Source organism: Olea europaea, unplaced genomic scaffold (genome assembly GCF_002742605.1).
Source record: "Olea europaea var. sylvestris unplaced genomic scaffold, O_europaea_v1 scaffold1049, whole genome shotgun sequence".
Taxonomy (NCBI): Eukaryota; Viridiplantae; Streptophyta; class Magnoliopsida; order Lamiales; family Oleaceae; genus Olea; species Olea europaea.
Window position 1 is genome coordinate 28,270 of NW_019227832.1, and position 141,189 is coordinate 169,458.

General features: G+C 36.1%; 3 protein-coding genes and 1 pseudogene across 3 annotated transcripts; all 4 read left to right on the plus strand.

Annotated features, from left to right (window-relative positions):
- The first annotated feature begins 40,613 nt into the window (after positions 1-40,613).
- On the plus strand, positions 40,614-44,473 carry LOC111372930 (purine permease 3-like). Its single transcript, XM_022995357.1, has 4 exons — positions 40,614-40,677; positions 41,022-41,397; positions 41,536-41,966; positions 43,926-44,473. Exons 2-4 carry the CDS (start codon positions 41,100-41,102, stop codon positions 44,265-44,267), a joined length of 1,071 nt encoding a protein of 356 aa, XP_022851125.1. The 5' UTR covers positions 40,614-40,677; positions 41,022-41,099; the 3' UTR covers positions 44,268-44,473.
- Positions 44,474-71,846: 27,373 nt separating this feature from the next.
- Positions 71,847-73,086, plus strand: LOC111372926 (annotated as a pseudogene).
- Positions 73,087-88,979: 15,893 nt separating this feature from the next.
- LOC111372923 (intracellular protein transport protein USO1-like) lies at positions 88,980-90,656 on the plus strand. The gene is made up of 3 exons (XM_022995350.1): positions 88,980-89,814; positions 89,860-90,268; positions 90,356-90,656. Exons 1-3 carry the CDS (start codon positions 88,980-88,982, stop codon positions 90,654-90,656), a joined length of 1,545 nt encoding a protein of 514 aa, XP_022851118.1.
- Positions 90,657-112,820: 22,164 nt separating this feature from the next.
- Positions 112,821-116,120, plus strand: LOC111372931 (purine permease 1-like). The gene is made up of 3 exons (XM_022995358.1): positions 112,821-113,174; positions 113,356-113,786; positions 115,614-116,120. The coding sequence occupies exons 1-3, from the start codon at positions 112,877-112,879 to the stop codon at positions 115,953-115,955; spliced, it is 1,071 nt and encodes a 356-aa protein (XP_022851126.1). The 5' UTR covers positions 112,821-112,876; the 3' UTR covers positions 115,956-116,120.
- The last annotated feature ends 25,069 nt before the right edge of the window (positions 116,121-141,189 follow it).

Consider the following 141,189-nt stretch of genomic DNA (forward strand, 5'->3'; position numbering starts at 1 on the left):
ACGCCCATCGAAATAGTAAGAATGCCCAGGGTCAGCACGTGGAAAATGAGGTATCTTTTTTCAATCATTTCATTGGCACCATCTGTGAAAGTTTCTTCCATTGAACACAAAAGTCATGTCAAGAAGACGAACAAGAAGTGACATGCACTCAATAGCAACAACGACGGAGACGGAATTAGAATCAGTTGCCAAGGGCCCCGTCCCGCCACCACGGTCACATTATGCGACACAAAATTAGTTTAGCGCTCTGGAGACCCAGCTAGCGGCTATGATGACCCTCTTGCAAAATCAAACACAGAGAGCCGTCCTCCCGCCGCATTTAGTGGAATCCGCGCCGCCATTGGGAGGTGCACATAGAAACTCGGCCTATCATCCAATCGGTAACTGCAAGCTCGGGGGCACTAAGGGTTACGATCTTTTAGCCCACCCCACCCATGGCGGATCTAGAGCGGAGGATTGAAGAGATCATGACGTAAAAAATAGATGATGCAATATTAAAGAGAAAGGATAAGCGCAGGCAGAGGGTCTTAAAAGAGGACCCATTCGCTCCTGAAATCATGGCAGTCCCCCTGCCTAAGGGCTTCAAACAGCCTATGATAGAAGCTTACGATGAGGTCACAAATCCACTTGACCATCTTCAGACCTTTGTTGATTTAATGAGGCTCTATGTAGCACCTGATGCAGTAATGTGTCGGTCTTTCCCCCCGAACCTCAGGAGAGATGCCAGAGACTGGGTGGCAACACTTGCCCCCAATCTATCCAAACATTTGATGAACTTTCCAGAAGCTTTGTAGCCTACTTCCTCAATAGTAAGAGAAAGAGGAAGGCGGCCATCGGGCTGATGCAGGTGGTCCAGAAGAAGGATGAGTCTTTGGAAGAGTATTTGGCCAGATTCAGCCGAGCGACCCTTAGAGTAGAGGATCTTCAAATGTCAGTAGTGGTGACTGTGTTGATGAATGGAACTCGAAACCGGGCCTTCAAGATGTCACTTTTCAAGAACCCCCCAGAGTCAATGCACGACCTATTGAAAAGGGAGACAAGTACGTTGATGCCAAAGAAGCGGAGGTCACAAAACACCTCCGAGAAGGATGGGAAATGGAAATTCATAAGTGAAAGGCGGGAGATGAGTTGAGATTTGCCAACAAAAATAAGCCAAGGAATGAGCAGATGGGTAAGGGGACCATCTAAGACCGACAAGACAAGCAGAAACGGAAGGCGCTCAGGATGTTCACCCCCTTAAATACCCTGCGTGCGAAGCTATTGATGGAGATACGAGATATGAAGGAGCTTGAATGACCGAGGCCCATGGCAACCCCACCCCACAAGAGAAACCAGGGTAGATATTGTCATTTCCACAAGGATCACGGGCACGATACAGAAGAGTGCCTGCAATTGAAGGAGGAGATCGAGCGCCTCCTAAGAGGAGGGCTCCTAGGCAAATATGTGAAGGACAACCGGGATAAACAAAAAGTGGAGGACTGTCCCCCGCCTAAGGCAGGAATGATAAACGTGATTGTGGGGGGATAGCAGGAGGCAAAGATTCAAGCTCGGTAAGGAAAAGCTATGCACGTTCTCTGGGGATCTGTTCCATCAAAAGGAAAGTGATGTTTAGTTAGAACATCACTTTTGGCGAGGAGGATTTGGTAGACATAGCACACCCCATGATGATACTTTGGTAATAGTAGGCGACATAGCTGATTTTGACGTCAAGAGGGTGCTGGTTGATGGAGGAAGTGCTGCAAATGTACTTACATAGGATTTTTTTGGGCTTAAAGATCTCTCCCGACAAGTTGAAAACAGTAACCACCCCCTTACAGGGCTTTGGATGGGCTACAATAATTCCGGAAGTAATTGTGGCACTCCCTGTCACGCTCAACACATATCCAACTGCTGTGGTAATTGTGGCAAGCTTCTTAGTTGTAAAAACTCCCATGGCCTATAATGCGATCTACGGTCGGCTATTACTGAAGCAACTAGAGCCATCTCTTCAACCTATCACCAGGTCATGAAATTTCCAACCAGCAGGGGAGTCGGGTGTGTGCGGGGAAACCAACAAGCATCCAAGAAATATTATGTCGACAGTATATCAGTCAAGGGAACACCATCGGTCATGATGTTGGAGGTTGAACCTCCGAAGGGACGGATCGAACCACTTGACATGATTGAAAGGATCTCTGTATCAGAAGGATGAGAGTTTAGCATCGGGGTCGATTTCGGATCTGACGAAAAAAGAATGTTGGTAAGGTGTCTGGCAGACAACCTAGATGTTTTCACATAGAGCCCGAACGACATTACTGAGATCAGCCCAGTCATCACCTTGGCGTCCTCCCTGGAGCTAAACTAGTAAAGTAGAAGAAAAGAAACCTCGCCCTCGAAAGGTAGGAAGTAGCAAAAGTAGAGGTGGAAAAGCTATTACAAGCTGGTTTCATTCGAGAAATGCAGTATGCCAGGTGGTTGGCCAACATTGTGCTAGTAAAGAAGTTAAATGGGAAATAGCACATGTGTGTAGATTACACCGGGCTAAATAAAGTATGCCCAAAGGACTCATACCCACTTCCCCGGATAGATCACCTGGTCGACCCCACATTAGGTCACGAAAGGCTCAGCTTCCTGGATGCATTTTCTAGATATCATCGAATTTCAATGATCAAATTCAACCAGGAGAAGACATCATATATCACAAATTCTGGAACATATTGTCACACAGCCATGCCGTTCGGCCTAAAAAATGCAGGAGCAACCTACCAGAGGATGGTTAATAGGATTTTTCGGGAATTGATTGGGAATGTCATTGAGGCTTCATCAATGACATGGTGGTAAAAAGCATCAAAGCCATCGACCACATGGCCTTCCTACAGAAAGTATTTGACGTAGCCTGACGAAATAACTTGAAGTTCAACCCAAAGAAATGTGTTTTTGGCACTGCCGATGAAAAGTTCCTAGTCTTCATGATCACCCAAAGACGAATTGAGGAAAACCCCGATAAGATATAGGCAATACTAGAAATGAAGAGCCCCACTAGTAAGAAAGAGGTTTAGTGGCTGACAGGGCGCGTGGCAACCCTTAATTGCTTTATGGATAGGGCGGCGGATAAATGCTACCACTTCTTTAAAGCCATAATCGGCTCCACCAATTTTGAGTGGACTCAGGAGTGCCAAAATTCGTTGAAATCCTTAAAGAAGTCACTACAGCAGCCTCTTATCCTGACCAGCCCATGCCTGATGACATACTGTATCTGTACCTTGAGGTGTCACCGTGGGTAGTTAGCGCCGTTCTTGTGAAAGAACTCCCTAAGGCACAAAAGCTGATCTACTACGTCAATCAAGTCCTCAAAGGCGTAGAGACAAGATACAGTCTGGCCGAACAGCTAGTGCTCGCGTTGATTGTTGCAGCGAGAAAGCTTAGACCTTACTTTCGATCCCATACGATGCAAGTAATGACTGACCAACCCATTAAGCAGATCCTACATCGACTGGAAACCTCCGGGAGGGTACGAAAATGGGCGGTTGAAATAAGTGAGTTTGACATTGAATTTAGGCCTAGGACGACCATCAAAGAGCAAGCTCTGAAAGACTTCATTATTGAGCTCACCATCTCGATAGAGCCCCAGAAGGGTAGAAGGCAAATTGGAAGATCTTTGTGGATGATTCCTCAAATGCAGGAATCATAATGATCGAACTAGACTCCAAAGAATTGGAATACTCACTGCGCTTTGAGTTCCCCGCCACCAACGACGTCGAGTATGAGGCAGTCATCACAGGCTTGGATTTGGCAACAAGGTTGGGATTGACTTCAGTGGAAGTATGCAGTGACTCGTAGCTAATAGTTGGGTAGGTGTCGGAAGAATACGAAGCAAAGGACGGAAGGATGGCAGCATACTTAATGAAGTAAAGGATCAGCAAAGAGGGCTCACAAGCTTCAAGATAACGAAGGTCTCATAAAAAGATAATGAGCACACAGACGCACTAGCAAAGCTCGCATCAGCCAACCAAAAAAACTTACCTCGAACGGTGAGTGTGCAAGTCGTACAACAACCCAGCATTCAGCATTGGGCTGAGGTGAAAAATGTTGAACACGAGGAAAGTTGGATGGATTTGATAATCAAGTATCTGGCAGAAGATAAGGTACCGGAAGACCCCCTGGAAGCGAGGAGATTGAGAGCTCGAGCAACTTTATTTACCATCATCGATGGGCAGTTCTATAAGCAGGATTTTCCCATGTCATATCTAAAGTACATACGATCTACCGAAGCCAAAAAGGTACTGTTTGAGGTACACGCTAGGACCTGCAGTAACCACCAAGGGGCAACATCCCTTACCTTCAAAATTCTGTGACAGGGTTACTATTGGCCAACTATGAAAGAGGATGCCAAAGAGTTGGTATGAAAATGTGACACATGCCAACATCATGGAAATTTGATCTATGTCCCGACCGAACAACAGGCAGCCATATTTGGGGTATACCCATTTTTTCAGTGGGGAATAGACATTCTAGGACCTCTGCCCATGGCCAAGGGATAGAGAAAGTTCTTGTTGGTTGCCATCGATTACTTCACTAAATGGGTGGAGGCAGAGCCATTGGCGACCATCACGACAGCAAAGATACAAAGCTTTGTATGAAAAAATATAATATGCGGATTCGCGATACCCAGGGTATTGTGACGGATAATGGCAATTTGATAATCATAGCTTTAAGACCTTTTGTGCAAGTTATCACATCGATCATAGACTGACCTCGGTCGCCCACCCTCAATATAATGGGCAAGCCGAAGTGACAAATCGAGTCATTCTCTGGGATCTGAAGACCAGATTGGAAAATGAGATAGGGCTTTGGGCAGATGAGCTGTCCAATGTGCTATGGGCGTATCACATGACTTCACAATAATTGACAAGGAAAACACCATTCAGACTAACCTTTGGGATGGAAGCAGTAGTTTTAGTTGAGATCCTAAGTGAGATTGGTAGGATGAAAGTCAAGTAGCTCGATGACATAGCGACTAGAGGGAACTCGACCTACTTGAGGAGGTAAGGAGAAGGCGGGGATAAAGATGATGGCCTATAAATAAAGAGCCTTGGGATACTTCAATCGGAGGGTGAAACCAAAAATATTTCGGCCAAGAGACCTCGTTTTAAGGGATGCAGCGGCAGCAGGACACCCCCGGACAAAGCTCAGACCAAATTGGAAAGGCCCGTATGAAGTGATCCGCAGCTTGGGGAAGGGAGCTTATAGCCTGAAAAACATTAAAGGAAGACCACGGGGTAGGCTATGGAATGCGGAGCATCTCAAGAGATATTACCAGTGGACTTCAGGGTAGATGCACGGTCTATGTTTTTGTAAATATAGTAGAATAAGTTGTGTTGATAATTCCCTCCATGTAACACCTCACAAAGGCGCCTTTAGTTACAATTATTTATCTTGTTTAATGAAAGACCTTGGTAGTGGCCGATGATGAAGGCGCTAAGGAAGGGCCAGGCTAGTTGAGACGTCCCGGTACGCCTACTGAACTCACGAATCCAAGTATTTTTTTTATATGCTAACATGTAGTCTTGAATCTCCCATGCTCATCCCGTAAGGACATGCGATTGATATAGCCCACGCGGTTAGGCGGAGAGCCTTGAAAAGTCAAAAAATTGGCTAAGACCCTTAATCGCTAGACCTCTCTCTCGACGGTCAATATAGCCCACATGGGGGCCTTATACCACTAGTATACTCAGCAGAGGCCTTATACCTCTCGACCGCCTCCTCCGGAGCACGAGCCAACACAGACCGCAAATTATCATTCTCCGTCTTCTGTTCGCGGGCTCGAGCCTCCTACGCCTCTAGAGATTTCTTCAAAGAAGATATCTTTTTCTTGTAATGATGGGCCTCTTTCTTCTTTTCTTCTACAAGAGTCTTCAACTCTAAGGTCTGGCGACGACTCGATTCAGCAAGCCCTGTCTGAAAGGCCACCTCCTAAAGGATGAGGAGACAATGTGAGAGTCGAGTGGTAAAACCATGCTCAAAAGATAGGACTCAGCATAATAGAGATATGGAATTAAAAACATACCCTCTGGAGATAGACCACCGCAGCCCTCTCGATGTCGTCTGTGCTACATCCTACAATCGCCCTAGCTCAAGCGAGTGTCACCAAAGACTTAAGTACCCCCATCACATGATAGGCCCGGGTGGGAGGAAACCTAAAATTCGAAAGTGAATCCTCGCTCTCGCACTGCATACGGCTGGAAGCGCCTGGCCTAGGGGCAGAGACAACCTCGATAGGCTCATCTGAAGGCTGGGGGGTCTTTTTGGCCATCTGAGACCTTCCTCCTTGGACGACTGTCTTCTTCTTTTTTAATGGAATGGAGATGGATCAAAATCACTCCTATGCCCCTGTTCGGGCATAGAATCCATAGTCCCCTCAAAATCAAACTCCATCCCTGCGCATGTAAAGTAAGGTCCATTAAGTTTACAAAAAAAATGGGAGTATGAAGTAAAAAGGGGACCTTAAAAGCTTACTGTCAATGGGAGCAAGGTCCTTGTCGCCACCCGACAGGGTCTTCAATACCTCGTCAAGGTCAAAATCGCAAAAACCAACGATAACAACCTACCATTAGGGTGACTCATCCCCCTATTAACTTATTCCTCATGGTCATAACTGATTCTAAATCAGGTGCGAGAGAGGGTACATCAACCAACTCCTAGATTTGAGTTTTTAGAAGAGAAGTAATTTCTATTTAGCTATTGAAAGGGCGAATTTGGGGATGCCGCCAGTTGGTATTGAAAGGGAATCGACCTTCTGGAGACCGAGCAAAGAAGAAGCAAGATTTGCACTCACTGTTCGAATTTCTAAACTTGGGAAAGAGCAAAGGGACTTGCACTGAGCTATTTCATGTATCTTAAAGACGCAACTGAAGAGGTCAATGGAAAGTGAAATTCTCCTCTTAAGGCAAACATACAAGAAATAAATTGCCTTTCACCATGCAATGGGGTTAATTTGACTAGGGGTAAGATGAAATTCATTGAAAATCGACACCAGGAAGAGGTGAATGGAAAATCGAAAACCCCCATCCATAATGTCCTTATACACAACTACCTCGTTCGGATCGGGTCTGGGAAGTCTTTCTTTGGGACCTGAGGCTCTATAGACATAATTATTGACCCTATTATACCTACTGAGGCATTTTTCCAACTAGAGTGGGGAATCATAGAGACTATAAATTTTTGAGATTTCAAGGGGGACGATCTCACCAGTTAGATCCCGCCCGATTTCTAAGTTTTGGTTTGGAGACTTAGTGGAGCCAATATGTCTCTTAGGGGAGTTTGAAATAAACACTTGAGAATCAACTGAAAGAGTTCGACATTGGAGTCACAAGGGAACCCACCGGATGAAGGAGGGGAGGCCGAAGGACCAACCAGCCTCGCGGCTGGATGGCGGCGGTTGGCCCATCGATCGGCACCCGGTTGGTCGGTAAGACTTGTTTCGGCATTGATCAGCCACCCATCACTACTTTCGTCGGAAGAGGAAGAAATGATAGTCTTGTACATGATTTTACCAAAAAGGAAGAAGAAAAGAGGAGAAAGTTACCTTGGAAGAGAGGGAAGACTAAGATGTTGGGAGGAGGTGAAAATGATTTACATGTGAGGGACCACTCCCTTTTTATAAGCAAGATAATTCGAATTTTTTTTGGGGAGGTAAATTCCCTCCAAGTTAGGGGCCATTGGGTGGATGCCAAGTGTATAGTGAAATAGGTCTCCAACTTTAAATTTTACTGCTCGACTTACTTAGGTGAATGATACATAATAATTAAATAAAAAAAAAGAAGGGGCCAGAACAAGGAAATTACTACCCCTTGCCAAATAACATCAACAAGAGGCAGGGGCTAATGATATAAGCTAGCCTAGAGAACCGTCCCCAAGGATGAACGAGGTGGGTCACTACACGCCGATGCAAGGCCATCAACCCTCCTAGGGCGCCTTACCTCTACGCGAGGCCATCGACCCCCAGAAGCGCTTTACCTCTACACGAGGCCATCGACCCCCAGGGGTCTGTGCGAGGTCATCAACTCTTTTGGGACGCCTATCTCTACGCGAAGCCATCGAACCCCCGAGGGCGCTCTACCTCTACGCGAGACCATCGATCCCTCGAAAGTTACCTATGTGGCTACCCCAACACTTAGTCAAAAAATCTCAGGTAAATTGATAAAGCTTCATGGCGGTTATTACGAGCATAACCTCCAGGCGGGAAGTTAGAGACCCGCCACCCAGAACGTGGGGTAGTGGAAAAGCCAATGTGGGATGCGTGACACCATGATCGCCCGACACTCACCCGACTTTCAGCACCTATAAATACCCCCGAAGGCGACACAGGTAATGGGATTGAAATTTTTTTTTGCCATCTAAATTCCATATGAATTTCTCCTAACGCATACACTAGTTCTCACGCCGGAGGTAAAACGGGGGACAAAGCCCCACCCTTCATTTTTCAGGTCATACACGCCCTTCGAAACAGTAAGAACGCCTAGGGTCAACAGGTGGACAAGGAGGTATCTTTCTCAATCATTTCAAACCTTGTCCAGAAGTTCCACAGCTAATAAGCATACTATAGAGATTCAATAGTTTTATAATCAGAAACTTCAAATAATCCATTGTTACAACTTTCCTGTTACAAATGAGTCTTATGTACTGAAGTTTAGATCTTCAAATAACTCCGTGTACTTAATGAAGAAATTATGTATTATACCGTAGTTTCTCCTCTCCCTGTGTCTTTACTCATTTGCAGATGCTAAATGTCTTCCGATGTACTTGGGATCACCAAACAAAATTTTCATAAAAGTAGCCCTCGGCGCTACAGAATGTTTCTGTCTTATTTAGGATTATTGGACTATATGCAATGCCAAACGAACAACCCACTACATATAGATGGAGAGTTGTAGCTTGTAGGCCACTGATGGTGAGCATTTTGCACATTGGATATTTACATAGCTAATTGATTGGTAGCGTCAACTTTTTTTTTATCATCGTGATTGATATTAGACATAACTGCCGCTTTGCTGGTTTGTCCGAATAATGATTCTCCTTTCAGGTGCATCAATCTACAAGTTCTAAGATTGTAACTTCCTCTATGTTTTAGTTTTGTTATACATTAGATTGAATATATCTTAACATAGTCAAGTACTAATGCGCCATGGCCTATTAATTTCTTTAAACATTCATGCATATTCTTTATCAAAGCTTCAACTTAGGATCACGCCATTAGGGAAAATTTCAACAGAATGTTTCAAACCGTCTATGCTATAGATATCAAGAAGTTTCATGTTGTTTGTCCATCTACTATAATACTCATCCTTATTTTGAACTTAAAAATTGACCCTAACCACTTGATTTAAAAAAGAAAAGTACAACAGAACATTAGTCATCCTAGTAACTAGACTTCGATATTAAAAGAATAATAATGTCTTAAAAGAGAAAAAACTTTGAAAGTTAGAATTGCTTATAATCGAACGAAAAATTGATTAGCAATGCAATTTGCTTGCCAGTCAGATTACCCTCATATGGGAAATGAACTCTATTTTGAAGTGTAGATCTCTTTTCTTATTCAATGAACTCCACTACCATTGTTTAGTCCTCTCCTTATATTGCACATTGAATTCTTCTTGCAAGAGTGAATGAACAATTGATAGTAACTTCCCAGGATTCCAAACCTTACAAAAAAATAAAATATAACGTTAAAATAAACTACAAGATGCTAAGACAAATTATTAAAACTAAATGTTGTTTTGGAACGTAGTTCACCTATGCATTCAAATTGGGAATCTTAATGTTGTTTAATTTGCAGAGGCGGTGTTAGGTAATTTGTTGTCAAACGACCCCCCGGGCTATGATGTAACCCCGGTTTTATTATCAATCGGCCTTGGCCATATGATTGATTAGTATATCGACACAATTATTGAGACAACCCAATCCACATTCGTATGGACCGTTCGAAGCAACTTATCGTTAATAGTGTTGCTCATGGTTCGTCCCATTTCCTTGGAAGGCTATGTTATTATTTGAAACCCATTATTTTTTAGTCGAGCCTTGTTTGGTCCACTAATTAACCCTAACCTAACTTACCTTGTTTGGATATTTACTTGGCTTATATTTTGTCTTTCTCTCGGCATGCATAGTTGAATGCCCAATCTCTCTCTTTGAGACTCACCTCTCAGTTTTTTCATCTCTTCTCTGTGACTTTTGTGGTTAATAGGTAGTGGGCATATTTTTGGACTTCATCTTCCCAACCTATAGCAATCGGAAGTGGGGCGCCCTTGGTGGTGGTTTTGGAGTTGTCTCAATACGTTGGTGTCGCGATTTCTTGGTAAAACTAAGCCCGGTTTACCTCGGCGTTGGCCGGAATTTGGCACTACATATGGTATCAGAGCTGCTGGTCATCTTCTCTGACCAAGAAATCCACCAAAATGTCGGCGGGTCTCGCGATTTCTCAAAGGGGCCGAATCTGAAATTGTAAATTTTGCCAAACGCGACCTCTATTGGACGAAAGGAGGCCGTACCCATAACCAGCTGCTGGAGGCACCTCCGGTGGTGAGGCGCGTGGGGCGATGACCGACGGCGGGCAGCGGCGTGTGACGGACCGACGGCGGCGCGTGGAGGACTGCCTGCACAGTTTTTTCATGCCATTTCACTCATTTTGATTTCCTGAACGTACTAATATGTTTGGTTTAGTGTTTCAGGTTGTGCAAAAAAAATTGGACGATTTTGCCCCTACCTTCAATTTGCATTTGTTGCTGATCAGAATTGCTATATTTGCTGAATCTTTAGGGCGAATAGTGGTGGCCCTAAAGTAGCAAATTCGTATCTCTCTCGATTATACGGACTCAGACACATCCGCTCTGGTGAATTAGCTTAACCCGTTGATTTTCAGCATTAGCGCGTCACCGTGTGGGGTGACAATAGGTTGGGGGTTGTCATTGCTTGTTCTAGAATTAGGGTTACGTGCTCTTGATTGTTTTGATTGAGTATTTGCTTTTGGGTTAAAATTAGTTTTTACTGTGAGACTAGTTATCTGCCAGACGTATTTTTTGCTGCATTGTTATTTCCGCTGCTTACTTATTCCTTTAGAAATATCGTGACCTTACCCGTTCGAACATTCCCTTGATCTAAGATCGCAAGTCTTACGAAACCCTGGGAATCTAGAATGGTGTATACTGCCTATGACTCTAGGACTACTTTGTGTGGTTTGTGCATTTTTTTGATTGTTGTGTGAAGATGACAACTCACAACTTTGATTTAAGAATTTTTAATGGAAAGAAGACTTTGCTATTTGGCAACAAAAAATGAAGGGAATTTTAGTCCAACAAAAGGTTTCATAGGCCATTGAAGGCAATTTTTCAACTGATTTTTCACAAGAACAAAGAGAAGAAACCGATGAGCTTGCTTATACCTCAATCATTTTACACTTATCTGACGCCGTTTTAAGAAAGGTGGGTAAACTGAAAACCACTAAAGAACTTTGGAAAAAGTTAGAAGACTTGTATTTGCTTAAATCTACACCGAATAAACTTTACTTGCTCGAACGTTTTTTCAGTTTCAAAATGGATCCTTCAAAGGATCTTGATGACAATTTAGACGTGTTTAACAAATTGGTGCAAGATATAGTTAATTGTGATGAGACAATGTCTGAAACTTATAAGGCTATAATTTTACTCAATGCAATTCCTGATTCCCATAAGGAAGTTAAGAACGCCATTAAGTATGGTAGAGACACGTTGACACCTGAAATTGTCATAGATTCCCTTAGAAGTAAAGAAATGGAAATTAGGGATGAAAAATATGATAAGAGGAACGGTGAGGTACATATGATGCGGGGTAGAACTCAATTTAGGCAAAATAGTCATGATGGATATCGAACTAGTGGCGAGTCAAGTGGTAATAGATGGAAAAAGAAGAGCAAAGGTAGTTCTAGATCAAAATCTAGGACTAAGGCGAGAAAATGCTATGGTTGTGGAAACACAGGGCATTTTATAAAAGATTGTCATAAGAAGAAGGGTAAGCTAAAGGTTAAGGAGAGAGATGAGGTAAATGTGCTAGCATCTACTTCCAATATAAATGCTGGTGAGGTCTATATGATTACAAGTCCAGTTGCATACACTGCTGAATTAAATCTAATTTCTAATTCCCGCATGCATGAGTGGATATTTGACTCTGGTGCATCTTTTCATGTGACGTCTGAAAAGAATTGGTTTTATAAGTTGCATGAATCTAATGTTGGGCATGTTGTGTTGTGTGATAACTTTGCCTATACTATTGCTGGAATTGGTGACATAAACGTAAAATTTGACACAGGTTTTGTGTATACGTTAAAGGACGTTAGATATATTTCTGAGTTGTCTAGGAATCTGATTTCAGTAGGGAGACTTGAGAAGGATGACTTTACTGGTAAAATTGGAAATGGTATGCTAAAAATGATCAAGGGTGCTTTAGTTTCCATTAAGGGAATTAAGAAAAACGATATATATATATTACTACTGGGGAAGTGATTAGAGGTGTGAATCCCTCTATCTCCTCTGCCAAGATTGATTACACACACACATGACATAATAGATTTGCTTACGTAGGGGTCAAGGGACTTAAGTTACTTAACAAAAAAAGGTGCTTTTGGTAATGACTGTGTGTCAGATTTGCCATTTTGTGTTCATTGTGTGTTTGGTAAGCATCATAAAACTTCTTTCTCCACGAGTGTTAATAGAGCTAAAGGCATGCTCGAATATGTGCACTCTGATCTATAGGGTCCTGCTAATAATCCCACATTGGGTGGGAATAGGTGTTTCCTGTCTATTATCGATGACTACACTAGGAAAGTGTGGGTCTATCTTTTGAAGGATAAATCTGAGACTTTTAATAGTTTTAACAATTGGAAGAGACAAGTGGAAAACCAAACTGGCAATAAAATCAAATTTTTAAGGACAGATAACAGCCTAGAATTCTGCAATAAAGAATTTGATAGTATGTTTAAAAAAAGCGGCATAACTAGACATAAGACCGTTCCTTACACTCCTCAGCAAAATGGGGTAGCAGAAAGGATGAATAGGACCATACTTGATAAAGTACGTTGCATGATGATTAGTTCTGGTGTTCCCAAGTCATTTTGGGGTGAGGCTGTTATGACTGCTTGTTATTTGATTAATCTGACTCCTTCTGCTGCATTGAATGGTGACACTTCTCATGAGAGATGGTCAGGAAAACTGAGTGATTACTCGATACTTAGAACTTTTGGTTGTACAGCTTTTTCTAATCAAAGTAAGGGTAAGCTGGAACCTAGAGCTAGGAAGTGTGTCTTTCTAGGATACCCCGAGGGTGTTAAGGGTTATAGGTTATGGGATAGAAGCCAAAAAGGGGTTAAAATTATCATAAGTAGAGATGTCACGTTTAACAAAAATGAGATGCCGTGTATTAAAGGGGAAATTGAGCCTGAGAATGAAGCTAAACCAGGTGAAGAGAGAGACCAGTTTAAGGTGGAGTTAGGAAAACTCAATCTACCTGTCCCTATTGTTTCAAATGAGGTGGAGACTCAAATTCAGGAACCCGAGGTGGAGAATAGTAACGAAATAGTAACAGAAGAGCACTGTGAGGAAGAAAATCCTTTAGCTAACTATAACTTAGTTAGGGATAGAGAGAGGAGACAAATGAGAGAACCTAGAAGGTTCGATTTTGAGTCTGAATTAGCTTTCGCCCAGGCTAGTTATGAAGAACTAGCTGATAAAGAGCCAAAGACCTTTGAAGAGGTAATAGACAGTGATCAATCTAATGAATGGCTTAAGCAATGAAAGAAGAGATGAGTTCTCTAGAAAAGAATCATACTTGAGAGCTAGTACTTAGACCTAAGAACAAATCAATTGTTGATTGCAAATGGGTCTTTAAGGTTAAGGAAGGAACTAGCAGCTCGGAACCCCTAAGGTTTAAAACTAGGTTAGTAGCTAAAGGCTATACACAGAAGGAAGGCATTGATTATAATGAAATTTTCTCACCAGTTGTTAAGTACACCACTATTAGGGTCATGCTCGCATTAGTTACACACTTTGACTGGGAACTTGAACAACTTGACGTGAAAACTGCTTTCTTACATGGTGAGCTTGATGAACAAATTTTCATGAATCAACCAAAAGGTTTTAAAGATAAGTCAAAACCTGATTATGTGTGTTTTCTGAGAAGATCTTTGTATGGGTTAAAACAATCTCCTAGACAGTGGTACAAGATGTTTCATTCCTTTGTACTCACTATAGGGTTCTAAAGAAGTAAATTTGATCACTGCCTGTATTTTCAACACAATGAGACTGATGATAATTATCTGTTTTTGTTGCTCTATGTGGACGACATGCTTTTGATTGGATCATCCTCTAAGTGGATAAATAACATAAAAGCAAAATTAAGTGGTGAATTTGACATGAAAGACCTAGGTAAGGCTAAGAGAATCTTAGGTATTGAAATCGAAAGAGATATGTCAAATTCTGTTTTGTTTTTGCATTAGTCTCCATACATATCCAAAGTATTGAAGAAATTTAATATGAGTGATTGCAAACCTGTCACGTTGCCTCTTGCTAATCATTTTGTTTTATCGAAGGAACAATCTCCTTGCAATGAGCGTGAAGTAGAATACATGAGTAGAGTGCCTTATTCAAATGTGATTGGTTCCATAATGTATTTGATGGTTTGCACTAGACCGGATTTAGGTTTTGTTATTAGTATTCTCAGTAGATATATGGCTAAGCCGGGCCCTAAACATTGGGAAGCGCTAAAGTGGCTATTAAAGTACTTGAAGGGTACAAGTGACGTAGGTTCAAAGTTTAGTGCTAATAAGGAAGGTATAAAATTAAAGGGTTTTGTAGATGCAGACTACGCGGGAGATAGGGATGGTAGGAAATCTATTTCATCTTACGTGTTTACCTTATCTAATTCATGTGTTAGTTGGAAATCACAGTTACAACATATTGTTGCACTATACACTACAGAATCAGAATATATTGCTACAACTGAAGCTATTAAAGAAGCTCTATGGCTTAGAGGTCTACTTCATGAACTATGTGTCTTAAATGATTATGTGGTAGTGTATTCTGATAGTCGGTCATCCATACATTTATGCAAGAACCCCGTTTTTCATGAGCCCACTAAACACATTGATGTTAGACTCCACTTCATTAGAGATATAATATCTCAAGAGGTGGTAAGACTTGAAAAACTCCACAACCACTACAACCCCTCTGGTATGGGGATGAAGGTACTGCTACTAGCAAAATATAGAAGTTACAAGGAACTTCTAAATATTGGTACAGGTAAATGATTTCCAATTTTTATCGGTTTTTTATTAGAGGTGTCACTAATGGGAGACATTTTTCTTTTGCAGGTCCTTTGACACCAAGGTGGAGGTTGTTAGGCAATTTGTTATCAAATGACCCCCTGGGCTGTAATGTAACCCCGGTTTTATTATCATTCGGCCTTGGCCATATGATTGATTAGTATATCGACACAATTATCGAGACAACCCAATCCACATTCGTATGGACCGTTTGAAGCAACCTATTGTTAATAGTGTTGCTCACGGTTCGTCCCATTTCCTTGGAAGGCTATGTTATTAATTTAAAGCCCATTATTTTGGAGTCGAGCCTTGTTTGGTCCACAAATTAACCCTAACCTAACTTACCTTGTTTGGATATTTACTTGGCTTATATTCTTATCTTTCTCTCGGCCTCCATAGTTGAATGCCCTATCTCTCTCTGTGAGACTCACCTCTTGATTTTTTCATCTCTTTTCTGTGACCTTTGTGGTTAATAGCTAGTGGGCATATTATTGGACTTCGTCTTCCCAACCTATAGCAACCGGAAGTGGGGCGCCCTTGGTGGTGGTTTTGGAGTTGTCTCAATACGTTTGTGTCGCGATTTCTTGGTGAAACTGAGCCCGATTTACCTTGGTGTTGGCCGAAATTTGGCACTACAGGCGGCAAATAAAGGAAAGTAAAAATACTTGCATTCATTTGTAAGATCAAATAGAAGCTTGTTAACGTGATTATCATAAACAGTCAATGGTTCCAAAGTATAAACGATCACATAAACTGTACAAAATTGGATTTAGATCCCATCATAGATAAAAATAGGAGAAATTACATTCATTATTTGCAGTAGAAAAGAAAATTAGAAAGCACATTTACCTGAACAATGTTGGAGTGGACAACATTGAAACAAGTCATAGAAATCAATCGAATCCTACTAAAGTTACAAGTGAATCAGAACATCTGAATAACTCGATCAATTCAAGACTTGCAATTTCTTCAATACCACAAGGGATCTCTTCCATAAATTCACACTCCTTAGGGAGTAAGCCCTGAAGGCTCGGAAAGTGGACACTGTCGACTCTCTTGTGTACTAGATGATGGAAAATTGTGATTGGAGTGAAAACCAAATACCCAAAAATGTTGCTGAAATTTTGGCAAAGTAATGGCAGTGAAATGAACTAAATCTTCCTCCAAACAAGCGCAATGAATGTCACAAGGTAACGCCAAAATATGTTGCAAATGTGACGCAATATGGATGCAAAGTTAAGGCAAGTGTTGAACACTTTGTCCTCAAGTCAAATTTGCCTCGCAACGGTACCTACGAAGTGATGTCCAGCTTTTCCACAATTGTAGCAATTGCCCTTGAACTTCTTTGCATCTTTTTCGAAGGTTCAATAGAATGCTTCCATCTTCTTGCTTTGGTTGTTGGATTCCACTACATTGGCCTTTGCTTGTAGTATATGATTCCAACACGCTTATCTGAACTTCTATTTTCTTTTTCAATTCTCAATCAGATCACAAGTTCTTCAATATCTTATGTTTGAGATAGATTTTGAAATATCTCCACATAGGTGGAAATTTCTAGATGATTGCAGCCACTTGAAACGATTCACTTAGGGACATATTCTCGGCGTGAATATCATGAAGAATAACCTACAACTCTTGCATTGACTGATGAAAATCTTTGAATCTATCGTTTTGTAGTCAAAGAACTTCCCCATATGAACTTTTGTAGTCCAAGAACTTTCACATTATGAACTTTTTCGTTCTAGCATCTTCAGTCTTATATTTCTTTTCCATGGATTTCCATAGTTCCTTGGCAGATTTCTTGGAACTATACATGTTGTGGAACGCATTGTCCAAGCCATTCAAAATATAATTATTGAACAAGAAATCTGAATGTTTCCAAGCATCCAAAGCAATTTGCGATGATATATTGTTTTCCCCTTTTTGTATGGCGGGAGTATCTTCATTTAAGAATTTCGCCAAGTTGAAGGTTGCGAGATAGAACATCATTTTTTGTTGCCATCTTTTGAAATCAACATAATAAACTTCTTTGGTTCCTCTCCATGTAGAACGGAGTTAGGAGGGGGCAGTCACAATCGAAATAATCGCAACGGTAGGACCAATTCCTTCCGAAGTTCCCATATCTGAATTGTCATATGAAGTAGAGCTAGTATTGAAAATTGAATTCATTTTTGTTTACTCAAAATAGAAGATCAACCAGAAACAAATATAAGTGTAGAAGTTAAACTAAATGGATAGTTTAACCAAGACAGATGTCACCTGAACAAAATTTGACTTAAGAATGATGGAAAATTGTGACTAGAGTGATGAAAAATACCCAAAAAAGTTGCTGAAATTTCGGCAGAGTAATGGCACTGAAATGAAATAAATCTTCCTCTAAGCAAGCACGGCGAATGTCACAAGATGACGCCAAAATATGTTGCAAATGTGACGCAATATGGATGCAAAGTCAAGGAAAGTGTTGAATACTTTATCTTTTAGTCAAATTTGCCTCGCAACGATGCCTATGGATTGTGGCAATCAATTCATAAGATACAATGACTCCTTCTGTTATGAGTAACACTTTAACACATAAAGACAAAAAAAACAAAAAATTGTTATACGTACTTCTTAATACAAAATGAAGAAAATCAAAATTTTATGCAAAGATTATGCAAAATTTGGTTGAGAAAAAAGAGAGAATATTATGCTTATGATTATATATCATTGGCATGAGGAAAAGAACGCCCTAAGGGTCCTATTTATAGAGTATAAGGGGTTGTGGATGAAGTGTTGCTAGCTAAACCTCGCAACCTTATGAACAGAAGCATCACTTGCCGTTGCTCAATTTTCACTGGCCTCTCGCTTGAGTGCCAAAATTTTTACAGTGATTTTTTGCTCGCTTGTTGCTGGATTGTTGGTCAAGCGACATCCCCATCGCTTGACTGATAATCGAGCAACAGTTCAAGGCAAGATTTTCCAGTTTTTCCTCTATTTTCTACTAACTTTGGAATTTCTCATTCATCTAGAAATGGTTTGAGATTTCAAACATACCACGACGATCCACTCGACGAGTAGAACAAGTTGGTTTATTTATATTTGTAATTTGACCATCGGATAAAGTCCGAATATTTGATCAAAGTTAACACCGAGTCACATTTTCTAAGTTACACTTAAACCAAATTTTTTATTTCTTCAACCAATATTATCACCAAATTAATTTCTTGAAGTAGCAGAAACTTTAGTTTAGGAAATTTACCTTCATTTGGTTTGACGAGGACTCACTCTACCCCGAAAAGACAGATCAGGGGAATCGGGGGGAAGACCCACTTTCGGCCATGGAAGGCATTCTCTTTGAGTTTGAGCACTTGAAGATTGGGCAATGAACCAACAACCGTCATATAAGGAAGCTTGGAACATCTTAAATTTATCATTTTTAAGCAAATATGGGAAAGTGAGGTTCTTACAGAAAGATGGGTGTGGTGGTGAAGAAAAGAGACATTTTAACGCTTCAAGTTTATTTAGACATTCAAGATTATTGAGACAGTAGTACTCCCAATGCGGTGTTGTACTATCATAATAGATTTCCCAACTTCTTTGGATTCGGAATTCTTTGGAAGACCTGCTCTGTAAATCGAAAACTTCTTATAATGGAGAGAGTTGTATATTTTCGAAACAACAATAGCAATTTCCTCTTCAATTCCTGCACAGTAAGATCAGGCAGATGCACTCTGTTCAACTTCTCATGTCTCTTAAGAATGCATGTTTTGATTTTGCTGTCAAACCTATGCTTGCAAGCCAAAATAAGACTTCGTTCAACAAGATCTAATAAATAAGCACGCGCTACATATTCTAAGCTTTTAGATTCTACTGGTTTTAGGATTCCCTCAATGACCCATAACTTGACAAGTTCAGAGATCGAAAAAAATTCCCATTTAGAGAAAGCACACTTTCAAATGATGAGGCAGATGGTTATAGCTTAAAGATAACATCTTTGTGAACTGCTCATCATTTGAAGTTATTACTGATGTTACATCTCTTGCAACATTTCTCCGATAAGTAAAGACCATCAGCCATTGATCTATGGGTCAATCCAACGGTCCCAGAGCAACTAAAGGGAATGGGCTGACTATTGGCTCGGTTAAGTGGGCCATCTAAGTATCAAGAGAGTGGTTGATCTGTTCTTTTCTTATTGGGCCTAGATTTTATCATCATCGCCTATGTTGGACTGATCATTGGTATCACAGCCCAACAGATCTCCACCTTGATGCCAGTGGTCATACAAGAAGCCTAATAAATGTAAAACACAATTTATATCTCATTCCCAAGAATACACCTTCCAAGTACTTCCAACAAGCATTAGATTCAGCACATGTATAGAACCAAAAATTTAACCAGCATCAATGTTCAAAATTTGTAAACAAGACTTAAACTTGTTTAAAGTTATTACCTTACTCCCTACATTAGCTGGATTAAACTGAGTTGCAATTTTCTCAAGTAAAATAAGTTCTTTAGAAATAACATCTCTAATAAAATGCAACTTACCATCATCATGTTTGGTTCTTTCATGAAAAATAGGGTTTTTACATAGGTGAATTGCAGTTTGACTGTCTGAATATAAAACAACAGGGTTACTTAATTCATTTATTTCAGATAACAAGCCCTTAAGCCATAAGGCTTCTTTTATTGCTTCAGTTGCAGCAACATACTCAGCTTCAGTAGTAGATAAAGCAACAATAGGTTGAAGTTGAGATTTCCAACTAATACATGTATTACACAAAGTAAACATATAAGCAGTAGTAGATTTCCTATTGTCTCTATCTCTGGCAAAATTTGAATTTACAAAATCCTTAAGTACAATACCTTCATTACAGGCACTAAAAATCAAACCAATATGTGAAGATCCTTTCAAATATCTCAACAGCCATTTTAGAGCAACCCAATGTTCTGGTCTCGATTGGCCATAAATCTACTAAGTGTGCTAATGGAATGAGCTACATCAAGCCTAGTACATACCATAGTATACATGATAGATCTTACTGCATTAGCATAGGGTACATTTATCATTTGTCTAATGTCAGATTCATCTACAGGACATTACTCTTTACTAAGTTTAAAATGGCTGGCCAATGGAAGTGAAACAGATTAAGAGTTATGCATGGCAAACTTAGTCAACATTTTTTCAATATATGCAATTTGCTGTAAGTGCAGTAACCTATGGTGCCTTTTCCTAGTGATTTCCATTCCTAAAATTCTTTTTGCATGTCCTAGGTCTTTCATTTCAAATTTAGCACTTAAAGACCGTTTTATCTAATTAATAACATGCATATTCTGACCAATCAACAACATTTCATCCACATAAAGAAGTATAAACGCAACAATAGCATTTTCATCATTTCTTTTAAAATAAAGACAATGATCAAATTCACTTCTTACGAAACCAATAGTAGATACAAAATTATCAAACCTTTTGTATCATTGTCGTGGAGATTACTTCAAATCATATAATGATCTTTTTAACAAGTACACATGATCAGGTTTAGATTCATCAATAAAACCAGGTGGTTGTCTCATATAAATCACTTCATCAAAGTCACCATGCAAGAAGGCAGTTTTCACGTCCATTTGTTCAAGTTCAAGATCATAATGAGCAACAAGAGCAAGCATAACTCTAATTGTAGTGTACTTTATCACAGGAGAAAATATCTCATTATAATCTATGCTCTCTTTTTGCGTAAATCCTTTTGCCACAAGTCTAGCCTTAAATCTTATGGGCATCTTTTCAGTATTTCCCTCCTTAACACTAAAGATCCACTTGCAATCAACAAGGGTCTTACCTACAGGTTTAGGAACTAAAGTCCAAGTCTCATTTTTCATTAAGGAGTCCATCTCATCTATCATAGCAGTATGCCAATTCTCAGATTGCTTATAGCTCATAGCCTCTTCATAAGATTTTGGTTCTTTAAACACTAAGTCTTGATAGGACAAAACATCAAGTGAAAGGTAATCTCCATACCTAACAGGCTCTCTTACTTCTCTCCTGGTCCTATCTCTAGCTAATTGGTAATCCCCCAATTCATCAGGCTGACTTTCTAGATTTTCTTGAACATTTTCCTCTTCATTTTCTTGAGGACCAGAAGCTGTTTCAGCTTCTTCCTCCACCTGTTCATCACCAACAGGTTCAGTAGGTAAGCCAAGCTCCACCTGCAGCTTGGTATTATCACACTTTTCATCACCAGATAGCCCTTTTGGCTGCTTATTTTCTAAATAAGGCATTTTTGACTTATCAAATGTAACATCTCTGCTGGTGATGATTCTAAAGCCTTTTACCTCTTTACTCCATAGCCTATAACCTTGAACCCCATCAGGATATCCCATGAAAACACATTTCTGGGCCCTAGGTTCAAGTTTTCCTATACTCTGATGAGAATAGGCAGCACAACCAAAGATTCTTAAATGGGAATAATCAAGAACATGTCCTGTCCATAACTTTAGGGGTTTTATCACCTAGAGCACTTGAGGGGGTCCTATTAACAATATATGAAGCTGTCATTACAGCTTCACCCCATAAAACCTTAGGAACTCCTGAGCCTACCAACATGCACCTAACCTTATCTAGTAAGGTTCTATTCATCCTCTCAGCCACTCCATTCTGCTGAGGTGTATAAGGTACTGTTTTATGCCTTTTAATCCCAGCATCTTTGCACAACTGATCAAATTCAGCATTGTAAAACTCATGACCATTATCCGTCCTAAGGATCTTAATTTTCTTCCCAGTTTCATTTTCCACCAAAATCTTCCAAGTTCTAAATTTCTCAAAGGTTTTAGATTTATGTTTCAACAAGTAAACCCAAACCTTCCTAGAATAGTCATCAATCAAGGACAAGAAAGATCTATTTCATCCTTGAGTGATAGTGGATGAAGGCCCCCATAAATCAGCATATATATACTCAAGGTTAGAGGTGGTTCTATATTTTCCTGTGTTAAAATGCAGCCTATGCTGCTTACCTAAAGTGCAGTTTTCACAAAAGAACATCTTAGATATAGAGTCTTTTCCAAACACACCTTTCTTATAAAGGATGTGTAGGCCCTTTTCACCTACATGGGCCAATTTCTTGTGCCATTTCAAGGTGGCATCAACTTCAACACTAGAAGACTCACCTATGTGATCAAACACTGTACTAGCTTTGATCACATAAATCCCGTTTCTTTTAACACCTTTAAAAATAACAAGTGATCCTTTTATCATCTTTAAAAAACCATCTCCGATCCTTTTATTACCTTCAAAAAACCATCTCCTATTTTTTCTTACAGCCCCATATCATCCAGATTTCCTATGGAAATTAGGTTCCTATTTAATTCAGGGACATACCTCGCCCTTTCAAGGGTGTAAATGTATCCATTATCAAATTTCAAAGTGACATTCCCAGCTCCCTCAACTCTGCAGGCTATATTATTACCCATAACCACTTTTCCTCCATCAATTTTCTTAAAATTTTCTAAATATGCCTTCTTAGAGGTCATATGGAAGGTACAACCAGAATCCAAGATCCATTCTTGGCTCTAATTCCCATCAACAACATTTGCAGAGTTAGGTAAATTTTCAGTCATAGTATATACATCAACTGTGGCAGAACCTTCAGATTCTACCACATTACCTTCATCAACACCCTTACCTTTCTGTTCATTTTTCTTCTTATAACAGTCTTTGATAAAATGACTAGGTTTCCCACGCCCATAACACTTTTTAATCCTAGTCCTTGACTTATACCTGTCTCTACTCTTAAACTTTCTCCTATTGTTGTTTCCCTGATTATTATGGCCTTCCTGATTACCACTAGATCTACTTAAAGTCCTCCATCTAGTAAACAAGCTTTCATGGCCACTATTACCTCTCTCAGACTTAAGTTTAAGTTCCTTACTCATTAAAGAGTCTATGACAATATCAGGTATAAGAGTATCTCTACCATACTTAATGGCGGCTTTAACCTCTTTGTAGGCATCAGGGATAGCATTAAGTAGCACTATAGCCTTATACTCATCAGAAACTTTGTCACCTGTATTAATAATGTCTTGAACTAATTTATTAAAAATGTCTAAACTATCTTCTAAATCTCTAGTAGGGTCTATCCTAAAGCTGAAAAATTTCTCTAACAGAAACAACTTATTAAGCAAAGACTTAGGTAGGTAAAGTTTTTCTAATTCATCCAACAGAGCCTTAGCAGTATCATGTTTTCCTCCTTTTTTTAAAACTTGATCAGACAAATGTAGAATAATGGAGGTATAAGCAAGTTCATCAGATTCTTCCTTTTGATCATCTGTCAAGGTATTAGGAAATTCATCTGTTATTGCTTTGGAAACTTTTTGCTAAACTAAAACACCTCGCATTTTTTGTTGCCAAATGGGAAAATCCCCTTTTCCATCAAAAACATCAAGTTCAAAAGATGCTTTTGTCATGTTTTATTGTTGAAAAAGAACTAACACACAGTATTTCCAAAAAATTAAAAAACAAGACAGATGATCAACTTTTGAAAGTCTGTTGAATTTGACCTTCGCAAAAATGATGTTTTAGATCACAAGAAAAATATGCAATCAAGTGAATGAATCACAATTATTTTCAATCACAAGTAGTTTCAAACAATAACAAGATCCGTAGATATTCTAGTGTAAACATCACAATAACTAGAAAAATACAACAATGCAGGCAGAAACAATATCTCAGTATCAACAACAATATCTCTAGAGCCTAGGGATGATCAAATTCACTAGGATTCCATGATAATCAAGTTCTCAGGTCAAGGCTCAATTTGAATAACCCAATTAAACTATCACGGACAAATATAACGAGATATCACTCACTGATGTAACAAGTTACAATACACAACAGTTAAAACATATTAAGAGAGAGGCATCAACGGGTATATTTAGTGTTAAGCGTGTGTGTGATCGTGTAGGGATCAAGAATTGCAAATCGAAGGGTGGTTAATCGATTAACCACCAACACAGATCAAGAATCGATTATCGCAGTCAAGGGAGAGCATTTTTCAGTTCACCAAATCACAAGTTGAGCCCTTACAGTTTCGAGCTCTTTCAGTTTCGAGCCTTTACAGTTTCAAGATTTAGGTCCTTTTCCAGATCGAGGCTAGAAGTCACAAGACTACCTCGTTTTCCATAGTCTAGGTTCAGATTAGCTCAACAAACGACTAGATCGATACAGATCTAGACCTAGGGTTTCGCGATCTACAGTTGAACGCCTGAAAATTAATTTTCCAGTGTTTGAACCTTCGATCGAAGATACAAAAATGGCCTTACAATGCTCTGATACTACTATTATTCAATAATCTGAAAATCGTACAACCAAAAATGTACAAAACTTTACATAAAACCTAAACCACAGCATCTAGTGTAAATCTTTCATAGGCTCAGACCAAAAGCCCTAAAAACATCATCGAGACACCGGACTCAAACCGCGAGCCCTCACAAATCCCAAACCATAGAGTTACTTCAATGGAACACAAAATGGACAAACAACAAGAACAACGATCCACTCATACAGAGAAGAATCACACAAGGACTTGATTATCACAAAGATAATTCCCAAATAATCTCACATAGAGAAGCTGAAAACACGAAGACAGAAGCCCTTAAAGGTTCCAGAAAGAAAACGACTCACGGAGAGAAATAAAATGATGATTCATTTTTTAGGGCAAAGTAAAAGGGTCTATTTTAATAAGTAAAGACCATCAGCCATTGATCTATGGGTTGATCCAACGGTTCCAGAGCAACTAAAGGGAATGGGCTGATTATTGGGCTCGGTTAAGTGGGACATCTAAGTATCAAGAGAGTGGTTAATCTGCTCTTTTTTATTGGGTCTGAATTTTATCATCATCGCCTATGTTGGACTGATCATTGGCATCACAACCCAACAAGAGCAGTCCTCCAATCACAACAATTGCTAGTGGATGTCCTCCACAGTTTCGGGCAATCTTCTTCCATATTCCCACTAATTCAAGGGAGCACGAACCTTTTCTAAACACTTTTTCACAAAATAAATTCCAACGTTTATCCTCGTCTAGAAAATTCATTCAATGATCAAAAGTGGAGCTAACATAAACAACAATGTTTTCTAGTCTGGTAGTAAGCATGATTCGACTTTCATTCTTGTCATTTGGAAATAATCGTTTCACATCATCCCATATCTTGGTATCCCACAAGTCGTTCATTACAATGAAATACCTCCTACCCTTTAAGTTCTTGTGTAGAAATTCTCCTTAAGTACTCTGTAAGTATTATGCCCTAGGTCCAATCAACTTTGGACATAAATACTTTTGATATATAATTAATGCAATTTAATGGTAGATCTATTATTTAATTAATAGACAATTAAATAAATAATAGAGTCCGTAGATTCAAATCTTCTTAATTTGTTAATCACAAGGAGTTGTGATTGTGAGATACAAATTACATCTGATTGAATCTTAAATCATCTGTGATCGTAAGTAATAATGAGATACGGATATTGTTATCACGGATAGACCATCACGTGTGGCATTTCTTACTTGTGAAGTAAGTAGCTGATCTCACAAACTAAAGTGTGGTGACACTTAAATGAATACGTGGATGTTTTGTTATAGAACAAAACATTGGAGACCCGCCGAGAGATTCCACATGAATAACTATCTGAGTGTCAGTGGTTAATCTCTAACGTTCGGTAGTGGAATTGGTTCTTTGACTTGAGGTCGTCATAGTACCTTATATGAGGACAGTCATACTTTGACGGTGTTGGATGTTGCTCTGAAAAGTGCCGCTAATACGATATCGTTCGGGGGTACGTCAAGAATCGTATGAAGGTTGTGATTGATCAATAAAGGATTCGTCACTCTTAGTTAGTAGGAGATTATGATCTGCGTTTCATTCAATTAAGTCGATGATGAAATCCTTGGCCAAGGTGTACTCATAAGTCGAAAATGAGTTTTCGATTTATATTGACTTAATAGTAGAGTGAAAGATATGATCGAAATTCGGGATTGACACAATTTCATATCTCGTAATTGATCGGATCATATTGACGAAGGGATTATAGTTTCACGGTAAACGAACGAATTTGGTTTTGTCATACCACGTGAACATTTCCCGTCACATGTGTTGCCCTGACACATTGCTAGATGTCAATCAGGGACAGCGAGTGTGAATTGACGATAAATTAAAAATGTGTTTTAATTTATCAATTTTGATTAAATCAAAATAATATTTCACGTTGTTAGATATCGTGGTCGGGAACCTAATGGGTAGCACACAAAAGAGAATTGGAAGATTGCAAATTGCCAATTGGTTAATTTAACAATCGTTGGATAAATTAATTAATTGGATTTTTTATTTATATTCCCGAATTAATTAATTGGATTAATTAATTCGAGTTTAATTAAATGAATTAATTAAATATTGAACCGAACCGGGCTGAGCCCGTTTGGATTTATATAAATACATGGCTAGGGTTTGAGGTCCATATGGTTTTCATTATTGTTGCTGGTACAAGAGAGAAAACCCTGGTAGCTACAATCTTATTCTCTGTGTGGATCACCATTGGAGGCTGGACAATTGGACAGTTGTGGATGGCGAATCAAGATTGCTGGAACGAAAAGAAAAGCAAAAGGTTTGCAGAATTCTTCAAAGGTACAATCTTTATCACGATTTCTATCTAAACACAAAGGGATCCTCGTTGGGAATCAAAATAATTTTAATTTTCCGCTGTGCATGTATAAGTAGATTCCCAACAGTGGTATTAGAGCCCACTTTGTATTTGTTAGAAATTGTTTAATGTCTTTGTACAATCAAAAGTTGATTGTTGTGCATGTTCTAGTTTCTAGCAATTAAGAATATTTGTTTTCACAATCAAAATTTGTTTTGAGATAAAAATTAAATTTTCGTAAATAAAAAAAAGGGTTGGGCGGTAGGCGACGTCGACTGCAGCGCCTGGCATAATGCCATGCGCTGCCTTGCGCTTGCAGCAGCGTTGGGCGCCGCTGCAATCAGGAAGCGGCGCCCGACAGATGGACTACGGCGCTGGTCGCTACATTGTTGACAGCAGCCAGCGTTGCTGCTGAACTTTATAGTAGAAAAGCGCGCTGCTACTTGGGCTGGGTGTGCCGCCTCTGTTAGACGGCAGCGGCACACCACCACCTCATCCACACAGCCAGCGCCGCAGTAAGAGAAAAAAAGAAAAGAAAAAGGATTAGGGTTTTCAATCAGTTTTTGGGTGAATTGGAGGCGGGGGCTTCTGACACAATTTATGAAATTGCAAGCCCCCGTTTGCATTATCCATTTTGGGGTCAATTTGTAAGTTATTTAAGTAAGGGATCGTTTTGCATTATTTGATATTGAGGACTCTTACTTGTAATTTCACTTCGGTGGTAAATGTGTAAATATTGAAATAAGAGCCTTTTTCATAATTTTAGAAATCAGAGGGCCTGTTTGGTATTTTTAAAATGGGTCAAATTTTGAATTTTCAAAGATGTATTGAATTTTAAATTTGGAGGTGTTTTACATTTGATTTCCAAATGTTTGACCCATAATTTTAATTTTGACCCAAATTAAAGGTTTTATTTAAATTTGACGACATTTTTTATATTTTCATTAAAATTGGATTTTAACTTAAATATTAAACTTTGACCCCAATTGAATTTTATTTTATTAAGGAGTGTTATCCTAGTTTAAAATATTGATTAAATTTGAATTAGAGTTGGACTCTAATTTTGGACTTAATTAAAATTCAATTTTAATTAATTTTTCACCCAAGATATTTTAGAAATTAGAATTGGATTCTAATTTGACGTTTAATTAAAATTTGATTTTAATTAAATTGTTTCGCCCTAAACTTTTCTTTAGATTAGAGTTAAACTCTAATTTGGTGTTTGATTAAAATTTGATTTTAATTAAATGGGTTGGCCCTAAAAATCTTAGATTTAGAGTTGGACTCTAATTCTACTATTTAATTAAAATTTGATTTTAATTAAGTTCAACCGCCTTAAGTTATGAAATTAGACTTGGATTCTAATTTGATATTTAATTAAAATTTCATTTTAATTAAATTATCCCGCTCTATAATTGTTGAATTAGAGTTGGACTCTATTTCGATATTTAATTAAAATTTGATTTTAATTAAACATGCCGCTAATTAAATAATCGATTAATATGATTAATTAATTATTTAATTATACCGATCCATTTGTCTAAAAGAGTTTAGATGATGTAATTGCTAGAAACTTGAAACTAATTTGCATATAATTTTAGATATTATATAGGTATACATTTATGTGATGAATATATTATTAGTTGACGATCATGGACTCGACCATATGGATGTGTTGAATGGTTAATTTTATTCTTGTCATTTTTCTGGGCCTGCGAGCTCTTAATTGTTTTGAGTCTGCGAGCTCGTTATTATTGTTATTATTTTGGGCCTGCGAACTCTTGATCATTTTGAACCTGCGAGTCCGTTATTATTATTATTGCTATGGGCCTATGAGTCCAATTCATTTAGGTCTGCGAGCCAATTAGTATAGGATACAGGTTGTAATTGGACTAATTGAAGAAACAAGAAGAGGAGGAGACCATGGAGATGATGCATTGATATTGATCAGTGTAATACCCCCTAGGAATTGACCAACTAGTTTTCCTTATGGCTCGGGAAGACTAGATAGTAAAATTCATAATCGTCCACACTATTATATTATTATATTTATTTATTTATTTGCATGGTGGATATATAATAAAAAATATATATTATTGTTTTGATGAGACTTTTGAATGCAAAATCCCTCCATAAAATATTAAGTCACATTTATAATCGTCTTCCATCATTATAGTGAAAAATCAGAGTTCCAAATCGTCTCAACTTGTTGAGTACACTAAAGGCTGGTCCATTAGGGACATGTTTGACACTATGAAATATTTGATATTTCTGAATGACGGGTTTGACTTAACTAAAATTTATCTTTTGTTGAGTACCCTCAAGGAAATAAATTTTAGAGGCATGTTAAGCTAACACATAAGATGTGTGAAAACAAAGAGTTGTCGGCTTAATGATATGGGAGTTGTATGGAGATACAATTGATAATAGTATCTACCAAAATGTTATATTAAGGCTTGTTGAGTAGACTCAAGGTCTTAATATAATAGATAGGATCCCAGCCCACTGGGAGTCAAGTTCGGACTCCATAAATTTATGTAAGAGGGTCATAAATTTTATTTAAATAGTGGGAGGATAATTAATTTAATAAAAGTCCATGTTAAATTAATTGATGCATTTTATATATTATTCTTTCATTTTTCGTCATTTATATTTATTGAATCTGAGTAACCATATGTTTTGAATGTCATACTGGATGCCAACAACCATATTAAATCTTTTGATGACACTGCAATTTGAGAATTGTTCTCAGGCATGAGAAGGTTGGTTGTCCTTAAGTAGCCATTTTTCAGAGACACCTGATGATGACTCAATTAAGGAAAATGCGGCTACTATAATAAACACAGTGATGAGATAGTATTGCACGCATGTGATGCTTGCAACTATGTTAGTGAGTTACAAAAGTAACTTGAGAGTATAGATGTTAACACATAATTCTTCATTACAAAGAGTTGTATGATAATAATCATGTGTGGAAGGATATGAGACTTTCAAACAACTATACCAGTGCAGAAGGACAGAGTAATCTTCAATCGATGCTTAGACAGTGAAGATGATTGACATTGAGAAATGTCTCAATTGAGTTCAATCATAAACCATGAACTAAGTAGTAACTTGGTTCTGCAATCTCTGTCAGAGAAAGCTATTCACGACTAATTATGAATTTAACGTGAATAAACTCGAATGCACAATTATTGAGTTGCTTAACATGCTTAAGACTGTTAAGCCCAACATCAAAGTTAGTAGTGGGCAAGCCATTGATTCCTCTAAAGTAATTAAGAGGAAGTCTAAAGGGGTTTTGTGAAAGCGTCCAATATGGCTAAGACCGTCAAAGCGACGGACAATACCAAGTCTAATGATCCTTGGTTTCAGTATAGAATGAAAGGTCAATTGGAAGGAATATTGCGTGACTTACATCTACTTCACGAGTTTCTTAGGTATTTGATACCAGATATAAATCTCATATTTATACAAATATGGAGAAACTAAATAGAAGTAGACCACTGCGAAAGGGAGAAGTTGAGCTACACGTTGGAGATGAGCAAAGGTTGCTGCATTGCCTGTAGGAATATACTTCTTGATATTGCCTTTTCGTTTAGTATTGGAATTAGAGAAATATCACTTTATACCCACCATAGCTGGAACATTAAAATGAATTTCATGTTCGGACATGAACTATTTTAATGTTAAGGACAATTGTTGTTCTTGTTTATTTTGATAAAGATCCTAATGGCTATAGTAAATTATAAAACGAAGTTTATATTCTTTAATACTAATTATTCTATAATGAGTATAGAACTTAAAAGGCATAAATGCGATAATCTAATTATTACCAAAATCTGGCATGACAGACTTTGTCGTTTAGATGAAATGTAATTCCAAAGTTACATAAAGATGTATACTTGGGATTAATTGATTTTGACAAATACAAATTATGCATGTTTGGCATAATGATCAAATCTTCTTTTACTTGAAAAGAAGAAAGGTCAGCATAATTACTGGTCTAATGCATGGTGATGCATATGGACTCGTGTCAATTAATATCAGGTAATGTTTCTCTTATTTTATCAATGATCATGTATACTTGATGAAAACTCAAACATGAAACTCTTGAAAAGTTCAAAGGATTCACACTAGAATTAGAGAAACAACTAGGTAAAGATACCCTCATATTAAGATTCGATCAAGTGAGAGTATCTTAAAGATAAAATCTAAATTATCTAAGAGAGAATGATATTCTCTTGCAGTGGACTCCTACATATACACTGCAGCAAGGTGGTGTATCTAAAAGGAGGAATCGTTAATTATTAGATATAATGCGATTAATAACAAGCCATGCAAATCTCCCAAAACTGTTTTGGAGTCATGCATTGATTACAGTGTGTAACACACTAAATCATGTCCCATCTAAATTGGTTAACAGACTCCATACGAGTTATGGAAAGGCAATAGTCCCAATTTATCTTATGTGAAAGCTTGGAGCCATGATGCTTATTTGAAGCGCTTTGAATCAGATAAGTTTGATGCTAAATCTAATGAATACGTATTTGTGGGGATATTCAAAGCAGACATTTGAATATTAATTCTATTATCATGAAAAAAGTCTTTGTCTCACGAAATATCGTCTTCTTAGAGAAAATGTTTACTCGAGGAGAGGACAGTGGGAGTAAAATAGAATTTGAAAGAGTTCAAGAGTCCATATATATAGTTAACTAAGTAGATAAATTCGAGTTTGATCCCATATCTGATATGAGACATACTTTGGATCAGGAAGTAAAGACTCCTAAGGACATGACAGCTCTATGTGAATCTAGTAGGATCATTCGACCTTCAAGAAGGTGCGAAATCAGGTATTAGTGATCCAGGATAATGAACATGCTAGTTGCAACAAAATAAAGTCAAGTGTTGACTTAAAAGAGACAGCAAGAGGCCATGATACTCGAGATGAACTCGGCGTATGTGAACAAGATTTGGATCTTGGTCGAGCCTCCTGATTGAATAAAACCCATAAGGTTTTGTAAATAGTTTACAAGGGAAGGGTCGATGTGGATGTGAATATCCATAAATACAAAGCAAGGCTAGAAGCATAGGTTAAGTGTTGACCTTGGTGAAACCTTTCTCCTGTGGCCTTGCTGAAGCCCATTCGGGTTTTATTTGCAATAGTTGCATACCGTGACTATAGGTTAAGAGAAGTATCTTGGAGCTGAAATCTTCGATTTGATGGAAAAGTCAAAGTGTTTGATTTTATTAAATTTGAAGACGAATTGTGTTGTTTACAAGAAGATAGTGGGAGTATTGTCGTATTCCTAATATTATAGAAAACGATATCCCTATGTTTCAATCGTTGAAATAATGGTTGTTAAAGGATTTATTCATGAACGATATGGGAGAAGCAACTTGATCTATAGAGGTAGATCTAGAAGATTGCTTAACTCATCCCAATTTACATAGATGAAATCTTGAGAAGATTTCATATGGAGAAACCGGTTTACTCTTAAGCGGTTTGTTTGAAAGGTTCCAAACGTGAAGCAACCGTTGATTCAATAGTAGAAACCTAATACATGATTACTTCAAAAGTAGCAAAGAGTTGCAATCTGGATCATGATGTTCATAAATGAACTTGGAGTAGTTCCTGATATTGTCGATCACATGCCATTGTATTGTGGTAAAAATAGAGCCATTGCGAAAGTGAAGGAACTAAGATCTCATCGATGATCCAAACATATATTAATGCGGTATAATCTCATCAAAGAGATAATACATAGAAATGACGTAAAGAGAAGAACAAATTTCCACATTTAACAATATTGCAGATCCACTGACAAAGAGTTGTCGTAGTATTAACATGATCGTCATGTAGATTTATGATATTGGATACATAAATGATTGGATCTAGTGCAAGTGGGAGTTTGTAAGTATTATGCCCTAGATCCAATCAATTTTGGACATAAATACTTTTGATATATAATTAATGTAATTTAATGACAAATCTATTATTTAATTAATAGACAATTAAATAAATAATAGAGTTCGTAGATTCAAATCTTTGTAATTTGTTAATCACAAGGAGTTGTGATTGTAAAATACAAATTACATCTGATTGAATCTTAAATCATCGGTGATCGTAAGTAATAACGAGATACGGATATCGTTATTACGGATAGATCATCACGTATGGCATTTCTTACTTGTGAAGTAAGTAGCTGATCTCACAAGCTAAAGTGTGGTGACGCTTAAATGAACACGTGGATGTTTTGTTATAGAACGAAACATTGGAGACGCGCCGAGAGATTTCACATGGATAACTATCTGAGTGTCAATGGTTAATCTCTAACGTTCGGTAGTGGAATTGGTCCTTTGACTTGAGGTCGTCATGGTACCTTATATGAGGACAGTCATACTTTGACGGTGTTGGATGTTGCTCTAAAAAGGGCCGCTAATACGACATCGTTCGGGTACGTCAAGAGTCGTATGAAGGTTGTAATTGATCAATAGAGGATTTGTCACTCTTAGATAGTAGAAGATTATGATCTGCATTTCATTCAATTAAGTCGATGATGAAATCCTTGGCCAATGTGTACTCATAAGTCGAAAAGGAGTTTTCGACTTATATTGACATAATAGTGGAGTGAAAGATATGATCGAAATTCGAGATTAACACAATTACATATCTCGTGATAGATCGGATCATATTGACGAAGGGATTATAGTTTCACGGTAAACGAACGAATTTGGTTTTGTTATACCACCTGAACATTTCCCGTCACATGTATTGCCCTGACAAATTGCTAGATGTCAATCAGGGACGGCGAGTGTGAATTGACGATAAATTAAAATGTTGTTTTAATTTATCAATTTTGATTAAATCAAAATAATTTTTCACGTTGTTAGGCATAGTGGTCGAAAACCTAATGGGTCGCACACAAAAGAGAATTGGAAGATTGCAAATTGCCAATTGGTTAATTTAACAATCGTTGGATAAATTAATTAATTGGATTTGTTATTTATATTCCCGAATTAATTAATTGGATTAATTAATTCACGGACTGGGTTTAATTAAATATTGGATTGGACCGGGCCGAGCCCGTTTCGGTTTATATAATTATATGGTTAGGGTTTGAGGTCCATATGATTTTCATTATTCTTGCTGGCACAAGAGAGAAAACCCTGGTAGCTGCAATCTTATTCTCTGTATGGATCACCGTTGGAGGCTGGACAATTGGACAGCTGTGGATGGCGAATCAAGATTGTTGGAACGAAAAGAAAAGCAAAAGGTTTGTAGAATTCTTCAAAGGTACAATCTTTATCACAATTTCTATCTAAATACAAAGCGATTCTCGATGGGAATCGAAATAATTTTAATTTTTCGCTGTGCATATATAAGTAGATTCCCAACATACTCACTATTCTCTTTACGGATCTTACGAGTGAGCTTCTCCCTTGAATCTAGAATGCCTAGTAGAATTTCTCTCTCAGTACAATTTCTCCGTTGTACTCCAGTCTTGTCAACCTCTGTCACCGTTCGTTTATGAGATTATTATTTTTTACTTATTTTCTTCAAGTTCCTGCAGAAGATTATGGAGTTCTCATCCCCTTCATTTTTCGATCCTTTAAGAACTCGATCTGTAATATAGGATTCGATGATGTCTTCTGCCTTGTATATTATATCTCTGGTTCGACTCTCCAAACATTCCATTGTTTCGCTAGATTGTTGTGAAAATTTTTCATGAAAATCTTGCGAGAAGCTAACTTTTTCTAGAAGGGATGAGATTTGTTTTTCCTCATCAGATATCAGATATTGATGATCATAATGAAGGATCTGCTCTAGAATTTAAGAGAAAAAATACCAGGACAAGCCATTTCTGATATCAATAACTTTACGCAACTAGACTTGTGAAAGAACGGCAATGACAAAATAAGCAACTTTCAATTTTTAATTGTTCGCCTCTGCACAATTAAACAAGAAGGCATCGATATTTAAAATTATAATATAAATATTTATTTGTTTAGTGGTAGATTTCCCAAAAGAGCATATGTGCAGTAGCAATATAGTTCCCTTTTTAATTGTCATTTTTGGATCTCGAGACTGTGTTTGATGATAGAAAAATATTATCTAGCATGAGCACTAATTTATGTAATATAATGTGATAGGTTCAATTAAATGTGAATCTACGTGATTCGTTTAGCCTATGTTTGACAATTATTATTTGAAAATTCTTTTTTTTACATAATTATTCTTAACTATACATTTACACAATAAAATATTTTATACGTAAGATCAAAATTTTTCTCTATTTTTTAACCATACATTCTTATAAAAATCATTATTCAAAACATTGTTTTTTTTCTAAATAATGATCATCACTTAATTGCACCTTTCATTCGATGACACCTAACGCCACCTAATCAGTTGTTATAATATTAATGGTGTTAAATAACATTACTCTTAACCTTTGTTTGATTCCCATTATTTTCAAAATACATTTTATCTCTTCACTTTTCAACTACACATTTTTCAATAATATAATATTACATGCAAACCCAATTTTTTTTTTGCATTTTCTATCCACATATTATCCATCAATCCATTATTCCAAAATACATTCTTATAATGAAATGAGTCCGAAGCAGGCTCTTAATAATAAGTTGTCCTCTCTCCCAATTATTTAAGCTTTTCCTCTTTGCAATGTTTGGTAAGTGCAAATTTAGCCCTTGTTTGAACCCCATTTTTCTGGAAAAAAAAAATTTGCATTTTTCTACAATGTTTTGATATCATTTTAACCACACATTTTTTAATAAAATAATATTAAATGCAAATTTAAAATTTTTCCTTATTTTTTAACCACATATTTTCCATCAATACACTATTCAAAAATTCATTTTTTTCCCCAAAAATGAGGCTCAAACAAGGGCTTATACAACAAATCGTCCAAATATTACTATTTCCAATTTATCTACCATTTTTCAAAAGTCTTCTTCCAACAACAAATAGATTACGAAAGGGTAACATAGCTCTAAACAAGTTCAAATTACTGAAGAAACTGAACTAAACATAAATTGATGAGGTAGTATAATGTTTCTTCTGGATTTTTGATTCTATATATTAAACTACATTAATTTCTTCGCATGACTTCATAATGTAGGAAGTGTACATATAAATAAACCTCTATTTGGTAGAAACTAAAATTTATATTTTAATCTAAATTTATGTGCATTTTTGGCAACATATAAATAAATATATTCTTTATTCATACATTTCGTACAATATACAACATATTATTTACTTATTCAGAGGGGCTTGCAATTTTTTCAAGAGAGTACTTGGATAAATGAGTCTCAGTTATTCAAAATTGACAAGTGTCAATTGATGTCAAATAATTAGTCGAAGTCAAAGTTGACGAGAACTGAATAGAATTATTAAATTCATTTTAACAGTCATCCTTGACTAGCTAATTCAAGTCCAATAATTAGTTGTTTTTCATTCGATTTATGCATCGTATAGCTGGTCACGAGTTCATCAAACAATATGAAGAACTAAACTCGATGATCGAGAAATATAGCCCGAAATGAAAACCTACGATGGTGATGCCCACACATTAGATTTATTATACTCCATTCTTGCAATCATTTCTATTTCGCTATTGCATTTTCAATGTTCGTTGTTTATCATACTAAAAGACACGTTAAGTATGCCTTAGAGTACTTCAAAAAATATCAGAAACCTTCCCTAACATTCAAGAATTGTAATCCAAAATTGACCTGTAAATTAAATTGGTGAAATGGGTCAATTGCAAATTTTTTCTTAATTATTTTTGGGGGGTTGCCCACCCTATCCAACACTGGATCACCCCTGCACTAATTATTAACATATTACTCACAAACAAATAAGCACGAAAAAAAACTACCATCACTGTTTTAAAAAGCGTAAAATGCGGTTAAGCATGAAGGTCAAATTTCAAACTTTACGAGCCTAAATATAAAAAACTTTTTCTTATTTTTAATATTATTTTAAACTTTTAATCATCCTAAAAATTATTTAATAATTAAAATAATACATACCAAATATTTAAAATTATAAAATACTGTACTTACTTAATGATTCCTACATTAGTCCATTATACAAATTTCAAAGGAAAAACTTGAAATTAAATTTACAAAATAAAATGCATCTATGCACATCTAATTGCACATTAAGTGATCAATTTAATAATTGATCGCTTAATTTCATGCTTATAGTCAATGCGTTGCGTTTCTTCTGCATCTCGCACGCTAGGCACCACCTATTCGTGTTTTTTTAAAACACTAACGACCACACATAAGATTAGCCTATATTTATAATCTCCTTGTGGATCTGAATAATTAAACGTTAATTAATCTATTTTATTAATGAGATTATTTAATTGAAATCGAATTGTAATTAAATATTAAATTAAAGTCTTACTCTAATTTCAAAATTTTTGGATAAATTGAATAAACATTTTAGTTTAAGATACAATTAAAATAAAATTCAATGTAGGGTCAATGTTGTAAATTTTTGGTTAAAATCAAATTTGACAATAATTTTAGAAGTCATGAACTTTTAATAAAATTTTAAAAGAATAAAAAAAATATTGTCAAAATTGAAATTAAGATCAAAATCCCTTTGAAAATAACATTTAAATTCTTTTTCAAAATTTTATCCAAAATCATTTTTGAAAATTGCATTATGGACCATTTTTAAAATGTCAAACAGGGTAGGCAATTTCATAAATTGCATCAAGGGGCCCCGTTCAAAAACCAACCAAACCCTAAACTAATTCCTTGGCGACGTCAACACTCCTAGCAACATGCAATAGCACACATGTCACTGCGGCTATGGGGCAGGTGTCGTTGCACATCATCGATGCTAGCATGCAACTGTCATCGTGGTCGGCAACAGTTGTTGTCATCGAACAACCCTTTCGACCCATTTTTTGGAGCCAAAATCCTTTATGAGTCTTGATTATCACGATCGTTCCATACCATATTTGCTTAATTGTTCAACCTCCAATGGTATACCATACGGGAGAACAAGAATGAGAGATTAATGTTCGATTTATATAAATATTAGTGTTAGCAAGATTATGAATGTATCAAGTAGTGTTGCAATGGAACCCTAATTGTTTATAGATGTTTAAATGAGTTTGATCCATTAATTAAATATAAATTTGTCCGTTAGTTAATTAATCTAATTAATTGATCTTAGCCCATAAATAAATAATCCGATTAATTAATTCTACAAATATCTTAAATTTGTCAATTACTTAATTTTTGATTTTATTCTTCTAGTTTTTTCTTTTTGCGTTTAACTTATTAGGCTCCTGATTATGATGTTGGACGGCTGTATTATTATTTTAGTTTAATCAAAATAAGATAAATTAAAATTCATCATCCCTATTTGATATTTAGTAATGTGTCAGAGTAATATATATATGAGTGGAATATCACATTGTGTAACAAAATAAAACTTGTTCATTTACTATACAATTAAAATTTTTTTATCAATACAACCCAATTAATGATGAGATATGAAGATGGTCAATCTCAATTTAATTAATCATACCTTTCATCCCACTCTTAAGTTAATTATTTTCAAAAACTCTTTTCGACTTATGAACTCACTTTAGTCAAGGATTTCAATATCTACTTAAATGGATGAAACAAGTTATATTTTCTTACTGTCATTGAGTGACGAGTCTTCTACTAACCATTCACAACTTTCATATGATTTTTATCATACTTGGACGGTGTTGTATTAGTAACTTTTGTTAGAACAACATCAAAATCACCAAAGCACGAAGATCCTCGTATAAGGAACTGTGATGATCTTAAGTCAAATGACAAATTTCACCATTGAACATTAGATATTAACCACTAATAATAAAATAGATATTCAAGTGATATCTCTGTTGTGAATCTTTTATTTTCTTAACAAAACATTTATGTGTCTATTTATATGTCACCACTTTTTTACTTGTAAGATTAGCAACTCCATAAGTGATAAATGTCACACGTACTGATCTATCCGTAATAACGATATTCATGTCTCGTTATTATTTACAACCACGGATAATTTAAGATTCAGTCACACATAACTTGTATCTCACAATTACAACTCTTCGTGATTAACAAGTTAACAATATTTGAATCAAATGACTCTATCAATTTAATTTATCAGAATAATAATTTAATTAAAAATAGACCTCCCATAAAAAAATGCATCAATCTTATTGAGACATTGTTTGATCCCCATTTTTGGTAAAAATATATTAGAGAATGTATGGTTGAAAAGTAAAAAAAAAATTTGGATTTTGCATGTATAATATTTTATAGGAGAATGTATGGTTAAAAATGAATTTTGAAAAGAATAAATTCTTTTTTTTAATGGGGGCCAAACATAAGCTAAAAGTGTTTTCATCCTAAAATCGATTGGATATAGGACATTAACATTTGCACTTTTTGATTCATATATTTCATCAATTTTTATTAAAATTTATATCTACACTAAATAAGTACATAAAATGCGGATAAAAAGAAAATTGACTTTTAACAATTGTTTATGAACCCGTAAAACTTGCCAGACATAGCTACAACAAATTTCCTCTAATATTGTCCTTGTTGACAAATGACAATCATTAAAATGAATTTTTTGAGGAAACTGAGTTAAAGTTTTGGAATAATGATTTTTAAAAAAATGTGTTATTAGATAGTAGTTTTTTTTTTTTTTTGAATTTCTATACAGAATATTTATTTTTAGAACGTGTAGTTGAAATCGAGTACGAGAAAGCAAAATCTTTTAATGATTGTCAAACATGGCTAATATAATAAGGGAAATATTATATGTACCAAATTATTTATCAAATGGATGACCGAATTGACAAGTGTCGCATCTTTATTGGAGTGAACAGGCGCCCCTCCAATAGGGAGGCGCCATTTGTCAATTCGATCAAAAATTAGGTAAGATATTTGGTACAAGTAGATTAATTCATATAATAATTGTCTGGTCCGATTACCTGCAATCGTGGAACTTCTTCAGCCTAACCCGGCCGCCTACAATGTATGACTGGTCATAGTCACAAATTAATCAATATTCTTGTCTTCTAGTGTTAGTGTGAGTCGGTAGACTAGATAGAATCGATTGATAGACAGTTTTATGAGATCATATGATTAAAGCTTTAAGGATCAATCAGTTTGTGGAGGAAATCCTATGTAAATAGGTCTAAAGGTGTTGTACACTTGTATTAGGAGTACTTGTAAGGTTTATTTATTTTTTTTATTTTACCAATAACCAATCCAATGAAAGATTACGAAGTATCTCCCTGCATAAAACTTATCAAATTTCTGTGTTTGTTTGGTAAAAATTTTAATAATTAATATTTTCACCATTATAGACAAAGTAAGTCTTACTAATGCGAGAAGAATTCAAAAATGATGATGAGAATAGTGAAATAACGGTTAAAAAATTAATTTTAATTGACTTAAAATCCAAACCAAACAAGCTCTCTATCTACACATAGCATTTCTCAAGTTTTAATATGCACTTTGTTAGGTTGTCCTCTACTGGCGGCATGATCTATTGGAACTCGAATCTGGAGAAACGTTGGTAAGGGTTAGCTAGTGTAAACCCCCGAGTGACCGACACTTCAGCTCTGGGAGGCGTCGCAAAGTAAGCAAATGTTATAGAGATAAATAGAGTAGCCCTTCTTTGATAGAATGTTTTTGGAAAGAATGAGTTTTTGAATAGTATGTGAAAAAAAAAAAAAAAAAAGAATTTGAAGGAATGATTGTCAAATAAAAACTTAAATTACCCAAATTTATTCAGCTTAGTTTGTTGTCTTAGACTATCTAATGAAACTTTGCAAAGTTTCATTTTTTGCAAGTTGCTTTGTGTTGAGATTTTATCAATAGTTATCAACTAGTTGACTATAAATTTTCCCATATTTTCTAAATGTATAATTAATCTCAAGTACTTGGTTAGTTGTATTCATTAATAATCCACCATAAATGCAGTCATAAACAGATACCTCTCTCCCTAGTCAATTTCGTCTGGATTCCAATTATACAGCTGTAAGAGTTGGCCGAAAGGAAATGGAAGCTGTACCCAGAACCACCTGGAAGAAAACTCTTCTAGTTCTGAACTGCATACTACTAACTGTAGGCAACTGTGGCGGCCCTTTGATCATCCGCCTTTACTTCATCCGTGGTGGCAAAAGAATCTGGTTATCAAGTTGGATACAAACCGCCGGCTTCCCAATTATTCTCATCCCTCTCTTTGTATCCTATATGAACCGCCGCTGGCAGCGTCCCATCAATTGCACCACCGCCACTGACACCACCGAGCTTTTCTTGATGAAAACTCGGGTGCTCATCGCCTCGGCAATTATTGGTAACTGTTTAAGCTGTTAGAAAAGATTCACATTTATTCATTTTGTTTCTAATCCTGTTGATCATCTCAGAAGCAGGAACTTATACTCCGAAAGAATGGTTTGGTCATATTTATTTATTAAAATTTGGTTTTGTACAGGTGTTATAACAGGCCTCAGTAACTATTTCTATGGCTACGGCCTAGCTCGTCTCCCTGTTTCGACGTCTTCCCTTCTAGTTGCCACACAGTTGGCTTTCACTGCTGGCTTTGCTTTCCTTCTTGTTAAGCAGAAATTCACGTCTTTTTCGACGAACGCTATTGTTCTGTTGACGCTTGGGGCGGCGGTTTTGGCTCTTCATACGAGTAGTGACAGACCGGAGGGCGAGTCGAGCAAGGAGTATGTTTTAGGGTTTGTGTTCACGCTTGCGGGTGCAGCTTTGGGTGGGTTTATTATGCCATCTTTAGAGTTGACGTACTTGAAGGCAAAACAGGCTGTTACATATAGGTTGGTTTTGGAGATTCAATTGGTTATGTGTTTCTTTGCTACTGTATTTTCCACAGTCGGGATGATCATTAACAAGGACTTTCAGGTTTTCTTTCTTAACTCTTTCCGTCTTTCTTTAAATTACTTAATCTAAAAGTTTAAATTTAAAATAAAGGTGTTAGAACCGACAATAGAAACCGTCCATTTTTAAGTGGAGAAAAAGTTGAAAAAATGTCGCATGTGATGGGTATAGTAGACCATAGGTTCGAGAAGAGGAACGGTTGGACTGGTTCGCCTCATGGGTCGGGCCACCCCACAGGTCTATAGCAAGTTGCGGGAGTTAACACCTCTAATTTATTGGATTAATAAAATTTATTTATTTAAGTTTTTTTTCAATTTTATCACAGCAAAGACATTTCCTTTTTTTAAATTAAAAGTCCAACGTGTTCACAAATTTCATAAATATGCGATGACAAAACTTGAATTCATGTCTTTCATATAAGTTATGGTATAGTGATTTCATCTATAAGCTTATAGTGTTATTGAATGACACATTTTTTCATATGAATTATCTTCAACAAGAACAATTATTGGAGCCGAAAAGATTATGCTTATTTCAATGTTTAATATAATTATGTCGTTATCTAGTTGTAAGTGAGTGATTAAACGATAGTGATTCATTTTTAACATTTTTCAACTTTACAAGTTATAATACTTTTCTTTCCCAAACATTTTTAAAAAATTAAAATAATTCATGTAATTTAATAAACTAAATTAGTAAGTCAAAGCAAGCAAGATTACCCAACTGATTGGATGGATTTCGTTTGTTCTACTTGTGTATTTACTATATTGATAACGATAGAAACTAATTTAGAAAAAGTCAAGCCTATTATCTTTAGATCAACTCAAATTTTGATTTAAAATAGATATTTATGACAGATTCCTCCGGCCTGGTTTCAGAAACCCCTTCTATGTCCCTTTTGATGGGAATTGAAATTAGTTCATGTTTAGACTCCATTAATTTCAATACGTATTTTTCTTTTTAACTATACATTTTCTAATAAAATAATATTACATATAAATTTAAAATTCTTCTTTCTTTTTTAACCGCAAATTTTTCTAAAAATTACTATAACAAAATATATTTTTCCCAAAAACTAATTATAATGGAGCTCAAACTGTTGGGTTTGTAACCCAAATTTGTTTTGGCTTCGCATTTTTGGGCCGTTGGACTTCAAGACCTCAACCTAGGGTTCAATTGAATGTGAAAAGTCGGGTTGACAATGCCTTGAGTAATGCTAGATGATTGCTCGAGTGACGGGGGGTGTTTTCAAAGCATAAAGTTTTCGTTCGCTTTTCTCCCCACAGTTACTCGAGCTACAGGGGCTTTGCTCAAGCGACGCTTGAACGATAGGGGAGTGAAGTTTCGCCGATTTTTTTGGTTTACGCAATTTTTAACCTAGTTTCCATCTTTAACTCTAATTCTAGGGTTTTGACTCGTGTACTATAAATATAGGTCTTCTCTTTCAGTTTTGTTGAAGCAATATTGTTGAATTTTGTATTTCCACTCCATATTGTTGATTAATAAACATCATTCTTTTGTGTTAATCTCTTTTCTTTTTTTACATATAATCTTGTTTCATCTTTATGATCTTGTTACATATTTCATACAACGTTATTAATCTCAATTTTTGCGTCGCCTTTGGGACCAACACAAATAGGGGCTAGGTTTTAAGTAAATTTTAACAAAAGTTAATAAAATTATGCGAGACTGAAGGGACACGTGTAAGCCGGGCTAATCCCTAGCATGTCTCGCCAGAAAATCTTGAGGCCCGGCCCGGCCTATGCCCGCCCTGAACTACAGATATTACAAATTATTTTATTTTTTATTTTTATTTTTTTTCAAAACTTTAGGTCCCCTAAACACCTCTAGAGCCACTAGAAATGCGAGAGGGTGTTTTTCTTCTTATTACCTTGCGTATCTTCTGTGCGCATTAATTAATCTAACAATCTCTTTATAGACTTTGATCGAGAATTACTTTTTAACATGTTACATGTTTTATAGGCAATCTCAAAGGAGGCAAAACAATATGAACTTGGGGAAACAAAATATTATTTGGTGCTGGTTTGGGCTGCCATTATTCTGGAAGGTTTCTTTTTGGGCATAGTAGGAGTAGTATTTTATGGTTCGTCACTACTAGCTGGAGTTATAATTACTGTATCAATCCCAATAACAGAATTATTAGCAGTTATTTTCTTCCACGAAAAGTTTCAAGCAGAAAAGGGTGTCGCTCTTTTCCTCTCTCTGTGGGGATTTGTTTCCTACTTCTTTGGTGAGATGAAACAAAGCAAAAAAATCATTCATCGAACTGAAGAGACGGAGATGGCTCGAGCTGGTGATCCTTGATTCACCATAGCGTCAAGTGTCAATTGATATATTTATAGTTTTATTTTTGTAAAACAACACTTTTGAGTGCATGTTTTGTATAATGTACTAGATTGTATTGGACGGTACAGTAGATGTCCTCAACTATTTATCTTCCTAGTTTCTACTTCTTTTCTCTTTAACCTGGATGATTTCAATATTTATCATGAAGTTCCATAATTTGATCATGAATTAACTAAACGAAAACGATGGATGTAACCTAGTTTTGATGGTTTAATTTCAATTTTCAAGTTTAGCCTTCAAGTATAATTCCATGTGGTGTTTTCGTAGTGATTTTATTGATTATCTATCCAACGGAATGTAGATTCATGAACTATGTTGATCAAGATATTATATTCATGTTTTAACTCGAATATCGATAATCATGAATTTTGTGGGAGATAAAAGTTATACTCCTATGATTAATTTGTGTAGTCATCTTTGTTAATTTTCCTCATTTTTAGTGCCCTATGATATATTGTAATTCATTATAAATTAGTAGCATTATTTAAGTAGTTTTCATTTTGCTCGGGGTCCTCTTGACACTGCACGTACATTAGTACAGTGCCAAGGCCACGAAATTGGATTTCAATTGAGATTCCTATTCGTTTTTGGATTTTATTTGAAATTCTTGTTGGACATATATTAGAACCTTTAAATCTCTACAAATAGAGATAGATGGAGCCAAAAATTCTACACACGACAACACATAACAACTTTTTCATAAATGTTCAAATTTAGAGAGAGAAAATTATTATTTTTTGTTTATTCATATGCTCAGAAATTAATTTCTTGATTTAATTAAAAGAAAATTCCAACCCATTAATATAGTCTTGATTTTAGAGAATACTATAGAAAACTTGAAGGTTCAAAACATGAATTTCTTGTGCATAAAAGCCGAGAGCTTGTGATCCAAAAAGTGGACGTTCATGATTCATATTCAATTCATAATTTAATCATTGAATTTACGTAAAAAATCTATTTTTTTTATTCTTAATATAATAGACACAAACATTTAGACAATCAAGGCTAGATTAATTAAACTAAAAAAAAATCAAAGTAAACAAATTAGTTCCCGATAATGACGCCAAAAACTTGATCTCGTGATTCCACAAGTGTACGAATCGTGACAAGTAATAAAATGAATTTTGAGTCCAAGTACCGTACCCACAAGGTCTATATATCTACTACTAATTTTATCCTAATCTATCTTCGATCTAAATTAATTTTACAACCGATTACTAAGTCAAGAGTTTATATGTTTCCTAAGTAAACTATACAATAATTCTAGTAGATGAAAGCTTAAAAGTTTGTAAAGACTATTTAGGATTCAGTAGTTTGGAATTTTGATTCACTTAGCTTGTTTAACATTTATCCAATCCAAATTCATTCAACCCATTTTTCATATGTATTAAGAATCGAATTAATCAATTTTAGTTAGTAACCCCTCTCTCTCAAAAAACTAACCCTATTTATTTGTCCGAATTTAGTATATTTCTATATAAATTCATACACATGTAGAAGAATTTAATTTTAATAATTCAATTATGATTTAATAAATTATAAATGTATCCCTCGATTTTTTATTAAAATTGAGTGGTCATCAATTCGGGAAAAAAAATAGTTAAACAGTTTGATTATGTAAACACAATGATGAAAAAAATTGGATTTACTTTTAAAGTATGAAATCAAGTCTAAGAAAACCTAAAATCTGGCCCTATGTTCACTTTATTACCGGTTTTCCTCCATCAATCCATTCCCTATCTCTTTACACTCAAAAGCATTAACAACTGAATAATCATAGTGCCTCAACAAATAATAAAACTATCAATGTAAAAAATTATTTAACAACAATAGAACTTCAAAACTTAATACAAAAATTTTTGAATGTAATACTATTGAGGTAAAAAATTCCTACTTCAAAAAAAAAAAAAATTAAAAAAAAAATAATGATAGTCAGCATATAGAGGTTTGAATCACTAAATTTTAAATAGAATACTAAGACTTACTATGTTATCACAACCCAAAAGGCTCAAACGGTCAATTTGATTTCTCTAAAGCTCAAACTGTTGGAAATTACTTTGTTATATGATCGATTGATTACCCGCAAGTGAATGGGATCGTGAACAAGTAATAAAGTGGTGTGTAGAGTGTCGAATCCATGAGGACTATATGTTTAATCGAGTTAAAGCTAATGATTCCCTTAATCGAATAGCAAGGTCAAGTTGTAACTAACACTATTAAATCTATCAACTAAATAGAAAGCAAGTAAAAGTTTATCAAATTTGCGAAAAGTATTGCTAAGATGTGGAATCCCCCTTGCTACTCCATTTTTAGTTCGACAATTTAAATTGACAATTTGAAATCATGTTTGTTGGTCAATGTTCCTATTTTAATTGAAAACCTCTCTCGATAGCTATCAAATTTATTCCCCTCATGCGACCTTTATATATCTCGATGAAAGATGCGAACATGATAAATGCATTAAACAAGTTAGAACATCTTATAAAAATCATATGAAGTATAGAGATATATCTCTATCCTCTATCGAACCTCACAATATTTATTATTTTGTACTAATGATCCTATTGTCTCTCTCGATAATAACAAAATCTACAAATAATTTAACTAGTGGCCAATTAATTGAAAAACATGAAAACGATAATAAATATCTAAACAATTAAACAAATTAATGTCAATTAAATTATTCAAATTAAAGATTCATAAAAGGGGTTCATCACATCCTAGCAAATATGAAAAATTAGCCTAACATATTTAAATTACAAGAAATCATATATAAGTGGAAAGACATAACCCGGATTTTTGATAAATTGAGAAGATGAAGACAAATCTTGAAATCTTGAATCTCTTCAATGGTTTCTTAATAAATCTCCACTTGCGCTCTCTCTCCTTTGTCCAATACCAAATTTGAATTTTCACTTGATTGAATTCTTGCAAGTCCCCCTTCAATTCTCTTGCAAAAACAATGAATTCTCCTCCTTTGGTGATGATAATTGATGAATATTGGAGTCTATTATGTATAAGAGAAAAGTATGAGAGCTCCCTTTGTGTATTTTCCTATTGGGTATCTGTAGTAGTCGAAAATTGGTGAAAAATCACGTCCAAATTGGTTTCCAAAAGAGTTCCAATCGAATAAGAAAAGTTACACTCGCGCGCGAATTTTTTATCTCTGCACAGTAGTTGGTATTTTGATCATAACTTTGTCTCCCGATGTCTCATTGAGTTGATTCAAAACGAGTTGGAAATCTAACTAAAAGGGCTACAATTTTCCTAGAAATAAATATTTTCCAATTCGGACGTTTACTATGCCAAAAATTGGTCGCAATCTTTGACTAAAAATCTGAAAAATATATCATGTAATTGGAAGTCGATTTATGGTATATTTTGATGATATTCTATTCCTTTTTGACTTCTAATTGCAATCCAATTGACTCCCATCAATCTTTAAAATATCTCTTATGGTCCAATTCAACCATTGGATATTTTCAATTTGGTCCTCAATTTTGTACGTCACCATTTTTAGCCGTTTTTCACTTCTTTCTTTCGGTTTAACTTCCAACCATCAAGTTTTACCTAATAAATGAAATATATAACAAATTAGGCTATAATTGCTTTAAAGAACTATTAAATGTTTATATTTTTAGGTCTACATAAATGTATAAAATACACTTGTCATTATACCAGCGAAATTAATTTCTACATCTTTAATGTTCTACTTTAATCAAACAAAGTTTTAGTGAAATACATTTATTTAGTTGATTAAAATCCATTTCTTGTTCCGATCTTGCTTGTGGCATGCATTATGTCTCTAATCTTGTTTTCAAAGATTTGACTACATCGACGGGTGGTTTAGACAAGCTAAAGGCCAAATTTTATTATCTTAATTTGGACCTCAACTAGATGAGCCTAGCCAAGTCAGTTCAAGTCCGAACATTTTATGTAAAGCCCGAGTAGTATTTTTCTTTTCTAAGAGTAAAGTGATTGATTTCAAGTGAGAATTAATTATTTTACTAAAAGTAAAAATTCGTCACTGTCAAAGCAGGTCAAGATTGTTTTAGTGGTGAATTCGGCACTTAGATGATATCTACTATCGACGCACGGCACGTGTCGGGTCCATTAGGGTGATTCGCGATGGGTAATTCAAGTGTGTGTGTGTGTGTGGAGTGTGGATATATATATGTATGGATTTATAAGAGATTAGAAACTTATTTTTATTTTGAATATTATAGTGGTTAGGATGGTGAGGCATTCTAACTAAAAAAATTTTGAGAGTTCAGAGTTTTAATCAGTTTCTTCAGTATTGATCAGTTCAAAGCACAGATTTTCCCAACTCTCACCTCATCTCCTGTCTCTCTTTCTCACGCCTTTCTCCCTCTCTCTCTCATTCTTTTTTCTTTCATACTTTACACCAAAAATTACACAAACACAAATTTAAACCTCTGGTTTTGCAAGATAAACTAAGAAGTTGGTACTCTTAGACTGTCAGGATCAAAGGAAAATTTTCATCTACTTCTCCTGAGAATTTCCAGTTAAAATACTCATCTATGCAAGTGGTTAGTCCTTTACAATATTATATAATTTCTCAATAATATACATGAAATTTTGATTGACATCTGGTTTCTGTTGGGAATCTACTTAACATACGCAGCGGAAAATTAAAACAGATTTCGATTCCCGCCAGAAATCTCTTTGTATTTAGATAAAAATTGTGAAAAGATTATACCTTTTTCAGATCTGCAAACTTCTTTACTATTATTTTCGTTCCAACAATCTTGATTCGCCACCCACAGTTGTCCAATTGTCCAGCCTCCAACGGTGATCCACGAAGAGAACAATATTGCAACTACCAGGGTTTTCTCCTCTTGTGCTAGCAAGAATAATTATGAGAAAAACATCTGGATTGAAAACCATAGCCATGTATTTATATAAGCTCAAACGGGTCTGGCCTGATTTGGTCCAATATTTAATTAATCCATTTAATTAAATCCAATCCGTGAATTAATCAATCCAATTAATTAATTCGGACATATAAATAACCAACCCAATTAATTAATTTATCCAACAATTGTTAAATTAATTAATTGACAAATTACAGTCTTTCAATTCTCTTTTGTGTGTGACCCATCAGGTTCCCGATCACGATGCCTAACGACGTGAAATATTATTTTGATCTAATCAAAATTGATAAATTAAAACACCCTTTTAATTTATCACCAATTCACACTCGCCATCCCAGATTGACATTTAGCAATGTGTCAGGACAGTGCATGTGACAGGGAATTTCATGTGGTATGACAAAACCAAACTCGTTCGTTTATCGTGAAACTATAATCCCTTCGTCAATATGATCCGATCAATTATGAGATATGGAATTGTGTCAATCCCGAATATCGATCATATCTTTCACTCCACTATTAAGTCAATATAAGTCGAAAACTCCTTTTCGACTTATGAGTACACCTTGGCCAAGGATTTCGTTATCGACTTAATTGAATGAAACGCAGATCATAATCTCCTACTATCTAAGAGTGACGAATCTTTTATTGGTCAATCACAACCTTCATACGATTTTTGACGTACCCGAACGATGTCGTATAAACGGCCCTTTTCAAAGCAACATCCAACACCGTCAAAGTATGATTGTTCTCATATAAGGTACCATGCCGACCTCAAGTCAAAGGACCAATTTCACTACCGAATGTTAGAGATTAACCACTGACACTCAAATAGTTATCCATGGGAATCTCTTGGTGGGTCTCCAATGTTTTGTTCTATAACAAAACATCCACGTGTTCATTTAAGTGTCGAGATCAGCTACTTACTTCACAAGTAAGAAATGTCACACGTAATGGTCTATCCGTAATAATGATATCTGTATCTCGCTATTACTTACGACCACGGACGATTTAAGATTCAATCATATATAATTTGTATCTCACAATCACAACTCCTTGTGATTAACAAATTATGAAAATTTAAATCTACGGACTCTATTATTTATTTAATTGTCTATTAATTAAATAATAGATCTGCCATTAAATTTCATTAATTATATATCAAAAGTATTTATATCCATGGTTGATTGGACTTAGGGCATAACACTTACAAACTCCCACTTGCACTAGATCCAATCACTTATGTATCCAATATCATAAAAGTCTACATGACGATCATGTTTATGCTACGACAACTCTTTGTCAGTGGATCTGCAATATTGTTAAATGTGGAAATTTGCTCTTCTCTTTACGTCATTTCTATGTATTATCTCTCTGATGAGATTATACCGCCTTAATACATGTTTGGATCATTGATGAGACCTTAGTTCCTTCGCTTTCGCGATAGCTCTATTGTTATCACAATACAATGGCATGTGATCAATAATATCAGAAACTACTCCAAGTTCATTTATGAACACCATGATCCATATTTCAACTCTTTGCTACTTCTGAAATAATCATGTATTAGGTTTCTACTATTGAATCAACGGTTGCTTCACATTTAGAACCTTTCCAACATTCCGCTTAAGAGTAAACCAATTTCTCCTTATGAAATCTTCTCGAGATTTCATCTATGTAAATTGAGATGAATTAGGCAATTTTCTAGATCTATCTCTATAGATCAAGTTGCTTCTCTCATATCGTTCATGAATAAATCATTTGACAACCTTTATTTCAACGATTGAAATATAGGGATGTTGTTTCCTATAATATTAAGAATACGACAATGCTCCCACTATTTTCTTGTAAACACACAATTAGTCTTAAAATTTGATAAAAATCAAACATCTTGACTTTTTCATCAAATTGAAGATGTCAACTCCATAGAGACTTCTCTTAACCTATAGTCATGATATGCAACTGTTGCAAGCAAAATCCAAATGGACTTCAACAAGGCTGCAGGAGGAAGGTTACACCAAGGTCAACACTTGACCTTTTCTACTAGCCTTGCTTTATATATATGGATATTCCCATCCATATCGCCCTTTTCCTTGTAAACTATTTACAAAAATTTATGGGTTTTATTTGATCAGGAGGCTCGACCAAATCCAAACCTTGTTCACATACGCTGAGTTCATCTCAAGTATCATGACCTCTTGCTGTCTTTTTTAAATCAACACTTGACTTTATTTTGGTGCAATTAGTAGGTTCATTATCCTGGATCAGTAATATCTGATTAGTAATCACGAATTTCCACCTTCTTGAAGGTCGAATGTTCCTACTAGACTCATATAGAGCTGACATGTCCTCAGGAGTCTCTATTTCTTGATTAAGAGTATGTCCCATATCAGATATGAGATCAAACATGGATTTATCTACTTAGTTAACTATATCTGTGGAATCTTGAACTCTTTGAAATTCTATTTTGCTCTCACTGTCTTCCTCTAGTGTAAACATTTTCTCTAAGAAGGCGATATGTCGTGAGATGAAAACTTTCTTCATGATAATAGAATTTATATTCAAATGTCTGCTTTGAATATCCCCACAACTACGTATTTATCAGATTTAGTGTCAAACTTATCCGATTCAAGATGTTTCAAATAAGCGTCATGGCCCCAAACTTTCATATGAGATAAATTGGGACTACTATCTTTCTATAACTCGTATGAATTTCTGTTAACCAACTTAGATGTGACATGATTTAGTGTTGTACACTGCAATCAATGCATGACCCCAAAATAATTTTGGGAGATTTGCATGGCTTGCTATTAATCGCATTATATCTAATAATTAACGATTCCTCCTTTTAGATACACCACTATGCTGCAGTGTATATGGAGGAGTCCACTGCAAGAGAATCTCATTCTTTCTTAGATAATCTAAATTTTATCTTTAAGAAATTATCACTCGATCGAATCTTAATGTGAGGGTATCTTTACCTATTTATTTCTCTATTTTTAGTTTGAATCCTTTGAACTTTTCAAGAGTTTCATGTTCGAGTTTCATCAAGTATACATGATCATTGATGAAATAAGAGAAACATTACCTGACATCAATTGACATGAGTCCATATGCATCACTATGTATTAGACCATTAATTATGCTGACCTTTCTTCTTTTCAAGCAAAAGAAGATTTGATCATTGTGCCAGATATGCATAATTTGTACTTGTCAAAATCAATTAATCCCGAGTATACATCTTTATGTAACTTTGGAATTGTATTTCATCTATACAACAAAGTCTGTCATGCCAGATTTTGGTAATAATTAGATTATCGCATTTATGCCTTATAATTTCTATACTCATTATAGAATCCTTAGTATTAAAAAATATAAACGTCGTTTTTTAATTTACCATAGCCATTAGGATCTTTACCAAGATAAATAAGAACAACAATTGTCCATAACATTAAAATAGTTCATGTCCGAACATGAAATTCATTTTAATGTTCCAGCTATGGTTGATATAAAGCGACATTTCTCTAATTCTAATACTAAACCAAAAGGCAATGGCAAGAAGTATATTCCTACAGGCAATGCAACAACTTTTGCTCATCTCCAACGTGTAGGTCAACTTCTCCATTTCGCTGTGGTCTACTTCTATTTAGTTTCTCTATATTTGTATAAATATGAGATTTACATCTGGTATCAAATACCTAAGAAACTCGTGAAGTAGACTTAAGCCACGCTATATTCCTTCCATTGACCTTTCATTCTATAATGAAACCAAGGGTCTTTAGATTTCGTATTGTCCTTCGCTTAGATTGTCTTAACCATATTGGGTGCTTTCCCAAAATCCCTTTAGACTTCCTCTTAATACCCTTAGAGGAATCAATGACTTGCCCACCTCTAACTTTGTTATTGGGCATAACCTAAGCATGTTAATCAACTTGATGAGTATGCATTCGAGTTTATCTATATCATAATTCATAATTAGTATGAATAACTCTATGACAGATATTGCAGAGCTAAGTCAATATTTAATTCATAGTTAATGATTGAACTCGTTCGAAACACTTCTCATGTCAAGCATCTTCAGTACATGAAGATTGACTGAAAATTCTTTAATCACTTTGTATCGGTATAGTTGTTTGGAAGTCTCATATCCTTCCACACATGATTATTATCATACAAATCTTTGAAATGAAAAATCATGTGTTAGCATGTTAGTATCTATACTCTCATGTTGCTTCTGTAACTCAAGTGACATAGTTGCAAGTATCACTTACATTGCAGTACTATTGTTATCACAGCGTTTATTATAGCAGCCACCTCTTTCTTGATCGAATTATCAGCAGATGTCTCTAAAAAGGACTACTCAAGGACATAATCGATTTTCTCATGCTTGAAAACAATTCTCAGATTGCAATGCCAATCAAGAAAGTTCAGTTTGGTTGTTGACATTCAGTATGCCATTCAAAACATATGGTTACTCAAGAGTCAATATAAATGTAAATGACGAAAAGAAAAAGAATAATATATAAAATGCATCAATTAATTTAAAATGAACTTTCATTAAATTAATTATACTCCCACTGTTTAACTAAAATTTATGACCTTCTTACATAAATTTATGAAGTCCATACTTGACTCCTAGTGGGCTGGGATCCCATCTATTATATTAAGATCTTGAGTGTACTCAACAAGGCTTAATATAATAATTTGGTAGATATTATTATCAATTGTATCTCCATACAACTTCCCGATCATCAAGCTGGCAACTCTTTATCTTCACACATCTTATGTGTTAGCTTAACATGCCTTTAAAATTTATTTTCTTGAGTGTACTCAACAAAAGATAAATTTTAATTAAGTCGAATCCATCATTCATAAATATCCAATATTTCATAGTATCAAACATATCCCTAATAGACCAGCCTTGAGCTTACTCAACAAGTTGAGACGATTTGGGACTTCGGTTTCACTATAATGATGGAAGGCAATTATAAATGTGACTTAATATTTTATGAAGGAATTTTGCATTCAAAGGTCTCATCGTAACAATAATATATATTTTATTATACATCTACCATACAAATAAATATATATAACATCATATAATAGTGTGGACGATTATGAACTTTAACTATCTAGTTTTTTCGAGCCATAAGGAACACTAGTTGGTCAATTCCTAGGGGGTATAACATTAAACAGTATCAATGCACAATTTCCATGGTTCCTCCTCTTCTTGTTTCTTCAATTAGTCCAATTGTAACATGTATCCTATATTAGTTGGCATGCAAGCCTACATGAAATTGGACTCGTAGGCCCATAACAACAATAACAATAACAATAATGGACTCGCAGGTCTAAAATGATTAAGAGCTCTCAAGCCCATAATAATAACAATAATAACGAGCTCGCAGGCTCAAAACAATTAAGAGCTCGCAGGCTCACAAAACGACAAGAATAAAAATCAACCATTCAACACATCCATTTGGTCGAGTTCATAATCGTCCACTAATAATGCATTTATCATATAAATGTATTCTTATATAATATCTAATATTATATGCAAACATGTTTCAAGTTTCTAACAATTAAGTTCGTCTAAACCCTTTTAGACAAATGGATCGGAACAATTAAATAATTAACTAATCATATTAATTAATTAAATTAGCGGGCATATTTAATTAAAATCAAATTTTAATTAAATATCGAATTAGAGTCCAACTCTAATTTCAACAATTATAGGGCGAGATAATTTAATTAAAATCAAATCTTAATTAAATATCAAATTAGAGTGAAACTCTAATTTCAAAATTTAAGGCGGTTGAATTTAATTAAAATCAAATTTTAATTAAATAACAAAATTAGAATCTAACTCTAATTCTAATATTTAGGGCAAATTAATTTAATTAAAATCAAAATTTTAATTAAATACCAAATTAGAGTCCAACTCTGACTGAAACAAATTTTAGGGTGAATTGATTTAATTAAAATCAAATTTTAATTAAATAGCAAATTAGAGTCAAACTCTGATTCCAAGAAGAAATTTAGGGCGTGACAATTTAGTTAAAATCAAATTTTAATTAAATGTCAAATTAGAATTCAATTCTAACTTCAATAACATATTTGGGTGAATAATTAATTAAAATCGATTTTTAATTAAGTGTTAAATTAGAGTCAAACTCTAATTTTAATAGAATTACTATTTTAATATAGGATAACACTCCTAAATAAAATAAAATTCTATTTGGGGTCAAATTTAATATTTAAGTTAAATCATATTTTAACGAAAATATAAAAAGTCGTCAATTTCAAATAAAATTTTATTTTGCGTCAAAATTGAAATTTTAGGTCAAACCCATTTGAAAATCAAATTTAAAAACATTTTAAGATTCAAATTCAAAACTCTTTTGAAAATTGCATCTTGACCCAAATTTAAATTTATAATCAGGACCCTCCAATTTCGAAAATTACAGGCAGGCCCTTCATTAAAATAATTGCAATTAACCCTGAATTGAAATTGCACACAGGGGCTCAACATCTTTGAATTTATAACCTGAGCCCCTGTCCCAACCTCTTTCACCTGACCTTGACAATCCTAGAAGAATACCCTTCCCTGCGGCTCTGGTCATTTATTAATAAGGGGCGACGCCGCCGCCGCTGTCCAACAACAGCGGCTTCGACAGCGGCTTCCTGCCGCCCGCAGCAAGCAGCAGCTGCTGCTGCAAAATTAGCAACAGTGGCGCTCGCCGCTACCCTACTGGCGAGCGCCGCTGTTACAGCGTGCGGCGAAAGCTTGCTGCAACGCGGCCAGCCTTGCCAGCGGCAACAATTGCCATCGGCTCCATCGCCAGATCCCCTTTCCCCTTTTTTTCGATCTAAAATTTATTTTCTTTTTAAATCAGATTTCAAAAGAATGAAAATCAAATTACATCTTAATTGCTAGAAACAAGAAAAGAACAAAATCAACTTTTGATTGTTCCAAAAAATTTAAAACAATCTCTAACAACCACAAAATAGGCTCTGATACCACTGTTGAAAATCTACTTAACATGCGCGGCGAAAAATTAAAACAGATTTCGATTCCCACCAAAAATCTCTTTGTATTTAGATAAAAATTATGAAAAGATTATACTTTTTTCAGATCTGCAAACTTCTTTACTATTCTTTTCGTTCAGTAATTTGATTCGCCACCCACAACTATCCAATTGTCTAGTCTCGAGCGGTGATCCACATAGAGAACAAAATTGTAGCTACCCGGGTTTTCTCCTATTGTATTAGCAAGAATAATTATGAGAAAAACATCTAGATTGAAAACCCTAGCTATGTATTTATATAAGCCCAAATGAGCCTGGCCTGGTTCAGTCCAATATTTAATTAATTCATTTAATTAAATTCGATCCGTGAATTAATTAATCTAATTAATTAATTCGGGCATATAAATAATCAACCCAATTAATTAATTTATTCAACGATTGTTAAATTAATTAATGACAAATTGCAATCTTTCAATTCTCTTTTGTGTATGACCCATCAGGTTCCCGATCACGATGTCTAACGACGTGAAATATTATTTTGATCTAATCAAAATTGATAAATTAAAACACCCTTTTAATTTATCACCAATTCACACTCGCCGTCTCAGATTGACATCTAGTAATATGTCAGGACAATGCATGTGACGGGGAATGTCATGTGGTATGACAAAACCAAACTCATTCGTTTATCGTGAAACTATAATCTCTTCGTCAATATGATCCGATCAATTACGAGATATGGAATTGTGTCAATCCCGAATATCGATCATATCTTTCACTCCACTATTAAGTCAATATAAGTCGAAAACTCATTTTCGACTTATGAGTACACCTTGGCCAAGGATTTCGTTATCGACTTAATTGAATGAAATGCAGATCATAATCTCCTACTATCTAAGAGTGACGAATCTTTTATTGGTCAATCACAACCTTCATACAATTCTTGACGTACCCGAACGATGTCGTATTAACGGCCCTTTGTAGAGCAACATCAAACACCGCCAAAGTATGACTGTCCTCATATAAGGTACCATGACGACCTCAAGTCAAAGGACCAATTTCACTACCGAATGTTAGAGATTAACCACTGACACTCAGATAGTTATCCATGTGGAATTTCTTGGTGGGTCTCTAATATTTTGTTCTATAACAAAATATCCACGTGTTCATTTAAGTGTCACCACACTTTAGCTTGTGAGATCAGCTACTTACTTCATAGTAAGAAATGCCACACGTGATGGTCTATCCGTAATAACGATATCCGTATCTCGCTATTACTTACGACTACGGACGATTTAAGATTCAATCATATATAATTTGTATCTTACAATCACAACTCCTTGTGATTAACAAATTATGAAAATTTGAATCTACGGACTCTATTTTTTATTTAATTGTCTATTTAAATAATAGATCTACCATTAAATTTAATTAATTATATATCAAAAGTATTTATGTCCAAAGTTGATTGGACCTAGGGCATAACACTTACAGTTTCTACATCAAATGAAATGAGATATTCATTTGGGCTTCTCAAAAATGTATAAGCGTACTCAATTCATCACCGACTACTCTCAATGAAATCGAGGCATAGAATGTTGCATAAAAAAAATTCAAATAGAATAAAGTAAAAAATGCAATAAATCAAGTCAATTCAATTGTCCATTTAGCAAACATTATCTTTAATTAAAATGTAAACGTTTAAAGCAATAAGATTTCAAGAACTACAAATAAAAGTCACTTCAGAACAGTTGACAGAAATATATGATGACCTTAATCATTTAGAGATACTAAAGTTTATCTTTTGACATTATGAATTTTGAGTTCTTGTTTGACATGATTATTTGGTGCAACATATATCAATTATTGATAAAGTAAGCTAAATACTGTAAATTGAGGATATCTCCACTAATGCTGTTATTAATAACTTGAAAGTGCTCTTTTTTTTTTTTTTTAAATATATCAAGAAATTGAATTTGAATCTGCAAATGAAAGTTGAACATACATTTAATGAAAAACGCATTATTCATGAAAGAAGCACTTGGATGAAAATTTCAATGATGAGATAACACATTCAACTGAAAAATCTTCTAGAAATGATTATTTTTTAAATATATTGATGTTGCTCTTTTTTCATTTAAGTTAAGGTTTGAACAATTTCAAAAAATTGATTTTTTTTAATTCTTAAAAATTGAAGATTGCTGAAGATAATTCTTTGAAATTTTGGTATGATAAGTTTAAAGAATCTTTGAAACACGGATATAAATTCTGATATTATGGGTAAAAGTTATTTTTTTAGCTACAAACTTGAGAAATTGTTTACCAGATTAAAAAAAGGATGATTGAAATGCCAGGATATATTAAAATGATGGACCGTCATTTTTCAAATGCATGGATTACTTTGTAGAATATTATTGACTATACTAGTTATAATTACATCTGTCGAAAATAGCTTCTCAAAGTGAAGTTGATAAAATTATAGATTTAGTTAACACTGTACATAATCTATTGAGTGTTTAAAAATGCCCATTCCTTCATGTACAAACTTTTAGATTAGTTCGGGCCATGGGGATGCTTGGCTGAACATCAGATTTGGTTTGCCAAAGGAAGTCCCAAGTGAGTTTTTTTTGCGCAAAATAAGTTAGTTAGACATTATAGTGGTAAAAATTAATTTACTAATCCAAGTGGCTCAAACATAGAACAGGGTCCACATACGATTCAACTGCGCCATCATTGGCCCAACTCATTGTAACAATCGATCTGAATACACAATTCGTGACCTATATGTCAATTCGAAATCTCCGATAATCTATCTTCAAGATAGATGATGTTACCATCTATCCAAATCTGGTGAGAGTTATCTACAAACGGATCTAATATCTCAACTGAACATATCGGATTAAATTTGGCTCCAACCAACCACGAAATTTCGGAGAATCCCCGCCAATCCCTCCTAGACAGTTATCCTACTCCTATAAATTCAGCAGTTGGTCAAGCATTCAGGTATCAGAATCCACTAGACTCCAATTGATTTCTTCTTTTTTCCGTGTGGCATTTATCAAACTTTCAACAAGATTTACTGACTTGACTGTAAGAGGGTCTTCGGCCGACACCACACCAGTGTCTTTTTAAGATCTTTTTACAGTCATTTTCTTTTGTTCTATTTTTCTTGAAGCTCCACAGGATTGCTGGTGGCCCACTTGATCCGATTTCTTGGCTGTAGAACTTACCCTCTACAGACATTTATGTCTAATGTTTACTATGACTTGGATTTTATTTGTAATGAATGGTTTTAAGTTTAGGGTTGTTTGAAATAATGGTCTTTCTAATTCTCTGAGATTTTTGTTAGAAGCAAGGATACATATTATTGTCAAGTTTGCATTTTTATGTTTTCTTTATTAAGCAGTCTCTGAATTTAAGAAAATGTGACTGACCGCATGAATCATATAGGTATTTGGTAAATAAATTCATGTAGCAATTTGATCACCAAAACCAAACAAAGGAAGATTGTGTGGATAATCAATTATTACAAGGTTAGAGGAAGGGCTTGACACTATATTCACGCATCAATTTGAGGACAGAAATATTTTAGTACTCCCGGAGTATAAAGTACTTAGTAGTCACTATCATTATTTAATTTACATTATATATATATATATATATATATATATATATATATATATATATATATGTAAAATTGAGATTTAACTATAGAATAGGGATTCATACATGAATCAATAATACACATGTAGATTAAATAATGGCAGGGAGTATTCAATTTTCATATTTGGGGAGTACTAGAGATTTTCTACACAGTCAAAAATATTTCCATTTTTTAATTGCTTTTCCAAAATATTATTGGTTAATTTCACAAACTTTTACTCTACTTCGCAGTTATTGTCACCTTGGCCATTGAACTTTAATTTTTTTTTTTTTACACTAAACTTATGAAGTGTCGAAAAAACCAACCAATTAATCAGCCATCTATTATTTCAGTGAAAAATACATTCTATTGCAAATCTCATACTCTTGTGCAAAATCGCTACACAATATATTATAGGCTTAAATAAAATGTCTTGAAATAGTTCTAAGAGTAATTTATTTGTTTATTTATTTTTTTTTTTGTAGTTTCAAGGGAATATTAGGTCCTATTATATTATTCAGGACCTTATAACATTTGATGCCTTATATAACTACTGGCTTACTTCTATTTTACATGTTGAAGTACATAATTATTTATAGGTTCTTCCAAACATTAATATAACTTAACTCTAACAATTAATGAAATAATTGTAACGTACATGTAAATTGACGAGTATCTTCTATGTGAACATAAGTTGCATTTGATTTATTTGCCAACAAAATAATTCAATGAATGTATGGATACATGTGTCAACCAATTAAATCAAAGTAAAAGGGCACATCCTCTATTAGTATAAATATAGTTCGGATAATCATTCCACAATATGATTTTCTTCTCATCGAATTTTTTTATATGAGGCGTTTATATTAACTGTGGTATTGTTTACTGGACAACATTTCATTTGTCTTGCAATTTTTCAATATTTGTGAATTGTCCCACATTTCCACTTTTTTTTTTGTTGCATTCTTATATTTAACATTCTAGCAATTAAAATATTTTTATCTTGATTACGATTTTCATCCAAAAGTTCCATTGGAATGACATAGAATGATTTATTTGTCTCTCTTATATTAGTAAGCAAAAAATAATAAATAGAAAAGTATGAAAAATATTTGTTCCTCATTTCAATGCACACTTAAAAATTATTGAATTAAACTCCTTAGACATGGTTGAAGACAGGAAGCAAGAAAACAAGCTGATTTGTATGTTTTTAATTAAATGTGTTTTTAAAAAAATTTCAAACTGTCCAATTGCTTGTCGATGCGTGGCCTCCCCCATTTTTTCCCTTTTTTCTACCTTGGATCTGTAGCATCTTTCAAAATTATTTGGACAAAGTCCCCTGTTTATCACCCATTATTTTACATTCTACCACCTTTTTTCTACAATACTCATTTTCAATCACACATTTTTCGTTAAAATAATATTACACGCAAACCAATTTTTTTTTCTTTTTTAACCACATATTCTCCATCAATTTACTATATTTTTCAAAATTAAGTGGGTTCAAATACACCCAAAATTATTATAAAGCACGTGATAATTAAAAAAATTGATATATAAATACGATAATGAGTAAAAATCAGAAATTAGAAAAACAAAAATCACCACCACCACCCACGCTCGTCCTTCTTCCCCATGGCCACCCACACCATGGTCGACGTCATCGCCCAAAGGCTGGCGGCCACAGCCATCCTCCCCAAAACACCCAGCCCGCAACATCCTTTTCACTCCATCCAATGCACCACCAATCATCGTCGCAAACACTACCAATTTCGTTAACTTCAGCAACAATTGCAGCAAAACAATAATGGCGGCGCTAATGATACTAGTAATTATAATAATTTAATTGGGGTTTCCAATTCAGTTGCAACGGGGTTTATAGAAGACCTCTTCGATATAGAGGCTGAATCAAATGCAACAGCAACAACATAAGAATGACAAGACAACATCACCAACAACAAGAGGGGATTTAGCAGGATCAGTTGCAACAACAATTAGGGTAGATGAACAGCAAAATTTTGAGGCGATCGGCATTGATGGAGCAAACTGGGCACCCTACATGGTTGCAGCTCAATTTAGTTTGCAGAAACAGTTAAAAGTTGTTTGGTGGGGATTAGAATTAGATTTTTTGGTAGATTGTGTTAAAAGTTTTTGATTTGTGTGGCTGAAAAGTTGTGGGACCAATGAATGATGTGGTTAATATTGATTGTTTGATTTTGACATAGATTAAAATCAGATTTTAATCCAAGCCAAATAAGCCCTTCTTAACTTCAGTGACGTGTCTTGATAATGGCACAATCTTTGGCTTTACTTGTAAAAAAAGTGATCTTTATATGTTTATGTATTTTTTTTTCTTTGAATATTTACGGTTAAGTGCACTATTATGTTTAAATGTGAAAAATGGATTTGGCTGTTGATAATTTCTTTATATATTTAAATCTGTTTACGCATACAGATTTGGGATAATGTAAATTTTGATTTTGTTTTAGGATGGAGGTAGAGGTGGGGAAGGCAGTGGAGAGTGGTGGTGCCTCTGAAAGCGAGTTTTGATTTGGTGTAAGAGTTGAACAATGAAAAAACCAAATCGCAAAATCAAATCGAAATTGTTTTTTGAAACCGTTGGTTTGGTTTCACATGGATTTGTCAACATTTATGAGTCTTGATTATCACGATCTTTCCATACCATAGCTGCCTAATTGTTTAACCTCCAATGGTATGCTGATAAGTGTAATTATTATACTTATCTGGGTCGTTAAACTAGAGGGATTATTGTTGTTTTAAATGAATTGAGGCTTAATTTTGTATATATTTAGTTTGTTAGATACATCTCGATGAAAAATGATAGAAGTCGACAAAAGGAGTGAAAATTTGGCAAAAAGGGTTGAATCCAAAGTTCAAGGACTAAATTGCAAAGTACCAATAGTTGATTCGGACCCCATATCGATGATTGGAGAAGGTGTGAAGTTAATTGGATGGAATTGAATGCTAAAGGACCAAGAAGATATCAAATAAGAGTTAAAATGCATGAAGACCAAAATTGACGGATCAAGGTGCAACAATTGAAAGTAGTTTAAACCCAACTTAACCGCCCTCATCCCACTCACTAGCATCCACCCACCACCAACATCCCTCCAACCTCCACCTCGTCGACAACTTCTTCAATGGCAAACTGATTGTTCTTAGTTTGTCACTGAGTGATGATCAATTCTTTGGTGTTGGGACTGAGCAGTAATAGTATAATCTAAAACTTTTTTTTAATTGAAAATTGAAAAATAGCTCCTGTTGTAATTTATAGAGCAGTTAACCGAGCAAATAATTTGAATTCTCACCGCCGGTATTTGATTATTTGAATTTGTGACCAGTTTGGATAACTAAGGTTGGAGAAATCAATTGCATGCGACTAGATTCTTGAATTTGTGGCATGTTATCTATAATATGATCCAATAGCTTGTGACTAGATCCCTTGGATTTGTGATTTGTGACCTAAGCGAATGGCCTGTGAACAAATTTCTTGATTTGTGGCCAAATCTTTTGAGTCCGTCACCCGTGAAGTATACACTTCGACATGTGCCCTGTTATATGTGACCTTGACTTGATCCAATGGCAAGTGAACAAATCTCTTTGATCTGTGTCTTAAGCCAATGGTTTGTGACCAAATCTCTTGAACATGTGACTTACGACCTGATTCAACCGCCTATAAACAAATCTCTTGAATCCGTTACCCGTGGAGTATACATTTTGACATGTGACCTGTTATATGTGACATTGACTTGATCCAATGGCAAATGAACAAATCTCTTCGATCCGTGTCCTGATCCAATAGCTCGTGACCAAATTTCCTGTATCTGTGACCATAACCTAAGCATTTTGACTTATGACCCGTGTACTTTGATAGGTTACATGTTCAAGATATTTGGTCACAAAAACTCAAACTATGACTTACACACCTTTGTCATCATCACCAACAGGCATTGATCTGCCGCTAACATTCCACCACAAACGCACTACCACCATCACTACTAGCAACCCAACAACTAAGAAAATTACCAGTGACAAAAAATCACAAAAACCACTACAAAATTGTCACCAGACCTTGACAACCACCACTTTGAACACCTCATCCTACGTCCCCCAAATCAAAGACCATCACCTGCAACAACAAAACCACTATCCCCTGCGATACTACCAAAGAAAACTACTGCTTCTATTAACACCTAAACGACCGTCGCCATCATCACCATAAACCACCAAAAATAACATCCACCACCATCGTTTTCATAACACCAACAATAATTTGAAGAAAAAAAAAACCAGACTAACCCTGTATCCGTAACCAATCGCCTCGATTCAAGGTGAGCCTCTATAAACGGCCACCTCGATTTGAGCGTTGTTGTGTGCAACCTTGCATCGAAGCTTCGGTGATAGAGATGAAAGAGAGAAAGAGACTACAATTCTTAAGAGAGAGAGAGAGAGAGAGAGCGAGTGAGAGGCAAGAGGAAAGAGATTACAATTCTGGGATTTATTAATACCTGATTTATGCTCAAATAAACTTAATATTTGATTTTAGAATTGACATCTTTAAATACCTATAGTGTTGTAATTTCTTCTTAATTAAACATAAATTTGTCCATTAATTAATTTATCTAATTAATTGATCTTAGCCCATAAATAAATAATCCAATTAATTAATTCTACAAATATCTTACATTTGTCAATTACTTAATTTTTAATTTAATTCTTCTAGTATTTTCTTTTGTGTCTAACTCATTAGATTCCTAATTACAATGTTGGACGGCTGTATTATTTATTATTTTAGTCTTATCAAAATAAGATAAATTAAAACTCTCATTTTAATTTATCATTGTTTCACCTAATTTAATTAATTTACATTCATCGTCCCTATTTGATATCTAGTAATGTGTCGTAGAAATATATATGATAGGAATATTACATTATGTAACAAAGTCAAACTTGTTCATTTACTGTAGAATTATAGTTTTTTTCTTCAATATTACCCAATTAATGATGAGACATGGAGATCATCAATCTCAATATAATTGATCATACCTTTCATCCCACTCTTAAGTCAATTATTGTCAAAAACTCTTTTCGACTTAGGAACTCACTTTAGTCAAGGATTTCGATATCAAACTAAATGAATGAAACAAGTTATATTTCCTCACATCCTTGAATGATGAATCTTTTACTGACCATTCACAACTTTCATAGGATTATTATCATATCTGAATGGTGTTGTATTAGCGAGTTTTGTCAGAACAACATCAAAATCACCAAAGCATGAAGATCCTCGTATAAGGAACTGTGATGATCTCGAGTCAAATGACAAATTTCACCATTGAACATTAGATATTAACCACTGATAATAAAATAAACATTCAAGTAAAATCTCTATTGCATGTCTTTTATTTTCTTAACAAAACATTTATGTTCCCATTTATATGTCAGCAAATTTTTACTTGTAAGATTAGCTACTCCATAAGTGATAATTGTCACAGTACTGGTCTATTCGTAATAATGAGATTCAACTTATAACAACGGATGATTTAAATTTCAGTCATATGTAACTTGTATCTCACAATTACATCTCTTTGTGATTAACAAGTTATCAATATTTGAATCAAATGACACTATCAATTTAATTTATCAGAATAATAATTTAATTAAAAATAGATATGCCATAAATAAAAATGCATCAATCTTATTAAGCCCTTGTTTGATCCCCTTTTTTGGTAAAAATACATTTTAGAATAATATTTTATCAGAGAATAGAGGAAATCCCCCCAATGTCACCGAACTTTGCAGAAAATTCCCTTGGAGATCATCGAACTTCAATACGTCCCTGAATGATCATTGAACTTTGCAAAAAGTCCCTAGGAGATCACTAAACTAGTTATGTATGGGGTCCCAATTTGTAACGTTGAGTGACCTCTTTGGAGGACTTCGACAAAGTTCAGTGACCATTCAAAGATATTTTGAAGTTCGGTAACCTCTTGGAGGATTTCGATAAAGTTCAGTGACTATTTAAGGACGTATTGAAGTTTGGTGGCCTCTTAAAAAATTTTCTGCAAAATTTAGTGATCATTGAAGAATTTTGAAGTTGACCTCGTCAGGCATCTTTCGCAAAGTTCAAACATGACTAATATAAAAATTGTCTGGTCTGATTACCTGCAATCATAGGCCTTCTTCAGCCTACAAAACCCGGCCGCCTACAATGTATGACTATTAAAACATATATACTTGCACATGGAAGTCAAACAGTAATTACTATTCTTGTCTTCTATTGTTAGCATGATTCAGTAGACTAGATAGAATCGATTGAGAGTCCGACAGTTTTATGAGATCACATGATGAAAGTTTTGAGGATTAATCTGTAGAGGAAATCCTATGCAAATAGATTTAGCACATGTCCGTTTCCAATTTTTGGTCCAACAAGATTCAATTCTGTGACCGTTTCTTTGTAGCAGTGGATTCCAATAAGAGAAAGAAAATCAAACATTTCGTCTGTCTCCTCATGCAACGATTTGAAAAGCATTTAAAATAAGGTGCTGTGCTAGCAGTACTTATATGGTTGATTTTTTTTATTTTTTATTTTTTAGCTAGTGTAAACCCACAAGTGACCGACACTTGCGAGATGTCAAAAAGTAAGTAAATGTTATAGTGACAAATATATTTAGCCCCTGTATGATAGATATTTTTGAAAAACAAATGGGTATTTAAGTAGTAAATTTTGGGACAATGTGTGATTGAAAAGTAATGAAAAATTTTGTATTTACATGAAGAATATTTTATTGTGAGAATATGCAGTTGAAAATTCGTATGAGAAAACAGAATGAGAAAGAATGATTGTCAAATAAAGACTTAAATTATATAAATAATTTATATAATTGATTCCAAATTTATTCAGCTTAGATTGTTGTCTTAGACGATCTAATGAAACTTTGCAAATTTTCATTTTTTGCAAGTTGGTTTGTGTTGAGATTTTATCAATCCACTAGTAGTTATCAACTTGTTGACTATAATTTTTTGTCACAATACAAACAAGAGGTAATTTTCATTCATACATTCAATAGGTGGGTTACAGAGTTTATATAGGAAAAAAAACTCCTAATTTTGGATAATCACAAATTTGTAGCTAATTAATTGATTCTACACATAATTGCCTAATTCTATTCCCTTAAAATGATAAATTATATATAATTTATGTTTCCAGAAAAAGATTTCTAACAACTCACGCCAACACTCCCCCTCAAGTTGATGCATACAGGTCTCTGATGCCCAACTTGTCAAGTGAGTTGTGAAAGTCCTTGCTTGAAACTGCCTTTGTGAGTATGTCTGCTAGTTGATCCTCGAACTTTACAAAAGGGAAATGAATTGTCTTTGCTACCAAGTTTTCCTTGATGAAGTGTCGATCTATTTTCACATGTTTTGTTCTATCATGTTGAACCGGGTCATGAGATATGGCAATGGCAGCTTTGTTGTCACAGTATAGATCCATCTCAGTAATAGGAGCAAAACCAAGTTCAGTGAGCAGTTTTCTGATCCAGAGGAGTTCACAAAGTCCTTTTGCCATTCCATGAAACTCCGCTTCAGCACTCGATAATGATACCACTTTTTGCTTCTTACTTCTCCATGTAACGAGATTACCGCCCTACAAACATGAAGTAGCCTGAGGTAGACCTCCTATCTGAAATGTTCCCCGCCCAATCTGCATCTGTATAGCCATCAACTTTCAAGTGATCATTCTTTGAAAACATCAGTCCCCTCCCTGGTGAGGACTTTAGATATCGAAGTATTCGAGTTACAGCATCCATGTGGCCTTTGCTAGGGCTATGCATAAACTGGCTAACTACACTTACGGCATAGGCAATATCTGGACGAGTATGAGACAAGTATATAAGTTTGCCAACTAATTTTTGATTCCTCCCTTTATCCGTTGGCACTTGATCTGAACACTCACTCAGCTTAAGGTTTTGAGTGATAGGAGTATCTGCTGGTGTACATTCCAACATCCCCACCTCAGCCAGCAAGTCTAGCACATATTTTCTTTGGGATAGGAATATGCCTTATCTTGATCTAACCACTTCAATTCCCAGGAAATACTTGAGGCCTCCCAAGTTCTTTATCTCGAACTCAGACGCCAGCTGTTTCTGAATTCTGGATATCTCTTCTTTATCATCCCCTGTGATAATCATGTCATCCACATACACTATCAATGCAGTTACTTTGCCTCCATTATGCTTAAGAAAGAGTGTATGGTCTGTGTCCCTCTGTTTGAACCCATATTTCTTCATTGCCACACTAAATCGTCCGAACCATGCTCGAGGTGACTGCTTCAAGCCATATAATCCTCGCTGCAATTTACACACGACATTTTGTGAAGACCCTGTATAGCCCGGAGGGAGGTCCATATAGACTTCTTCAAGGTCGCCATGAAGAAATGCATTCTTCACATCAAGCTGATGTAGTGGCCAGTCAAGATTAGCAGCGAGGGACAATAGTATTCTAACAGTGTTTAGTTTAGCAATTGGTGAAAACGTCTCTTGGTAGTCTATCCCATATGTCTGTGTATACCCCTTCACGACTATCCTTGCTTTGTACCACTCAATGGATCCATTTGCCTTGTGTTTGATGAAAAATAACCATCTGCATCCTACTGTCTTCTTTCCTTCAGGTAATGGAACTAGTATTCACGTGTTATTCCTTACTAGTGCCTCCATCTCATCTTTTATTGCCTGAGCCCATTTGGAATCTGATAAGGCATCCTGAATTTCTGTTGGAACATGATTAGAAGAGAGAACATGTACAAAAGCTTTCAGTGGATCAGATAACTTCGTGGTGGATACATAGTTGGCAACTGGATATCTTGATCTTCATTTTTCAATGTCTGGAGAGTATCTGCTTGGCGGTTTGCCTCGATTATGCCTGAAAGGTAAATTATAGCCACCAGGAGTATCTAAATTGCTTATATGTGAAGGAGTGCTTACCTCAGAGATATTCTCAGGAGATGGGCCTGCGGATACTGAAGAGAAAGGGGGCTTTGGTTCGGTGGAGTTTGGTTCAGCTTCTACAGTTGGTTCCGGATCTTGAGTCATATCATTCCTTAAGTCAATATCTATCGGAGTTGTCTCTATCTCAGTATTATTTGACCACTCAAACTTCGACCAATTCAACTCTTCATCCCTTGTCTCCCCCTGAAGAGGAGAATTGGATGTTGGAGAAAAAAATGTGTCAGACTCCGAGAAGGTAACATCCATAGTTACATAGGTCCGTTTGGAGGATGGATCATAGCACCGATAGCCCTTTTGATGTGTAGCATATCCCACAAAAAGACATCGGAGAGCACATGGGTCAAGTTTTGTCCATTAATTCTTGTGAAGATGTACATAGGCCACACAACCAAATACTTGAGGAGAGAGCATTAGAGTTGGTGGTAGAGCAACATGGGATGATAGGACCTGGAGTGGAGTCTTAAAATTTAAGACTTTAGAGGGCATCCGATTGAGTAAGTATACAGCTGTGGACACTGCATCAGGCCAGTAACAGTTTGGAACATAGGTTCCATGAAGGAGAGCTCTTGCAATTTCAAGACTATGTCGATTTTTTCGTTCAGCAACGCCGTTTTGTTGAGGGGTTTGAGGGCAAGACGTCTCATGAATGAGACCGTGTTGTTCAAAGTAAGTGCGAAACCGTTGGTTGATAAATTCACCACCATTATCAGAACGAAGAACTCTTAGTTTGGCAGAGAACTGAGTTTGAATCATGGCATGGAATAACTGAAATACTTTGAACACTTCATCTTTATTTTTTAGTAGATAGAGCCAGGTCATGCGAGTGCAGTCATCAATAAATGTAACAAACCAACGAACCCCAAACCTTGTAGCAATAGGTAAAGGGCCCCACACATCAGAATGTACTAGGAAAAAAGGAATACTACTTTTATTCATGCTTGATTGATAAGAAGTGCATTGACTTTTTGCTAAAATGCAGGTATTACATTTAAAATCAGAAACTTCCTTATTCGAAAAAAGGCTAGGTAATAAATGCTTTAAATAACCGAACGATGGATGCCCAAGACGACGATGCCACATCCAAATCTGTCGTTCCTTCACATTACTCTGAACATGATGAGTGCGACCGACACTGAAATCCTCCATGTAGTATAACCCCTCTCTCTTAGTACCACGCCCAAGTATCTCCTTGGTGAGAATATCCTGAAGAAGACAAAAGGTTGGATAAATAAATACCACGCAATTTAATTTAGCCGTCACTTGGCTTACAGACAATAATTTATGTGAGAGTGATGGAACAAGTAAAGTGTGGGATAAATGTAGAGAGGGAGATAAAGATACAGAGCCAGCCCCGGTGACTGGGGTGGTCAGTTGCCCCGGAGTCAAGTAACCATAAATTATTCTTGTCACTGGAGGATGTAACACAAGTTGAACCAAAATTACCTAGTTCTGATGAAGGGTCCGTATCCTAAAAATAATCATTTTCAGGAATCAAAGATAGTTGAGAGTCAGATGTTGCCACGGCTGCCTTGCCTATTCGCTTATTGGTGTCCGTCCCATTTTTGTTCTTTTTTTCCTACAACTCATGCCACCAATCGGGGTATCCATTAAGTTTAAAGCAGTTTTCTCGTGCGTGCTTGTTATTTCCACAGTATGAACACTTAATTTCCTCATCCAAACCCTTTAACTTATTTGACCCACTTTTATTTGGGCCTCCACCACTTTTATTTGGGTCTTCCTTTAAAGAATTTATTCCAGCAACAGCAAATGATCCCATCTTCATGCCTTTGGTTGCCAAGATCGCTCCAGGAAGACCATTGTCGGAGTCTGTAGAAACCATGACTGCTTGTCGCAGTGCCTCACGACGGATGTACGCATACGCCTGCTCAACGGTAGGAAATGGGTCCATCTGCAAAACTCCACTACGGATGCTATCGAGACGTTCATCGAGCCCATCAAGGAAGGTGTAAACTCTGTCTTCCTGGGTCAAATTATTGAAGTGGCGGATGTCAGCGGCACACTTCATTGGATTTGGGCGACGGAAGTCAATTTCGCGCCACAACCCCTGCAATTCAGTGTAATATTTCTCCACAGATCCGCCTGCTTGTCTTAGGCGACTCACCCTTCGTCGAAGATCATAGACTTGGGATTTATCATTCCCATCAAAGTATATAGTGGCAATAGCATCCCAAACTTCCTTAGCAGTGTGGAAACGAATGAAATTGCCAATCAGAACAGGGTCCAACGAATTGATAATCCATCCCTTGACAATGGCATTCTCAGTTCACCATTTTCGGAAGGAGGGATCAGTTGGTAGGGGTGGAGGTGTATCTCCATTAATGTAACCCAGTTTATCTTTCCCGAAAATATACATTTCCATAACCTGGGACCATAGGCCATAGTTTGTATCATTCAGTTTGATACCAATCTGGGGCAAATTTTCAATCTGTAGGGCTGATATGTGTGTCTTGGTTAAGGCTTCAGAAATTTTGGTGGAAATATCTGTAAGTATAGCATCAGAATTAGGTGAAGATTGGCTAGGATCGATGATGAAGTTGGGGTCTTCCATGTGTTTGTGAAAATGTTCACAAGAATCGGGCTACAAATAACTTGGAGAAGAGGAACCAGGGCCGTGTGTCCTGCTCTGATACCATGTCACAATACACACAAGAGGTAATTTTCATTCATACATTCAATAGGTGGGTTACAGAGTTTATATAGGAAAAAAAAACTCCTAAGTTTGGATAATCACAAATCTGTAGCTAATTAATTGATTCTACACATAATTGCCTAATTCTATTCTCTTAAAATGATACAATTATATATGATTTATGTTTCCAGAAAAAGATTTCTAACAACTCACGCCAACATTTTTCCCATATTTTCTAAATGTATAATTAATCTAAAGTATATGGTTAGTTGTATTTATTAATAATCCACCATAAATGCAGTCATAAACAGATACCTTTCTCCCTAGTGAATTTGTTCTGTAAGAGTTGTCCGAAAGGAAATGGAAGTTGTACCCAGAACCACCTGGAAGAAAACTCTTCTAGTTCTGAACTGCATACTACTAACTGTAGGCAACTGTGGCGGCCCTTTGATCATCCGCCTCTACTTCATCCGCGGTGGCAAAAGAATCTGGTTATCAAGCTGGATACAAACCGCCGGCTTCCCAATAATTCTCATCCCTCTCTTTGTATCCTACATGGCCGCCGGCAGCGTCCCATCTATTGCGCCACCTCCACTGCGACCACCGAGCTTTTCTTGATGAAAACTCGGGTGCTCATCGCCTCGGCAATTATTGGTAACTGTTTAAGCTGTTAGAAAAGATTCACATTTATTCATTTTGTTTCTAATCCTGTTGATCATCTCGTTATGCTGTCCAAATTACATTACGGTAATTTTGTCCAATTGTTCGAAGCAGGGACTTATACTCCGAAACAATGGTTTGGTCATATTTATTTATTAAAATTTGGTTTTGTACAGGTGTTATAACAGGCCTCAGTAACTATTTCTATGGCTACGGCCTAGCTCGTCTCCCTGTTTCGACGTCTTCCCTTCTAGTTGCCACACAGTTGGCTTTCACGGCTGGCTTTGCTTTCCTTCTTGTTAAGCAAAAATTTACAGCTTTTTCGACGAACGCTATTGTTCTGTTGACGCTTGGGGCGGCGGTTTTGGCTCTTCATACGAGTAGTGACAGACCGGAAGGCGAGTCGAAAAAGGAGTATGTGTTAGGGTTTGTGTTTGTGTTCACGCTTGCGGGGGCAGCTTTGGCTGGGTTTATTATGCCATTTTTAGAGTTGACGTACTTGAAGGCAAAACAGGCTGTTACATATAGGTTGGTTTTGGAGATTCAATTGGTTATGTGTTTCTTTGCTACTGTATTTTCCACAGTCGGGATGATCATTAACAAGGACTTCCAGGTTTTCTTTCTAGCTATTTCCGTCTTTCTTTAAATTACTTTATCTAAAAGTTTAAATTTAAAATAAAGGTGTCAGAACAGACAATAGAAATCGTCCATTTTTAAGTGGAGAAAAAGTTGAAAAAATGTCGCATGTGATGGGTAGAGTAGACCATAGGTTTGAGGAGAGAAACAGTTGGATTAGGCCGGGCCACCCCACAAGTCTATAGCAGGCTGCGTGAGTTAACACCTCTAATTTATTAGATAGATACAAATTTATTTATTTAATTTTTTTTTTTTTCAATTTTATCATAGCAAATACATTTTTTCTCTTTTAAATTAAAAGTCCAACGTGTTCACAAATTTCATAAATATGCGATGACAAGACTTGAATTCACATCTTTCATAAAAGTTATGATATAGTGATTTCATCTATAAGCTTATAGTGTTAGAGAATGACACATTTTTTCTTATGAATTATCTTTAACAAGAACAATTATTGGAGCCGAAAAGATTATGCTTATTTCAATGTTTAATATAATTATGTCGTTATCTAGTTGTAAGTGAGTGATAACGATAGTGATTCATTTTTAACATTTTTCAACTTTATAGGCTATAATACTTTTCTTCGCCAAACATTTAAAAAAAATTAAAATAATCATGTAATTTAATCAACTAAATTAGTAAGTCAAAGCAAGCAAGATTACCCAACTGATTGGATGGATTTCGTTTGTTTTACTAATTTAATCTACTTGTGTATTTACTATATTGATAACGATAGAAACTAATTTAGAAAAAGTCAAGCCTATTATCTTTGGATCAACTCAAATTTTGATTTAAAATAGACATTTATGACAGATTCCTCCAGCCCGGTTTCAGAAACCCCTTCTATATCCCTTTTGATGGGAATTAAAATTAGTTCATGTTTGGACTCCATTAATTTCAAAACGTATTTTTTTAACCATACATTCTCCAATAAAGTAATATTACACATAAATCTAAAATTTTTCTTTCTTTTTTAACCGCACATTTTTCAAAAATTTACTATAATAAAATATATTTTTCTCAAAAACTAATTATAATGGAGCTCAAATTGTTGGGTTTGTAACCCAAAGTTTGTTTTTGCTTCACATTTTTGGGCCATTGGACTTCAAGATCTCGAGCTAGGGTTCAACTGGATGTGAAAAGTCGGGTTGACGGCACATTGAGTAATGCTAGATGATGGCTCGAGCGAAGGGGGACGTTTTCGGAGTAGAAAGTTTTCATTCGCTTTTTGCCCCCCTGCCGCTCGAGCTACAAGGGGCCTTGCTCAAGCGACGCTCGAACAATAGGCGAGTGAAGTTCCGCCGATTTTTCCGGTTTACGCAGTTTTTAACCTAGTTTCCATCTTCAACTCTAATTCTAGGGTTTCAACTAGTGTACTATAAATATAGGTCTCCTCTTTCAGTTTTGTTGAAGCAGTATTGCTGAGTTTTGAATTTTCACTCCATATTGTTGATTAATAAACATCGTTCCTCTGTATTTATCCTATTTTCTTTTTTACATATAATCATGCTTCATCTTTATGATCTTGTTACATATTTCATACAACGTCATTAATCTCAATTCTTGCATCGCTTTTGGGACCAACACAAATAGGGGCTAAATTTTAAGTAAATTTTAATAAAAGTTGATAAAATTATGTGGGACTGAAGGGACACGTGTAAGCCGGGCTAATCCCTGGCATGTCTCGCCAGAAAATCTTGAGGCCCAGCCCTGAATTACAGATATTACAAATTATTCTTTTTTTATTTTTTGTTCAAAAATTTTAGGTCCCCTAAAGCTATGTTTAGCACAAACCATTTTTTACACCTCTAGAGCCACTGGATAATGCTAGAGGGTGTTTTTCTTCTTATTACTTTCTGTATCTTCTGTGCGGATTAGTTAATCTAACAATCTCTTTGTACTGTGCACGTATATTAGTACAGTGCCAAGGCCACAGAATTGGATTTCAATTGAGATTCCTATTTGCATTTGGATTTTATTTGAAATTCTTGTTGTAAATATATTAGAATTTTTTAATCTCTATAAATAGAGATAGATGGAGCCAAAAATCCTACTCACGACAACCCATAATAACTTTTTCATAAATGTTTAAATTTAGTGAGAGAGAGAAATTAATATTTTTTGTTTATTCATATGCTCAGTTTGAAATTAATTTTTTCATTTAATTAAAAGAAAATTCCAACCCATTAATATAGTCTTGATTTTAGAGAATACTATAGAAAACTTGAAGGTTGAAAACATCAATTTCTTGTACATAAAAGTTGAGAGCTTGTGATCCAAAAAGTGGACGTTCGTGATTCATATTCAATTCATAAATTAATCATCGAATTTAGGTAAAAATTATATTTTTTTTATTCCTAATATAACATACATATGAACATTTAGACGATCTTACAAGGAAATTTTAAAATAATAATAATAATAATAATAATAATAATAATAATAATAATAATAATAATAATAATAATAATAATAATAATAATTTCAATCTAAGCTAGATTAATTAAACCCAAAAAATAAAAAAATAAAAAAATCAAAGTAAACAAATTAGTTCCCGATGATGATGCCAAAAATATGATCTCATGATACCACAAGTGTATGAATCGTGACAAGTAATAAAATAAATTTTGAGTCCAAGTATTGTACCCACAAGATCTAAGTATTTACTACTAATTTTATCCTAATCTATCTTCAATCTAAATTAATTTTGCAACCAATTACTAAGTCGAGAGTTCATGTTTCTAACTAAACTATGCAATAAGTCTAATGGATGAAAGCTTAAAAAGTTTGTGAAGAGAATTTAGGATTCAGTAGTTTGAAATTTTGATTCACTTCGCTTGTTTAACATTTATTCAATCCAAATTCATTCAACCCATTTTTCATATGTATTAACAATCAAATTAATCAATTTTAGTTAGTAATCTCTCTCGAGAAAAACTAACCCTATTTACATGTCCGAATTTAGTATATTTATATATAAATTCATACACATGTTGAAGAATTTGATTTTAATAATTCAATTATGATTGAATAAATTATAAATGTATCCCTCGATTTTTTATTAAAATTGAATGGTCATCAATTAGGCAAAAAAAAAAAAAAAAATAGTTAAACAGTTTGATTATGTAAACACAATGATGAAAAAAATTGGATGTACTTTCAAAGTATGAATCAAGTATAAGAAAACCTAAAATCTGGCCCTATGTTCACTTTATTACCGGTTTTCCTCCATCAATCGATTCCCTATCTCTTTACACTCAAAAGCATTAACAACTGAATAATCATAGTGACTCAACAAATAATAAAACTATCGATGTAAAAAATTATTTAACAACAATAGAACTTCAAAACTTAATATAAAAATTTTTGAATGTGATACTATTGAGGTAAAAAATTCCTATTTCAAAAAAAAAAAAAATTAAAAAATGAAATAATAGTCAGCATATAGAGGTTTGAATCACTACATTTTAAATAGAATACTAAGACTTACTATGTTATCACAACCCAAAAGGCTCAAACGGTCAATTTGATTTCTCTAAAGCTCAAACTGTTGGAAATTACTTTGTCATACCAGCGAAAATAATTTCTACATCGTTAATGTTCTAATTTATTCAAACAAAGTTGTAGTGAAATACATTTATTTAGTTGATTAAATCCGTTTCTTGTTCCGACCTTGCTTGTGGCATGCATTATGTCTCTAATCTTGTTTTCAAAGATTTGACTGCATCGACGGATGGTTTAGACAAGCTAAAGGCCAAATTTTATTATCTTAATTTGGACCTCAACTAGATGAGCCTAGCCAAGTCAGTTCAAGTCCGAACATTTTATGTAAAGCCCGTGTAGTATTTTTCTTTTCTAAGAGTAAAGTGATTGATTTCAAGCACGAATTAATTATTTTACCAAAAGAAAAATTCGTCATGGTCAAAGCAGGTTGCCTTGGAGGTGAATTCGGTACTTAGTTGATATCTATTATCGGCGCACAGCACGTGTCAGGTTCATTAGGGTAATTCGGGACGGATAATTCGGGTGTGTGTGTGTGTGGACTGTGGAAATATATATGTATATGAATTTATAAGAGATTAGAAACATATTCTTATTTTGAATATTATAGTGTGTAAATGAGTTGCTACATTTTTAAGCCCATTTATTAAATTGGTCCAGAATAACTTGCCCAAGAAACCGAGTCCTTTTGATCCAATTAACTGAAGTTTCTGGAATAGATTAAAAGCGTGTTTATGTTCTGTGCATTGCTGCGTTTTAAATGGATGGCTGACACTTGGTGAAATCTGGACCGTTGGATCAGCGATTAATCATATTCCTTTTAAATTGAATTCTTCGTTCTAGGGTTAGGGCAGTGGTTTTGTTTTCTTCATTCCTCTCTCGTCTCCTTCGTGCTTTCATCTTCGAGAGTCTCTGTAAATTCATCTTCTTGATGATTTTAATAATCTCTTTATGAGATTATAATATACTGAGTGTTGAGTACTCTTTGTGAGTAATTTGTATAGAGAGAAATTAGAGTTTGAGAGGTTATTTGTGTTCGAACCTTTGTGATTTAGATCTGTAATATTCTTGTCCATTTTAGGGGCTTTCTTAGTGGATTCGAGCTAAATCCCTAAGGATGCTGAACGGGGATTAGGCGTTAACAGCGGTCGTCGAACCTCGGGGCTACGGCCGAAAAATCTTGTGTTCTTATTTTTGCAATTTTACTTTCCGTTTTCAAAACCAAAGTCGTCTTTAATATAAAAGGTTGATGTATCTGGGACCTGCAGTGGTATCAGAGCTTAGGAAAATCGTTTAATATGAACTGTGTTCGAAGAAAATCTCAGATCTGATTTTTACTTTTCTGCTCTTGAAAATTTTTGGGGTTTTTCAAAAGAAAAATATAAGAAACTAGTTCTTGGTGCTTTCTGAGTATTCTGCTTTTATATACTTGCAGTATTTGTGAAATCCTGGTACTTTAAACGCCTAGAAAAACCTAGGGTTTCTTCAAATCTCCCCTAACTCTATCTCTGTTTAGGGGTCCTTGAGAGAACCCTAGAAACTTTGGGATTGGGGCTTCGATTCAAGAAACTGAACTTTTTTCTAAAATTTTAAAAATACGTTTTTCTGATTCTATAGTTAGTATGCTGTATATACTGTTATTTGTAACTGATACTCGAATGTTGGTGTATTCAGAAACTATAATTTTTTCTTTTAGCCTGAGATTAATCTTCTTCGAAGGTACATCTGTTCCTTTCTTTTTAAACTTGTAGCTTACTGTGTGTAAGTCTATATGTCTTTGTGACTTACTGTTGAATGTTAAACAACCTGTAAAAATTAGAATCACTTCCTGACAAATATTACTGTTATATATGCTACTGTCTTGAACTTTTTGAATCAGTTTAATAAACCTACATAACTGCATATTGATTCATCTAATATTGTAAAGTGATATCTGTATATGTAAATTACATGTATTGAGTACACATTGCTATTTGAGTATAAACATATGTGAAATAATCAATCTGTTAGTGTTGTTTCTCTCTCAAATCATAAGCTCCTGTATAAAATAAATTGATCTGTGTGATATTTTAACTTGATTCTGAAACTCTCGAGAACAATTGTTACACTCTTGCACACTATGGCCACCAAAATTGATGTTCCTATGTGGGATGGCAAATGAGACTTTGGTCTCTGGCGCAAAAAAATAAAAGCACTCTTAATGCAATTAAAATGTGTGAAATCAATCGATGAGTCTTGGCATGCAACCCTAAGTGAAGCTAGGAGAACTGAACAAGATGAATTGGCATGGAGTACCTTATTTTTCCACTTATCTGATTCTGTGATTAGGAAGCTAGATGATACTGATACTGCAGCTGAATTGTGGGAAGCCCTAGAGAAACAATATCTGATTAAAACCCTACCAAATAAGTGTTTTCTATGGAAACAATTTTTCAGCCATAAGTTTGACCCTAGTGTTGACTTAGAAGAGAATATGGATAGGTTCAATAAGATCACACAAGACCTTATAAACTGTGGTGAGAAAATCTCAAGTGATCAAAAGGTAGATTGTCTGTTTAATGCACTGGGTGATAGATATAAGGACATAAGGGATGCCCTAGAATATGGTAGGGATGATCTAACTGTTGATATAATACATAATTCCCTAAAGAATAGGGAACTCGAGTTAAGATCAGAACATAAAGAAGCTCTTAGTGTTGAAACTTCTTTGCCTAACCCTAGGACTAAGTCTAAAGGGGTTAGTAATTTTAGTCAGGGTAATAGAAGTAAGAATTTTCAGAAGAAAAAATGGGGTAATAATAGGGCAAAAGATAAGAAAAATAATAAATGATATGATAAGAATAGGAAATGCTACTATTGTGGTAAACCTGGACATTTTATCAAAGATTGCTTTAAAAATGCTAAAGATCAAAGAAATGGATCTAATCATAGTGATGGTCCTTTTGCTAATACTGCTTCTTATAAAGAAGCAGGGGTAAACATTGGTGTTGCCTATGTCTCCTCATATGAAAGAACAAGTGAAGACTGGGATCTTGATTCTAGTTGGTCTTTTCATATGTGTCCAAACCTTAGCTGTTTTTCTGATTTTTCAAATCTAAATGAAGGTTTTGTAAAACAAGGAAATAATGAGTCCTGTGAAGTGAAAGGGATTGAAAACATTATGTTAAAACTTGAAAGTAATCAAACATTACTTTTAAAAGATACAAGATATGTCCCTGCCTTGAAAAGGAATCTTATTTCATTAGGAGCTCTAGATGATGAAGATTATAAAATTGAAATTAATAAGGGTTTAACAAAGATAAAGAAAAATCAGAACCTTATCATTAATACATCTAAAACAAATGGAATTTATTTGATAAGTGCTAAGTGTGTGTCTCCTAATAATGATGTGAACTTAGTGACTCAATATGATAATTCAGAACTGTGGCATAGGAGACTTGGACATCTTGGGGAGAAGGGATTAAAACTTCTTTCAAAAGAAGGTGTCTCCGGAAAAGACAAAGTTCTTTTAGGTAAACAGAATAGAATGCCATTTAGTACAGACATACTTAAATTCTAGAATACTCTTGATTATATACAAGTTGATTTATGGAGGCCTGCACCTGTGTGCACTGCTTCAGGCTACAGATATTATCTCCTAATAATAGATGATTTTTCCAGAAAGGTATGGATCCTCTTATTAAGAAATAAATCAGATGCTTTCATAACCTTTAAAAATTGGAAAATCATGGTAGAAAACCAAACTGATAGACAGATAAAAACATTAAGAACAGACAATGGTCTAGAATTCTGCAATGTTGAATTTGATCAATTCTGTAGCATTAATGGAATACAGAGACACATAATTGTTGTCTATACTCCCATCAAAATGGAATTGCTGAGAGGATGAATATGACACTTATTGAAAGAACTAGATGCATGCTAATAAGTTCTAGTCTACCCAAAATATTCTGGGGAGAAGCTATTAAGATAGTCTGTTACCTTATAAATAGAAGTTCTTCAAGTTCTGTAGACTATCAAATACCTGAAAAACTTTAGACATGATCCATGCCAAATTATTCCTATCTAAAAACTTTTGGTTGTGCAGCCTATTCACACCAAACTGGTTCGAAATTAGATCCCAGGTCCAGTAAGTGTGTGTTTCTAGGGTATGGGAAAGGAGTTAAAGGTTACAGATTGTGGTTGAAAGAAATTAGAGGCTATAAGGTCATAATAAGTAGATCAGTTATTTTTAATGAAGAAGATTTCCCTTGTCTTAGTGACAACAATATAGAAGAATTAAACGATAAAGACTTTGTGTCTACCAGTATTGAAATTGATATCCAAGATGATCAAAATCAAACTCAAATTGAGGTGGAGCAACCTCTAGAACAGACCCAAGTTATAACTGATGAAAACTTAGATGACAACCAAACTTTTAACCCTACTACTGATCTGCAAGATTATCAACTTGCTAGAGACAAGGAAAGGAGAGTAAGTAGAACCCCTTCTAGATTTTTACAAGCAGACTATGTATCTAAACATATTGAATCTGAAACCCTAAGTTCTGAACCATCCTCCTTTGAAGAAGCTGTTTCTTGTAAAGATTCAGCAAGATGGCTTGCTACAATGCAAGAAGAAATGGACTCTCTAAATAAGAATCATACATGGGATTTGGTAGAAAAACCTATTGACTGCAAACTGGTAGACTGCAAATGGGTGTATAAAATAAAAGAAAGTGATTTGAAAGGAGGCAATAATAGATATAAGGCAAGATTAGTAACTGAGGATTTCACACAAAGAGAAGGAATTGACTATAATGACATATTTTCACCTGTTGTTAAATACACATCAATTAGGATTCTATTTGCTTTAGTAGCACAATTTGACTTAAAATTAGAACAATTGGATGTGAAAACCGCTTTTCTCTATAGAACATTAGATAAAACAATATATATGTCTCAACCTAAGGGATTTAAAAATAAAAGGAATAGAAACTTAGTGTGTTTACTGAAGAAATCCCTTTATAGCCTGAAACAAGCTCCTAGGCAATAGTATAGGAGATTTGACAGTTTTATACAAAGCATTGGTTTTAATAAATCTGAATATGATTCATGTTTTTATTTCAAGTGTGTGGGAAATTCTGATTTTTCTATTTACTTCTATATGTAGACGATATGCTTCTTGCTGGTCATGATAAAGTTGCAATTGATTCCTTAAAAGGAAAACCTAAATGTGAATTTGAAGTGAAGGATCTAGGACCTGTTAGAAAAATATTAGGAATGGAAATAAAAAGAAATAGAATAGATGGAAAATTATTTTTAACTCAAGAATCCTAAATACAAAAGGTAGTTAAAAGGTTTTCACTACATGAATCAAAATCAGTTAGCCTCCCTTTATCTGCTTGTCTGAAGTTGTCTGTTAAACATTCACCCAAAACTGAAGATGAATATAATAGAATGGCAAATGTGCCTTATGCAAATGCAGTAGGATCTGTCATGTATGTTATGGTCTGCTCTATACCAGATGTTGCCTTTACTGTAAGTGTTTTAAGTAGATTTATGAGCAATCCAGGGGAAACACACTGGGAAGCTATGAAACATTTAATCAGATATCTAAAAGGTACTCAGAATTTAGGACTTATGTTTAAATCTGATAAAAATGGTCTTACACTAAAAGGGTATGTTGATTCTGATTTTGCTGGAAATTTAGACAATAGAAAATCTACCACTGCATATTTTTATGTAATAAATAACACCTGCGTGAGTTGGAAGTCTTAGTTTCAAAAATTAGTTGTCTTATCATCCACTAAAGCTGAGCACATTGCAGCCACAGAAGCTGTAAAAGAAGGTCTGTGGGTAAACGGTCTATTAAATGAATTGGGGTTTATAGAAAATATGGTGGAGCTTTGTTTAGATAATCAAAGTGTTATTTTTTTTAAGTAAAAATCCAGTGTTTTATGATAGAACCAAACACATAGATGTTAAGTTTCACTTCATTGGGGATATAATTGAAAAGGATGATATAAAACTGGTAAAAATATCCACTAAAGTAAATCCAGTAGATGCAAGCACAAAGGTAACACCATTGAATAAATTTCAAGATTCTTTGAAGTTATTGAATCTTGAAACTAACTAGTTTTTTGTTTTTTGACAGGTTTAACTGAGCATATGAACTGAGGTGAAGTTTGAGTCCACTATTGAGAGTCATAAAAATGAAGCAAAGGTGGAGATTGTAAATTGGTTGCTACATTTTTAAGCCCATTTATTAAATTGGTCCAGAATAACCAACCTAAGAAACCGGGTCCTTTTGATCCAATTAATTGAAGTTTCTGGAATAGATTAAAAGTGTGTTTATGTTCTGTGCATTGATACATTTTAAATGGATGGCTGACACTTGATAAAATCTGTACCGTTGGATCAGCGATTGATCGTATTCCTTTTAAATTGAATTCTTCGTTCTAGGGTTAGGGCAGCGGTTTTGTTTTCTTCATTCCTCTCTCGTCTCCTTCGTGCTTTCATCTTTGAGAGTCTCTATAAATTCATCTTCTTAATGATTTTAGTAATCTTTTTGTGAGATTATAATATACTGAATGTTGAGTACTCTTTGTGAGTAATTTGTATAAAGAGAAATTAGAGTTTGAGAGATTATTTGTGTTCGAATATTTGTGGTTTAGATCTGTAACATTCTTGCTCATTTTAGGGGCTTTCTTAGTGGATTCGAGCTAAATTCTTAGGGATGCTCAACGGGGATTAGGTGTTAACAGCGGTCGCCGAACCTCGGGGCCACGACCGAAAAATCTTGTGTTCTTATTTTTGCAATTTTACTTTTTGTTTTCAAAACCAAAGTCGTCTTTAATATAAAAGGTTGATGTATCTGGGACCTACATAGTGGTTAGGATAGTGAGGCATTCTAACTAAAAGAAATTTGAGAGTTCTGAGTTTTAATCAGTTTCTTCAATATTAGTCAGTTAAAAGCACAGATTTTCCCAACTCTCACCTTCATCTCCTGTCTCTCTTTCCCACGCCTTTCTATCCCTCTCTCTCATTCTTTTTTCTTTCATACTTTACACCAAAAATTACACAAATACAAATTTAAACTGCTGGTTTTGCAAGATAAACTAAGAAGTTGGTACTCCGGGGATGTCAGGATCAAAGGAAAATTTTCATCTACTTCTCCTGAGAATTTCCAGTTAAAATACTCATCTGTGCAAGTGGTTAGTCCTTTACAATATTATATAATTTCTCAATAATATACATGAAATTCTGATTGACATATGGTTCCTACATCAAATGAAATGAGATATTCATTTGGGCTTCTCAAAAATGTATAAGCGTACTCAATTCATCACCGACTACTCTCAATGAAATGGAGGCATAGAATGTTGCATAAAAAAATTACAAATAGAATAAAGTAAAAATGCAATAAATCAAGTCAATTCAATTGTCCATTTAGCAAAAATTATCTTTAATTAAAATGTAAACGTTCAAAGCAATAAGATTTCAAGCGCTACAAATAAAAGTCACTTTAGAACAATTGACAGAAATATATGATGATCTTAATCATTTAGAAATACTAAAGTTTATCTTTTGACATTATGAATTTTGAGTTCTTGTTTGACATGATTATTTGGTGCAATATATATCAATTATTGATAAAAGTAAGCTAAATACTGTAAATTGAGGATATCTCTACTAATGCTATAATTAATAACTTGAAAGTGTTCTTTTTTTTTTTTTTTAAATATATCAAGAAATTGAATTTGAATCTGCAAATGAAAGTTGAACATACATTTAATGAAAAACGCATTATTCATGAAAGAAGAACTTGGATGAAAATTTCAATGATGAGATAACACATTCAACTGAAAAATCTTCCAGAAATGATTATTTCTTATATATATTGATGATGCTCATTTTTCATTTAAGTTAAGGTTTGAACAATTTCAAAAAATTGAATTTTTTGTATTCTTAAAAATTGAAGATCGCTGATGATAATTCTTTGAAATGTTAGTATGATAAGTTTGAAGAATCTTTGAAACACGGATATAAATTCTAATAATATGGGTAAAAGTTTAGGGTTGTTTGAAATAATGGTCTGTCTAGTTCTTTGAGATTATTGTTAGAAGGATGGATACATATTAGTCAAGTTTTCCTTTTTTTTTTTCTTTATTAAGCAGTCTCTGAATTTAAGAAAATGTGACTGACCGCATGAATCATATAGGTATTTGGTAAATAAATTCATGTAGCAAATTGATCACCAAAACCAAACAAAGGAAGATTAAGTGGATAATCAATTATCACAAGGTTGGAGGAAGGGCTTGACACTATATTCACGCATCAATTTGAGGACGGAAATATTTTAGTACTCCTAGAGTATAAAGTAATTGACATATATATTATATGATTGAGATTTAACTATTTAATTGGGATTCATACATGAATCAATAATACACATGTTGATTAAATAATGTCAGGGAGTATTCAATTTTCATGTTCGAGGGGAGTACTAGAGATTTTCTACACAATCGAAAATATTTCCATTTCTTAATTGCTTTTCCACAATATTATGGGTTAATTTCACAAATTTTTACTCTACTTCGCAATTATTGTCACCTTGGCCACTGAACTTTAATTTATTTTTTTTACACTAAACTTATAATGTGTCGAAAAAACCAACCAATTAATCAGCCATCTATTACTTTAGTGAAAAATACGTTCTAGTGTAAATCTCATACTCACGTGCAAAATTGCTACACAATATATTTTAGGCGTAAATAAAATGTCTTGGTACAGTTCTGAGAGTAATTTTTTTTTTTAGGTTCAAGGGAATGTTAGGTCCTATTATTCAGGACCTTATAACATTTGATGCCTTATATAACTAGTGGCTTACTTCTATTTTACATGTTGGAGTACATAATTATTTATAGGTTCTTCCAAACATTAATATAACTTGACTCTAACAATTAATGAAATACTTGTAACGTACATGTAAATTGACGAGTATCTTCTATGTGAACATAAGTTGCATTTGATTTATTTGCCAACCAAATAATTCAATGAATATATGGATGCATGTGTCAACCAATTAAATCAAAGTAAAAGGGCACATCCTCTATTAGTATAAATATAGTTCGGATAATCATTCCACAATATGATTTTCTTCTCATCGAATTTTTTTATATGAGGCGTTTATATTGACTGTGGTATTGTTTACTGGACAACATTTCATTTGTCTTGCAATTTTTCAATATTTGTGGATTGTCCCACATTTCCGCCTTTTTTTCGTTGCATTCTTATATTTAACATTCTAGCAATTAAAATATTTTTATCTTGATTACGATTTTCATCCAAAAGTTCCATTGGAATGACATAGAATGAATATTTGTTCCTCATTTCAATGCACACTTAAAAATTATTGAATTAAACTCCTTGAACAAGGTTGAAGATGTAGGGAATTTACTTAAACATGCACAGCGGAATTTAACAAGTTTCAATTCCCATTCATGATTCAACTTTGTATTTAGATAAAAACTGTGATAAGAAATATACCTTTTCTTGTAATTTGCAAACTCCTTCGCGTTGTTCCTTTCCAGCAGCTTGAATTTGCCTCCCACAGCTGTCCAATTGTCCAGCCTCCAATGAAATCTACACAGAGAATAGACTTCAACTGCTAGGGTTTCTCTCTTGTGCCAGCAAGAATAATGAAAACCTTATGGACTTCAAACCCTAGCTGTATATATATATATAAACCCAAACGGACCCGGCCCGGTCCGGTCCAATATTTAATTAATCCAATTAATTAAATCCGGTCCGTGAATTAATTAATCCAATTAATTAATTCGGGATTATAAATAACAAATTCAATTAATTAATTTATCCAACGATTGTTAAATTAACCAATTGAGAATTTGCAATCTTCCAATTCTCTTTTGTGTGCGACCCATTAGGTTCCCGACCACGATGCCTAACGTCGTGAAATATTACTTTGATCTAATCAAAATTGATAAATTAATACACCCTTTTAATTTATCGTCAATTCACACTCGCGTCCCTGATTGACATCTAGCAATGTGTCAGGGCAATACATGTGACGAGAAATGTCACGTGGTATGACAAAACCAAATTCGTTCGTTTACCACGAAACTATTATCCCTTCGTCAATATGATCCGATCAATTACGAGATATGGAATTGTGTCAATCTCGATCATTGATCATATTTTTCATTCCACTATTAAGTCAATATAAATCGAAAACTCATTTTCGACTTATGAGTACATCTTGGCCAAGGATTTCATCATCGACTTAATTGAATGAAACGCAGATCATAATCTCCTACTATCTAAGAGTGACGAATCCTTTATTGATCAATCACAACCTTCATACGATTCTTGATGTACCCGAACGATGTCGTATTAGTGGCCCCTTTCAGAGCAACATCCAACACCGCCAAAGTATGACTGTCCTTATATAGGGTACTATGACGACTTCAAGTCAAAGGATCAATTCCACTACCGAACGTTAGAGATTAGCCACTGACACTCAGATAGTTATCCATGTGGAATCTCTTAGCGGGTCTCCAATGTTTTGTTCTATAACAAAACATCCACATGTTCATTTAAGTGTCACCACACTTTAGCTCGTGAGATCAGCTACTTACTTCACAAGTAAGAAATGCCACACGTGATGGTCTAACTGTATTAACGATATCCGTATCTCGTTATTACTTACGACCATGGTTTATTCAAGATCCAATTATATGTAATTTGTATCTCACAATCACAACTCCTTGTGATTAACAGATTACCTAAAAATTGGATCTTCGGATTCTATTATTTAATAATATTTATTACAAAATTAATTTAAATAAATAATAGATCTCGCCAAAATCAAATGCATTAAATATATTAAAAGCGTTTACAACCTAAATCGATTGGATTTAGGGCATAACACTTACAGAAGACAGGAAGCAAGAAAACAAGCTAATTTGGATGCTTTTTATTGGATGTGTTTTTTAAAAAAATCAAACTGTCCAATTGCTTGTCAACGCGTGGCGTCCCCTTTTTTCCCTGTTTTCTACCTTGGATCTATAACATCTTTCAAAATTATTTGGACAAAGTCCCTAGTTTGTCACCCATTATTTTACATTCTGCCACATTTTTTTCTACAGTACTCATTTTCAACCACACATTTTTTGTTAAAATAATATTACAAGTAAACCAAAAAAAAAATTCTTCTTTTTTAACTACACATTCTCCATCAATCCACTATATTTTTCAAAATAAAATGGGTTCAAATGCACCCAAAATTATCATAAAGCACGCGATAATTAAAAAATTGATATATAAATACAATAATGAGTAAAAATCAGAAATTAAAAAAACAAAAACAAAAATCACCACCACCACCCACCCTCATCCTTCTTCCCCATGGCCATTCACACCATGGTCGATGTCATCGCCAAAAGGCTGGCGGCCACAGCAGTCCTCCCCAAAACACCCAGCCCGCAACATCCTTTTCACTCCATCCAATGTGTTAGGAAAATATGTAATTGGCAAATCTGTGACCAAGGACCAAATTGTCAAAATTGTAAAGTCAAGGACCAAATTTTCAATGTCCAATAGTTCAGGGACTAGAGTTGCAATTAACTAAAGTTTATAGGCTAGGTCTAGGGTTGTGTGGGATGCCTCAAAGATGCAAGAGGCGCTTTGATTTCGCTAGAGTCTCTCCCTGACCTCGCTCGAGCCACAATTGTAGAACCAACTTCGCTGGACTCACGCTGAGCCGTCGCTCGAGATAAAGGTACGTCGCTCGAGGCTCGCCAGTACCTCGCTCGAGCGACCGTGTTACCTAGCCAATTCTAATTTTAAACGCTCGCGAATGTTTGACGCTCCACATTACCATATATCAACCTCTATATATACCAAACGTCCCATTCGTGTTCATTAACCCGAATATTCACATTGAAAACACTTTGAATATTCTTTCAATTCCTTGGCAACCAAAAATCCAAATCATTCTCTCCAAGGATCAAAAGCCAAAGAAATCCTTCATTGTTCTCATACCAATCCTTGGCTTGTTGAGTAAAAACATCAAATCCATAAACACCAAAACACCTGTCTCACAACTCCAATTAAACTTCCAGAAGATCATCAGTTTGAATATCCAGGAAGGATTTGCTTGAAGAGCTGGAGTGCGTGGCGATTCACGGGAGGTAGAAATTATACAAGGCTGGAATTTAGCACGGATCTGCAAAATCCAGGAGGGTCTTGAGTTCATACAGCAAGGAGGTCAGAAAATTGAGAGTGTCAATGATGTCTGGTGTGCTGTAAGTTGGTTTCTACAATAGTGAATCTCTACTGGCTTGTGCCCGGAGTTTTTAACCAGTTGGGTTTCTCCGTCAACATGTTTATTGTGTTTTTACCGCTTTAATTTATTTACTTGTCAATGGTAATCCAACATAGGTAGATAAAGCACGTGAATTAATCTGGACAAATTATAATTTGTGTGACTTGTTGCATGAATTATTCAAAAAGTTTTTAATTCCGCAAGAACACCTATTCACCCCCCTCTAGGTGTTAGTTGGGTCGAACGATAGGTTTTTCAAGTGGTATCAGAGCATAATCTCGAGTCCTGACCCATAGTTGTCTAGATGAGTCAATCACTGTCTGTACCTCCGTTTTTCGACGGAAGTAATTATGCATATTGGAAGGTTAGAATGCGTGCGTTCCTTAAGTCCTTAGATGAGCATGTTTGGATTAGCGTTCAAAATGGTTGGAAACCTCCATCTACTACCGTATCAGGAACAATTAACCTTACTGACATATCACTGTGGACTAAAGATGAATTAGCTGCATGTAATTGGAATAGTAAGGGAATTCATGCATTATTCATGGCTCTATCTCCAGAAGAGTTTAGGAGAGTGTCTATGTGCGAAACTGCTAAAGAGGTTTTGGACATTCTCGAAACTACACATAAGGGAACTAAGATAGTAAAGAACTCAAAATTGCAAATGCTAGCCTCTAGGTTTGAAGAAGTGAGGATGAAAGATGATGAAACCTTTGTTGAGTTTTACGCTAAACTAAATGATATAATTAACTCTAGTTTCAACCTAGGTGAGAGAATTCCTGAGACTAAGATTGTGAGAAAAGTACTTAGATCTCTGCCTGAGAGATTTAGGCCTAAAGTCACTGCCATTGAGGAAAGTAAGTACCTAGATGAAGTTAAGATCGAAGAATTGGTAGGATCCTTGCAAACCAATGAACTCACTATCTCACAACATAAGAAAGGAAAGTCCATAGCCCTAAAATCCATTAAAGAAGATGAATCTTCTGATACTGAGTCACTTAGGGATGAGGAAATCGCATACTTTGTTAAGAAATTTCAAAAAGTCCTCAAGAATAGGAGAAAGCCTCAGGATAGAAAGAGTGGAGCCCCTAGCAGATTCACAAAAGATAAAATTGAGAAAGTTAACAATAAAGGGTCAAGTGAGAAGCCACGTTTGGTTAGATGTCATGGGTGTTAAGGAATAGGTCACTATAGGAATGAGTGTCCTAGCTATAAGAAAAATCAAAGAAAAGGGAAAGATAGGGCCTTAGTTGTCTCACTTACTGATAGTGAATCTGAGACCAGTGATAGGCAGGAATCCTCTAGTAGTGATGATGAAGGAAATTATATGGCATTTGTGGCTACTGTTAAAAGTGAATTTGATAAGGAAAGTGACAAGGTTGAGGAAGAATATTCAAACGATAATTCTGGTAATGAGGATGAGGATGAGGATGACATAGACTTACAAGAAGCTTATCAACTGTTGTTTAAGGAGAGTCTTAAAATAAAGAAGGTCAATAAAGCCCTACTTAAAAAGGTTAACGAACTTGAAAGGGAAAAAGAGAAACTGGGTAGTAAGCTTCAGGATTCACTTAAGAGTGGTAGTGAGTTAAAGTGTGTCAATGAGAAATTGGAAGACAAGGTTAAGAGTTTGACTAGTGAATTGGAGAAATCTAATGCTCATCTTCAGACATTCATAAGTGGAACTAATAAATTGGATAACCTGTTGGGAATGAATAAGCCAGTGGGAGATAAGAGAGGTCTAGGATATGTTGAGGGAAATACACATGTTGCTGGACCATCTAAGACTGTCTTTGTGTCTGCCTCTAAGTCTAATGCTGTTAGGAGTCCAAGTAAGGGTAAGAGTGTTCCTAGGGAACAGAGTCATCAATCACGTAGGAACATCAGGACTAGGTACCCACAGACACGTACCTTTGAGCCTAGGTTCATTCCCACCTGTCACCACTGTGGAGCTCAAGGACACACTAGGCCTAGATGTTAAAAGTTAGGCAATGAGCGTAGAAATCAAAACATTCCTAGTCAGGTTAGCTTTCTGTCTAATCAGGTTAGTCATTTGACTGAGATGCTTACTAAGCTAACTAAGAGTACTTTGTCTTCTAAAAAGGTTTGGGTCAAAAAGGGTGATCTAGGTAGACTTTCAAGTCAAGAAAACCGTTTTGTTGCTCATGTTGCTTTAAAAGCTCAAAATTCTAATATGTGGTACCTGGATAGTGCATATTCTAGGCATATGTGTGGTAATAAAGCTCTATTCACTACTCTTGATGAATGTAATGGTGGTATGGTTACCTTTGGAGATGGGGGCTCTGCACCTATTCTTGGCAAAGGTACTATACAAATGCATGGTTTACCTGTAATCTCTAATGTGCTTTATGTGGAAGGTTTAAAGTCAAATTTATTAAGCATTAGTCAGATTTGTGACGACGACTTTGAGGTTAGTTTTGTGCAGAAGAGATGTACCGTGTATGATTCATCCGGTGGGGTAGTCCTTGAAGGGGTTAGAACATCTGACAATTGTTATGGGGTATTACCTAATTCTAACTATGTGTGTAGAAGTGCTAAAATTGATGTGAGTGAGGGGGAGAGTGCTGAAAAATGTGATAAAGATGGTGATCTTTTGAGTTCAAGTGATCCTACTGAGCTACCTGTGCCTGAATCATCTCGTAAGAAACCTGAAACATCTGAAAAGGAAATACTTCCACAAAATCTAGATAAAAATCCTAAGGAACTATCGACTAGGGTTAAGTCTAGTCATCCTAAGGATAATATTATTGGGGATTTAGATGAAGGGATGAGACTTCGTAGGAGAGTACTGAACAATCTAGCGTACACTAGCTATGTTTCTCAGGTAGAGCCTAAGAAAGTTGAAGAGGCCCTTAGTGATGAGTGTTGGGTGAATGCGATGCATGAGGAGCTAAATCAATTTGCTAGGAATAATGTGTGGATCTTAGTTCCCAGACCTGAAAATTGTAATGTTATTGGTACCAAGTGGATCTTTAAGAACAAGACAGATGACCAAGGTACTATAACTAGGAATAAGGCGAGATTAGTTGCTCAGGGGTATACTCAAGTTGAGGGGATTGATTTTGATGAAACTTTTGCCCCCGTTGCACGACTTGAGTCTATTAGGATTCTGCTTGCTGTTGCATGTTCCTTAGGGTTCAAGTTGCATCAAATGGACGTTAAGAGTGCCTTCTTGAATGGACTTCTTCAGGAAGAAGTATATGTGGAAAAACCTAAGGGATTTGTTGATCCAAAATTTCCTCACTATGTCTACAAACTTCACAAAGCACTCTATGGTTTGAAGCAAGCTCCTAGAGCTTGGTATGAGAGACTTACATCATATCTGGAAGAACATGGGTTCTCTCGAGGTGGTGCAGATAGGACCTTATTCATTAGACATATAGAAGAAAATTTTACCATTGCTCAGATTTATGTCGATGATATCATTTTTGGGTCTCCTCTTGAGTCTTTAGCGTTTGAGTTTGCTGAGTGTCTGCAGAGAGAGTTCGAGATGAGTATGGTTGGGGAATTAAGTTATTTCCTTGGACTTGAGGTACGACAGACAGAGGATGGACTGTTTATCTCACAGTCTAAGTATGCTAAGGATCTTGTTAAGCGATTTGGGTTAGATAGTAAGAAGCATACTAGGACACCGATGAGTACTAGCTTAAAGTTAGGTCGTGATCCTTCTGGTAAGAGTGTAGATCCTTCCCTATATCGTAGCATGATAGGTAGTCTTCTCTATTTCACAGCTACTAGGCCTGACATTGCCTTTAGTGTAGGAGTGTGTGCTCGCTTTCAGGCAGATCCAAAAGAGTCACACCTAAGCTCTGTTAGACGCATAATCAGGTATATCAGTGGTACAGTGGATCTAGGGATATTCTATTCTAGGAATTCCAATCTTGATTTGGCTGGATACTTCGACGCCGATTGGGCCGGAAATGCAGATGATAGGAAAAGTACGACTGGGGGTTGTTTTTACATGGGTAGCAATCTCGTAGCCTGGCTAAGTAAGAAACAAAATTTAATATCTTTATCCACGGCAGAGGCCGAATACATAGTTGCAGGGAGTTGCTGTACTCAGCTTCTCTGGATGAAACAAATGTTTAGTGATTATGGGATTATTCAAGGGACAATGACTATTTTCTGTGATAATACGAGTGCGATAAATATTTCTAAGAATCCCATTCAGCACTCTCGAACAAAACATATTGACATACGACATCATTTCATTCGAGAGCTTGTTGAATCACATGTTGTCTCTCTTGACCATATTTCTACTAATAATCAATTGGCTGATCTACTTACGAAACCACTAGATGGGTTGAGGTTTGAGTCGCTTCGGACAGCTGTTGGTGTTAGCTCACCTATTTGATCATGGGTTCTTGCATATTCATGCTTGCATCACATTTGCACCTAGTCACTTCATACTTTGCATGTGACCCATGTATGTGTGATGCATTTTTGTTTGTTTGTTTCATCTTCATTTGCTGTTTTTGTTTGTGTGTTTAAATGTATAAAAAAAAAAAAGGGAAATTTTTCATGTGTGTGCCTTTTATGTCTCGATTCTGGCATTTACATTTAGAATCTAACTCTATTATTCATCATATGTATGAGTCTGAGGTTCCATCATTGTTCACGTTGTCTGTGGAGTTTTGGGTATATGGCTCATCATTCATCTTTGCACAGCACACACTGTAGTCCTGTATGTGAGTCTTGACCGCTTGGGTGAGACTTGGGATGGTGATCTTCTATTCTTAGGATTGTGTGTCCATTTGACTTGATCTGGGACGAGTGTCACCTAATCATATTGTCTTTCCCCACGTTTATTGTATTTTGTCGAACTTTTGACTATCTTCGGGGCCTATTTGACTCGAACTATTAAGCCCGAGGGGTTTTTAACCTGGTGTCCTAAGGTCGTCTGACTTGGGAGTCACCGGCCCAACGTTCGTTACGGGGGTCATCTATGTCGCCTAATGAGGATAGCATTGCACTTAAGTTTGTTTGTTAAAAAAAAAAAAAAAAAAAAACATGAGATCATTCAGTTAGGGGGAGTAAAAGTGTGACAATCGTATTATTTGATTTGGGTCCTCGTGGTATTGGATTTGATTGTTACTTGGTCGACATACACCTTTGTTTGGTTGTTTTCACGTGTCCTTTCTCACTAATTTAAGGTTTTGAGTCTCGCTTGCATTGACTACGTGGCACTCTTCACGGTGTTGGTCTGTATACACTTTACTCCATGGTAATTTGATCTCTGTGTGGACTTATGTTTTGTATATATGCTGATTATTGGGTTTGTGACTTTATGCTTATTGTTGGGCTCGGTTGCATATTCGGTTACATACTTCGTTTCGTTCCACATTTCAAAATTTTGAAATTCAGGGTTAATTTTGTAATTTTCTAAGAGTTCTGCCATTTTTTTAAAAAAAATTCAAAATTGTGGTGCTATTTTTGAAATTTGAGTTTTCGCTCGAGGCTCGCGTGCCGTTCGCTCTAGCGAAAATAACAGTGTTGTTTTCGTTCGAGTCTCGCTGTCGTCTCGCTCGAGCGACGGTGTGGGTATTTGAATTCTAATTCTTCATTTCGCGCATTATTTTTTCATTTTTCTCCCTACATTTACATACATTTCTTCTTTTGTGTTGCAATTTCTTCAAATATTCTTGGTAATTGATCGATTCGAAGCACTTACACCCGATTTCAACATCAAAATTCCATCTTGAACATCATTTGAGGTAGTTTTTCTTGTTTTTTTCTTCGTTTTTTTGTGTTTTTGCATTTTCTGCATGTTTGTTCGGTTTTGTGAGCATCATTGCTTACTTCTTATGGATTCTGTGCCTCTTGCATCTCTTTGATTCATGGATTGCCATTTCTCGCACTTTTATTCAAAGTTTAGCTCGCATTGTGTGATTCTTTGTTGGTTATTTTAAGTGTGTTTCTTGTTTTTTCTTCCATGTTCGTCGACTTCGTTCTTGCATTCCGTAACTCCGATTTGCATGTGGTTTGTTTCATTTTGAAGAGCATGTTGCCTAGTTTGTGGAATTGTGCTTGGTTGCATGGGTGTGTCTCGTGTGTGCTTGGGAATTCATGCCGAAGTGACGCACGCCACGTGTTCGATGCAATGTCCTAGCTATTTTCTTGTTTCCTTAGGGTTGTTTGGGTATTTTTCTCATTCCATTTTTGCTTCATTGTGGCTTTACGCATATTCTTAGTTGGGTTTCGAGTCGTGATGACTTTGCTCTTAGGGTCGATCGCATTTTTCGATGTATCACTTTTGTGCCTCATTTGTGTGCACGATGTATCATGACACGTTGCATCGTTTCATGTGCATTTTTCATGTGACTCATTTCTTGCCTCTTTACGTGTGCCAGATGGCCCGTAAGCGATCACGTCCCTCTTCCCAGCCGGCTAGTGGTTCGACCTCTTACAGTCGATCAAGGTTCATTTCTGCTACAGCCCAGGAGGTCTTCACTTCCCAGTTCTCCTTACGCCCCGTTCTCGTGGAGCGTGAGGTAATTTTGTCTGGCCTTCCCGTAGATATAGCTGCCATCTTAGTGTCTCGGGGTTGGGAGCCTTTGCTTGTTGGTCTATCACCTCCACCCCCTCTCCTAGTTCAGGAATTCTATACGAATATCCACGATATTGACGGGTCGTCCTTTAGGGTATTTTTGCGGGGTCATTCTTTTAGGGTTACACCTTCTGCCGTAGCTCAGGCCTTAGGTATACCAGAGATTACCCATCCTACGTACCCCTATATTTTACCCTTTGCTGATCCGGCCGACTCCCTTGTTCGGTCGACGATTCTGAACACCCCGTCTGTCGGGGGGCCTACGACGATGGCCACGGGTTCTCTTCCCACTGATCGCCAAGTTTTGTTACGTATTGTGTGCACAAGCCTATGGCCCGTAGCCCATACTTCTTCCTTACCCATGGGGCGAGCCCGCTTTCTCTATGCCCTCCTTCGCGGGGACTCGATTGACCTACCCAGCTTTGTTTGCCAGCAGATTCTGGCTTCGTTTCGTACTCTGGGGGGTCGAATCGGGTTACCTTATGCCTGCTTGATTCATAGGGTTGCTTTATTTTTGGGTGCTTCATTCCCCGAGGGTTCGACTCGTCGCATAGGACGTCCGATTGGACAGCAGACTATTCATCAGAGTCGTTCCCATATTCCGTCTTCCTCTTCTTCTGCTCCGGCTACAGTGGCGGCTGCAGCTGTTGATGCTTTTGATTGTTTCGAGCCCCTCGATCCTATTTTTGATATACTTACTGGGGGTTCTCGGGTATTCCTTCCATCTCGTCCCGCTCCTCCTTTGGCTATTTCGCTCAGCTCCTCCCGTCCTTCGACATCTACTTCTATTCCTGGGGTGGCTACGTTGTCCGTTGACCCCATGGTGCCGCTTCTGGGTCAGATGTCTACACTGATCGAGCAGCAGGCTCGTATGATAGCTGAGATCACGCAGTTACGTGCTACTTCGGAGCGTCAGTCAGCCGAGATGTCTACGTTTCGCCGTGCTCTTGCTGTCTGTCAGCGTCAGTTGCGCTGGATTCGAGATCATTTGGAGGAGAGCACGAGTGCTGAGAGTGGTTCTGATTCTTCCAGTGCTGGAGATGCTGCTTCTTAGTTCGTTTTGTTGCTTTAGCATTTCTTTGGCCCTTTATGACAAAAAGGGGGAGTAGATTAATTGAGTTGATATGGAGTAGATTGCATAGATATTGGAGCAGATAATTATTTTTTGATAACTGTGATATAAAGTTGATGTATATATGTCATTTTATAACTAGATTAAGTTTTTGATGTTTTGGCAATCTTAATGTCTGTTTTTGGTGTTTTAGACATACATTATTATTGCTTCTTAATCTGGTTAATGATATACGATTTATATCTTTTCTATATTTACTGTTTCCATTTCACATGCTTTTTCACGTGGTATTTGAGTTTTGTTTTTCAGGAAACAGGTTCAACAAGATATTGCTGATGTGATAGAATAGATTGGTAGTTTGGAGTCAATTTGTTTTTTATCCTTGACTGTCAAATGTGTTTTTGTCATAGAATGCCAAAGGGAGAGTTTGTTAGGAAAATATGTAATTGGCAAATCTGTGACCAAGGACCAAATTGTCAAAATTGTAAAGTCAAGGACCAAATTTTCAATGTCCAATAGTTCAGGGACTAGAGTTGCAATTAACTAAAGTTTATAGGCTAGGTCTAGGGTTGTGTGGGATGCCTCGAAGATGCAAGCGGCGCTTTGATTTCGCTAGAGTCTCGCCCTGACCTCGCTCGAGCCACAATTGCAGAACCAACTTCGCTGGACTCACGCTGAGCCGTCGCTCGAGCGAAAGGTATGTCGCTCGAGGCTCGCCAGTACCTCGCTCGAGCGACCGTATTACCTAGCCAATTCTAATTATAAACGCTTGCGAATGTTTGACGCTCCACATTACCATATATCAACCTCTATGTATACCAAACGTCCCATTCGTGTTCATTAACCCGAAAATTCACATTGAAAACACTTTGAATATTCTTTCAATTCCTTGGCAACCAAAAATCCAAATCATTCTCTCCAAAGATCAAAAGCCAAAGAAATCCTTCATTGTTCTCATACCAATCCTTGGCTTGTTGAGTAAAAACATCAAATCCATAAACACCAAAACACCTGTCTCACAACTCCAATTAAACTTCCAGAAGATCATCAGTTTAAAGATCCGGGAAGGATTTGCTTGAAGAGCTGGAGTGCGTGGCGATTCACGGGAGGTAGAAATTATACAAGGCTGGGATTTAGCACGGATCTACAAAATCCAGGAGGGTCTTGAGTTCATACAGCAAGGAGGTCAGAAAATTGAGAGTGTCAATGATGTCTGGCGTGCTGTGAGTTGGTTTCTACAATAGTGAATCTCTACTGGCTTGTGCCCGAAGTTTTTACCCATTTGGATTTCTCCGTCAACATGTTTATTGTGTTTTTACCGCTTTAATTTATTTACTTGTCAATGGTAATCCAACATAGGTAGATAAAGCACGTGAATTAATCTGGACAAATTATAATTTGTGTGACTTGTTGCATGAATTATTCTAAAAGTTTTTAATTCCGCAAGAACACCTATTCACCCCCCCTCTAGGTGTTAGTTGGGTCGAACGATAGGTTTTTCGCAATGTACCACCAATCATCGTCGCAAACACTACCAATATCGTTTACTTCAGCAACAATTGCAGCAAAATAATAATGGTGGCGCTAATGATAGTAGTAATTATAATAATTTAATTGGGGTTTCCAATTCAGTTGCAACGGGGTTTATAGAAGACCTCTTCGATATAGAGGCTGAATCAAATGCAACAACAGCAGCATCAGAATGACAAGACAACATCAGCAACAACAAGAGGGAATTTAGCAGGATCAGTAGCAACAACAATTAGGGTAGATGAACAGCAAAATTTTGAGGCGATCGGCATTGATGGGGCAAATTGGGGACCCTACAGTGGTTGCAGCTCAATTTAGTTTGCGGAAACAATTAGAAGTTGTTTGGTGGGATTATAAATAGATTTTTTAGTAGATTGTGTTAAAAGTTTTTGAATTGTGTGGATAAAAAGTTGTTGGACTCATGAAAGACGTGGTTAATATTGATTATTTGATTTTGACTGGGGGTGTTTGTTTCTCATTTTTGTAAAAATGAGAATGGAAAATATAGTTGTTATGGTCCTATACAAGAGATAGAAATTCAAATTTGGTGGCTTCATGTGATGGATCACGGTTATATTTTTCATTTTAAATGAAAAACAAACGAGGACCTTAGATTAAAATTAGATTTTAATCCAACCCAAATAGGCACTTATTAACTTCGGTGACGTGTCTTGATAATTGCACAATCTTTGGCTTTACTAGTACAAAAAGTGATCTTTATATGTTTATGTTTTTTTTCCTTTGAATTTTTACGGTTAAGTGCACTATTGTGTTTCAATGTGAAAATTGGATTTGGCTGTTGATAATTTCTTTATATATTTAAATCTGTTTATGCATACGAATTTGGGATGATGTGAATTTTGATCTTGTTTTAGGATGGAGGTAGAGGTAGGGAAGGTAGTGGAGAGTGGTGGTGCCTGTGAAAGCGAGTTTTGATTTGGTGTAAGAGTTGAACAATGAAAATACCAAATCGCAAAATCAAATCGAAATTGTTTTTTGAAACCGTTGGTTTGGTTTCACATGGATTCGTCAACATTTATGAGTCTTGATTATCACGATCTTTCCATACCATAGCTGCCTAATTGTTCAACTTCTAATAGTATACTGATAAGTGTAATTATTATACTTATCTGAGTCGTTAAACTAGAGCGATTATTGTTGTTTTAAATGAATTGAGGCTTAATTTTGTATATATTTAGTTTGTTAGATACATCTCGATGAAAAATGATAGAAGTCGACAAAAGGAGCGAAAATTTGGCAAAAAGGGTTGAATCCAAAGTTTAAGGACTAAATTCCAAAGTACCAATAGTTGATTTGGACCCCATGTCGATGATTGGAGAAGGTGTGAAGTTAATTGGATGGAATTGAATGCTAAAGGATCAAGAAGATATCAAATAAGAGTTAAAATGAATGAAGACCAAAATTGACGGAGCAAGGTGCAACAATTGAAAGTAGTTTATACGAGTGCAACAATTGAAAGTAGTTTATACGACATGCACGCGCACGGGGTACATAATGGTGTGCGCGCAAAACCTCAAGTCCCTTATATCGAGAGAGAAATTACATAGTGGAACGCGCGGAGCAAATTCGGGGCCAAACGGCCCAAACTTCGCTTTCAACCTAAACTCTTATAGAAATAAAATTGAAGAATGAAGAATTCATGGAAAGAAGCAAGGAAGTGATTGTAAACCAACTTTTGATATAATTTACATCGAAGAATGAAGAATTCTTCGTTTGGATTCGAATTTGAAGGCACAAATTGAAGATTTCTAGATTTTCTTCATCCTTAATTATTCGGGTGATGATTTTCTTTTATTTTCTTTGTATTCTTACTTTAATATGATAGGTTAAATTCCTTTGTATTGGATGGATGACAAAACTAATTGATTCTTAATTTTTAATTCAAGACCTTGTGTTTTTACCTTGATTCTTGCATTGTAATTCCATTAACATGCATATTTATATTGTTTTAATGTTTGCGCACCATTAGAACAATAAGTTGCTTATTCGTAGAGTTGAAAAACTTGCGATAGGTAGAACACTGTTTTTGAAACACAAGGACATTAAATGTTAGGAATAATATTTGTGGCGTGTGCAATCATGTGTGATAATCCTTAATGTCAATGCATGTTTGCCATATGAATTCGGACTAAAAATAAAATCATCTCGTGGTAATCATAGGTTTATTATATTTTGAAAAAGAATAATAAATAAAAGATGAATTATTGATCATCATAAGTGTATGAATTGAGATAATTATTACTGGTTGAGAATTAGAACTAAGAATTGATTAGTGGCATCGGAAATCGAATATGTTAAGTCATTTGATTTTTAAACTAAATTTTCATTGATTTTACAAGTTTTAGATCCATGACTCAACTAGATACTCACAAATCAATTTTTGATTATAAACACGAATTTAAACATATCAAATATACTAGAATTAGACATTATTCCCTGTGGGACGATAACTCTTTCATCACAATTATTACTTGTATAATAAACATGTATGCTTGCGGGATTTTGATGAACATATACCATACGGAAGAACAAGAATGAGAGATTAATTTTATTTTTATTTTATTGTTATTATTATTTTTATTTTTTGTACTAGCAAGATTATGAATGTATTAAGTAGTGTTGCAATGGAACCCGAATTGTTTATAGATGTTTAAATGAGTTTGACCCATTAATTAAAGGGAAAAAATCATATTTCAGTTATTAAGTATACACCAAATCAAATCTCAGAGACTAAGTTTCAAAATGCAAAAGTAAGGTTTTTATTTTCATTTTTTTAGTTTTAAATAATAATATTATCAAATTAAATTAATCAATGCATACCCACCTTAACCGCCCTCATCCCACTCACTGGCATCCACCCGCCACCAACATCCCTCCAACCTCCACTTCGTCAACAACTTCTTCAATGGCAAATTGATTGTTCTTAGTTTGTCACTGAGTGATGATCAATTCTTTGGTGCTGGGACCGAGTAGTAATAGTATAATCTATAACTTTTTTTAAATTGAAAATTGAAAAATAGCTCCTGATGTAATTTATAGAGCAGTTAACTGACCAAATAATTTGAATTCTCACAGTCGGTATTTGATTATTTGAATTTGTGACCAGTTTGGATTACTAAGGTTGGAGAAATCAATTGCATGCGACTAGATTCTTGAATTTGTGACATGTGATCTATAATATAATCGAATAGCTTGTGACTAAATCTCTTGGATCTGTGATTTGTGACCGAAGCGAATGGCCTGTGACCAAATCTCTTGAATATGTGACTTGTGCACTTGATGTGTGACCTATGACTTGATTCAACAGTCTGTGAACAAATTTCTTGATTTGTGGCCAAATCTCTTGAATCCGTCACCCATGAAGTATACACTTCGACATGTGCCCTGTTATATGTGACCTTAACTTGATCCAATGGCAGGTGAACAAATCTCTTCGATCTGTGTCTTAAGCCAATGGTTTGTGACCAAATCTCTTGAACATGTGACCTACGACGTGATTCAACTGCCTATGAACAAATCTCTTGAATCCGTACCCATGAAGTATACACTTTGACATGTGACCTGTTATATGTGACATTGACTTGATCCAATGGCAGATGAACAAATCTCTTCGATCTGTGTCTTGATCCAATACCTCGTGACCAAATTTCCTGTATCTGTGACCATAACCTAAGCATTTTGACATATGACCCGTGTACTTTGATAGGTCACATGTTCAAGATATTTGGTCACAAAAACTCAGACTGTGACTTACAAACCTATGCCATCACCACCAATGGGCATTGATCCATGTTCGCGAAATATTTCTTTCGATTTAAATTACCGCAAGTGTACGGTTCGTTAACAAGTAATAAAGTGGATTAAATGAGTCCGAATATCGTCCCACAGAATTTGATTAGATCAATTTTACTTATCGTCGCCTTAACCGAAACAATAGAAATTCTTGATATTTTCGCTAACTAAATTATGATTTAATAACTACTTATAAATATAAAGCCTAAATGTGTGATTATAACTAAATGCAAGTTTTATAAAAATGTGATAACGAAATGCGTACTAGGATTCCGAATCCCCTTATATCAATCCCCTTTAATTCGAACTTTATAAAATTGACAACACGATTCAATTATGAAGACCAATATTCCTAATTTGTTTAACAATTTCTCTCGAGTAGAATTAAACCTATTTTCATATGCGATCCGACTATATTTCTATGACGGATGCGAACATATGAAAATGCATTAAAGATTTATGAATACTTAAAGATCACGTAAAGCATAGCGGTATATTTCTATCCTCTATCGAACTTTACGACAATTAACATAATGTCTAACTTATTTTCCATCTCTCGAGGGTAAACAAGTCACAAATCTCATACAACTATTGCGCACATAATTGTAGAGAAAATGAAATCCATGCCAATCATTCAATAGTTAAAAACATGTTTTAACGTCAAATTAATAAAATTAAAGATTAAGGGTTCATAATATAAGGTTCATCGTAAATCCTAGCACATGAAAATCTAGCCTAACATAATGGGAAATAAAGAAAAAAAATAATCAAAACCAAGGAAGAACATCACCCAATTGATTCTTGAAGTGAAATCTTGAATTTTGAAGTGAATTACCTTGTTTTTGCCTTGTTCTTCCTCTCCAAATCCTCCAAAATTGTGTATATTCCCCCTCTTTTTCTGTAAAAGTGGCGTCCCATCATTCTGGTCGAGTTTTAGTTTATATAGAACCCTAAAAATCTCCTTTCCATAAGAGTTTCGGTGAAATAAGGAAACTGTTGAATCGACCCCGAATCTTGTTCTATGTGACCGCATAGTATATTTCTATGCTGTCACATAGAGTAAAAAATTTTGAGAAAAAGTTCTCGGGAGGCTTCTATGCGACCGCATAGTTATACCATTCTTTCCGCTGAACAGCTTTTAGTATTTTCGTCATAACTTTCTCTCCTGATCTCCGATTGAAGTGATTCAAAGTTCATTGTGAAGAAAACTCAAAGATCTACACTTTTGATAGAAATAGGCTTCCTCAAAGTCTGATGTTTACTATGTCAAAAATGAATCTCAAGTAGAAATTAAAAATCACGAGCATAGCTTTTTCGCCTGAAAGTTGATACTTGATAATACTTCGATCATATTTCACCTCTTGACTCCTTTCCTCATCCGATTAACCTCTAACACTCTTGAATCTTCATTCCATTTCCTGTCTCATCTATGGATTATTTGCAACTTGGTCCCCGAACTATCACTTTGCTCCATTTTAGTCTTTTTTCGGCTCTTTTCTTCTGAATTTCACCATGTTCATCGGTATTCCCTACAATTCACAAATATAACTAGATTAAGTCACAATTCAATCATTTTGCTCATTATTAAGTCATGTTTGTGACCTAAATAAGTGTGCAAAAACACACTTATCAAACCACCCAAACTTGAACTATTGTTTGTCCTCAAACAAGATAGTGACTTAGTTCTGAACAAACATGATTTAATACCCTGCTGTGGCTTAGGATTGGACTAAGTATTTGACTTTATAAAAATTTATCAGTGCAAAAATGACATCAATCTTTACCTGTTAAATGCAAATCGACGTGTGTGTGTGTGAATTCATGCCAACATATCAGGTTCATGCTGAATTTGAGTCCCGACCCTAAGTGGTCAAATGTATCCTTACTCACTCGAGAGATACACAACCCCCCAAACTTATTCTTTTCACTCAATTATCCCGGGATTGTGTTTTAAAATTAGGAATTTACATAGCTATAGTCCTTACCCTCTCGTAGTTTGGATTGATCTCACTATCACAAGTTTACATGTCAACAAGTGAAGGCTCTCCTAAGTTTGATTGCTTCGACACTCAAGATTAAACTAGGTTACTTGCCTCGCCTTAAAGGTATAGTTTCTTCAACCAAATGTCCAAGGGCTTTTCTTTATGTTATTGCCTCTCTTTTTTTTTCTCGTTTTTCTCTAATTTTTCTGAATTATTTTTTATTTTATATATCATTATCATCTTCTCATTTGCTTTCTATATAACCCCTTTAGCGAGCTTTAGGCCGGTTACTCTCAAACCAGTTGGTTTTAGGGCACCAGGTTTTAAACCCTTGCAGGCTTATTCACTCGAATTATAAAGGCTCGATCAGATGACTTTTTATTAACCTCTTTCCCTCTTGCTTTCTATATGACCCATTTAGCGAGCTTTAGGCTGGTTACTCCCAGGCCAGTTGACCTTAGGGCACCAGATTTTGAAATATCCTTACAGGCTTACTTGCTCGGGTCATAAAGGCATGAAAAGAAGTGTTTTATTCTCACAAATTAATTTTATGCCCTTATTGTTCTAGACATTTAGTTTCCAAAACCAACCCCTAATTTAAGATTTTCACCTAATTTTCACCTCACTGGTCTAGGCAATCCACACAATAAAATTTCATGCATGGAGCCTCCGCTTATCTCAATGTTCCCTATAATAGCTCAACCAATTCCAAACTGTCTTAAGGTGGTTTACGTGTTAATTCAATAGAGGGTAATCATTCTTTTCCTACTTTATGTTCAAAATCCAGTCATTCACCTAACATGTCAAGCATGAATAACGTGCATAGATAATATCAAGTATTGCATCACAAGTATTGGTAAATCTATTCAGCACTATATTCAAAGTTTATGAATTATACCAGTCCAATAGTCACATCATAGTTGGCAAGGCTACCAAGCCCACACAAGCATGCAAAAATGGAAATATAGTAGACTTAATAAAATGCAAAGATTTTTTTTTAACACTCATCAAGCACATAATATGCAGTCATGAAACATATATATTGATGAATATAGCCAAAATGATGAAAAGATGTTCGTGTCCAGTATTATGTCACCCACTCTCAAATTTAGATAATACATTGTCCTCAATGTGAAGATGAAATAAAAGTGTAAACAGACATAATTGAAGGACAATAATAAACTAAAAGCGCAAGATGGGGTACGAGTACTTCCCTGATTTATATGGAGGTGGTGAATGAAAACTAGGACTCGCGGTGTTTCTCCTTTCCCTATGACATTCTTTTTAGTGACATCCTGTAAAAGTGCAAAGTATGCGTATTAGTTCGCATGGTGTAAACAGATGCAACTGAGGCAAGAAATAACCTACGTAGTGCACAAATCCCCCAAATTTGCTTCAAGGTGCATGTGTACATTATTGGTGTGCAAAATGCATAATTTATGTCTCAACATAAGGTTTACATCACAAAAATGTGAATCACCAAAGAAACTTCATTCAAAACATGCACTTTGTTCAATTTGACACATGACTGACTAAAATAGGACTTCAACCTCATGACTCGTGCTCAGTGCATTGGGACTCGTGTAGACCATGCTTAGACTCCATGTGATAGGGATGTATGATTGATGACCTAAAACTATTGATAATGCTAAAAAAATGAAAAGTTCCTAAACTATTGCAAAACGAAGTAAATGAAAGGATAGAACGTTAGGTTGCCTCCCAACCAACGCTATTTTATAGTCGATAGCCCGACTTTTGGCATAGGTGGGTTATGGCACTTTAAATATGGCTTGGGAGGTCCTGCATAGTTTGTTCAATATGGTCTTGTTCCGCATTGCAGTTATCCTCGACACTTCAAACCTGTCCTTTTTCATGTGGTGTGACTCTCCCTCATCATCCGTTTAAGACTCTATGGTGTATACTTCGATCTCCTTTCAGTCAGTAAGAGTGGATTGACGGTGCATCATATCGGCCTCCTGAATGTCTGGTAGTTTTTCAACTCGTAACTGTAAAGAATTCCTATGTCGATCACATCAATCTGGAAATAGGTGTCCAGCTCGGTGGGATATTTCATTGCTTTGAAAACATTAAAAGAGGCTTGCACCTCCCCCAGTCTCAGAGTCAATTGTCCTTGTTGCACATCTATGAGAGCTCTTGTAGTTGCCAAAAATGGTCGCCCCAATATGATAAACACGTCCTTGTCTTCTTCCATGTCCAGAATTAAGAAGTCCCCTAGGAATATAAGTTTATCCACTTTGACCAATACATCTTCGATAATTTGCGCTGCACTCTTCGGTTAGCATCACTGTTTCATGATCCTCCAGCTTGCGTTTATTTGATAATATGTCCTTCAGAAACTTTGCATAGCTGGGCATCTGGAATAGAGCATCGACCAACGGGATGTAGATGTGGAGCTTCTTGAAGACTTCCAGAAATTTCTTGTATTGTTGCTCCATTTTGTGGTTTTTCAACCTCTGTGGAAATGGAATTGGAGGTTCATATGGGTTGACTGTAACTGTTTCTTTATTCCCTGCTTTTTCTGAGCTTTCCTTTGCGGTAGATGTGTTTGGTTGTTCATCCTACTCCACAGTTTCTTCTTCTACAGAAGGTGTATTCTCTTTGTTCTTGATTGGCCTTTTGACATGCATATCAGGTACCTGCACTCCACTTCGAGTTGTGATGGCCTTGGCATGCTCTTTTGGGTTGATTTCCGTGTTACTTGGCAAATTTCCCTATGCTCTTCCAGTCAAAGCGATGGCCATCTGTCCCATTTGAGTTTCCAAGTTTTTGATGGCAGCATTCTTGTTTTGCAGAGTGATTTCGATTTTCTCCATGTACTGATTGGTCCTCTCCATGAATTTCCTAAACATGTCTTCCAATTGAGGATTTTTCTCTTGCTGTTGAAACTGACCCTGCAGCCTATTCTGATTCTGGTTGCTCCAAGAGAAATTGGGATGCTTCTTCCAATTGTTATTGTATGTTTCCCCATATTGATTATTCTATTGGCGTTGCCCCCATTGTGCAAAATCTGTCTGCTCAACTCCTTGCATTAAAATTGGACACTCTGATGTTTTATGCTCAGCTCCACATTCTTCACAACTAAACTTCTTATTTTGTGCTGTTTGTGATATGCTTTCTACCTTGTGAAACAACGAGTCAATCTTCGCAGATATGGCTGAATAAGTATCGACCTCATAAACACCCGGAGGTTTCTTCTGAGTTACCCGCTCAGATGCCCACATCGCTGAAGTAGTTGCCATTCTTTCAAATAATTCTAGTGCTCCATCGATTGTTTGTGTAGAAATTGAGCCATCTGATGATGAGTCCACCATGCTTTTGAAGTACGGGAGTAACCCTATATAAAAAAATCGGATTTGGGTCTTTTTGTCGAACCCATTTTGAGGGCACTTCCGGAGCATATTCTTGAATCTGTTCCAAGCTTCATCAAATGATTCGGATTCTCCCTGGCTGAAAATGGATATTTCGTGTCTCATTTTAGCTATCTTGGCTGGTGAGAAGTATTTCATGCAGAATTTGTGAGCCAGGTCGTTCCAAGTAGTGATGCTTGCAATAGGAAGCGAATCCAACTATTCAAGTGCCTTTTCCCGCAAGGTGTGTGGAAAAAGCCTTAGCCTAATAGCATCGTCCGAGATTCCTTGATATCTGAAGTGTTGACACATATCCAAGAATCGAGATATGTGTGTATGTGGATTTTCTTCGGCTCTGCCATAAAATTGATGTCCATTTTGGAATAGCTGTATCACATTCGTCTTCAATTGAAAATTGGTGTGCCCAAACGGTGGATACACAATGCTGGACTGGCTTTGAATCACTTGAGGAGTCAAGAAGTCGCCCAAAATCTCATTTCCTTCGTTCACTGCCTCTCCTTCATTGGCTGGGATAATAGGATTGTTTAGTTCGTTAGCCATTTACAATTTTGCTTCTCGGTTCTCTCTTTGTAGTCGATGAAAAGTGCGTTCAATTTCAGGATCGGCCGGAATCAATTCTCCTCCAGTCGATCTTAGCATGCAAATTTAAGAGAAAAATAAGAGTAGCACTTAGATACTAAAAAGATAGATCGAATAATAAAAACAAAACAAAGACCAAAATAAATAAAATAATAAAAACTAAAAGAGAACGAAAATTAAATTTCGAATTAGTGCATAGAAAAATAAAATTAAACTGAACTCAGTCCCCGGCAACGGCGCCAAAAACTTGTTCGCGAAATATTTCTTTCGATTTAAATTACCGCAAGTGTACGGTTCGTTAACAAGTAATAAAGTGGATTAAATGAGTCCGAATATCGTCCCACAGAGATTGATTAGTTCAATTTTACCTATCGTCGCCTTAACCGAAACAATAGAAATTCTTGATATTTTCGCTAACTAAATTATGATTTAATAACTACTTATAAATATAAAGCCTAAATTAACTAGATTAAATGTGTGATTATAACTAAATGCAAGTTTTATAAAAATGTGATAACGAAATGCGTACTAGGATCCCGAATCTCCTTATATCAATCCCCTTTAATTCGAACTTTATAAAATTGACAACACGATTCAATTATGAAGACCAATATTCCTAATTTGTTTAACAATCTCTCTCGAGTAGAATTAAACCTATTTTCATATGCGATCCGACTATATTTCTATGACGGATGCGAACATATGAAAATGCATTAAAGATTTATGAATACTTAAAGATCACGTAAAGTATAGCGGTATATTTTTATCCCCTATCGAACTTTACGACAATTACATAATGTCTAACTTATTTTCCATCTCTCAAGGGTAAACAAGTCATAAATCTCATACAACTATTGCGCACATAATTGTAGAGAAAATGAAATCCATGCCAATCATTCAATAGTTAAAAGCATGTTTTAACGTCAAATTAATAAAATTAAAGATTAAGGGTTCATAATATAAGGTTCATCGTAAATCCTAGCACATGAAAATCTAGCCTAACATAATGGGAAATAAAGAAAAAAAAATCAAAACCAAGGAAGAATATCACCCAATTGATTCTTGAAGTGAAATCTTGAATCTTGAAGTGAATTGCCTTGTTTTTGCCTTGTTCCTCCTCTCCAAATCCTCCAAAATTGTGTATATTCCCCCTCTTTTTCTGTAAAAGTGGCGTCCCATCATTCTGGTCGAGTTTTAGTTTACATAGAACCCTAAAAATCTCCTTTCCATGAGAGTTTCGGTGAAATAAGGAAACTGTTGAATCGGCCCCGAATCTTGTTCTATGCGACCGGATAGTACATTTCTATGCTGTAACATAGAGTAAAAAAATTTGAGAAAAAGTTCTCGGGAGGCTTCTATGCGACCGCATAGAATTTATACTATGCGACCGCATAGTTATACCATTCTTTTCGCTGAACAGCTTTTAGTATTTTCGTCATAACTTTCTCTCCTAATCTCCAATTGAAGTGATTCAAAGTTCATTGTGAAGAAAACTCAAAGATATACACTTTTGATAGAAATAGGCTTCCTCAAATTCTGATGTTTACTATGTCAAAAATGAATCTCAAGTAGAAATTAAAAATCACGAGCATAACTTTTTCGCCTGAAAGTTGATACTTGATAATACTTCGATCATATTTCACCTCTTGACTCCTTTCCTCATCCGATTAACCTCTAACACTCTTGAATCTTCATTCCATTTCCCGTCTCATCTATGGATTATTTGCAACTTGGTCCCCGAACTATCACTTTGCTCCATTTTAGTCTTTTTTCGGCTCTTTTCTACTGAATTTCACCATGTTCATCGGTATTCCCTACAATTCACAAATATAACGAGATTAAGTCACAATTCAATCATTTTGCTCATTATTAAGTCATGTTTGTAACCTAAATAAGTGTGCAAAAACACACTTATCAATCCACCGCTAACATTCCACCACAATCATCACAAACGCACTACGACCATCACCACTAGCAACCCAACAACTAAGAACATTACCGGCGACAAAACATCACAAAAAACACTACAAAATTGTCACCAAACCTTCACAACCACCACTTCGAGCACCTCATCCTACGTCCCCCAAATCCAAGACCATCACCTACAACAACAAAACCACTATCCCCTGCAATATTACCAAAGAAAACTACTGCTTCTATTAACACTTGAACGACCGCTGCCATCATCACCCACAAACCAAATCCATCACCATCGTTTTCATAACACCAACAATAATTCGAAGAAAAAAAACTAGACTAACCCCGTATCCGTAACCAATCGCCTCTATTCAAGGTGAGCCTCTATAAGCGGCGACAGTCGATCTGAATAATCCCATACCCTAACCTGTAAACGACGACCTCGATTTGAGCGCTGTTGTGCGCGACCTTGCATCGGAGCTCCGATGATGAGTTGCAAGAATAGGAGAGTGAGAGACGAAAGAGAGAAAGAGACTACAATTCTTAGAGAGAGAAAGTGCGAGTGAGAGGCAAGAGGAAAGAGATTACAATTCAGGGTTTTATTATTACCCGATTTATGCTCAAATAAACTTAATATTTGATTTTAGAATTGTCATCTTTAAATACCTATAGTGTTGTAATTTTGTCTTAATTAAACATAAATTTGTCCATTAATTAATTTATCTAATTAATTGATCTTAGCCCATAAATAAATAATCCAATTAATTAATTCTACAAATATCTTACATTTGTCAATTACTTAATTTTTAATTTTATTCTTCTAGTATTTTCTTTTGTGTTTAACTCAGTAGGTTCCTGATTACAATGTTGGATGGCTGTATTATTTATTATTTGTCTTATCAAAATAAGATAGATTAAAACTCTCATTTTGATTTATCATTATTTCACCTAATTTAATTAATTTATATTCGTCGTCCCTATTTGATATCTAGTAATGTGTCAGAGAAATATATATGATAGGAATATCACATTATGTAACAAAATCAAACTTGTACATTTACTATAGAATTATAGTTTTTTCTTCAATATTACCCAATTAATGATGAGACATGGAGATCATCAATCTCCATTTAATTGATCCTACCTTTCATCCCACTCTTAAGTCAATTATTGTCAAAAACTCTTTTCGACTTATGAACTCACTTTAATCAAGGATTTCGATATCAACCTAAATGGATGAAACAAGTTATATTTCCTCACATCCTTGAGTGATGAATTTTTTACTGACCGTTCACAACTTTCATAGGATTCTTATCATATCTGAACGGTGTTGTATTAGCGAATTTTGTCAGAATAACTTCAAAATCACCAAAGCATGAAGATCATCGTATAAGGAACTGTGATGATCTCGAGTCAAATGACAAATTTCACCATTGAACATTAGATATTAACCACTGATAATAAAATAAATATTCAAGTAAAATCTCTGTTGCATGTCTTTTATTTTCTTAACAAAACATTTATGTGCCCATTTATATGTCAGCAAATTTTTATTTGTAAGATTAGCTACTCCATAAGTGATAAATGTCACACGTACTAGTATATTCGTAATAATGAGATTCAACTTATAACAACGGATGATTTAAATTTCAATCATATGTAACTTGTATCTCACAATTACAACTTTTTGTGATTAACAAGTTATCAATATTTGAATCAAATGACACTATCAATTTAATTTATCAGAATAATGGTTTAATTAAAAATAGATATGCCATAAAAAAAAATGCATCAATCTTATTAAGCCCTTGTTTGATCCCTATTTTTGGTAAAAATACATTTTAGAATAATATTTTATTAGAGAATGGAGGAAATCCCCCCAATGTCACTGAACTTTGCAGAAAATTCCCTAGGAGATCACCGAACTTCAATACGTCCCTAAATAGTTACTGAACTTTTTTTAAATCCCCCAAAAGGTCATCAAATTTCAAAACATCCCTGAATGATCATTGAACTCTGCAAAAAGTCACTAGGAGGTCGCTAAACTAGTTATATATGGGATCTCAATTTGCAACATTGAGTGACCTCTTTGGAGGATTTCGACGAAATTCAATGACCATTCAGGGATATTTTGAAGTTCGATAACCTCTTGGAGGATCTCGATAAAATTCAGTAACTATTCAGAGACGTATTGAAATTTGGTGACCTCTTAAAATTTTTTCTGTTAAGTTCAGTGATCATTGAGGAATTTTGAAGTTCAGTGACCTTCTAAGTTATTTTCCGCAAAGTTCAAACATGACTAATATAATAATTGTCTGGTCCGATTACCTGCAATCATAGGCCTTCTTCAGCCTACAAAATCCGGCCGCCTCCAATGTATGACTATTAAAACATATATACTTGCACATGGAAGTCAAACATTAATCACTATTCTTGTCTTCTATTGTTAGTGTGATTCAGTAGACTAGATAGAATCGATTGATAGTCCGACAGTTTTATGAGATCACATGATGAAAGTTTTGAGGATTAATCTGTAGAGGAAATCCTATGCAAATAGATTTAGCACATGTCCGTTTCCAATTTTTGGTCCAACAAGAGTCAATTCTGTGACCGTTTCTTTGTAGAAGTGGATTCTAATAAGAGATAGAAAATCAAATATTTCGTCCGTCTCCTCATACAACTATTTGAAAAGCATTTAAAATAAGGTCAATAATTTTCTCCACATAGGGGTTAAAGGTGTTGTGCTAGCAGTACTTATATGGTTGATTTTTTTTATTTTTTATTTTTTAGCTACTGTAAACCCACAAGTGACCGGCGCTTACGAGATGTCAAAAAGTAAGTAACTGTTATATTGACAAATAGATTTAGCCCCTGTATGATAGATATTTTTGAAAAAAATGGGTATTTGAATAGTAAATTTTGGGAGAATGTGTGATTGAACAGTAATGAAAAATTTTGTATTTACATGAATAATATTTTATTGTGAAAATATGCAGTTGAAATTAGTATGAGAAAACAGAATGAGAAAGAATGATTGTCAAATAAAAACTTAAATTTATATAAATGATTTATTTAATCGATTCCAAATTTATTCAGCTTTGATTGTTGTCTTAGACGATCTAATGAAACTTTGCAAATTTTCATTTTTTGCAAGTTGGTTTGTGTTGAGATTTTATCAATCCACTCGTAGTTATCAACTTGTTGACTATAATTTTTCCCATATTTTCTAAATGTATAATTAATCTAAAGTAGATGGTTAGTTGTATTTATTAATAATCCACCATAAATGCAGTCATAAACAGATACCTCTCTCCCTAGTGAATTTGTTCTGTAAGAGTTGTCCGAAAGGAAATGGAAGTTGTACCCAGAACCACCTGGAAGAAAACTCTTCTAGTTCTGAACTGCATACTACTAACTGTAGGCAACTGTGGCGGCCCTTTGATCATCCGCCTCTACTTCATCCGTGGTGGCAAAAGAATCTGGTTATCAAGCTGGATACAAACCGCCGGCTTCCCAATTATTCTCATCCCTCTCTTTGTATCCTATATGAACCGCCGCCGGCAGCGTCCCATCAATTGCACCACCTCCACTGCGACCACCGAGCTTTTCTTGATGAAAACTCGGGTGCTCATCGCCTCGGCAATTATTGGTAACTGTTTAAGCTGTAGAAAAGATTCACATTTATTCATTTTGTTCCTAATCCCGTTGATCATCTCGTTATGCTGTCCAAATTACATTACGGTAATTTTGTCCGATTGTTTGAAGCAGTGACTTATACTCCGAAACAATGGTTTGGTCATATTTATTTATTAAAATTTGGTTTTGTTCAGGTGTTATAACAGGGCTCAGTAACTATTTCTATGGCTACGGCCTAGTTCGTCTCCCTGTTTCGACGTCTTCCCTTCTAGTTGCCACACAGTTGGCTTTCACGGCAGGTTTTGCTTTCCTTCTTGTTAAGCAGAAATTCACGGCTTTTTCGACAAACGCTATTGTTCTGTTGACAATTGGGGCAGCGGTTTTGGCTCTTCATACGAGTAGTGACAGACCGGAGGGCGAGTCGAAAAAGGAGTATGTTTTAGGGTTTGTGTTCACGCTTGCGGGGGCAGCTTTGGCTGGGTTTATTATGCCATCTTTAGAGTTGACGTACTTGAAGGCAAAGCAGGCTGTTACATATAGGTTGGTTTTGGAGATTCAATTGGTTATGTGTTTCTTTGCTACTGTATTTTCCACAGTCGGGATGATCATTAACAAGGACTTCCAGGTTTTCTTTCTAGCTCTTTCCATCTTTCTTTAAATTACTTTATCTAAAAGTTTAAATTTAAAATAAAGGTGTCAGAACCGACAATAGAAACCGTCCATTTTTAAGTGGAGAAAAAGTTGAAAAAATGTCGCATGTGATGGGTAGAGTAGACCATAGGTTCGAGGAGAGAAACGGTTGGACTGGTTCGCCTCATGGGTCAGGTCACCCCACAAGTCTATAGCAGGTTGCGTGAGTTAACACCCCTAATTTATTAGATAGATACAAATTTATTTATTTAAGTTTTTTCCAATTTTATCATAGCAAATACATTTTTTTTCTTTTAAATTAAAAGTCCAGCGTGTTCACAAATTTCATAAATATGCGATGACAAGACTTGAATTCACGTCTTTCATAAAAGTTATGGTATAGTGATTTCATCTATAAGCTTATAGTGTTAGAGAATGACACATTTTTTCATATGAATTATCTTCAACAAGAACAATTATTGGAGCCGAAATGATTATGCTTATTTCAATGTTTAATATAATTATGTCGTTGTCTAGTTGTAAGTGAGTGATTAAACGATAGTGATTCATTTTTAACATTTTTCAACTTTATAGGCTATAATACTTTTCTTTGCCAAACATTTAAAAAACATTAAAATAATTCATGTAATTTAATCAACTGAATAAGTAAGTCAAAGCAAGCAAGATTACCCAACTGATTGAATGGATTTCGTTTGTTTTACTAATTTAATCTACTTGTGTATTTACTATATTGATTTCAAAACGTATTTTTTTTAAACATACATTTTCCAATAAAATAATATTACACATAAATCTAAATTTTTTCTTTCTTTTTTAACCGCACATTTTTCAAAAAATTACTATAATAAAATATATTTTTCTCAAAAACTAATTATAATGGAGCTCAAATTGTTGGGTTTGTAACCCAAAGTTTGTTTTGGCTTCACATTTTTGGGCCATTGGACTTCAAGATCTCGAGCTAGGGTTCAACTGGATGTGAAAAGTCGGGTTGACGGCACATTGAGTAATGCTAGATGATGGCTCGAGCGAAGGGGACGTTTTCGGAGCAGAAAGTTTTCATTCGCTTTTCGCCCCTCTGTCGCTCAAGCTACAAGGGGCCTTACTCAAGCGACGCTCGAACAATAGGCGAGTGAAGTTCCACCGATTTTTCCGGTTTACGCAATTTTTAACCTAGTTTCCATCTTCAACTCTAATTCTAGGGTTTTGACTTGTGTACTATAAATATAGGTCTCTTCTTTCAATTTTGTTGAAGCAGTATTGCTGAGTTTTGAATTTTCACTCCATATTGTTGATTAATAAACATCGTTCCTCTGTATTTATCCTATTTTCGTTTTTACATATAATCATGCTTCATCTTTATGATCTTGTTACATATTTCATAAAACGTCATTAATCTCAATTCTTGCATCGCCTTTGGGACCAACACAAATAGGGGCTAGATTTTAAGTAAATTTTAATAAAAATTGATAAAATTACGTGGGACTGAAGGGACACGTGTAAGCCGGCCTAATCCCTGGCATGTCTCGCCAGAAAATCTTGAGGCCCAGCCTGGCCTATGCCCAGCCCTGAACTACAGATATTACAAATTATTCTTTTTTTATTTTTTGTTCAAAAATTTGAGGTCCCCTAAAGCTATGTTTAGCACAAACCATTTTTTTACACCTCTAGAGCCACTAGATAATGCTAGAGGGTGTTTTTCTTCTTATTACTTTCTGTATCTTCTGTGCGCATTAGTTAATCTAACAATCTCTTTGTAGACTTCGATTGAGAATTACTTTTTGATATGTTATATGTTTTATAGGCAATCTCAAAGGAGGCAATGCAATATGAACTTGGAGAAACAAAATATTATTTGGTGCTGGTTTGGGCTGCCATTATTCTGGAAGGTTTCTTTTTGGGCATAGTAGGAGTAGTATTTTACGGTTCGTCGCTACTGGCTGGAGTTATAGTTACTGTATCAATCCCAATAACAGAATTATTAGCAGTTATTTTCTTCCACGAAAAGTTTCAAGCAGAAAAGGGTGTCGCTCTTTTCCTCTCTCTGTGGGGATTTGTTTCCTACTTCTTTGGTGAGATGAAACAAAGCAAAAAAATCATTCATCGAACTGAAGAGACGGAGATGGCTCGAACTGGTGATCCTTGATTCACCATAGCGTCAGGTGTCAATTGATATATTTATAGTTTTATTCTTGTAAAACAACACTATGAGGGCATATTTTGTATAATATGCTAGATTGTATTGTATTGAACGGTACAATAGATGTCCTCAACTATTTATCTTCCTAGTTTCTACTCCTTTTCTCTTTAACCCGGGTGATGTCAATATTTATCATGAAGTTCCATAATTTGATCATGAATTTACTAAAAGTTTTAGCTTAGGGAAAAAGATGGATGTAACCTACTTTTGATGGTTTAATTTCAATTTTCAAGTTTAGCCTTCAAGTGTAATTCAATGTGATGTTTTCGTAGTGATTTTATTGATTATCTATCCAAGGGAATGCAGATTCATGAACTATGTTGATCGGGATATTATATTCATGTTTTAGCTCGAATATCGACAATCATGAATTTTTATAGAAGATAAAACTTACACTCCTATGATTAATTTGTGTAGTCATCTTTGTTAATTTTCCTCATTTTTAGTGCCCCATGACATACAGTAATATACTGTAATTCATTATAAATTAGTAATATTATTTAAGTAGTTTTCATTTTGCTCGGGGTCCTCCTGGCACTGTGCACGTATATTAGTACAGTGCCAAGGCCACAGAATTGGATTTCAATTGAGATTCCTATTTGCATTTGGATTTTATTTGAAATTCTTGTTGTAAATATATTAGAATTTTTTAATCTCTATAAATAGAGATAGATGGAGTCAAAAATCCTACTCACGACAACCCATAATAACTTTTTCATAAATGTTTAAATTTAGTGAGAGAGAGAAATTATTATTTTTTGTTTATTCATATGCTCAGTTTGAAATTAATTTTTTCATTTAATTAAAATAAAATTCCAACCCATTAATATAGTCTTGATTTTAGAGAATACTATAGAAAACTTGAAGGTTGAAAACATCAATTTCTTGTACATAAAAGTTGAGAGCTTGTGATCCAAAAAGTGGACGTTCGTGATTCATATTCAATTCATAAATTAATCATCGAATTTAGGTAAAAATTAGAATTTTTTTATTCCTAATATAACATACACATAAACATTTAGACGATCTTACAAGAAAATTTTAAAATAATAATAATAATTTCAATCTAAGCTAGATTAATTAAACCCAAAAAAAATAAAAAAAAAATCAAAGTAAACAAATTAGTTCCTGATGATGACGCCAAAAACATGATCTCATGATTCCACAAGTGTATGAATCGTGACAAGTAATAAAATAAATTTTGAGTCCAAGTATTGTACCCACAAGATCTAAGTATTTACTACTAATTTTATCCTAATCTATCTTCAATCTAAATTAATTTTGCAACCAATTACTAAGTCGAGAGTTCATGTTTCTAACTAAACTATACAATAAGTCTAATGGATGAAAGCTTAACAAGTTTGCGAAGAGAATTTAGGATTCAGTAGTTTGAAATTTTGATTCACTTAGCTTGTTTTACATTTATCCAATCCAAATTCATTCAACCCATTTTTCATATGTATTAACAATCAAATTAATCAATTTTAGTTAGTAATCTCTCTCGAGAAAAACTAACCCTATTTACGTGTCCGAATTTAGTATATTTATATATAAATTCATACACATGTTGAAGAATTTGATTTTAATAATTCAATTATGATTGAATAAATTATAAATGTATCCCTCGATTTTTTATTAAAATTGAATGGTCATCAATTCGGCAAAAAAACAAATAGTTAAACAGTTTGATTATGTAAACACAATGATGAAAAAAATTGGATGTACTTTTAAAGTATGAATCAAGTCTAAGAAAACCTAAAATCTTATTTCCGGTTTTCCTCCATCAATCCATTTCCTATCTCTTTACACTCAAAAGCATTAACAACTGAATAATCATAGTGCCTCAACAAATAATAAAACTATCAATGTAAAAAAATATTTAACAACAATAGAACTTCAAAACTTAATACAAAAAATTTTGAATGTGATACTATTGAGGTAAAAAATTCCTACTTCAAAAAAAAAATAATAATAATAATAAATAAATAAATAAATAATAATAATAATAATAGTCAGCATAGAGAGGTTTGAATCACTACATTTTAAATAGAATACTAAGACTTACAATGTTATCACAACCCAAAAGGTCAATTTGATTTCTCTAAAGCTCAAACTTTGGAAATTACTTTGTTATACCAGCGAAAATAATTTCTACATCGTTAATGTTCTAATTTATTCAAACAAAGTTGTAGTGAAATACATTTATTTAGTTGATTAAATCCGTTTCTTGTTCCGATCTTGCTTGTGGCATGCATTATGTCACTAATCTTGTTTTCAAAGATTTGACTGCATCGACGGATGGTTTAAACAAGCTAAAGGCCAAATTTTATTATCTTAATTTGGACCTCAACTAGATGAACCTAGCCAAGTCAGTTCAAGTCCGAACATTTTATGTAAAGCCCGTGTAGTATTTTTCTTTTCTAAGGGTAAAGTGATTGATTTCAAGCATGAATTAATTATTTTACTAAAAGCAAAATTCGTCATGGTCAAAGCAGGTCAAGATTGCCTTGGAGGTGAATTCGGCACTTAGTTGACATCTATTATCGGCACACAGCACGTGTCGGGTTCATTAGGGTAATTTGGGACGGATAATTCGGGGGGGTGTGTGTGTGGACTGTGGAAATATATATATATGAATTTATAAGAGATTAGAAACACGTTCTTATTTTGAATATTATAGTGTGTAAATGAGTTGCTACATTTTTAAGCCCATTTATTAAATTGGTCCAGAATAACCAGCCCAAGAAACCGGGTCCTTTTGATCCAATTAACTGAAGTTTCTGGAATAGATTAAAAGCGTGTTTATGTTCTGTGCATTGGTGCGTTCTAAATGGATGGCTAACACTTGGTGAAATATGGACCGTTGGATCAGCGATTGATCATATTCCTTTTAAATTGAATTCTTCGTTCTAGGGTTAGGGCAGTGGTTTTGTTTTCTTCATTCCTCTCTTGTCTCCTTCGTGCTTTCATCTTTGAGAGTCTCTGTAAATTCATCTTCTTGATGATTTTAGTAATCTCTTTGTGAGATTATAATATACTGAGTGTTGATTACTCTTTGTGAGTAATTTGAATAGAGAGAAATTAGAGTTTGAGAGGTTATTTGTGTTCGAACCTTTGTGGTTCAGATCTGTAATATTCTTGCCATTTTAGGGGCTTTCTTAGTGGATTCGAGCTAAATCCTTAGGGATGCTCAACGGGGATTAGGCGTTAACAGTGGTCGTCGAACCTCGGGGCTACGGCCGAAAAATCTTGTGTTCTTATTTTTGCAATTTTACTTTCTGTTTTCAAAACCAAAGTCGTCTTTAATATAAAAGGTTGATGTATCTGGGACCTACAGTGGTATCAGAGCTTAGGAAAATCGTTTAATACGAACTGTGTTCGAAGAAAATCTCAGATCTGATTTTTACTTTTCTGTTCTTGAAAATTTTTGGGGTTTTTCAAAAGAAAAATATAAGAAACTAGTTCTTGGTGCTTTCTGATTATTCTGCTTTTATATACTTGCAGTATTTGTGAAATCCTGGTACTTTAAACGCCTTGAAAAAGCTAGGGTTTCTTCGAATCTCCCCTAACTCTACCTCTATCTAGGGGTCCTTGAGAGAACCTTAGAAACTTTGGGGATTAGGAGAAACTGAACTTTTTTCTAAAATTTTAAAAATACGTTTTTCTGATTCTATAGTTAGTATGGTGTATATACTGTTATTTGTAACTGATACTTGAATGTTGGTGCATTCAAAAACTATAATTTTTTCTTTTAGCCTGAGATTATTCTTCTTCGAAGGTACATCTGTTCCTTTCTTTTTAAACTTGTAGTTTACTGTGTGTAAGTCTATATGTCTTTGTGACTTACTGTTGAATATTAAACAACTTGTAAAAATTAGAATCACTTCTGACAAATATTACTGTTATATATGCTACTGTCTTGAACTTTTTGAATCAGTTTAATAAACCTGCATAACTGCATATTGATTCATCTCATATTGCAAAGTGATATCTGTATATGTAAATTGCATGTATTGAGTACACATTGCTATTTGAGTATAAACATATGTGAAATAATCAATCTGTTGTATACTGTTGTTTCTTTCTCAAATCTTAAGCTCTTGTATAAAATAAATTGATCCGTGTGATATTTTAACTTGATTCTGAAACTCTTGAGAACAATTGTTTCACTCCTGCACACTATGGCCACCAAAATTGATGTTCCTATGTGGGATGGCAAATGAGACTTTGGTCTCTGGCGCCAAAAAATAAAAGCACTCTTAATGCAATTAAAATGTGTGAAATCAATTGATGAGTCTTGGCCTGAAACCCTAAGTGAAGCTAGGAGAACTGAACAAGATGAATTGGCATGGAGTACCTTATTTTTGCACTTATCTGATTCTGTGATTAGGAAGCTAGATGATACTGATACTGCAGCTGAATTGTGGGAAGCCCTAGAGAAACAATATCTGACTAAAACCCTACCAAATAAATGTTTTCTATGGAAACAATTTTTCAGCCATAGGTTTGACCCTAGTGTTGACTTAGAAGAGAATATGGATAGGTTCAATAAGATCACACAAGACCTTATAAACTGTGGTGAGAAAATCTCAAGTGATCAAAAGGTAGTTTGTCTGCTTAATGCACTGGGTGATAGATATAAGGACATAAGGAATGCCCTAGAATATGGTAGGGATGATCTAACTGTTGATATAATACATAATTCCCTAAAGAATAGGGAACTTGAGTTAAGATCAGAACATAAAGAAGCTCTTAGTGTTAAAACTTCTTTGCCTAACCCTAGGACTAACTCTAAAGGGGTTAGTAATTTTAGTCAGGGTAATAGAAGTAAGAATTTTCAGAAGAAGAAATGGGGTAATAATAGGGCAAAAGATAAGAAAAATAATAAAGGATATGATAAGAATAGGAAGTGCTACTACTGTGGTAAACTTGGACATCTTATCAAAGATTGTTTTAAAAATGCTAAAGATCAAAGAAATGGATCTAATCATAGTGATGGTCCTTTTGCTAATACTGCTTCTCATAAAGAAGCAGGGGTAAACATTGGTGTTGCCAATGTCTCCTCATATGAAAGAACAAGTCAAGACTGGGTTCTTGATTCTGGTTGTTCTTTTCATATGTGTCCAAACCTTAGCTGTTTTTCTGATTTTTCAAATCTAAATGAAGGTTTTGTAAAACAAGGAAACAATGAGTCCTGTGAAGTGAAAGGGATTGAAAACATTATGTTAAAACTTGAAAGTAATCAAACATTACTTTAAAAAGATACAAGATATGTCCCTGCCTTGAAAAGGAATCTTATTTCATTAGGAGCTCTAGATGATGAAGATTATAAAATTGAAATTAATAAGGGTTTTACAAAGATAAAGAAAAATCAGAACCTTATCATTAATACATCTAAAACAAATGGAATTTATTTGATAAGTGCTAAGTGTGTGTCTCCTAATAATGATGTGAACTTAGTGACTCAGTCTAATAATTAGAACTGTGGCATAGGAGACTTGGATATCTTGGGGAGAAGGGACTAAAACTTCTTTCAAAAGAAGGTGTCTCTGGAAAAGACAAAGTTCTTTTCGGTAAACAGAATAGACTGCCATTTAGTACAGGCATACTTAAATTCTAGAATACTCTTGATTATATACATAGTGATTTGTGGAGGCCTACACCTGTGTGCACTGCTTCAGGCTACAGATATTATCTCCTAATAATAGATTATTTTTCCAGAAAGGTATGGATCCTCTTATTAAGAAATAAATCAGATGCTTTCATAACCTTTAAAAATTGGAAAATCATGGTAGAAAACCAAACTGATAGGAAGATAAAAACATTAAGAATAGACAATGGTCTAGAATTCTGCAATGTTGAAATTGATCAATTCTGTAGCATCAATGGAATACAGAGACACATAATTGTTGTCTATACTCCCCAGCAAAATGGAATTGCTGAGAGGATGAATAGGACACTTCTTGAAAGAACTAGATGCATGCTAATAAGTTCTGGTCTACCCAAAATATTCTGGGGAGAAGCTGTTAAGACAGTCTGTTACCTTATAAATAGAAGTCCTTCAAGTTCTGTAGACTATCAAATACCTTAAAAACTTTGGACAGGATCTATGCCAAATTATTCCTATCTAAAAACTTTTGGTTGTGCAGCCTATTTACACCAAACTGGTTCGAAATTAGATCCCAGGTCCAGTAAGTGTGTGTTTCTAGGGTATGTGAAAGGAGTTAAAGGTTACAGATTGTGGTTGAAAGAAATTAGAGGTTATAAGGTCATAATAAGTAGATCAGTTATTTTTAATGAAGAAGATTTCCCTTGTCTTAGTGACAACAATAGAGAAGAACTAACTGATAAAAACTTTGTGTCTACTAGTATTGAAATTGATATCCAAGATGATCAAAATCAAACTCAAATTGAGGTGAAGCAACCTCTAGAACAAACCCAAGCTATAACTGATGAAAACTTAGATGACAACCAAGCTGTTAACCCTACTACTGATCTGCAAGATTATCAACTTGCTAGAGACAAGGAAAGGAGAGTAATTAGAACCCCTTCTAGATTTTTACAAGCAGACTATGTATCTAAACATATTGAATCTGAAACCCTAATGTATGAACCATCCTCCTTTGAAGAGGCTGTTTCTTGTAAAGATTCAGCAAGAGGGCTTGCTACAATGCAAGAAGAATGGACTCTCTAAATAAGAATCATACATGGGATTTGGTAGAAAAACCTATTGACTGCAAACTGGTAGACTGCAAATGGGTGTATAAAATAAAAGAAAGTGATTTGAAAGGAGGCAATAATAGATATAAGGCAAGATTAGTAGCTAAGGGTTTCACACAAAGAAAATGAATCGACTATAATGACATATTTTCACCTGTTGTTAAATACACATCAATTAGGATTCTATTTGCTTTAGTAGCACAATTTAACTTAGAATTAGAACAATTGGATGTGAAAACCGCTTTTCTCTATAGAACATTAGATGAAACAATATATATGTCTCAACCTAAGGGATTTAAAAATAAAAGGAACAGAAACTTAGTGTGTTTACTGAAGAAATCCCTTTATTGCCTGAAACAAGCTCCTAGGTAATAGTATAGGAGATTTGACACTTTTATACAAAGCATTGATTTTAATAAATCTGAATATGATTCATGTTTTTATTTCAAGCATGTGGGAAATTCTGATTTTTCTATTTACTTCTATATGTAGACGATATGCTTCTAGCTAATCATGATAAAGTTGCAATTGATTCCTTAAAAGGAAAACTTAAATCTGAATTTGAAATGAAGGATCTAGGACCTGCTAGAAAAATATTAGGAATGGAAATAAAAAGAAATAGAATAGATGGAAAATTATTTTTAACTCAAGATTCCTAAATACAAAAGGTAGTTAAGAGGTTTTCACTACATGAATCAAAATCAGTTAGCCTTCCTTTATCTACTTGTCTGAAGTTGTTTGTTTTACATTCACCCAAAACTGAAGATGAATATAATAGAATGGCAAATGTGCATTATGCAAATGCAGTAGGGTCTGTCATGTATGTTATGGTCTGCTCTAGACCAGATGTTGCCTTTGTTGTTAGTGTTTTAAGTAGATTTATGAGCAATCCAAGGGAAACACACTGGGAAGCTATGAAACACTTAATCAGATATCTAAAAGGTACTCAGAATTTAGGACTTATGTTTAAATCTGATAAAAATGGTCTTAAACTAAAAGGGTATGTTGATTCTGATTTTGCTGGAAATTTAGACAATAGAAAATCTACCACTGCATATTTTTATGTAATAAATAACACCTGCATAAGTTGAAAGTCTTAGCTTCAGAAATTAGTTATCTTATCATCCACTGAAGCTGAGTACATTGCAGCCACAGAAGCTGTAAAAGAAGGTCTGTGGGTAAACGGTCTATTAAATGAATTGGGGTTTATAGAAAATAAGGTGGAGCTTTGTTCAGATAATCAAAGTGCTATTTTCTTAAGTAGAAATCCAGTGTTTCATGATAGAAACAAACACATAGATGTTAAGTTTCACTTCATTAGGGATATAACTGAAAATGGTGATATAAAACTGGTAAAAATATCCACTAGAGTGAATCCAACAGATGCAGGCACAAAGGTAATACCATTGAATAAATTTCAAGATTCTTTGAAGTTATTGAATCTTGAAACTAACTAGTTTTTTGTTTTTTGACAGGTTTAACTGAGCATATGAACTGAGGTGAAGTTTGAGTCCACTATTGAGAGTCTTAAAAATGAAGCAAAGGTGGAAATTGTAAATTGGTTGCTACATTTTTAAGCCCATTTATTAAATTGGTCCAGAATAACCAGCCCAAGAAACCGAGTTCTTTTGATCCAATTAACTGAAGGTTCTGGAATAGATTAAAAGCGTGTTTATGTTTTGTGCATTGATACGTTTTAAATGGATGGCTGACACTTGGTGAAATCTAGACCGTTGGATCAGCGATTGATCGTATTCCTTTTAAATTGAATTCTTCATTCTAGGGTTAGGGCAGTGGTTTTGTTTTCTTCATTCCTCTCTCGTCTCCTTCGTGCTTTCATCTTTGAGAGTCTCTATAAATTCATCTTCTTAATGATTTTAGTAATCTTTTTGTGAGATTGTAATATACTGAGTGTTGAGTACTCTTTGTGAGTAATTTGTATAAAGAGAAATTAGAGTTTGAGAGGTTATTTGTGTTCGAATATTTGTGGCTCAGATCTGTAACATTCTTGCCCATTTTAGGGGCTTTCTTAGTGGATTCAAGCTAAATCCTTAGGGATGCTCAACGGGGATTAGGTGTTAACAGCGGTCGCCGAACCTCGGGGCTACGGCCGAAAAACCTTATGTTCTTATTTTTGCAATTTTACTTTCTGTTTTCAAAACCAAAGTCGTCTTTAATATAAAAGGTTGATGTATCTGGGACCTACATAGTGGTTAGGATAGTGAGGCATTCTAACTAAAAGCAATTTGAGAGTTCTGAGTTTTAATCAGTTTCTTCAATATTAGTCAGTTCAAAGCACAGATTTTCCCAACTCTCACCTTCATCTCCTGTCTCTCTTTCCCACGCCTTCTACCCCTCTCTCTCTCTCATTCTTTTTTCTTTCATACTTTACACCAAAAATTACACAAATACAAATTTGAACCTCTGGTTTTGCAAGATAAATTAAGAAGTTGGTACTCCGGGGATGTCAGAATCAAAGGAAAATTTTCATCTACTTCTCCTGAGAATTTCCAGTTAAAATACTCATCTGTGCAAGTGGTTAGTCCTTTACAATATTATATAATTTCTCAATAATATACATGAAATTTTGATTGACATATGGTTCCTACATCAAATGAAATGAGATATTCATTTGGGCTTCTCAAAAATGTATAAGCGTACTCAATTCATCACCGACTACTCTCAATGAAATGGAGGCATAGAATGTTGCATAAAAAAATTACAAATAGAATAAAGTAAAAATGCAATAAATCAAGTCAATTCAATTGTCCATTTAGCAAAAATTATCTTTAATTAAAATGTAAATGTTTAAAGCAATAAGATTTCAAGCGCTACAAATAAAAGTCACTTTAGAACAATTGACAGAAATATATGATGACCTTAATCATTTAGAGATACTAAAGTTTATCTTTTGACATTATGAATTTTGAGTTCTTGTTTGACATGATTATTTGGTGCAATATATATCAATTATTGATAAAAGTAAGCTAAATACTGTAAATTGAGGATATCTCTACTAATGCTATAATTAATAACTTGAAAGTGTTCTTTTTTTTTTTTTTTAAATATATCAAGAAATTGAATTTGAATCTGCAAATGAAAGTTGAACATACATTTAATGAAAAACGCATTATTCATGAAAGAAGAACTTGGATGAAAATTTCCATGATGAGATAACACATTCAACTGAAAAATCTTCTAGAAATGATTATTTCTTATATATATTGATGATGCTCATTTTTCATTTGAGTTAACGTTTGAACAATTTCAAAAAATTGATTTTTTTTTTATTCTTAAAAATTGAAGATTGCTGATGATAATTCTTTGAAATGTTAGTATGATAAGTTTGAAGAATCTTTGAAACACGGATATAAATTCTAATAATATGGGTAAAAGTTTAGGGTTGTTTGAAATAATGGTCTTTCTAGTTCTTTGAGATTATTGTTAGAAGGATGGATACATATTATTGTCAAGTTTTCCTTTTTTTTCTTTATTAAGCAGTCTCTGAATTTAAGAAAATGTGACTGACCGCATGAATCATATAGGTATTTGGTAAATAAATTCATGTAGCAATTTGATCACCAAAACCAAACAAAGGAAGATTATGTGGATAATCAATTATCACAAGGTTGGAGGAAGGGCTTTACACTATATTCACGCATCAATTTGAGGACGGAAATATTTTAGTACTCCTGGAGTATAAAGTACTTAGTAGTCACTGTCATTATTTAATTGACATATATATTATATAATTGAGATTTAACTATTTAATTGGGATTCATACATGAATGAATAATACACATATTGATTAAATAATGGCTGGGAGTATTCAATTTTCATGTTCGGGGGGAGTACTAGAGATTTTCTACACAATCGAAAATATTTCCATTTTTTAATTGCTTTTCCACAATATTATAGGTAAATTTCACAAATTTTTACTTTACTATGCACTTATTTTCACCTTGGCCATTGAACTTTAATTTTTTTTTAACACTAAACTTATAATGTGTCAAAAAAACCTACCAATTAATCAGTCATCTATTACTTTAGTGAAAATACGTTCTAGTGTAAATCTCATACTCACGTGCAAAATCGCTACACAATATATTACAGGCGTAAATAAAATGTCTTGGAACAGTTCTGAGAGTAATTTATTTGTTTATTTATTTTTTTAGGTTCAAGGGAATGTTAGGTCCTATTATTCAGGACCTTATAACATTTGATGCCTTATATAACTACTGGCTTACTTCTATTTTACATGTTGGAGTAAATAATTATTTATAGGTTCTTCCAAACATTAATATAACTTAACTCTAACAATTAATGAAATGGTAGCGCTATTTCCATCCACGCTTTTTATGAGTACATCCACTTTTAAAAATAAAATTTTACTATATTTTAAATTATATATAAATTTACTTAAATAGACATAAGTAATGTTACACTCCTATCTGAACCACCTCGGAATGTCCACCACCACACACTCCGATTTGCTAGACACCCACCCGAAGTGATTTCGAAGTGATCTCCCCAATGTCAACGACCTGCTATCACACTGCGAGACATAGGCGATCTTGCTAAACTGACCGAAGCGCCCTCGCCCCTGAGACCGAGGCGAAGTGTACTCCGGGGACCTCTGTCAGAAGATCCGCCGCCAATTTCAGAAGGAGATCTTTGCCAAGATCCTTTCTGCCCCGAAGGTTTAAATTGATTTGACGTCTCTATAAGGCTAGTTGATGTGACTTATCAACTTTATGTCAACTCAACTTGGGAGAAACAATTACCCGCCCACTCTACAGACGCGACTGATTGACGCCTATGAGCAGACACCTCATACTGTCAGATGTATACACGTGCCCCACATCCAATGGTTCATACCACCTATAAATACCCAAGGGTTGGCAAGAGGCAAAGGTAATGAAAATCTTACTATATAGCACTCCATAGCAAGCAATATATATTTTCTCCTCCCCCTTATCATTTTGCACAACCCCTAGGTACTGTTCTGACCACCTGAACCTGACTTGACCGTCAGAGTGTATACGGCCGCCACCACCCCCGCTGGTCACGGTTGTGTACGTCTGACCGTGCGTTGATTGTGCGTAGGGAGGAACACGTAGAGTAGCTCTCGATTGGCCACGTAGAAGGTCCAATTTTCGAGATCAACAGATTGGCGCCATCTGTGGGAAGCACTTCCCATTCAAAGTTCTGCATTCTCCACAGGAGAAATCATCGAAAAACTAGCGACTAACCCTGAAAAGGGCACGTTCTTGAAAAAGAACAAAGTCGAGTTATAATCCAAGTTCTCACAACCCTTGAAAAAGGAGATAGGATGAGTTATAGTCATGAAAACGACAACCCCATGAGAGAGGCCTCTGAAGAGGAGGTGCTACATAACAATGTTACTCACCAGAGACCCCATCACCGGCGTCGTCGAGGTGAAAGAACAGCCATGTTCACTGAAGGAATGACTCAAATAGCTGCGGGCATGAGAGACATCGTAGCTCAAAATATGGAGATGCATGAACTTCTCATGCAAGCCCGAGGTCACCAGGGCTCTCAAATGCCGCAAGGATCTTACCCAGTGTAGGAAGCCCCGAGGCCACACCAGTCAGCACAGAGAACGTCCCCTCGAAAGAGAAGCGGGCTCCGAAGCCACATCTTATGTGCAAGGGAAGCCATCAGAACCACACTTGGGGGATAATTTCCCTCAAGAATACGAGGAACAGAGGTCGGTAAGCGTCTTCGACCGGATAGGGGAGGATCCTAGCAATAGGGTCTGCCCAGTGAGAAGATCAGTTCGGCCAAATCAGGAACAAGAACAGGCTCCTTCTCCTCCTAGAAATAGGAGGGACAGGAGGAACCTAGTCGATTGGGAGAGTCGAGGAGAAGCGCCTCCACCTCCCCAGAACTTTCAAGATGATGAAGCGTCAGATGGGCCCTATCGATCTTATGAGATTGACGACGATGATGATAACCTCCCTTTCTCAAGGAAAATCCGAAGCTTCCCAATGCCAGAAAATTTCATGCCCCCTAAGATCCCCAAGTATGAAGGAAAGAGGGACCCGGAGAAGCACCTTACCGAGTATATGACACAAATGAGTCTCAGGGTCGTCTGCTTTGAAATGCAGAGCCTTCCATTTAACACTAGGCGGAGCCGCCGAAGTGTGGTACAGCAGGCTTTCTCCCCTAAGCATTAGAAGTTGGTCAGATTTGAAGAAGACATTCTTGAATCAGTACCTCTCGCGAAGAGAAGGAGAGGCCCCAGTGCAACGCCTGCAAGACATGAGTTAGGCCCCTGGAGAGACGCTGAAAAGCTATCTCGCCAGGTTTACGGACGAAATCACATACTGTGAACAAGTCACTGACAGACAAGCCCTTTCAGCCCTGAAAGGCGGCCTCAACATGAACACTTTGTTCTGGAGGGACGTGCGCAGCAAGAATCGTTCCACCTATGATGAATTCGTGGAAATGATGAGAGTTGAAATCGTGAGTGAAGAAATGATTGATCACCGAAACCGTGCCGTGGAGGGACTCACTCCGCCTCAGAGGCAGGTAGGTCAAGGACCCACAGCACACCTTGTTACTTAGCAATGGACTCAAGCAGGACACACAATAGCTCCGACCTCCGGACAGGCACTGGCTTTCTCCACACTAAATGCAATGTCGATATTGGCATATGAAAATGTTCCTGGCCAAGCGGGGCCATCTAGAAGAAACGATAACAAGAAAAAGAAGAAAAAGCGATCAAACAGACCCTTGGAAGGGGCAAAGCTTTGCACTTTCCATCAACTCTATGGGCATAACACCAACAAATGCAGAGATGCTCCTCGACGCCCAGACCGGATCAACCCATACCCCTCTAAGAGGAATGAATATCCTCGCAGAACTGCCTCCCCGAACAGGGGAGATCAAAGGCATAGAGAGCAGTCACCCCTGAGAAGAGAATCAAGGGACCAAGGAGAGTCTAGGCAGAGAGATCAGGCCCCATTTTCTGGGGGCCAAATCATCAGGAAAATTGACACCATCATTGGGGGATCCTACATCGGTGGCAACACCTGGAATACCCAAAGGAATTATACAAGGAAAGCAAAGGACCCACCAATGATCACTTACATTGTCAACGAGTCCCAAGGGGCCAACAGGATGGCCCCAATTACCTTCTCCCAGGAAGATGTGCAAGGAGTTCACCATCCCCATTGCGACGCACTGGTTGTGAAAGCTGTAGTAGCCAGAAACGGGCTCAAACGCATGCTCGTCGACAATGGCAGTTCGGTAAACATATTGTTCAGCTCCACCTTTGACAAAATGTAGATTGAACATGGATTGATCCCCATGACCGACCCACTATTCGAATTTACTAGGGACAGCATCGTCCCACGAGGACGGATCACTCTGCCCGTCGAGATGGGTTCAGCACCCATAGTGGCCCAACACTTCAAGGAATTCTTAGTGGTAGACCACAGATCGGCCTATCATGGAGTATTGGGCAGAGTCGCTTTGAAAGATCTTTGGATCGTCACATCCATCCACTACTTGTGTATGAAATTCTCAACTGAACATGGGATTGCAACGGTCCGAGGCGATCAGATGGGCTCTAGGGCATGCTACTTAAACTCGCAGCGAAAGTCGAAGCCCCGAACTGTTAATGTAATCCTAACTGAGGTTCCCACTGAAACCAGTGTAGACGTGAAAATGCTCGACGCCCCTGAACAAGGGCATACCTCTAAACAAGAGGAAGACGTCGAAATGAAAGAGGCCCCTGAACAAGGGCACCCTCTTGATGAGTTAGATCCCCGAATAATTGACTTTGAACCAAATGCAACCCAATGGAAGAACTGAAAACTTTCTCCGCCAACCTAGAAGACCCCAGTCAGGTCTTGAGTATAGGGAAGGCACTGTTCCCCGAAGCAAAAGAAGAGATGATAAGTTTCCTGAAAAGGAACTTGGATGTCTTCATTTGGAAGGATGAAGACATGGTGGGAATAGATCCAAGGATCAGTTGCCACCATCTTAACATCAACCCCTCTTGTGCCCCCCATCGACAGAATAGACGTGCCCTCAATTCGAAGAGGTACGCTGCACTGAAAGACGAAGTAAACAAACTTAGCCGCAGTGGTTTCATAAGGGAAACCATCTACCCGAAGTGGATATCCAACCCGATCCTGGTGAAAAAGCTCAGCGAAAAGTGGAGGGTGTGTGTAGACTTCACAAACTTGAATAAGGCGTGCCCTAAAGACAGCTTCCCACTTCCAAGGATAGACCAACTTGTGGATTCCACTGCTGGACATGAACTGCTGAGCTTCATGGATTCATACTCAGGGTACAACCAGATACCCATGTTCCGACATGATGAGGAAGTTACGTCATTTATTATGGACAGAGGTCTGTACTACGACAAAGTCATGCCTTTTGAATTGAAGAATGTCGGAGCTATATATCAGAGGCTGGTCAACATGATGTTTGCCGAACTCATTAGCAAAACCATGGAGGTCTACGTAGACGACATGTTAGTCAAAAGCCTCCAGGCATCCGAACACGTGAGTTACCTCGACCAAACTTTTCAGATACTTAGAAAATATAAGATGAAGTTGAATCTCCTCAAATGCACCTTTGAAGTGGCTTCGGGTCAGTTCTTGGGATATATTGTCAATCAAAGGGAAATTGAAGCAAATCCAGTGAAAATAATGGCCTTGCTAGAGATGAGGTCACCTCAGAAATCAAAAGAGGTCCAAAGCCTCAATGGTCGAATAGCCGCACTCAGTCGCTTCATCTCCAGAGCCACAAATAAAAGTTTGCCTTTCTTCAATGTGCTTAAGCAAGGAAAGAAGTTTCAATGGACTTCTGAATGTGAGGAAGCCTTCCAGGCGCTGAAAAAGCACCTTGGAGAGGCACCCCTCCTATCGAAACCTCAACCAGATGAGTCACTACTGCTATACTTAGCGGGTTCGGACGTGGCGGTCAGCGCCGTCCTAGTCAGAGAAGAAAGTGAGCACCAGCTGCCAGTGTACTACATCAGCAAACACTTCTCCCAGCTGAAACACGCTACCCAGAGATGGAGAAACTGGCACTCGCCCTTATCACAGCCTCAAGAAAACTGAGGCCATACTTCCAGGCCCACTCAATTGAAGTTCTCATTAACTTCCCATTGAAAGAGGTGATGCAGAAAACAGATTTATCAAGACGCCTGCTAAAATGGGCAATCGAGCTCAGTGAGTTCGATTTATTGTTTTGATCTCGACACGCCATCAAGGGCCAGGCCCTTGCAGATTTTATGGTTGAGTTTGCCAAAGCCCCAGAAATGGAGGCAATAATGGAACCAGCCGAGCCCCCCACATGGAAACTGTTTGTAGATGGGTTCTCAAGAGAGACTGGCTCCGGGAAAGGGATTGTTTTGGAAAGTCCGGAAGGCCACAAGCTAAACTACGCAGTAAGGTTTGGCTTCAAAGCCTTGAGCAACGCTACTGAATACGAGGCCCTTCTGGCAGGTCTTAGACTTGCTAAAGAGATGCAGGTCAGAAGGCTCCCGGAAAGCAGTAATTCTCAACTAATAGTGAATCAGGTCAATGGGAACTTCGCGGCCAATGACAGTAGCATGGTTGTATACTTGAAGTTAGTTCTGGACCTAGTTCCTCATTTTGAAAGGTTCGAACTGACTCAAGTCCCCCGCCTAGAAAATTTACATGCAGACGCCCTTTCAAAACTGGCTAGCAGCAAGGATTCAGAGCTGCAAAAGGTTGTCCCTATTGAGCACTTATCAAAGCCCTCCACTTCTAGAGGTGAAGAGGTACTACAGATAGAAGGCAACCCATTATGGATGTAGCCTATCATCGCCTATCTGAAGGATCAATCACTCCCTACTTCTAAAAGTGAGGCGCGAAAGTTAAGAAGAAGGGCTGCACACTTCGTTCTGCAAGAAGATACTCTTTACAAGAGAAGCGTCGCCTCGCCATTTCTCCGATCCGTGGGAGGCGAAAAGGCCACATACATACTCAAAAAAATCCATGAGGTAATCTGCGGAAATCACTCCGGAGGAACGGCTCTGGCACATAAGGTTCTCCGTCAAGGCTACTTCTGGCCAACCCTGAAAAGGGACGCTTGCCAGTTTGTCCAGAAATGTGACAAGTGCCAGGGCTTCTCTATATTCAAAGGCAGCCTTCTCAGAGCCTCTCCATAGTAACTAGCCCTTGGCCATTCGCCAAGTGGGGCATTGAATTCATTGGTCCACTCCCAAAAGGAAGAGGAAGAGGAAGCGTAACTTTCGCCATTGTCGCCATTGACTACTTCACTAAGTAGGTCGAGGCTGAACCCCTTGCCAGGATCATCGAGGCGAACACTACTAAATTCATCTGGAAGAACATCATTTGTAGGTTCGACATTCTCCACTCCTTAGTGTCCGACAATAAAAGATAGTTCGACAACAGGAAGATGCGAGAATTATGCGACGAGCTAGGCATAAAGAAGGACTTCTCAACGCCTCATCACCCTCAAGCAAACGGACAAGTTGAGGCAGTGAACAAGACTATCAAGTACACCTTGAAAAGGAAGCTTGACACCTCAAAAGGGGCTTGGGTGAACAAACTCCCCCACGTCCTCTCGGCCATCTAGACATCTAGTCGAACTACAATAGGGGAAACACCATTCTCGATAACCTACGGAGTCGAGGCCATGAGCCTGGTCGAGGTCAGGGTCACATCATACCGTCAGATACACTTCAATGAAATCAGCAACGACAAGGCTCGAATAAGCGAACTCTACCTCCTTGAAGAAAGAAGGGATGCTTCCCAAGTGAACTTGGAAAAGTATCATCGAAAGATGACCCGCTATTATAACTCCAAGGTCAGAAACAGAACTCTTCGCTTGGGGGACCTCATCCTCAGAAGAGTCTTCCAATCTTCAAAACCAACAGGGTCCGGAGTGTTTGGACCGAACTAAGAGGGCCCTTACCGTATCTGCAGAGAATCCCGACCTGGCACTTTCAAAATTGAAGACATGGCAAGAAAGGCACTACCTCATCAATGGAACATCGAACACTTGAGGAAGTACTATCAATGATGAGCCTTTGTTCTGATCTGATCTCAATATTGTCTAATGAATGGGTGTTCTGATCTGATCTGATCTCAGTTGTAAATTCCCTAGCTTACTAAGTGCTGAAATTGTCTTGGTAAAGTGTGGTGTTATTTGTCAAAGTAATGAAACTTCGGTTCTGTGCCACATCGGTTAGTAAATTATTTCCTCAGCCCTTCAATATGTTTACTTAAGTGATTCGATCTCAAATTGTTAACTGATTAACGTTAAGAGGCACTTCGTGTTTACTTAAGTGGTCCGCTTCATATTACTTAAGTGGTCCGCTTCATATTAACTTAGTGATCCGATCTTCTGTTATTAACTGGTTATTGTTAAGAGGCACTTAATCTTGAATGTTCATACAAGGGTAAACATATCAATACAATAAGATAGCAGAAGCACCAATACTTAACAAAAACTTTCATTTCATTTACTTGAATTTGAAATACAAAAAGGCCGAAGTCATTACAAAAGTTGGCCCTCTTCTACTGGAGGGTCTTCTCGGACCACTTCTACCTCGACCGCCTCATGAGCTTCTTCAGCAAGCCTATCAGGCCAACCTCCAGTTGGTCCCCCGAACTCTACCGCTAAAGAAGAGATGTCCAGAGTGGGGTGGACCTCTTTCAGCCAACCCAGCAAGCCTTGGGCACTCCAGGAGGCCCAAAAGTTGGCGAAGCCATCGTACAGGGGGTGTTCTTCAAAGCGGTCAATAAAATTCTAAACCGCCACCTCCCCTGTAGACTTCAACTCCTCCTTCGAGGAGGCGATCTCCTCAGATGAGCCTCCGCCTTTTCTTTGTTTGAGGCCTCCAGAGCCTCTGTGACGAGCCGGTGGTGCTCGTTGGTGTGATCTACTCACCGAGTCATGGCAGCCACTTGGCACTCCACCTCGTATGGCTCCTTCTTCAGCCGCTCCACTTCTGCTCTGGCGACAGTCAGCTGGGCCTCGACCTCCTTCCGTCCCTTCTCCTCCTTAGTGGCCTTGGCGTGGGCCTCTCTCACAGCGTCTCCATACTGCATCACCTCCTCGAGGCGCTTGGCGAGGTCCTCCCTCTTAGCGTTCAGATCCTTCACAAGCCTCGAGTTGGATGCTGGTGCTGAGAGCCCGGACCACGCAGGCACTATTGGCCACCACCAGGTCTTCTGCTGTGTAGGAAGCAGTGTGGTCCCTCCACTCTTCGGTCTAGTATTTGTTGTGGACCACTGCCACCGCAGCCGTTTCTGGAGGAAGGGCCTCCAACACTTCTTTCACCGGCTCCTCCGGGTTGATGCCCAAGAAGTCGACCTTCTTAGAGGGACGGGTCCTCTTTCTCCTTTGCTGCCCTGGCACTTGGGCAATAGGCACGGCAGCAAGTGACGAAGTGGCCAGGGCAGTAGCAACCTCTGCTGGTGCAGGCCTCTTCTCCGAAATGGCCACCCCAATAGGGATTGTAGTCTGCTTCAAAATGGGGGATGGCCTCGCCACAATTGGGCGTTTTGAAGGGGCGGCACTCTTTTTGCCCTTTTGCAACAGGTCGGCCTCAAGGTCCTCTGGCACCTCCTCCTCCGTCGGAGGCTGGAGCCTTTTACTGGCATCCACCAGGTCCTCCATTTGCTTCTTGTAGGTGGAGGAGGAGGTCTTCAGCGCCCATGCCTCTACCATCATCCTTTGGATGGTCTTAAAGTCGGGGCGTACGGGCATCTTCTTGTTAAAGTTGTCTGCAAGGAACAAACGATGAATTAGTACAAGTGTAAAGAGTTCAGAAATATTGAAGGGTAAAGGCTTCAGGACAGTTACCTTGAGATACCATTAGGTTGTGTGTAATGAAGTGTAGATTATTTTTTATCAGTCGATGGTATGACCTCTTCTTCTGAGGCAGCTGATAGATGATGCAAATGGTGTCGAAGTCTTCAGAAGACAGTTCGCACCGAGGAAGAGAGAAATACAAATGTTAGTCACAATCCAAACCAAAGAGAAATATAAAGAAATACAACTGCGATACTCACTAAGTGTCGAGTAATTTTTGGGGACCGTAAGAGGTGCCAGGGAGTCCCCCTCCATCGTGTCCCATCGTCCTGTGGCCCAGCACCACGAGCTCTTCCACTCTTTGATAAAGCTCGGCAAATCGAGCACAAATGGAGTATGAGAACCCCATGAAGTAAGGTAATACCAGCCCCTGGTCTTATCCCCCCCCCCCGACTGTTACTTTAGGGATATAAAGGGTCTGAAAGACGGAGAAGGGCATCTCAACCCCAAGTGACGCCTCTTTCCACAACATCCAGGAACCCACCATTTGGCTCCAGGAGTTCGGATTGAGTTGAGTCGGAGCTAATCCATAGGATCTAAGTACCATCCTAAAGAAAGGGTGAACTGGAAGCCTAAGGCCGGCTCTAAGGATCGCCTCACTTATGGCCACGCACCTCGGCCTAGGGTAGCAGGCCCTCTCTTTAGGCTCGGGAAGGATCAGATTTATGCTATCTAGAATCCTATATTCTACCCTAAGTCTCTCTAGGTCGGCCTCCTTTAGTTTGGAGGGGTAATCCGATGCCCCCTAGTACATAGAAGTATCAACCGGGCTATCCGGCCTCTTCCATATATTCTCCCCCCAAGTATCGCTTCGGCTATATCGGAGGAGGTCGCCACAGTGGGCTCGTCCCTCCTCACTAATTCTAGCCCCCTCCCCGAACCAGAACTTTCCTCAGAAGCCATTTTTCAGAAAGTAAATGTCCCAAAAGTTACTGAAACTTACCAATTCAGAGGTTTCCCCAGCCGAAAATGATCAGAAAATGGTGTAAGGTCGCCGAAAATTGATATTTCTCACCGAAAACGCTCAAAAATGCCGAAAATCGCGAATGATTTAAGAGCAAAGTAAATTTTCCGTTTGCACAAGGATAAAAAGCTTCAAAGACGCTCAAAGTCCGCCTTTTATAGAACGCTCTAGCTGATCTCCACCGTTGAATTAAAATGTAATCAATCTAGGCCGTCCGTCGCATCATCAATCTAGGCCGTTGAAATGAAACGTCGATTTGATCTACGCCTAAGATCTTGCTGTGACCCTCACGATCGCATAAAACGCGTCACCTCGATCACCACCAGCTGTCAACAATAAGTAGCTGCAACAGCCTTTTAGGAGAATGGGCATGGTGCCAAACTGTCACCTTGGAAATATGCAACAGCTGTCAAATCATTTAACGTCACATGCCCACCTCGGGTCGATCTCCTCACTCAACTTTACAAAGCTTAGATGCACCTGATGTGGAGTCCCCTGTGGGTCATCGCCTTGATCGTTGCATTCTCTCCTAAGCTTTACAAAGTTTTAGCCATCTCCCAAAGCATTGTCCCCTGTGGGTCAGCACACTTGTGGCAGATGAGCTTCTCACTCAAATTTACAAAGTTTAGATGTACCTAACACGGAGTCCCTTGTGGGTCATCGCCTAGGTCGTTACGTTCCCTCCTAAGCTTTACAAAGTTTTAGCCATCTCCCAACGCGTCGTCCCCCGTAGGTCAACGCACCGATGGCAGATGAGCTCCTCACTCAACTTTACAAAGTTTAGACGCACCTGAGGCGAGTCCACTGTAGGTCATCGCCTCGGTCACTGCGTTGACCTTCTTCCTACGCATTATCCAGTCTTGCAGCACTTTGGTCTCACATGAGTAATTGTTTTCCTTACGCAGTAGCGAAGCTTTAGAACATCTGCCTAAGATCATCGATTCGACGAATGCAGAAGATCGGCCCTCAAACTCCCACAAGTCACGGTCCACGTACCTAGGCATACACATCCGGTCAGGAAGGCAAGTCCACCCATGATATAAATATTCATACCTGGACTTGAGGGACCATTGTTACGCTTCTATCTGAACCACCTCAAAATGTCCACCACCACACCTCCGATTTGCTAGATACCCACCTGAAGTGGTTTCAAAGATATCTCCCCAATGTCAACGACCTGCTATCACACTACGGGACATAGGCGATCCTGCTGAACTGATCGAAAAGCCCTCGTCCCTGAGGCCGAGGCGAAGTGCACTCTGAGGACCTCTGTCAGAAGATCCGCCATCAATTTCAGAAGGAGATCTTTGCCAAGATCCTTTCTGCCCTTAAGGTTTAAATTGATTTGACGTCTCCATGAGACTAGTTGATGTGACTTATCAACTTTATGTCAACTCAACTCGGGAGAAGCAATTACCCGCCCACTCTACAGTCGCGACTGATTGACGCCTATGAGCAGACACCTCATACCGTCAGATGTATACACGTGCCCCACATCCAACGGTTCATCCCACCTATAAATACCCAAGGGTTGATAAGAAGCAAAGGTAATGAAACTCTTACTACATAGCACTCCATAGCAAGCATATATATATTTTCTCCTCCCTCTTATCATTTTGCACAACCCCTGGGTACTGTTACGACCACCTAAACCTGACTTGACCGTCGGAGTGTATACGGCCGCCGCCACCCCCGCTGGTCCAGGCCGTGTGCGTCTGACCGTGCGTTGATTGTGCGCAGGGAGGAACACGTGGAGTATCTTTCAGTTGGCCATGTAGAAGGTCCAATTTTTGAGTTCAAAAAGTAATAATGAAGGGTAATAGATATATATCCACGCTTTTTATAAGTACATGCACTTTTAAAAATAAAATGTTACTATATTTTACGATGAAATGGGACTGCCCAAAAACTTTCCTGATTTCAAATTATTGATACGAAGGATCCAAGACTTCATTCAGTAATCATGTAATGAATTAAATGATGTGATTCCACTCGTGTTAGCAAAAATAAAACTCACACCGGGGAAATGCTAGCAAGCATAGACTACAGAATCCCAGAAAGTAGGGGATAAGTATCCTAAAAGAACAAAAAAATCTGAGACAAGGTCCTAACATACTAAACTTACGTGAGGGGCAAGATATATTAATTACCTAACTTTGAAAGCTGAAAATCCAGCCAGCAGAACACATGATCCTCAGTTGACAGTAAGACAGCAATACCAATTCAAATTTACAATTTGAATAATATCACCACAAATACATACGACTTTCAAGATATGAAACACGATGAGTTCCAAATGTTACTCGATATACTTTCTCTAGAGAAAAACCTCCTCCTAATTTGGATATTGATTTATGGTGGTTTGCCTTTGATGAATTGAGTTTCATGAATAAGAATAATAAAATTTCTAGTAAATACTGTTAAAATGGTTAGCTGAATAATATATATTAATTTAATGTTCAATGATATATATTAACTCCAACGGTAATAATTTTTTGGTGACCTAAAGATTTCTTTTTTCGATTTTCATGGGAAACTTTGCTACTACCATGAATTCTTGTCTTCCGACGTTAACGTATACAGTTTGTCTTTTAACTGTTTAGAGATGATAATAATAATTTCATGGGGGAATGTGCTTACATTCAACGATGCCTAACTGCCTAACTGATGAAATCCTAAATCTAAGACATGAATGTAATAAAATTAATATCATCTTTGTTAGTATTTCATTCATTTTGTTTAAAAGAGTTTATATTTTAGGGATTGTGTGAATCTAGTGTTAGGGATGTACTTAAAATTTATGTGGATATATGTTATTTAAATGAATGAATTTAGTAAGGACAAAATTGGAATATAACGTGGATGTAAATAGTATTTTTTTAAAATTTTAAAATTTTGTTAGGTATGAACTTAGAGTGGGATGTACTTATAAAAAATGTAGATGAAAATAGCGCTACCCTTAATAAAATACTTGTAACGTACATGTAAATTGACGAGTATTTTCTATTGTATTCACATATGTGAACATAAGTTGCATTTGATTTATTTGCCAACAAAATGATTCAATGAATGTATGGATACATGTGTCAAACAATTAAATCAAGTAAAAGGGCACATCCTCTATTAGTATAAATATAGTTTGGATAATCATTCCACAATATGATTTTCTTATCGATTTTTTTATTTTATTTTTATGAGGCGTTTATATTGACTGTGGTATTGTTTACTGGACAACATTTCAATTGCAATTTTTCAATATTTGTGAATTGTCCCACATTCCCACTTTTTTCGTTGCATTCTTATATTTAACATTCTAGCAATTAACACATTTTCATCCTGATTACGATTTTCGTCCAAAAGTTCCATTGGAATGACATAGAATGATTTATTTGTCCCACTTATATTAGTAAGCAAAAAATAATAAATGGAAAAGTATGACATAATATTTGTTCCTCATTTCAATGCACACTTAAAAATTATTGAATTAAACTACTTGTACAAGGTTGAAGACCAGAAGCAAGAAAGCATGCCGATTTGGATGTTTTTGATTGGACGTGTTTTTAAAAAAATTTCAAATTGTCCAATTGATTGTCGACACGTGGTGCCCCTTTTTTTACCCTATTTTCTACCTTGGATCTGTAGCATCTTTCAAAATTATTTGGACAAAGCCCCATGTTTGTCACCCATTACTTTACATTCTATCACATTTTTTTTGGAATAAGCCATTTGAACAATGGATTTGTATAACATGCTTGGCAATGGTGTAGGTGTCAAAAAAGTGTTGATGGGAAAGATAAAGTATTTTTTAAACGGTTTAATGATAACCTGCCATGTAACATATTGTCAAACTTGTTGTAAAAATCATTGTACAACAAGTATGGTTCCATTTTTTTCTACTGTACTCATTTTCAACCACACATTCTTCGTTAAAATAATATTACATGCAAACCAAAAATATTTCCTTCTTTTTTAACAATACATTCTCCATCAAAGTCATGATTGATTGTTTCGGAGGCGAGAAAGAGAACAGATAAACAAATTGAAAGAGATGGGATAGATAGGTGGCTCGAAATTAAATGGTTTCAAATACACTCAAAATTATTATAAAGCACGTGATAATTAAAAAATTGATATATAAATACAATAATGAGTAAAAATCAAATTAAAAAACAAAAATCACCTCCACCACGCACACTCGTCCTTCTTCCCCAAGGCCACCCACACCGTGGTCGAAGTCATCGCCCAAAGGCTGCCAGCCACCGCCATCCCCCCCTCCCCCAAAACACCCGGCCTGCAACATCCTCTTCACTCCATCCAATGCACCACCAATCATCGTCGCAAACACTACCAAATCCGTTAACTTCAGCAACAATTGCAGCAAAATAATAATAGCAGTGCTAATGATAGTAGTAATTATAATAATTTAATTGGGGTTTCCAATTCACTTGTAACGGGGTTTATAGAAGACCTCTTCGATATCGAGGTTGAATCAAATGCAATAGCAGTAGCATCAAAATGACAAGACAACATCAGCAACAACAAGAGGGGATTTAGTAGGATCAGTTGCAACAACAATTAGGGTAGATGAACAGCAAAATTTTGAGGCGATCGACATTGATTGGGCAAACTGGGCACCCTACAGTG

Coding starts and splice junctions, on each gene's coding strand:
- LOC111372923 (XM_022995350.1), top strand. CDS start 88,980: ATGAGTCAATCACTGTCTGTACCTCCGTTTTTCGACGGAAGTAATTAT. Junction 89,815..89,859: donor AGTTAACAATAAAGGGTCAA/GTGAGAAGCCAC, acceptor GTTAAGGAATAG/GTCACTATAGGAATGAGTGT. Junction 90,269..90,355: donor AAGAGTGGTAGTGAGTTAAA/GTGTGTCAATGA, acceptor GACATTCATAAG/TGGAACTAATAAATTGGATA.
- LOC111372931 (XM_022995358.1), top strand. CDS start 112,877: ATGGAAGTTGTACCCAGAACCACCTGGAAGAAAACTCTTCTAGTTCTG. Junction 113,175..113,355: donor CATCGCCTCGGCAATTATTG/GTAACTGTTTAA, acceptor GGTTTTGTTCAG/GTGTTATAACAGGGCTCAGT. Junction 113,787..115,613: donor TCATTAACAAGGACTTCCAG/GTTTTCTTTCTA, acceptor TATGTTTTATAG/GCAATCTCAAAGGAGGCAAT.
- LOC111372930 (XM_022995357.1), top strand. CDS start 41,100: ATGGAAGCTGTACCCAGAACCACCTGGAAGAAAACTCTTCTAGTTCTG. Junction 41,398..41,535: donor CATCGCCTCGGCAATTATTG/GTAACTGTTTAA, acceptor GGTTTTGTACAG/GTGTTATAACAGGCCTCAGT. Junction 41,967..43,925: donor TCATTAACAAGGACTTTCAG/GTTTTCTTTCTT, acceptor CATGTTTTATAG/GCAATCTCAAAGGAGGCAAA.